At 39.5% G+C, this 124403-nt stretch overlaps 2 protein-coding genes across 7 annotated transcripts in view; both read right to left on the bottom strand.

Moving 5' to 3' along the window:
* Window positions 1–4441, bottom strand: part of Tmem171 (transmembrane protein 171) — an 11647-nt gene extending 7206 nt beyond the window's left edge. Inside the window, exons 1-2 of one of the 4 annotated variants that reach the window (XM_076927263.1) lie at window positions 2181–4441; window positions 1–302 (exon numbers count right to left, since the gene is read on the bottom strand). The exon at window positions 1–302 is cut by the window's left edge and continues 415 nt beyond it. In XM_076927263.1, the coding sequence (XP_076783378.1) occupies window positions 1–222 (222 nt within the window). In that variant the 5' untranslated portion in view covers window positions 223–302; window positions 2181–4441. Of the gene's footprint in view, window positions 303–1408; window positions 1697–1724; window positions 2137–2180 lie in introns of those variants that run through there. The other 3 variants (XM_076927260.1, XM_076927261.1, XM_076927262.1) reach the window with 3 other exon arrangements.
* Window positions 4442–15443: 11002 nt separating this feature from the next.
* Window positions 15444–105038, bottom strand: Fcho2 (FCH and mu domain containing endocytic adaptor 2). 3 transcript variants are annotated; one of them, XM_076927265.1, is made up of 26 exons: window positions 104847–105038; window positions 96642–96733; window positions 88854–88928; window positions 82737–82878; window positions 82506–82658; window positions 75681–75785; window positions 68649–68747; window positions 67205–67301; window positions 53775–53819; window positions 52861–52933; window positions 51982–52006; window positions 46549–46606; window positions 46112–46287; window positions 43045–43056; window positions 42628–42652; window positions 41092–41134; window positions 39361–39455; window positions 36902–37005; window positions 33745–33874; window positions 27225–27336; window positions 24757–24912; window positions 24307–24439; window positions 23059–23258; window positions 22463–22527; window positions 18131–18295; window positions 15444–17818 (listed from the first exon to the last, which is right to left on the bottom strand). In XM_076927265.1, the coding sequence occupies exons 1-26, from the start codon at window positions 104877–104879 to the stop codon at window positions 17796–17798; spliced, it is 2436 nt and encodes an 811-aa protein (XP_076783380.1). In that variant the 5' UTR covers window positions 104880–105038; the 3' UTR covers window positions 15444–17795. The 3 variants fall into 3 exon arrangements, with proteins under 3 accessions (XP_076783380.1, XP_076783379.1, XP_076783381.1); XM_076927264.1 differs by having other exon boundaries at window positions 46112–46284; window positions 46546–46606; window positions 104847–105004; XM_076927266.1 differs by lacking the exon at window positions 43045–43056 and having other exon boundaries at window positions 46112–46284; window positions 46546–46606; window positions 104847–105004.
* Between the last annotated feature and the right edge of the window lie 19365 nt (window positions 105039–124403).

The raw sequence follows: 124403 nt of genomic DNA on the forward strand, positions 1-124403 counted from the left end.
CACAGCCCCCAGCCCCACCACTGCACACGAAGGCCCAGCAATCTTTAGCACCATGCTGCAGTGTGAGAGAGGCTTATATTGGCATGCCTGGTACCCAAAGATGGAGAGCAGGACTCCTACACACAACAGAACTGCCCCGAAGACAAAGAGGAAGAAAATGAACTTGCTGACGTGTCTGTCCCTCTGGTCTCCATCTGGCTCAGCAGTTCCTACAGAAGACATGGCCAGAAAGGAAAAGGCCTCCTCGTTGTTCCCCAACGTGAAGGAGAAATGTGTTTCCTTCCCTCCGGCAATTGCAGACTCTGCAAGCAATAATAAATGCAAAATCACTGTGAGCACAGGTATGTCTGGCCAGCTCTGATCTCTTGCTGGCCATTGCAGAAATCACAGAAAGGTGACCTGCCAGGAGGCGGAGGATCTTTACGCCATTGGTGTACAGTAGAACAATGACTTGGCCCATGAGTCAGGTGAACCGGCATTCAAAGACTCCCAAATGTGTAATTTCATGAATATATCAAAAAAAAAGAGGAAATTCAATTGCTTCTGAGATAAGAAAATCTTTTTAAAAATAAATAAAATGACTGGCTGTGTGGGTGTGGCTTTTCCTGTCCTACAAACTCATTTGGCCTCCGGGCCAAAAAAAAAAAAAAAAAAAAATGACAGAGAAGGGAACAGCAACAGGGATAGTTTCTGGTGCACAACTGCCTGGTATGATGTCAGAACTACTCAGAGCATTTTGGTAAATTTTGGTCCAATAACTAACTTTCCACTTCCTGTTTAAGACTCCAGGAAGTTTTCATTTTCCCACTCTATTGAAAGGCTACCTTGCCACATGACCCAATGTCAGCCGTTTCGATAAAACAAAAAGGTGGTTCCAAAAGACAGTGGGTTTGTGGACTTTTATGTTAATTCTGTCAAAAATGTGATCCTTGAATTTTCAAGAAGCAAACTCTGAGGCTGCCGGGACACCCCGCCCCCACAGGCAGCTCAGTTACAGGACACTGGCATGACCTGAGAGGATCTGGCCCAACAGGTCAAGTCCAGCCCAATCGCCAAGGTAGACGGTGCCCTCAGGTAGGAGGACAGGCCACAGCAGGTGGCCATCAATCACCCTCCTCCACGGTGCCACCTGCTTCCACAGAGGCTTAGACGCAGTGAACAGCAAGTAGCTACAAAGCACAGAAGGCTGACAAAACTTGCTGGAAAACCAGAAGTGGAACCAAATGGAAAAGCACCTTCCACAAGGCCACATAAGGTCGTGGTGGCACACACCTTTAAAGGGAGACAGAGGTAGGAGGATCTCTGAGTTCGCCTGATCTACAGAGTGACTTCCAGGACAGCCAGAGCTACATAATAGAGAGACCCTGTCTCGAAATAAAACAAAAGCAAAAGGGTATTACATTCTAACCTCAGCGAGCAGTGGCTAAGGGGCGGTCTGTCGAAGGTGAGTTTGGGTGATGGAGGGAGACAGGTGATGTTGCCCCCTAGGAAGTACTTTTCCCAGGGAGAGTGTGATAGAATCAGAAGGAAGTGGAGAAAAAAAGGAAGCAGAGGGGGTGAAGGACGCGTTTCTCTCAAACTTGCAAAAACCACAGTCCATGGAGATGCTGAGATGCAAGACTTAAAGCATCCTGCTAATTTAAAACACATCTTCCCCTGAATCACATAATCCCACAGGGCTGCTTTTCCAGGTAAGGACCGCCTGAGTTCTGTTAGGAACTCACTGTTTTCTTGGTGCCTTCAGCTTTGCAGTCAGTCGCGGGGCTTCAACTCTTTTAAGGCAAATTTCCAAACACCAACAATACAAACAGAGGAAGCGCCAAACTAGATTTGTACTTTCCTTCATTCTAAGACACCTACTAGCACATATGTTAGTCCCCGATCAAAACTAAGATGAGGATCGCTCCAGCGGCCCCCTTAGGTGCCCTCAAAACACGGACACCCAGGGACAGCCAAATAGATGAAAAATTACGTAAGAAACTGAATCTTTTCAACTCTAAAACTCAGTTTCCTCACAAAGTCAAATCCGCCCTACTAAACACTCATTTGCTTATTCCAAAAGCCAGACCCAAATCAAGGGCACATCTCTGCGTCCAGGAAGGATGGCAAAGCCAGGCCGGGAGAGGAGAATGTCTTTGCGGGGACTCGGGAGCAGCTGCGGTTCCCGGGGAGCAGCTTACCTGCGTTGGTCCTGGGACTCTCCACCACACCCCTGGCTCCACGCACACCCTCTGCGCGTCCGGGCGCGGAAGGCGGGCCTCCTCCGTGTACAGAGAGCCAGGCAGTGCCCAGCTCGCGGGTGCGGCGGCCGGGCGGGGCAGGGCAGGGCTGGCCGGTGGGATCTGGCCGTCGCCGGGCGCTGCCCTCCTGGGGCACCGGCGAGCCGCTCCGGAGCGCAGAACTAGGGTCAGCTTCGCGGTCCTGGGACCGTAGGACTTGGCGGTGCAAGCGAGGGATCGACGTGGGGTGGAGGCAGACAGGCACGCTCCACCAAGTTGTGGGTACCAGCGAGTCCAGATTGTCCCCCTGGCAGTGCGGTGGCGACACGGGAGGCCGGCAGCTGAGAAAGGAGCTTTTCCTTTAGCAGCCTAGGTGCAGATCTCCGGGAGGGGAAGGGGGCCGGCTGCAGGATAGCTGAGCCCAGGGCAGAGCAACCAGGAAAGCCAAGGGCCTCTGGCCACGACTGAGCACGAGTCCCCGCCGTTCTGCCACCACTGGCAGTCCGAGGGCAGGTGGCCCTTCTACTGCTCTGAGACCTTGACGTGGGGGGGGGGGGGGTGTGAGTCGCGGGACCTAAAGCCTCGCAGTTAGCTTTCTACAATAGGATACGGGGAACCCCAGGGAATCCTGGAGAGTGAGACCGAGGACCTTGTATGCTAGCTTTCAACATGAGCTCTTAAACTGAAGTAAGTCCTTTGGTGGGTCACCCCTGTCCCTTCCTTCTCATATTTATGCGTGCAGCCCTCCTTTGCCATAAAACACCCTCCCTGGTGCTCAGGAGATTAAACTGTTAACTCTCCCTGCCCTTGACCGGTGTGTCTGATGGGTTTGTTAATCCCCATGCTATTTGTAACCTGCCCGTGACACTTGACAACTATCCAACTGTGCTACTTTCCACACCAGAGGTCAGGCTGAAGTGAGAGGTGAGTCAAATGTGCTCTGGGCCCAAATGCAGAGGCACCCACAGCTCTGGGGACTTTCCCACCCTTGCCTTTTCTCCCTAGCTTCCTGTGTCCTTGAAAGCCCATCCGTTCTTGTTAGCTTCCCGATGGATGAGTTAGGCTTGGTAAGAAGAAGCAGAGAAAGGGGTCACGGCGGGGTCAAAAAGGTTTGGGAGCTGGCAGAGTGGGAAGGGTGAGATGGGGGTTCGCCATGGGTATATGGTGGGCTTTCTCACAGTCAGGATGCTCTGAGCCCGGTAGTCTCTAACAAGGTAGACTTACATAATGGCTAATATCAGTATCCAGCACCCAGCTGGCTCTGCAGGGAATTCCTGCCTTCACCTGCAGCCCATGGTCCTCTACTATGTGTCTTTAGCTCTCTGGGAAGGTTGGGGTTATAAGTGGATGGGGACCTGGCAAACCAGTTCATTCAGTGAAAGGACTGAAAGCCCAAGGATGAAGTGACCACTGTATCTGCTTACATGTGGCCAACAGCCAGGTGTTCTGAAAGCAGTGTTCTCGGAGTTCTCCTGTCACCCAGAGAACACATGTGCTGTGGATTCGGGAAATGCTTTTATTACATGGTCTTGTGATGCCAGGGAGGGACCTGTACAGATCCATAAAGGAACTATCCCAAGAACATTGCAGTCATCCATGTCTTGGGTGGGGACATCTCGGTCAAAGTGTCAAGATATACCAGTCATGCTCTGGAAGGGTACCAAGGTATGCCCAGCTAATGGGCAGAGGATCAACCGCAGCTGTTACACAATAGTGGTGAGCCCTGGGCTTTCTAAGAAGTCAGGCCCTCACATAGGATGAGCCCCCCTCTGACCCAGGCCTGCTAACAGCTCTGCTCTGTGTGAGACAGGTCCTGTGTGAGACAGGTCCTGTATCCATCACTCTTCCTTTCCCTTTTATTTGAAAGTCGGTCTCCGGCTGAGTCCTGTGTGGGCCTGTTGATACAGCTGCCCCTCTGGTGCCACATGACTGCGGGCTTGCCACCCATGACAGACTTGAATGTCCTGGCACCAAGGACAATCAGATTAGCTTCCCTTCCCTTGGGGATAGCCACTGTTTGTGTCTTTTGGAGCTGGCTTGACTATATCAAAGCCCTGGAAACTGATCATCTGTCAAGTATGACTTCAAGGTGCTGTTTTCAGATCAGGTCTGGTCTTGGGAGACAGGCTGCAGGATCCAAGACGGGGACTCCTCCCTGGCCTTTATTTAGGTGGTGAGAAAACATACACCCAGATGGAACTCGGAAAAACAGCATCAAAATGAGATTTTAAAACTGTGCGAGTAGAGCCGGGCGGTGGTGGCGCACGCCTTTAATCCCAGCACTTGGGAGGCAGAGACAGGCGGATTTCTGAGTTCGAGGCCAGCCTGGTCTACAGAGTGAGTTCCAGGACAGACAGAGCTATAGAGAGAAACCCTGTCTCAAAAAACCAAAAAAAAAAAAAAAAAAAAAAAAAACTGTGCGAAGCCAGGCACGATAGTGGAGGCCTATAGTCCTAGCACTTGGGGAGCTGAGACTCATGAGTTCAAGGATAGCCTTGGCTATGTAACAAGTTTCAGGTTAACCTAATCTATGTAGTAAGACTCTATCTTGTAAAACAAAACAAACGATAAATAGCAAAATTCGGATACACCCCAGATCCATCTAGTTCCTGAATACAGAAGAATAAAAGAAGTGACCATTCATGTATTCACCCCACTTAGCATTTAGACTAAGTTAAGGACGCTCAGGAGAAGAGCACGTGGAGGAGGGGCTGGGGGGGGGCTCCTCTTAACAATGTGAATGCTCTACGCAGGTGGCAACATGACAACACAAACTTGATGGGAATGAGGAAGCCACCACTGTCTCTTATTGTATAACAAACAGCCCCTGAACAGAAGCTGTTGACTGACTGCCTCCCACAGTTCCTAAGGGTCACAAAGGAGGTCAGGTTCTGGGAGTGGCTGAGCTGGGTAGTTCTGGATTGGGGTCTCTCCCAAGGCTGCAGTCATACTGCGGGGGGGGGGGGGGGGGCGGCAGGTATTGGGAAGGTGTGGCTCGGGCTGAGCCAGAAGCTTCAAGGTGGCTCACACCACTGTTGCCAAGAGTCACTCATTCCAGAGAAATGAAATGAAAGAATGTCCTCACAAAGGAGCAGCTGGCTTTCCCTGCTGAGGAGCAGAAGATTCGGGGTCTTTCCCGGAGTAACCTCTGAAATTCCACCACCTTCCTCCACGTCGTTCCAGTGCTCAGGACTGAGCCACTAAACCAAGGAGAGGAGAATTAGGTCAAAGGATCTGTGGACAAGTTTTATAACAGGAGAAAAGAAAGAGAGAATACTTTAGGCAGAGGTAACACCAGCAGTGGGGTGGGGGGACGCTAAAAAACGCAAAGGAAAGGTGCGATTCCCAGCATGCAAACTGGGACTATTTGTAACTCTGATTCTAGGGCATCTGACACCCTCTTCTGGCCTCTGCAGGCACCAGACACAGGTGGTAGATACACAAGTGAACACATACACATAAATAAAGTAGAAATAAGCCTTAAAGCAACAAGGGAACAGAGAGGTGGTTCAGCCATTAACAGTGCTTGCTGCTCTAGCAGAGGTCCCAGGTTCAACCCCTAAGGGCCATGCGGCAGCTCACAACTTCCCATAACTGGTTTTAGGGGATACAATGCCTTCTTCCAGCCTCAGCCAGCACCAGACATGCAGCTGGAGCACAGTCATACAGACATACGTTAAAGCAAAATACCCACCCGTGCACATAAACATTCTTTTAACTTATCGGAAGTACTCTGGAGGCAGAGGCAGGCAGGTCTCTCTGAGTTTGAAGCCAACTTCATCTACAAAGCAAGTTCCAGGACAGCTAGAGCTCTGTTGCACGGAGAAACCCTGTCTGGGGAAAAAAAAAGCCCTGCCCCCCCCCCCAACAAAAAAAAAGGCAGAAAAAGCTCTGGGGTGGCATTTGTGTGTTTGGAGAGGAGCAAGAGGCCAGCGTGGCTGAGGTAAGTGAGCAAAGGGGCCGGGATGGCAGAAGAGAAAAGATGTGCAGGACACAAACTGAGCACTGGAAAACAAACCCTGACAAAGCAGACCCAGTAGGGGCTCAGGGACATCAGAACCTGGGAAGAGGGAAAGCCTGCCAGGTTCCATGGGGCCCTGAAGATCACTGCGAGCCGTCTCAGTAGAGGGGACTCACTGGGCTAGCTTCTGAGCCTCGTGTACAATCTGATGCTATGGATTGGTTGCTTGGTTGATTGGTTGGTTGATTTAATAGATGGGTTCCTGTGGGCAGGTCTGGAGGTTTTATGTTATAGGATTGCATGATCCTCCTTAGCCTTCTAAGAAGCTAGGTTGCTCATTCATTCATTCATTCATTTACTTAATATTTTATTTAATTTATCTTGTAAAGCTAGATGACAATCTCAGGGCCTTGCTCATACAAGGCAAGTGCTCTAACCTGAACCACATTCTCTTGTTTGTTTGTTTGTTTGTTTGTTTTTCGAGACAGGGTTTCTCTGTGTAGCCCTGGCTGTTCTGGAACTCACTCTGTAGACCAGGCTGGCCTCGAACTCAGAAATCCGCCTGCCTCTGCCTCCCAAGTGCTGGGATTAAAGGCGTGCGCCACCACCACCCGGCCTGAACCACATTCTCAACACCAGTTTGTTTAACTTTTTAGAGATTTTCAAAAATAAATTTACTTTTACTTTTTAAAGTGTGTGTGTGTGTGTGTGTGTGTATGTGTGTGTGTGTGTGTGTGTGGTGTTATGTGCACATGTGCATGCAGTGCCCACCATGGCCTAAGGTGTTAGATCCACCAGAGACACAGGTGGTTGTGAACCACCCAATACGGGCACTGGAAATCATGTTTCAACACTTCCCGGAGACTCCTGGCTACTCCTGACTTGCCCAATCCAACAGCCCAGCTCCACAGCAGATGATGCCAGTATTCCCGGGGACATTTTTTATTTCTCCTCAACCCAGGAGACATGGGTAGAGGCTAACTGACCAGGTAAGGTTGAGGCTGAGTACCTCAATTGATCCTTACACAAAGGCAACCTTGTGTAATTGTTTCACAGCCTGGGTGGTGCCACTGATCTCACATGGCTGATAACAGCTCTGCCTGAGTGCCAGGTAGCCAGGACTGTGGAATGCATGCATTTGTTTCAGGAAGAGAGAGTTTGCCTGGGGGTACTTGTGGTTTTACTGAGGACAACATTTCTGCACTTTGTCAGGGGAAAAACACCCTCAATGCACACATAGCGGCCACTGGCTTTGCTCTGAGGGTTAGAAGAAACCAATTTGTTGCAGAGCCTGAAGGTAAAACAGTGGTTTCCTGGCATCTTGTTCAATTCTCCACTGTCTACTGGACCCTGAAGAACGGATGACTTCTTCCCAGCATATAAAAAGGGGATAAAATAGGCTGAATGTTGATATAGCTTTTGCCACCTTACTAATTGCAGGTCTAGGGCAAGTAACATGTTCTCTGTGCCTCTCAGCCCTCCTCCCTTGGATGGGAATAACAAGACCTGCCAGAGAAGCTAAGTATACACCAGGTGAAGGGTGTCAACTAATGGTTTTCTTGATAACCCCCGTGGTTACTCAGGAGAAATAAGGATGCTCCCCGAGATCAAATGAGATCATGGTGATTCTAACGTCCTGGTTGCAGTGGTTTGAGCTAATTCCTACTACAGCCCTCCCTGTCCCTTCTGGGGTCGAGAGGTATGCCTCAGGTGGTTGCAGAGACTGGCGTGTCTACATAGTCGCCCTGTGCTATCTGCCCTGTTTTCACCTCTGTGGTATCTATATTTATAGCACTTGTAAAAGGTGTCCAGCTGCCACTGGTTTCCCCAGAGGATCATGTGACCTTCCAGAGGTGATTGTCCAGACAATCCATGGCCAGGGGTCAGCTTCTACCTGCTCCACCTCTCCGAGCTCCTTCCCTGTTGGTTGCAACCCAGTCTCCGGATTCTCTGTCCAGCCCCTCCACTCCTTGGTGGCCACTGTTGACTCCAAGATGGAGTCAAATCGGTTTACCATGGTCTGAAATTACAGCCCAGTAAAGTAAAACCAGTCTTCCCCTGGTTCCTGCCTCCATCAGAAAGACTGTGAGTAATGTGCTAGCAGATAGAATCCTTCTGATTTTACCCAAACAGGTAACTTGCCTCTTTTAGGATCAAAGGGAAGCTTGTGTGAGGTGCTTACACGGATAGCTCTCACCACAGCCTGACCCAGATGTCTAAGTGGGACCCCCTGCCTTCCCAAAGTGCTACACAATACAGGTCACAGGTCTGGTGGGTTTAGGGCTCTTCCCAGGTGTGGCTGGAAACCCTCAACTTCTCCGCAGTAACTACTGGCCTAAAAAAAAAAATTAATGTAATAAGAGTCTAACACCTGAAATCTGGGAGGGTTTGATAAATAAAAAGGCAGCTTGGCAGGAAGCCAGCCCCTGAGTGCCCCACATTTTAACAAAAGGCTTTTTGTGGAAGCCACAGACTTCAGGTAGAGCTGGGGCTGCAGGCTTTATCACATCAGCAAGAAGGGTTGTTTTTTGACCTCAGTCATAAGGTTGGTGAGAGAGGTAAGAGTCCACAGAGAAGGGGCAGCCATCCTGTGTGCTGGGTAAGATCTGGGAGACACAGTCACCTGAATTCTCATGATAGCTCCCTCTGCCCATGGCCAGCTGAGGCTGGTACCTTTCAGAGGTGTGAATGCCTTGGGTGTGTTCAATATCCTAGAATTGGGTACAGCTGTCCTGTCCCACAGGTACAGACAGGTGGCCACCTGTTATGTACCTCCCAGAGTCACTGCCCGGGAGCGGGCTCAGTGCTCTCTCCAGGCCCCTCTGCCTCCATCTGGAAGCAGCCTTGACTCTTAATCAGCTCTGAGTCAGACAAGGACAAACTAACAGACTCCCATTCATCCTTTAGAACTCCGGCTGGGTGCTCTTTCCCAGTGAGCCCTGGCACCTATGCCACCTGTGACTCTGGATTTACAGAACATCTGTTTTGCACTCAGGGTCTTTACCAGAGCTGTGGTTATTTATTATCTTGTTCACAGCTACACCCACACTCCTGTGAGGTCACCTCCCGCCCTTCTTGGTGTTTAGCATCTGACTGGTCCCTGTCACTCCAAATCCCACCTTCACCCTGCTCCTCTTTAGCTTCTATGTGGTGGCCCACTAGAAACCCAAGCCTTGTTATCCAAGCCCTCCGCCTGCCTCAGCTACTACCATCCGCCTGCTCAGCCAGGACCAGCAGTGCCAAAACAGCTTCTCCTGCCAAACAAAGGCTGCTGGGGCATCAGCCTCATGCCCCGCATACCCAGCTGTTCCCACTGCCCCTGCTGCCCTTCCTTCACATGCACCTCTCTGTTGCTTCACCTCAGTTGCCTCTCATCTAGTTCACAGCCTGTTCTGTGGCCCATCCGTTCAAGCTTTTTCCTCGTGAGTAGCATTGGCTCTGTGGCCTACCAGCTCAGGACACTGGGACACGCTAATGTTTGGTCTATGTCTTCGGGGTCCCATCTGGTGTAGTCATTGCCCGCTGTGGTGGTTAGCTTTCTGGTGCTACGTCAAAGTGCCCGAAACAAACGAGAAAGAGAGCAGAGATTGGTTCCGGCTCAGTGGTTCATCCCTGATCACTTGGTGCAGTATGGGCCAAAGCAGCTCACCTCATAAAGTAAGGCAAAGACAGGAAGGAGAAGGGGCCAGAGCCTCAGTATCACTTTGAAGGGCATATTTCCAGGACCTCACCTCCTTCTTCTAGGCCTCCCCTCCTAAGAGTACCACTTCCTAATAGTACCACAGGCTGGCCACCAAGCTTTAGTACATGGTCTTTGGGGAGCATTTAAGATCTGAACCTTAATCCCTGAAACCTCTGCCTCAGTAGCTGAGTTCTGCTGCCATTAAAAGGGTGCTCCAGGGGGTGGGGAGGCAACTTAAAAATCTACTGTCCCTTGTGTGAATCAGCATCTTCTCAGCTGAAGTGGGGCTTCAACAATGTCTGGTCACACAATCCCCGGCTGCTCCTGGACTCACGGAAGGTTGTGAAGCCCACCAAGCCCTTTCCTGTGCCCAGGTGACCTAGCTGGCTCAGGCAGCAAGGCTCTTCAGGCAAGACAACAAGCAGGTGAGCCTCAGCCAGGCATACCGGACCTGCCATGTCCCTGGCCTGGATCCCAGGCGGCTCGTCAATTTGCTATTACCTGCTTGGCTCCTTGAGCGCAATGGCTGCCAACCACAGCGGGTGACTTCAGGTCTTAACCACCTACTGTGGCATCGCTCCCCCACCCCTTCCCCCAGCATGGTGACTAGACCAAAGCCAGCATGTCCACAGTCTCATCTTCTATCCTGTCATGAGTTCTTTCTCAAGACCTTTCGATATTTCTTGCAAATGGCCTGAGTGGGAACTGCCTCTATCTATCCACAGGACTTATGACAGGTTAGCAAGCGTCTCGTGTAATCAGCCAATGGTAAATGCTCCAGGCTCTGTAGGCATCTGACCATTCGGCTTCTGCCACAGCTATTCTACTCCGATGCCGTAGCTGGAGAGCAGTCCTAGACATAGGCAGTATATCAACAAACAAGCAAGCCCGTGGGCCCATCCAGCTGTAGTCACGGGCGTTGAAGTTAGAGTTTCACGTAGTCTTCGCATCGCGGGACATTCTTTTGGTTGAGTGCACAACTGTCCTTAGCTCCATGATCATACCACAAAAGCAGATAGCAGCCCAGAATTGACCCTTGGACTGTGGTTTGCTCACTCCTGCGCTAATCTGTTAGACATTTTAAAAGGCTCTGGAAAGATGCCACAATCGTTAAGAACACTTGCTGTTTTTCCAGAGGACCCAAGTTCAGTTCCCAGCACCCATATCAGAAGGCTAACCACCATCTCTAAGGGACCCAGTGCCCTTTTCAGCTCCTCCAAAGGGACTTCCACATGCACGCGCACGCGCACGCACACAGGCGGGGAAGGGTTGGGTCGAGGGAGTTGGTAATATAAAAACCACCAAAAGCCTACCCTCCACTAAGATAGGAGTTACACTGGTGTCCTCTGTCTGAATTGACAGCTCAGAGCTGTGAAGACACAGCTTCTAACAAAAGAGGCTTGGACAGGGCGTCATCGCAGCTGCTCTTTGTCGATTTGGGGTTTAGCATAACAGCAGCCACTTGCTTCTCAGCCACATGCTGGGTATCTGCGCTGTTCCCGGTTGCAGGAAGTAGTCACACACAGTTTAAGGGAGCTTTGTGGACAGAGGCTGCTGGACTCCAAAAGGTGAGCATCCATGCCTCCGCTGCTTCCAATCAGGTGACCAATGCGACCTCTATTGCTTCCCCATTCCCGATTTAAAGAGACAGTGTTCTTTCTCCACTCTTCCCCTCCTCTACCTTCCCTTTAGAGAGCTATGCATTTAAGCCTGGGACATGAAAAAGGTATGTCTACACAACATGGTGGTGGTTGTACCTGTCCAGTGAAAAAACCTGAGGAGTCTAAAATCTACAGGTCCTTCAGATCCACAGCACATAGACAGCCTGTAACAATTAAGACAGTCGCTGGGAAAAAGCAGCCATACCGGCATAAGGGTGCTCTGCTCTTCTACTGCAGTAGAAGAGTGTCTGCCTAGCATGCATGAGAACTTGGGCTTGCTCCGTAGTACAGGAAAGTGAAAGAAAAGAAAAGAGAGAAACAGAAAAAAAAACAAAAAACAAAACAAAACAAACAAACAAACAAACAAACAAAAACAGTAAATCCCAGTACAGGAAAGTGAAAGAAAAGAAAAGAGAGAAACAGAAAAAAAAAAAACAAAAAACAGTAAATCCCAGGAGAGAGGAAGCTACTGCCATCCTTACCACAGGACTAGGTTCAGTGTCCAATTACCAACCACAAAAATCTCGGGCCCTACAAAGAGCAGAGCACAGACAATTCAAAGGAAAACTGAACAGATCAACAAAGGCTCCCTCTGAAAAAAGCCCAAAGTCAAATCTCCTGTATCAGCTGTTCTTAACCTGTGGGTCCTGACACAGGGGTCGGTCATGCAAGACCATTGGAAAACACAGATATTACGTTACGATTAATAACGGTAGCAAAACTACAGTTATGAAGTAACAACGAAATCATTTTATGGTTGGGGGTCACCACAGCGAGGGAACTAGATTGAAAGGTCCCAGCATCAAGAAGGTTGAGGACCACGGTGTTGGTCAGCGACCACTGTCACTGATGCACTGAGAGCATGCAGGTGCTCACAGGTCGTCATCTTCAAGAAAGATGTAGAGAGAGTCAAGACAACAATGTAGGCACAAAACAGGAAGCCAAAAAGAAAGATGGGTCCTGAAAAATGTAGTAAGGAGAATGAAATTTGAGCAGGCCAATGAAGCATGGGTAAACTAGAAAATAGGACCACGAGACAGAATCCTGGGCAACACAAAGAGGTGAGCATAGCCTATGGGACACCAGTCATCACACACATCGTAGAAGACTGGGAAACAGGAACAGAGATCGTCTATAGGAAAAAAAATGCCCAGAAAACTGTCATGGCTGATGAATAAAGACCTTCAAGTCTGGCAAACTCTAAGTCAGAGGAATCCAAACAATCCTTGGAGAGTCGTTACAAACAAACTCTTTTTTTCTTTTCTCCACACAAGACTTTTACTGATTCTCTGTGAGCTTCATATCGTATAACCTAATCACAATCCTTTCCCAGTCCTTCCATGTCTTGTCCCCCCCTGGTGACTCCCCCTCCCCAAAAAATAGAAGTTAAAAATAAAAATAATAATTAATTAAAAAAGGTCAATTTGTGTTTTCTATATACTCACTGGAATGTGGTCAGACTCTCAATGGCCTTCCCCTTAAATAGAACTGAGTCCCTCCCCTCCTCCCACACCTCCACCAGAAGGTATCGACTGGATTCAGCATCTGCTTCACACTTTTTAAGAATTCTCGGGCCAGACCGGCAGTGGTGGCGCACGCCTTTAATCCCAGGACTTGGGAGGCAGAGGCAGGCGGATTTCTGAGTTCGAGGCCAGCCTGGTCTTCAGAGTGAGTTCCAGAAAAACCAAAAAAAAATGTCCTTTGTATGCATCTATTTGCTCATCATGTTTTCCTAGGGAAAAACCCCCAGTGATTAATAAATGATGTGTATATTAGAGGAAAAAGGAAAGTACTGGATTCAAATTACTCTACAGACTGGCCTTGGGAACTTACGATGCAAAAGATAAAGCAGTAGATATTTACTTTCAAGTTGTTCTTGCTCATTTACAACTTCATATTGTTAAAAACAGATCCAAACATTGACTGAGGCCAGGCGTGGTGGCTCACACCACTAATTCCAGCATTCAGGAGGTATAGACAGGCAGATCTCTGTGAGTTTGAGGCCATCTTGGTGTATATATCAAGTTCCAGGTCAGCCAGCGATACAGTGAGGACCCGTCTCACTGGGAGGGAGATTAATTAGTGTTCGAGTCAGGGTTAGGGTTGTTACCTGTAATGCATTCCGTGCTGTCAATGAGTTCCCACCCTGCCTCCCCATCCATCTCATAGAAAGGCTTCTTGCCCTCTCTGACTCCACCCTGCCTCCCCATCCATCTCATAGAAAGGCTTCTTGCCCTCTCTGACTCATATATAACTGGGACAACTAGACATAAGCAGAGAGGTGCCAAGAGCTTCTAGAAAAGCTCTTATTCTCCCAGCCAAAAATGACAAGACATAATAGAACTTTCATTAGAAAGATTAATGGAGAAGTTGGTGAGATGACTAAGTTAGGAAAGGTATTTTGCTGTCAAGCTTACTGACCCAAGTTTAATCACTGGGACCCATATGGAGGGATAAAGAGAACTGACTTCAAGTTGTCTTCTGGCCTCTGCATACAGGATAGCACACACAAATAATGAATGTAGTTTAAAAAGAGATATAGGGGAAAAGATCAGATGCATTAAAAATAAGGATAGATTATCAATATATGTATCAAGAGTTTATGTATGTTTGGGCAAAGGTCAGGAAAATTAACAAAACAGAGAATGGACATGGTAAGTAGAGGGCTATTGTTGCTTTTATTTAAAATATTTTTTTCTCATTTTACCTTTTGCGTTTTTTTGTTTTACTGTTTTTCAGATTTGATATTCCTAACTTCTGACATGACTTTCTTTTTAATTACACTTATTTACTTGCTATCTTACTGTGTGTGAAGATCAGAGGACCACTTGAGGGAGTCAGTTCTCTCCTTCCATCGTGGGGGGACTGAACTCAAGGTCATCAGGCTTGGTGACAAGTCTTTTTCCCAGCTGAGCTACCTCTCCAGCCTCATCATGATTTTAAATTATGTACAACTGTTCCTAAGGAACTGGTTAAGAACAAAGTCTTTACTGAAATTCACAATCAACTTAAATATATTTATAAATATGTTAAAAATAATCCATTGTCAATCATTTTTGATATTTAGAGATACATACCACCAAGTTTTCTCTCTAAGCAGGAGAACTTCGGCAGTTCCATTGGTGTGCTGGCACAAATGGTGACCTAACGTTCAAAGCTTGCTGGGGCTCCAGCTCAGTGGTGGAATGTTCAAAGCTTGCTGGGGCTCCAGCTCAGTGGTGGAACGTTCAAAGCTTGCTGGGGCTCCAGCTCAGTGGTGGAACGTTCAAAGCTTGCTGGGGCTCCAGCTCAGTGGTGGAACGTTCAAAGCTTGCTGGGGCTCCAGCTCAGTGGTGGAACGTTCAAAGCTTGCTGGGGCTCCAGCTCAGTGGTGGAACGTTCAAAGCTTGCTGGGGCTCCAGCTCAGTGGTGGAACGTTCAAAGCTTGCTGGGGCTCCAGCTCAGTGGTGGAACGTTCAAAGCTTGCTGGGGCTCCAGCTCAGTGGTGGAACGTTCAAAGCTTGCTGGGGCTCCAGCTCAGTGGTGGAACGTTCAAAGCTTGCTGGGGCTCCAGCTCAGTGGTGGAACGTTCAAAGCTTGCTGGGGCTCCAGCTCAGTGGTGGAACGTTCAAAGCTTGCTGGGGCTCCAGCTCAGTGGTGGAATGTTCAAAGCTTGCTGGGGCTCTAGCTCAGTGGTGGAATGTTCAAAGCTTGCTGGGGCTCTAGCTCAGTGGTGGAATGTTCAAAGCTTGCTGGGGCTCTAGCTCAGTGGTGGAATGCTTGCTTAGCACCCACCGCACCCCGGATTCCACCCCGATTACCACAAACGGAAAAACCATTCTAAAAAAGTTCAAAGTCAATTACACATTCCTTCCTCTGCTTGACTGTCCTAACATCTATAACAAATTAACAGGAATACAAAGACACATAAAGTCAATTGCTAAATTATATATTACATGTTTATTAGGAATACAACTTTTATGTAAAATTTACATTTTATGAAAAAAAATCAAAAATATTTACAAAATTTTGGAAGATAGATGTGCTCTAATTACAACCCAAAGTAGTAAATAACGATCCTTAAAAGCTCACGTGTTAAGAGTTCTGTGTGTACAAATTCTTGGTTAAAGAAGCAGCTACAAAGTTATCACTGTACACAAGCAAGAACCAGCTTGCCAGATAAGATAGTCTCCCACTGAATCTACCCGGCCCTTTTTTTTTTTTTTTTTTTAATTAGTGAATTTTTAAATGGGAAAAAGAATCACTATAAACTCATATGGCTTTAAAACTGTAACCTGTACCCAATATAAACTTGCATGTCAACACTCAGTATGAAGGCTATGGGGATTAAGAAAGTGCACAAGGTTAACCATTCCACTCATTTCAACATTTTAAGGTAATACTTGATTAAAAACAGACATTGTAGCAGTGTCAGATTTCAACTACTAAAGCATTAACTGTTCAATGAAAGCAGATTTAGTCAATATTTTAGTAAGTGTAATTGTAACTGGCATTTTAAAGAACGTAAGAGTTAGAAATTCTAATTTTGCTAGTTAGTAAGGACTGAATTGTCTTATGTTTACCTAAGTCAAACCTAAATTTAGAATTGAAATAATACTGAATATAAAATGCTCATTTTGTATTATATACTGTGAAAATGAATAGATTTCTGCTGTATTTAATATAGCAAAATGTTATATTAATGTCTAGTAATAGGAATTTTATTTTCTGTAAAGTTTAACAAAATTAACAAAATTAGTGGTTTATATAAATTACCAGATATAACACAAGCTATCACTTCTATGAAAAATGAAAAGGACACTGGTATTTATCATAAATTCCCATTTGTAAATTATGAAACCTTGTCAAAACCTGTTTCTTTTGTTAATCAGCATTTGCTACAAAGCTGCTACTCAGAATGAGTTCATTCTAAGAAACTCTTAACCCAGACCTTCACTTCAAATACTTTACCTATTTTTACCATATGGGAATCTGACAATTTTCTAATTGTTAAAACAAATAACAGTACTTCTTTCACTGCTAAAATGAATGTTCTCAAAAAATTATTCATAAAATGCCAGAAAATTGGTTTCACAACACAATAATGTGTAAATTTTCTTTGATAAATAGGGTCAAGGGAAATGCTAAATTACAGTTAAAATACCAGTTACCAATTTATCACCATAGTTTCAGAGCTTGTCTGTTTCACACACTTATAATGAGGTCAATGTTGAATATCTGAAGGCAATTTTATTCCCAGTAAACATACTCCATTAGGCTGATTTGTTTTTCTAGTGGCTACAGTGTATCACTAATGAGACAGGATTTTTAAGTATAAATTATCTTCTAGTTATTTTGAATTTTCTTCTCAATTACAAGCCAGAAGTATTTTAAAAATTGCAAATATCTTTTCAATATGCTTGAGCATATGAATCTGTATGAATCTGAATACAGATCCAGAGCAAGGAGACAGTGAGGCACATTAATTAATTAATTAATTAATTAGCACAAACTAGAGAGGCACGTTTCTGGGTTTTGTTATTGTTTTCAAAGGCACGCATTATGTAATCCATATAAAAATAAATTAAATCTACAGGATTAATTCATCAAGACAATCACAACTTCTATAAAGTTAATTAACTGCAGAAATCAGTTTTTCTGCTGTCCTTTGCAAGCTTATTTTAAAACACATTGCACTTGAGAATTTCAAAAAAAAAATCATATAAAACACCATTTACACTTTATTAATATGCTTATGAGAATCAAATTATAGAGATGTTTTTTGTTTGCATACAACTTGGACTCTGGTCTGATTACCTTATGGCACATAACTCAATTAGATTGAGTTCCGAGTTAACATTCAAAGCCTAAAAATTCATGTTCTGTTTATATTTATTCAACATCAAACTCATGGAACTTTAGAGGTAACTCTGAGTCTAAATACTTATGGAAAGCTAAATAACTTTTGTGCTTGCTCTCCTGAAATTTTAGGCTTGTTACTACATTCTAACCTTTTTAAGAACACAGACTCTCAAGATAATAAACTTCGTTTTAGTGACAATTTGAATTCATGTGCTTCCAGAATATTGCATTGGATCATTTACTGTGTACAAGGTCATTTCAGTGCTATTTCTTTCAATGACACTTTGAAAGTGCAATTTAATGTCTGTAGTCAGCTTTCAAAGGGCAAATTTGAAAGACATCATACAAGTAAAAATAGTGTTTGGAAGGAGCAAGTGATGCAGAGTGGCACGTGCGCACTATTCCTTTGAGAAAACCGCATTCTGGGTCCATCAACAATCCGCCAAGTATCTACCTGAAAAACACCAAGCAGACCTTGATAGTTACAATTTCAAATATCCTCAAATGGCCACAATGTTCTTTGTGGTTACAGACACAGAACTCTAGCTCCAGTCTATCATTTACAAGTCATTAGAATCATATCTATGCTGATAATAGAAAACTCTCTACCAAGACTGCCTCTACCTGACAACTTGTGTCTGTGGGGGGGTGGGGGGTGTGTGTCCGGGGTGTGTGTGTGTGTGTATTCTATACTTTTAAATTATAAACTGCAGAGCACAAGTGTTTCCCATGCACACTAAAAGGAGTTCAAATCGTCCCAACTTACCAGTGGCAAAACGCTTCTTTACTAAAGAAAGTCTATATCCAGCACCGACAAGCTCGACGTCTGCTCCTGAGAGCGTGTTTCCCTCACTAAGGAACTGCACTGCGAGTGTTGTTGGTTTGCTGGGTCCTTCTGAAAGATCAAATTTTGCTCTGAGGGATCCAGAACCTGCAAAGAAAAGAATAAAGACCTCATGAAGGATAAAATACATTGCATACCAAATAAAACTAAATGAGCATCTAAGCCAGTGCTTCTCAACCTTCTCAATACTGCAACCCTTTAATACAGCTCCTCATGTTGTGGTGACCCTCATCCATAAAGTTACCTTTGTTGCTACTGTAATTTTGCTACTGTTATGAATCATAATATAAATATCTGATATACAGCCCCCAGATGGGCTGCCGCCCACAGACTGAGATCCACTGGTGTAAGCTAAACTTCCTAAGCTAATGGTAAGTTTATGAGATGCACATAGTACACAAACCATTGTCCTGTTTGGAATCCAATCTTACTGAGTGAGCCAGAATTTCTACCACATAATCTTTTTTTTCCCCTTTAAATGTAGAAGCACTCTGTCTGCATGTACACCTACATGCCAGAAGGTGGCATCAAATCCCTTTATGAGCAACCATGTGGTTGCTGGGAACTGAACTCAGTTAACTGCTGAGCCATCTCACCGGCCCCCACTAAGTAATCTTAATCTATCCTTTCACTAACGGTAATGTTCAGAGATGGCTACTACTTAGACAGATGCCTGAGATACATACATGTTAAAGTGAGTCAACAAAAATGAAGGAAGGCACGGAGAACAGCACACAGAAAATGAGATTGGGGGAGCCACAATGGGGACAGACCCAGGACAAGACAAAGTAAAGGGAAGTGAGTGCTGAGTACCAGACCATGAAGTCCAAAGGGATAAGAAGAGGAGAGATGAGAGGATGGAGATGAGAGGATGGAAATCTCACTGTTTTCTACTCCTCTTTACTTATTAACACTATGCTCTAACCAACTGAGCTCACTGGCTAAGTAATTGTATCACCATCATTTTTTAAATTTTACTCATACAACATTACCCCTTAGGTATATTTAAGTCTTTCTTTCAGATATAGTCATTCGTTCAATGTATCCTGTAGGGGGTGGTTCTAACGTTTTGATCAGGAATCTGTGTGAACACTGAAGGTCCTATTCCCCAATTGTTTTCTGATTGATCAATAAAGATGCTAGTGGCCAATGAGACGGGCAGATGTGCAGGACTTCCAGTTCTCCCACAGGCAGGCTAGCAGATGCAGGAGAGAGGAGCAGAGATTCACTATGCTTTGGAGGAGAGAGCCACCAGCCATGTGAGATCTAAGGTGGAACAGCCATTGGCTGCTTCCCTGACTGGGAGTGAGATAGCAGGCGGGAGGTTAGAAAGGCAACCAAGGGCAGATTTAGGGTGCTGAGCTGGGAGTGAAAAGAAGGGTGCAATGGCCAAGAGGCTTAGAAGAGCCCGGCCACTAAGCTAAAGCATATCAAAATAAGTAAGTGTTTGTGTGTGTGTGTGTGTGTGTGTGTGTGTGTGTGTGTGTGTTTGTCTTTCACACGTGGATCCAAGGGACAGGTAGTGCCTGGAGCTTAAGACAGGATAGTAGGAACTATGCACTACAGTGTCCCCAGTCTGACTGCAGTTCAAGTAGGCAATTAGTGACACTAATGAATCTGATAAATGGTGTCTGAAAACACATGTTTCTACTGAACGTTATAGACTGCTGGGCATGCTGATGTGCACTTTAGGCAGAACAAGGTACTGGGATGGAGAGAGACCTGTAAAAACAGACTTAAGACCACATCTATACCACAGCATCCGAAGAACGGGACGCAAGTGGAGGACACTTGCAGATGAGACTAGAATAGTAGAAAGGACGAGGCCACAATAAAAAGTTTCTGACATAACCACAAGGTAACACCTAAGAAAAGAAAGGCAAGAATATCTCAGATTAGTGTCCTAGAAGAGAGAGGAGGGGCTAGATAGATGCAAAGTAAAGAGACCAACTCCAAGACAACACAACAGCTTATCAGGGCTCTTCCTGACAGGAAAGGGAATCTGCAGTAGGGCCAAGGCAAAGAACACAATATTTAAAAGGAAAGAAAGGAGAAGACTAGAAGGATTTCTAACCTCGTTTAACCTGGGTTTCCGGTTTCTCAACCAGAGTGCTATGATCCCTCTGAGGGTCAAACAACCCTTTCACAGGATTCACCTATCAGACATCCTGTATATCAGATATTTACATTATGATTCATAACAGTAGGAAAATTAGTTATGAAGTAGCAATGAAAATAATTTTATGGTTGGGGGTCACCACAACATGAAAAAATGTATTAAAAGGCTGCAGAATTAGGAAAGTTGGAAACTACTATGTTCGGGGAAGTGGATAGACTTGCTCAGTAGCAGCAATAACACATTTTAATGCCCCTGTATAAAGTTCAACACTAAGAGAAATATGGAATCAGGTGTTGTAAGTGGTCTGTCCTACACTATCATGCCTGGTGATGCATACTGGAGTGCAGAACTCTTAACTGTGTCCACACAGTTCTGAAAGTTGCATACTCTTGTTCAACAACTCAACTCTGTCAAAGTTCCACTGCCAGCACCTGCAAGGAGCAGTTCACCCAGCAGCCCTTAAGCTTTACAACTGTTTCTCATTCCTATTCTGGGTATATTGAGATAAAAGAGAAAACAGATTACTAGTTTACAGTGTTTGAATCTGGGTTTTTCTTTGTAAAGGTTTAACTGATAACACCAAAACCACATTCACAGGATTTTCCCATTTCCTCACACAGAACACTTTCATACCTGGGTAACAGAAGGAAAAGTACTAAATATGCAGATAGAAAATAGGAATCTTATTTGAGAGAACAAATTCCTTTCCTGGTATATTTACAATTATCATATGCTTATTAAATAGAGGAATAAGATAATAAGAGGAATAAGATAACCTCTTTTCCTTGCTGGTTGGCTGTAAGCCTAATACACAGGATTTCCGATTTATTTTCAGTCTAAGTTAGAAATTTCAGTGTAGTTCACAAAAAGCTCTATGGTAGGAGGAAAGTCAGTGAAGCTACTGACTGAAAGTCAGTACTATCCCTAAGTACTAAACAACAAAAAGGAGCTTGAGGCCAGCTTGGTTCTCTCTCTAGTGCAAATCTAATCCTGCATAGCAGATATAAATAAAGAGACAATCCAGATTTGCTGATGGTCCTTTGTATAGAAATACTAAAGAAGAAAAACCACTGATACTCTCAAAATGTTCAAAATGAAGAGGCTGACCAAACAGGAAGAGCTAAAGCACCCACCCAGTAAGAAAAGAAAAGTAAGTGGAGGCTAATTAGGAAGATGAGCTCTTAACCAAGAGAGATTAGGACTATCTCATTTTAGGGAGTTGACTGTCATGGAAACTGTATGCTACTTTTAAAGACACAATCTGTGAAGAGATACTGGAGTGATAACTAGCCATATGGTGAACACAGACTGATGCAGTCAGTAGGAGACAATAAACTTGTTTCTCCTTAAAACTGCCACACAGAACTCAAGACTAATGTTAACTCCAAAAGGAATGAAGAGAAAGGTTCCTTCAGAGAGATGGAGCAGACAAGCGTTCTGTCCAAGCTGCTTTTCTATGTATTTTCAAAGCTATGTGCTATGTACCTGGAGAGGGGAGAGCAAAAGTACCACATTAACAGAGTAAGTTCAATCATTTGCAGTTATTTGAGTTATCTACCTGGGGATAGTTCTGTTTTTTTTTAACCTATTACTAGGCATTTCTCTCATGTAACACAGTTACATAAGCAGTTATAAAATTATGTTATTTTTCTTACAGAGAAAACCTATTCAAGAGAAGAATAAAAACTATTCTAAATCTCAGCTTGTACATTCTTATATAAGGTATTAACTTCCACCTAGTGGTCAGTTCTAGAATTGAAGACATGAAATTTCAAGAGGAAACATTCCGGTGAATAAGCCTTTAAAACAAAACAAAACAAAAACCCCACAAAACAAAAAACAAAAACCAAAGGCAAGGCAAGATGGCTCAGCAAGCCTCAGCAAGCCTCAAAAGCTGAGTTTCATCCTCAAGACCCATAGGGTGGAATAAAAAGAGCTGATTGCTGCAAGCTGTCCTGTGACCAATCATACCTGCGTGCACTCATACACATAATAAATAAAGGTAGTAACAGTAACAGAAAAGCAACCAAGGCCAGGAGCAGGGGCAGCAGAGTAACACATTACTTGCCTAGCATACAACCACCAGGGCCTGGATTTGATCCCCAGCAAGAAAAGAAGAGGGAGCACACCCTTACCTCCACTGTCTGATTTCTCCGAAATCCCAGATAATTTCCAAAAGGCTTTCATTTGTTCTGCATTCCTGTAATAAGAACAAGTAACTTCAAATTCAATCTTACAGTATCTAACACATGAATGGATACTCAATAAATGTACCTCAAATATTTTTATTGTAAAAACTATAGTGTCCCTTCAGAACAAGGTGTAGAACTCTCACGTCCTTCTCCAGTGCCATGCCTGCCTGGATGCTGCCATGCTTCTCACCTTGATGATAATGGACTGAACCTTTGAACCTGTAAGCCAGCCCCAATTAAATGTCCTTATAAAAGCTGCCTTGGTCATGGTGTCTGTTCACAGCAAATGGAAACCCTAACTAGGACACTGTTCCTTAAATTCTATGCATGCATAGCAACGTGCTTGCTAGGCACATGTAGGGGTCAGAGGATCTCCTTTCCACGGTTCTCAGGTTTACTAAGGTCATCAGGTTTGCACGGCAAGTGCTTAACCCACTCACCAAGCCACCTTAGAAGCCTAATCATTGTTAGTTTAAACAGTTAGAACTGTTTCAGCTGGAGACAAACAAAAATGTAACTGGAATGCAAAGATAGTTTACCATACTGCAGGAGGAAGGGACTGCATATTTGTGACTCCTCCATCCACTGGCACCACCACCTGTATGTTGGAAAGCACACTAGGTGCAACCATAGCTTCTGGGTTGTACTTGTAATCCACTCTCAGATCTGTGGTGCTGGCACTACATTTCCAGTACGTTGCAAGATTTAGAGGAGTGGACTGAATGCCATTTGATGATACCTTTAAAAAGAATCAAGCAAATAACTGTCTTTGCCTGAAGAGTAAACAAAGCATGTTCATGACATAAACACTTAAGCCAAATCACAATTAGGCAGCAAGGAGAGTGGTTATTGCTAGGTAAAGCACTCAGCTCAGAGGACCAGGAACAACCTACTAGCAAACTGCCATGATGCAGTTCCAAGATCCAACTGCAGAAAATCTGACTTTACAACCGATTCGGGACAGCACCCAGAAATCAGCATTCTAGTATATAATTTTATAAAGTCTAAAGCCTTTCAAAGGGAGAGTCTAAGATTCATCATTAATTATATATGAAATTATAAAGAACTTAGATATACATCAGTGAGAAGAAAGGTTCACCATGTGGATCCCAAAAGCCTAGAATTAATGCACTTCTAACTTCAAATATTTAGTAACTTTAAACATAGCGAATGGCATAATTCCTCCTGACTCTTCCTTGAAGCCATTCCTTTTGCCCACACCATTTATTTTCTAACTTAACAATATCATTTACTGATCATGCTTACCACGAGCCTGTCCCAGCACTTAACAAGCACTAATTACAAACATCTTTTTTAGAAACACAATTTATTTTAGTATCAATACACTATTAAAAATTCAAACATAAATAGAAAATAGAAAATTTATCTCTAGCATGTGAGTGCATGCATGCATGTGTGCTGCCAGGGATTAAACTCTTATCTAACAGTAATAACAAATCCAAAGAAACACTTATGCTGTGATACTAACAGAAACTATAAGTGTCTGCCATATTGAACTTTGACTGCTTTGGCATTTCGTTATGAAGAACAATGATACTGGAATTTTCAGGTTAAATATAAATTCATGTATAAATATTTACTCAGTAGTTTAGTCACAAACACACGATAAACACGTCATTTGGCTAAGTCATTAACTAACTAATATATTCTCAATTTCTGAAACAATCTTGCACTCTTGAAATGGACCTCCTTTGGTTCTGATATTTTATTCCTTTAGAGCTTTGCCAGATGTAAATTTAAGGTTGTCACAGCGATAGGGCACTCACCTGGTATTTTAATACATCTACATTATAATAAGAAGCAGCTGGATTTTGCTCTGACAGCTTCTTGAGGTAGATAGTAACAGCTTGCATGTTCATCCAGAAATCTTTTGTGTTGGCATCACATTGTGACGGATCACTATATATGTAAGAAACACTGTTATTACTTCACTTGACTTATCTTTTTCTTTCCTGTATTTACTCAGTTAGTGACCTGGGAAAAATTATTAGAAATGAACCAAAAGGGGGGGATGAGGGGAAAACTAAGATGAAGGACAGAGCTCAGCAGTTTCCCTGAACAACAGCTAGCAGCACTAACAGGAAACAAGAGGACAGCACAGAGCTGCTTAACTTAGCAAATAACGTTGGCATGGTCTTCAACGTCAACAGTTTCACAGAGAAAACATTTCTTAAAAAGACACTTCAGTGTTAATCTTAAGAGCAAAGCACACAAACCTGAACACAAGCTGTGAATTTGGAAGAATCTGCTCGAGTCTGCTGATGTTTTTTACCCTAAAGCACAGCACAGCTGGAGAGGGGTTGCTCGTGAAGACTTTAATAATTCCACTCGGAAATGATATTGTCACGTCTCCAGTGATCTTCACAATACACCTGACAAGGGAGGACATCGGCAAGTACTTAAATAAGATGTTCTAATCTCCTCTCAAAAAGTATGCTTGGCTTTAAAGGTATATGTATGTGTATGCATATATGTATCTATGTAAGCATATACATACAGCTGTTCATCTATCTGTTCATAAACACATGTATTTAATCCTTTTCTTTAAATCCTTATCTTAACTAAGATAAACTGGTATTAGAAAACTATAATGGCCTACTCTACTATTAAACACAAGCACACTTCTTTGTGTGTGGCAGCCACCCTTGGAAGACCTGTAGGGGGGCTTTGCTGGTAAAACCACCACTAACCCCTTGCAGTTATTTTTGCCTCTCGAGCCCTCTGAAACCCTGGGTTTGGTGATGGCCGTTGCTCCTCTTCTTCTGTTTCTTCCTTTGAAACTCATGGTTCATACTGTATTGCTCAGATGCTATCCCTCCAGCAGTCCCTCCGCATCTCCTAAAACCCCACGTCTCTGGCTCACTGCACATCTCTCTCTGCACCACTATTTCAGCCTAATTTTTTGTAAAGCTCACTATCCATCCAGATGGTCCTTTCAGTACCTGTCATCACCTAGCTCTTCTTTCTTGCAGTGGCTCTGTCCTTTAGGTCACTCAGCCAGGCCACAGTCCCTCCTCACTCACCTACTCAGATTCCTATCTGTCTAACTCGTCCCATCTAGCATCTACCTAACTCCTCACTGGCTGACCCCATTCTTATTATTCTTTCAAATGTCAGCCCGTACAGACCACCCTGAATTTCCAGGTTCCTCAGTAGACACCCTCCTTTGCATAAGCCCTCCTTACACTTTTACTAACTGCGTAGCTCAACAGTCTTGGCTAAACCTAGCTTCCTCCCCACATTCATGAAGCTGAATGTGAATGAGAAAAATCCACATGGTCACAGTTCTCTGATCTGCTCCCTTAGCATGACCTGGTAATCCACTCTTGTCTAGTCATTCACTCTTTTGCCACCTCAGGGCTTCTATTTCTCTTCAAGTCTACACTTACTCAGTGAGCTCCAGAATAGTGTATGAAGCTACCAACTTGTCCACATTAACAGCACTCAGCAAGCACTTCAAACTTGACATTCTAATCTCAACAAATCTTGATAACTGTTCTCAAACTATATTTAAAATATCATCACCACTTACACCTTTCCTGCTGACATTCAAGTCACCATCATCTCTTATCTGGGTTTCTGCAGCTAATCTTCTAACTCTTTCTTGGGTTTACTCTCGAAAGAACAGCCAGAATAGTACAAAACCACAAATAGCTTCATGACCGCTGAACTCAGAGTGTCCACTTGCCTTCTTGCCTTCCTACAAATTAATTCCTAATTCCTTACCATGGCCTACAAGAGCAATCTGACCTGGGACCTTTCTGGATGCATCCTCAACCACACTCCTACCTTTTCCTATTCAGTGACCTGTTTCCCTTCACTGTCTCCTGAATATTCCAAGCATGCATTTTCCCTAGATCCTCTCCCATGGTGTTACTCTCCCAGGTGTGGATGGTTTGCTCCACCATATTTTTCAAATATCTGCTTAAAATCTCCAAAAGGTTTTTCCCTACTCTAATTTCTCACCTTCTTACGCCCCTCCCCCCCCACACACACACTTAGTAACATGTATCACTGCACACTATCTGCTTCTCTGGTTTTCTTTACTATAATGAAAGCTCAGGAGATCTCTGTTTTCTGAAGCAGCTTTAGTACTTATCAAGAGTCTTACTGGTGTGATAGTGCACACCTGTAATCCCAAACACTTGGGAGGCAGAGACAGCTGAATCTCTGAGTTCCAGGCCAGCCAGGGGTACACACAAAGACCCTGTCTCATGAATAACTGAAAGAAAAGAAAAAAGGAAAAAAAACAGGAAAAGGGAAAAAAACAGTCTTACACATAGTGAGTGAATGTATGCTGACTACTAAACTTGAGACAAGAGAAATGGAGGCTGGAAATAGCATGACAAATAAGAGTGCTTGCTGCTCTTATAGTGGTCCCAAGTCCAGCTCCTTGCAGTTCATTCCAGTTCCAGGGGCTCTCATGTCCTCTTCTAGCCTTTGTGAGTAACAGGCATGCACACGGCATACATACATGCATGTAGGGAACATATACACACATAAAACAAAAACAAAATCTTAAAGTAGAACCCCTGGATACACACATACACACATACACACATACACACTATAAAACCAACTACATAAAAAAAAAATCAAAGTATAAATTAAATTAAAATTTACCACTAAGCCCCAATTCCTGCCCCACACCTAACACAAATGCTTATGTATATTTAAAACTAACTTGGTAGGATCTGCTCCTTTAAAGTAGGCATTGACAGACTCTGTAAGGGCGACTGCCACAGGTAAAGTGTCCTGGTTCCCAAGGCTGACTGGACTGGGACCCCGTGATACACCTGGAATAGACATAATTTATTTGTTAAATCATCTTAGAAGACACACACCAAATACTAAGATTCATACCATTAACAGGACAGATTCATCATGTTAGGTTGTCACGAAAGAACTTATTACTGGTTTCAATAATTCTGCAAGTATAAACCTAGAGGTTAAAAAAGACATCATAAAACAAATTAGAACATAATGTGAAACACATACAAAGTCTACAAGGCTATAAAACTGATTTTTAAATGGAAAGACACAGGATGGTTAAGAAGTATCAAAAGGCAAAGTCCACTGATTTGAAAAGCTAACAACTACTGCAGACCCCCAAAACCTTCAAGTATCAGTTTAAAGGTTTATCAATCAGACACTTCAGGCCATTATATTAGATTTTTGCCTGTTATGTTTCTCCAAATAATAATAGCTCATATACTAGTTGTTATTACAATTCTTTTTAAATCCCTCTTTGATGCCTATATATCCTAAGTATACTGTATTTGGACCGCTTGGTGTCAGACATCTATCAGATTTTGGAGTGTTTCATATCTTAAAGTATTTGCATGATCTCCATCAGCCTCCATTATCTCTAACCTAAAATCTTCAAATCTAAAATGTCCCCCATATCAAACTGTTTTGAGAATTGTCACCATACAAACTTTTGAATTTCAGATTTTCAATTTCTAAATTGCAGGTGCTTGGATTATTTTGGATTACAGTCCCATATTACTTTGCCTGAATAAATGTCTGACACTAAACATCATTATTTTGAAAGCCAATTTAATTTTCATACTGTCAGAATACCTTTTGAACTATATCACATAAAGATTGTGATTTTAAAAGCATAATAAAATACTGAACGAATCTGTGAACTAATTTAATGTTCAGCTATTTTTACAGTCATTGTGGCCAAATACCTGACACAACTCAAGAACAATTATTTATATTGGCTCACGGTTTCACGGGGCTTAGTCCATTGAGGTTGCCCTCATATGCTTCAATAGAATATCATGATGGCAGAAGTATATGGTGGGGGATGATAGGAAGCAAGGGGAGAGAAAGGGGCAGGACCAGGCACAGCCTTTAGAGGCTAGGACTTTCCTCTGTCTATGTGGGTCCCAGACACTTTGTACTAACATGCAAAATCTTCCAAAACAGTGTCACCAGTTTGGGAGCAAAATATTCAACACAAGAATAGCAAGGCTTGTTTCATATTGCTTTTTAATCTAAACTACCTCCCTCCCCACTGAGGCAGCACACAAATGTTGTGGTCTTAACTCCTACCTCCATTATTTCTTTGACTTTTAAGGCAGGGTCTTGCTGGTCTTACCAATTTTTAGGTGCATGGTTAAAGTACAAAGAAATAAAACAAATAATACAGTGCAACCACCACATCATGTATTTCTATAACTTCCAATCATATAAAACTGGAACTCTGCACCTATTAAACAATTACCCTCCATATCCATACCTCTATTTTACCCACATCTGGTAACCATCACTGTACTTTCTGTCCATGAGCCTGACTCTAGGAACCTCATAGAGATTAGATCAAATAATATCTGATAGCACAATGTATTGAATATTCATACTGCAGTATGTCAGATTCCCTTCCTTCCTAAGCTAAGTAATACATCCTATGGCATACACATTTTATATGTTTCTATGGTCCGTTTTCTTGCTACTGTAAATGGATGGTAAATGGCACTGCTACACATGGCTGTAGAGAAACTGCCTCTTTTGAGTTCCCGCTTCTCATTCTTTTGGATGTGTACCTAGATGTCAAACTGCTAGACAATACAACTAATTCTGTTAATTTCCTGATGAGCTGACATACTGTTCTCCACTGTAGCTATAAAATATACAGTCCTATCAACAGTGCACAGAGGTTCTCAATTTTCATCAAATCTCTGCCAGCACATGTTGTTATACTGTTTTGTGATTTGTCTGGCAGTCATAAGGATGAAACTCAGGGACCTTTACATAAGAAGCAAAGTTTGTGACCTATATCCCAGTCCCAATGATTTTCTCATTAAAAAGAATTAAACAGCTGGTTTTCTGAACCTGAAGGGTCTGCATTTGTAGATTCAGCACACAGAATATGTGAGAAAACACTATTTTTTGTTATCTTCATTCCCTAAACAATGCAGTATTAACAACTATCTGCATAACATTTATCTCATCCTACATATTCTAAGTAATGTGAAGAGGATTTAATGTAGACAGAAGAATGTGTACAGGCTACATAAAAACACAATGGCAATTTTATATAAGGGACTTCAGCATCCATGACTTTTCTTTTTATCACTGCAAGGTTGTAAAAACTAGTCTTTTATGGTTCCAAGGCCTTTCCTTAAACATGAAATTCATATTTTCCTTTGAATAGCTCACAAATAAATATCAGCACACAAAGATAAATTAGCACTTGCTATTACTTTGACTATAAAAAGCAAAAGAAACCAGGCTGAGAAGAAAGCTCGGTTGATACAAAAGCTGACTGCCAGCCCCCATACAAAGAAGTCGGGCACGGCAGTGCATGTTTATAACCCCAGTTATAAACTAGAGAGGGGTAGACAGGTGGATCCCCAGAACTTGCTGGCCAGTCAATTTAGCAAAATTGGTGAAGAGACCCTCAAAAAATTAAGGTAGATCACAATCAAGGTTCACATATGCTGTTGATCGCTGACCTCCATGTACATACTTGTAGACACTCGCACATGCGCGAGCACACACACACACACACAGAGTGCTCACTGACAGAGCAACTGACAAGCAGGTTTCACACACAACACTAAATTAAAAAAAGAAAAATATTTTACCAAGTCAGTTATTCATTTAAGTTTTCCAACATGGTCATATGATGATAATTCTTGAACTAATCTCCCCATAAACTGTGATGCTTTTTATGAAATACAGGCAAGCAAAGAGTTAGAAGGTTGGGGGGAGCTCAAAAACCACTTTACCATTTGGTATATTCACATTTCTGTTTTTGTCTTAATTACATTTTTGCTTTCAAAACCATAATCTACATGTAGACTTCAAAATAATAAGGTTGCAAAGGAAATATTTACCTGTCTAAAATAATAAGCTTATTCTGTATTTCTATTTAAGCATTTTTTTTTGGAAGTGAAAACAATCTGTACTCTTAGTACGAACACTTTCATTTCCAGTTTTGGTTTAACTACTACATATTTAGAAAGTGTTACGTTCTGAAAATACAAAGCATGTAAGCACCTAGGATAAGCAGGATACAGAGAACTTTCCTTCAACCCTGAGTATTTCTATGTACTTCCTTTCAGCACAGTATCCACGTGGCCTTTGCTCTCATAGTGCAGGTATTACGTATTTTTATTTGATGTGTAAGCCCCAGTGTTTGCCTGAACGCACTGACTGCATCAAACACCTAGAACTAGAGTTATAGACAGTTGTCAGTCAGCATGAGGATTCTAGGACCTGAAACCTGGCTCTCTGCAAGAGCAGCCAGTGCTCTTAACTGCTGAGCCAAGTCTCCAGCCCTTTTTATAACACTGTTAAGGCTGACATATGTGGTTTCTTTTCTAATCATTCTATTCTAATAGCTTGAGAGTTCCAATTTGTTGATTTTTAATGCTTAGGCAGGATGGAAGAAAATGCAAGATCAGTATGCATTTTATAACAGAGATATGGTCTCATACAGTGACTGGACATAATTAGCACAAGATTGAGATAGTTAATCTTAGGGTTATTCTTGACTGCTGACACACCATACAGTGCTGGAAGAGGAAAAACATAAGTGAAATATTTTAGAGCTTTGGGAGCATTAGTCACACATATATGGGCTTCTGATACGATACCTGGTGTGGTCTCACAGTGCTTTTCAATTTCAGAGAGTGTCCCAATCAAATTATCATCTTCTATCACATTTAAATAAAATATTGTAGGGAAAGAAAACATTTTCAAGAAACAAGAAAGTCAACAACTTCAACTCTCAACAGAGCTGATAGTCATAACAAAGAAAGAACTTTTTATACAGACTGAAGACCCTCTAATGCAAAAACATGGTATTCATCTGCCTTGCCTATCTCATTTCTTGTCACATGCTACTGGATTTCCTATTGTCAACACTAGGGACTAAAACAATAAACAAACACACACCAGTATTCAAAACCAACTTAGCATTTCCATCATAAAACTTTCTGAATCAGGTACATCTAATGCAGGGATGTCTCAGCAGAGGCCCGCAGGGGCACCTCCTTCCCCCACACCTGACTACACAACTACCAAACGTATTCCTTCTCCCTTATATTTTTATAAAACACAACATTTGATGCAGAGACTTGGATTTAGACACTTGAAGATTCACATCCATTGCCACATGGAGAGCCATCATTCACTAGACTTACCCACTCAAACTTCAGAGAACTGGTAAGCTTCCTTCCCCACTGATCAGCGTAAACACCCCCTGGTCCCAGGGAGCGTTCTTGAGTTCAGAGCCGCCCCTGTGCTGCCTTGAGGATGGAGACATTCCGACTGTCTGCATCCCAGGATAGATGTGACTGCAACCCAACATGCTTATAGCTCACAGTACCTGTCCACGTCAGAAAGCTGGACATACCCATATGCAATGAAGATGCTAAAGCTTGTCTTGGTTACTCAAGCTGCCTACTCAATTTCTAGTAGAGCCCATCTTTTCTTATGACTAAAGTATAAATTTTGTGGAAACAAAATAAAAAAAAAAAACATATGTACAAACCAAAATAATGCTGTTCATTCAAAGAACAAACTTATTAGTTATACTCAATTACATACATTTAAAATGGGAAAATGTACAAGACATGTAAAATAAAACAGTAGCATCAGGCTTGAACATTGAGAAATCAAACCACTCACATTTCCGTCAAGCCTATACTCGTGCAATCATCATACCAACAAGATGCATTCCTTATAAGTCAGCTTTGATAAGTTAAACTGGATTGATTAAATTAGCTTAATTATAGGTCATTCACAAACAGCATGTACCACAATCACCTGGAAAGCATGTAAAAGTCTGGGCCTCCAGTCCTGTGTGTCTGACTTTAAATATCTACATTTCTATTAGGGCCCAGGTGACACAGATGCTTGTAGGACCACGACAGCAAGAAAGAGCAGCTATTACTGAGACGCAAACGGCTGCACCTGAAACGCAGCTGGTGCGCTCCGGCAGCTTTGTGTTTGTTTTCACAGTGACAATGGGTTAGAAAAATAATAAGAACTTGTAAGAAGCCTGAATAAAAGAGACAATGCTAAAAAAAATCTTAAGTAAAATCTAGATGCAGTAAAACATTGGTTTTGTTTGGTACAGTTTAGATTATATAAATAATTTCAGCCTAATAACTTATTTTTGATATTCGTGATTAAATTTCTATAAAATAAATAATTCACCACAAGCACACAACATTCTTTCATTGAATAAAATGCTCCAAGAAAACGATTTTCAAACACAAACTTGGTTTTCCTTTTTTGTGTATGTATTTTTTGTGTACAACATTGTAAATTAACCCGACTATGTCAAGATCCTCCAGAAATGAAGTTACAGGTAGTTGTGAGCTGCCATGTTTGTGCTGGAAATCAAGCCTGAGTCATCTACAAGAGCAGCAGGCACTCTATTAACCATTGAACTATCTTTTCAGCTCCCCAAGCACACACTTTCTTAAGAACGCAACTGTGAGTTCACAGTAGAACTGACTGCATTGTACAGTATTCCTTTAGTAATTTATACTGACCAGCAATTTATATATTGACAAATTCTTAAGAGTTTCAGCAATAAATACCCCTAGTCTAGAAAACAATAACTAAAACAGAAAAAATGTGGTCAGTTTTACAAGTGTCAAGTATATGTCCAGAAAAACAAAATTTCTCATGTTAAATTCTTCACTGCTCACTAGAGAAAAAAAAGGTTATGTGAATGTGTCTCCTTCTCTGTTAATGAAAGTCTGAAAGTGAGCTGGCTCAGCAGCTGCTACACTGCAGTCACCCACAAGGTTGGCCAGGTTCTCACTTTCTGCATCTACTCAAACTGCTACAGTGGGAACCATAAATGCAGAGTGCTCATGTGCTGGCAGGGTTTCCATGCAAAGGACAATGGCTACATTAAGTTGGACTAAGCAATTTTTCTTAAATAGATTATTCAAGGCCAACTATGAGTGAAAGAGCTGACACTAGTCTTTGTATATAAAACTAAAAAATTTAAGACCTTCTAAACAATATTTGTGGTGGCACATGCCTTTAATCTTTCGGGGCAGGGGCAGGCAGATCTCTGTAAGTTCCAGGTCAGCCAGGGCTATGTAGAAAGACATTGCTTCCATAAAACAACAACAAAAACCTGTGTGTGTATATACATATTTTTTACCTGTGTAAATGTAAACCCAATGCTTTGTATGCTAACTTTCATAACAATAACCACTTACCTACTGTTGGTGTATTGGCAGCACTCAACGAAGCAGACGAAGAGATAGAAGAACTGCTCTCTGCGCGGGCTAAGGGAGCAGTAGGAGGTGGGCTGGTGTTGGAAGTTACAGGTGGGCTGAATGGCCTGGGCTTAAAAACAAAAAGTTATTTATCAAATGCTAAGAAAAGTCCTCCTTCCTTGTCAGAGAAAAATTTTAAGTCTTAACAAACCATTCAACTTTACCATGAGTTTCTTTTAACTACGTATTAGAAGTTATGCCAAATCACTTCTAAGAATATACTGAAACCTAGAAAGGCTATTTTAAAATAATGCTATCAAGAAGGTTTGTATACAAAATATTCTCTGTATTTTTAAAGTATACTTAATATACTACTCATAAGTGAAATAAAAGTTCTTCATATACTACCAAATTGCTTCCCAGAAGGATTATGTACACTATTTGTATAAACATGAGATTAGTTCTCTGTATCCTATCAGTAATAACAGGTAAATCACAAAATAAAAACAATTTTTAAACGTTCTAGTTCATTTTTAAAAGGTATATTTTCAATCTTTTTGTTTTACTGTTTATGTGTGTGTTTGTGTACTTGTGTTTGAATGGAAAGGATATGTGAGTGCCCATAGAGGCCAGATAAGGGCACTGGATCCCCTGGGCTGGAGTTACAGGTGGTTGTAAGTTGCCCAAAGTAGGTGCTACTACCTTTTTGGGTTTTTTTGTTTTTGTTTTTGTTTTTGTTTTTGTTTTTTTCAAGACAGGGTTTCTCTGTGTAGCCCTGGCTGTCCTGGAACTCACTCTGTAGACCAGGCTGGCCTCGAACTCAGAAATCCACCTGCCTATGCCTCCCAAGTGCTGGGATTAAAGGCGTGCGCCACCAAATGCCCAGCAATGCTACTACTTTTAAAGAAACTTGAAAACTATAAAGCAAAAATAATTCATAAAGAACATTTCTAAAATATCCAAGTAAAAATAATAGCTATGTAAAATATGAACTACGGGCGGTGGTGGCGCACGCCTTTAATCCCAGCGCTTGGGAGGCAGAGGCAGGTGGATTTCTGAGTTCCAGGACACAGGACAGCCAAGCTACACAGAGAAACCCTCTCTCGAAAAACCAAAAAAGAAAAAAAAAAGAAAAAAAAAAAAAAAAAAAAGAAAAGAGAGAGAGTATGAGACACATAATTATAAAAAAAGTAAAATATGAACTAAAATATATGCCTCATAACTTTTTAAGTCATCACCTACCCTCAACAATGTCCTTACAATTTTATACACATGAAGTCAAGTAAGTGCATGTTCCCTAGGACTCTTAATAAAACTTACCTAACAGTGAACAACTAATAAGTCTGTCCTTACAGTAAGCGATAATTCACTGTCTAGGGTCAAATATTTATGCATTAGGGAAACAATGAAAGAATATATATACTAAAATGTTAACATAGTTATCATTGATAATATATTGAGAAGATTCAATTTTTTGTGTGTTTTCTGTATTTCCCAACATGATTTAGAAGCAAGAAACAAGTTTTATAAACAGAAAAAAAGACGTGTTACAAATTTGTGATTTGAGCTGGAGAGATGGTTCAGTGGTTAAGAGCACTGGCTGCTCATCCAGGGGCCCTGAGTTCAATTCCCAGCAACCACATGGTAGTTCACAACCATCTGTAATGGGGTCTACTGCTTTCTTTTGGCATGTAGGCAGACTGAGGATTCATGCATAAAATAAATAAATAAAAATTTTAAAACTTAGTGATTTTTATATTACTTAATCATCTCCTTGGCAGCTTGCACTTAAGACTTTATCTTACTTTCAGTAAGTCAGTTCACTGGGATAAGACATTAATTAAAGAGGCTGTCACTTCCCCATGTGACCTTCCACTCAAGGTACATTTCCTATCTATCTATATACCATGTTATAGGCTTTATAAAAACTGCTGTGGACATGTAGCTAGCTAACACATCATGCAGTAAAAGGTACAGATACTAAGTCCACACAATGTGAAATATACTCTAACAAAAATACAAGTATATGCAAGTAAGCAAAGAATGATACAATTTGCTGGAGGAGTGACCAAAGACAGCTGATGGATAATAGCTGGGTCTTAAAGAAAAAGGCCATTTTTGCTTAGTAAAAACTGTCACTTCAAATGGAGGAATACAATAAGAAAATGCAGATGTGGAAAATAACAAGAACCAACTCAATGGCAGCATGAGTGTGTGCTTATCATGCACAAGGCCCAAAGTTTACTCCTATCTCCTTACAGCCCCTCCCCATCCAGAAAAGAGAACAAAAGGAAGAATAAAGAGCATATTGTGTTTGGAAACCAGCAGAAAGTTTAGAGTGGCTGGACAGCCGCTAAAGGGGCACTGGTATGGCGCCTCGGGCTGTGACACTTTAAACTTCCATTTACATTCAACTAAAGACTCAACCTCAATGATTACACTGCTGGAAATAGATAAGAAGGGAAAAAATAAGTGTGGGTTTCAGAAATGTAATTAAACAACAATTAGTGTGAAAGATGAAACAAAAGGCTGGCTTGGGAGCTCAGAGGCGTTCCTGCCATTATTGATGACTTTGGAAAACCGGCGCTCCTTATTTTGTACTTTTGTATCAGCTAAATACAGTGGGCAAGAATAGACAAATGCCCCCTGGGAACCTCCAACAGTAAGGCCTAAACATAACACATTTTTCCTTATATATTACAGTTAGGCAAGAATTACATGAACTTGCTTATTTTGAGTCAATGGACACTGGCTTGTGTAATATACCACCAACTTCTTAAAGGAAACCCCTGTCCTCATAGGCAGTTTGATGCTTTGCTAGTATGATTTTTGAGATTATATGAGAGAGAAAAGTATGACTGGAGAAAGTTTCTATTCTTTAAGGAGTTTAGAAAAAAGCTTTTAACTATGAAGGGGCATATAGAAAAATAACTGTATCTTAAGTCAAAATAATTGTATCATTTTTAGAGAACAGTTTAATCTTTTCGATCTTAGCGCTTGGAAGGTAGAGTTAAATGAATCTCTGTGAGTATGAGGCAACCTGGTCTACATGATGAGCTCCAGGACAGCCAGGGCTACACCCTGTCTCAAAAATAAAATAAAATAAAATAAAAGACTGAAAACAGTTATATAATTTTAAAAAATCTTGAGTACATACTATTTCATTAATCCCACTCAGTTTGCTTGAAGTAAGCTTTGGTCTGGAAGCAGGCCTTGGAGGCGGAACAATGGTGCCTAAAGAAAGAGGAGTCGTGGGTCTGGCTGATGGGAGAGAAAAGAGAGTTTGAAGAGAATCATCAGTATGTAGCAATCCTTAGATAAAGACAGAAGAGGATTCGAAGATCATTTTTTTTAAATATTACTCATTTATTATTATTTCTAAGAGTAAACTGTTGCTGTCTTCAGACACACAAGTAGAGGGCAGACACACCAGAAGAGGGCATCAGATCCCATTACAGATGGTTGTGAGCCACCATGTGATTGCTGGGAATTGAACTCAGGACCTCTGGAAGAGCAGTCAGTGCTCTTAACCTCTGAACCATCTCTCCAGCCCTCAAAGATCATTTTTAATAGTATTAATATAATCAAGGATATTTGTTGAAACACCTAGAATCTATCCATCAAATATTCTTTGATCAAAGCTACTGCTGATATTCAATTATTAAATCAATTATTAAATCTTCCAACAAAACTGACACACAGAAATTTTATCCCTTTCAACTTTTTTATACATATATGAAAATTAAATCTGATAAATCAGTTGATAAAAATAAACTAATTCACATTTAAATGCCTTTGGTTTACTATCAACATAACTAATTCACAGAGCCTAATGTGAGCAAGGCTTTGCAGCTGTGCCTGCAGAATAATGTGAATGCCAATTAACACAGTTAACTTTAATTAAACTTTGTGATCTAACTTTAGAATCACTGTAATATTCTTCATAATAAACCATTAAAGACTTTATTAATTTGCTAAAAATATTACCCCAAATTAGTAAACCTCATTATTTAAATTTTCATAATATCTTCATTCTTCAAAGTCCTGTATGGAATTTACTGTTGTTTGTCTATGCCATTTGTAACATTTTATAATTTTGAAAAGCAGTATTCCTAACTTAAGTACCTTTATCATAATATTAAATAAATTTCAAATATGTGTGTGTGAATAAAAATACCAAAGCAGAAAGGAAATGAATTACAGAGCCAAATATTTAAACTATCTTTATAAAATTATTAATTTAGTTTTAAAAAATTTCACATGTCTGCTCCTCCACCATGTCTGCCTGTATGCAACCATGCTTTTTGCTATGTTAATGGACTAAAACTCTGAACCTGTAGGTCAACCCCAACTAAATGCTTTTCATTGTAAGAGCTGCCTTGGTCATGGTGCCTCCTCACAACAATGAAACCCTGACTAAGACAGTCTGCATGGAAGTTAGAGGACTAGGTGTGGGAACCAGCTCTCTTCTACCATATGGGCTCCAGGATGAAACTCCAGTCATTAGGCTTGACCACAGAACCACCTGCTGAGTCATTTTACTGGGCGTTAAATATTTCCAAAAAGAATGATTTTCAAAACCTTTGATCCACTAAAAAATATGTACTATAATTCAAACATTAAAAAAATAAAGTGAGTAGAAAAAATATATTTGGCAAACTCTCTACATTTACAAATGTGCAAAATTCAAAACATGTAAGTACCAGCCTAATAAAAAGCTAAAAATCCTTGGTAATCACTGAAAGAGTATAAAGAAACTAAAAGAAAAGGCACTCACAGGATGGAAAACAAACTCACAGAAGGAATTACCATTAGAGAGCACATAACATGAAAGTATTTATTCACATTTAAGGAAGGAAGCCTAAAGCTGGTAAAATATCAAATCTGCATTCAGAGGCTGCTGCCTCCTTCCAAATGCTACCAGTCTTTCATGTTGTCCCTGTCCCTGAATTTGTAGGTATATTCTGAAGAAACGTACACCAACCTGAACTTTAACTAAACACTTTCCTGTGCTATTAAGTGGCTATTTTAAAGATATGATCATATCTGTGAAACTAGTACTGAGCTAGACTCAGTACTTCAAGCTTGTTAATGAGCTTACCATGACAGAGGCATTTCTACATGAGTTACTTATCAGCAGGCCTGTCCAAGTGGCATTTCAAATGGACTTAGCCAAGTCATGTAAAAATATAAACTTCAATTCTTTCCCATAATCAGAAGTACTTTATTAAATACTTTAATAAAAAATATCGCTACTAGTTTTTAGTATTTACTAAAAGCCAGTAACAATATTTACTAGCACTAGTGTTTATAAATGAATATTATATCTGCACTTATCTCCATCAGACAGTGCTTTTAGAAGCCACTGGAAGAAAACAGATGATTCTGATTATTTCCATTCTTAAGTGTTCTGGGGTGTTCCATTTTTTACGGTGGTAGTAGTGATGGAACTCACTATTACTGGGTGATAAACTTAATCAGGGGAAAAATGCTGCTACTATATTCCCAAAAATAAGACTTTGCATATATATATATATATATATATATATATATATATATATATATATATATATTATATATATATATATATTATCAGGGTCTTTTTTTTTTTTTAACCTGATGACGATGATGACGAAGTTAGTGGAGCTGAAGATGGCTCAAGAGATGATCCAAACAGGGGGTCCCAAGCAAGTAAATCATTGGTCCCTTTCCTAGAATAACATTTTTGAGAACAATGATTATAATGATTATTATTAGCATAAAAACATTTTTTGTTCCACAAAATTCTAACAGTTCAATAAACGTGATTAAATAGTTAGACACATTGAGAAATTTAGTCAATAGACTTTAGCAAACAGCATTAAGCATAATTTACAATATAACATCTGATTGGCAGGAAAAGTGATAAGGATTAATCTTTGATCATACTTTGCTAAACTCAAAATGAGTATGAAGAACAGTAATTTTAGATTTACAAATGAAGAAAAACAGCAATGTAAATGAGCTGTCCAATAGACACAGCTAATAGATTCTAAACAGTCTGAGTTCTAGTATACTCTAGAATATAAAATTCAAAAGAAGTGAATCTGTAAGAAATTCTGAATAGAATGTAGGTCTATTCTGTCAAAATTATTACAATGACCAAAAATCACCTATCTAGTATTTCAACATGCACCAGTGCAAATATGTCCTACCTTGTACAATAAAGCCTACTATTGTAGCTATCATAGGTGAAATCTAAAGATTAAGCTTTATATGCTTTACAAGTTATAAATACAACAAATACCTCCACTGTCCTCATTTAGTACCTCACAGGCACCAAATAATCTTAAACTACCCACTTCACTAAGCTGAATGTTCTCTCATATAAAAGCATTAACTCAAAGATAGTACTCGTGCTGGAACAGAAGTGAGAAGGAAATCACAGAACACTGGCAAACATTTTTTTTTTCTTTTTCCTGTTTTAAGAGCTAGAGAGATGGCTATCTGGCTTCTTGCCTTTTCATTTTAATTGAGATACTCCATCTTGAAGCTCATGACATATGGTCCATTTTACAAACTCACAACCAAAAGTAAAGGGGAAAATGACAAAGAGATGAGAAAATCCCCATAAAAAGCTGAAACTACAAATGCATGAACTGAAAACACCAACATGTGTTAGGAGGCAGGACAGCTACCAAGACTAACTGCAGTTTTGTTTTGTTTTTTAGAAAATGATCATAAAAAGACGTTTCACATGAAAAGAAATTAAAATATCTAAAAGCTCCAACATAAAATTTTACAGGTCAGAAAACAACATGACTAACAAATAACTGCAAAATTCTAGAAAAAAGAAGACGACAAAAGAAAATACTTAAATCTAAATGTGTATCTTAAAAAAGGTCTAACTAAGCAGGGTGTGAAATCTCTACACAGTAAACTACTAGCTGTGACATTACAATGCCAGCCCTTTAGCAGAGCGTGAGGGCTCTACACAGTAAACTACTGGCTGTGACATTACACTGCCAGTCCTTTAAGAGCTGCCCAGAGGGACTGGGTGGGGTGGCAGAGAGGAAGAAAGAGAGAGTTGCTTAAACCCACAGAATGTACAGGACTGGCTGACCCTCTGATGCTCTTTGGATGATCCAGGTCAGGATGCAAGTTCAGTAACAGTAACAAGTGTACTCATCTGGTAAGGGATTTTGAGAAGGAAGCTTGGCGCATTAAGGGTAGGGGATATTATATATATATATATATATATATATATATATTATCCAGTTTTCACCCAGTTTTGATCTTGACCTAAAATTGCTTGAAATAATACAGTCTATAGTAAAGTCTATTTAAAGAAATAAACAGCAAACTTACTCAGTGGGTAGAGAAGTCGGCTTTGATTTTGTTAACTCTTCGTCTAAGTAAAAAATTAAAGTATTATGAAAAACTAATAATCTGAGACAAAAATATTTTAATTAAAAGTTCCTCTATATACTTACATATTTCAATGCTAAAAACAACTTAGAAGTTTTGGAATAGAAAAAATAAATATAAACAATTGTGAAAAAAACAAAGCTGAATTTCCGCTGATTCTTTTTATTAGCTTTATAAAAGAAAACATAGACTGTAACTTTAAAAATTATAAGAGCTGGGCATAGTGGTTCATGCCTTTAATTCCAGCACTCCAGAGGGCAGACAGGTAAAATCTGTGTGACTTCAAGGCCAGTCTGGTCTACATAGCAAGTTCCAGGACTATACAGAGAAACCTTATCTCAAAAATAAGTAAGCAGTAAGAAAAATTAGAAGAGATGTATAAGTACTTGTGTGTATTCTATGTAAGAATGTTAACTGGTGAGTCCTACCGTCAGCTTCATGTTCTCAGAATATTACTACTGACTACTACACAATCATTGGTAGTGATGAGCTACTGAAAGAGGTCCTAATCTTTGCTGCTGCAGTTTGCATCTGTAATGAATGCATCTGACCAGTGAGACCAGCACTGCAGTGAGGTCTTATCAGTGAACATGAACTTCTGCCACACCTTAAATGTTCTATATCCCCCAAGTATCAACTGATGACAGCAGTAATTCACAATGGGCCCCGAAGCTCATGAGGAGTACCACACTGTAGGTTATACCTGCTGACACTGGTTTTCCCTTGGTTTACTCTGGATGTTTGTTCTGTCTTGAAATGCTTGCTGCACTGTCTTCCATCTTACAGCAACTCCACTTAGCCACATTTTCTCTTACAGCCTCTGCCATCAGACATTTCTTTATAATGGTAAATCCTTATTTTCATTTTGTTCTTTATTATTAATTCAATGGGGGGCTTTTCAATTGTGCTAAAATATTAATGAAGACTAATTCTTACTAAGCATTCTATTTACAAAACTACAAAAAAACTCCTATTAAATCTGATTTTTAGTATATAATTCTGCAAAAGATGTTACATCCTAAAATTTTTAGTATTATACAGTTACTATTCTGAAATTATAAAGTAGAAACTACAACTGTAAAATGACTTTAAAATAAGCAAAGCTGAAGATTATTACTATTTTATAAAACATTCTCCTACCCTCGTCCTCCCGAGTGCTGGGGTTTGACCCCATGGGGTGTGTATATGCTAGAGTCAAATCGGCAACAAGTCACAGTTCACTTTAACATCCTCAATCAGAAGGCCTTCCCTAGCTTTGCTGACGTCTGAAACCCTGTAAGCTGTATAAAGACTAAGCAATGTCTCTCAGTGTAACGAGGAACACTATGAGTTGTTTGTTTTCTGCATAAAGTATACTCTAGTCAACCAGTAAGCCTAGCAATACAAAGAGCAGTAATTCCTTAGCTACACAAGGCTGAGACTAGCAATGTGCCTGATAGTCTTACATAAAATAACCAAGTCCTATATCAAACTTACTAGATGAATTCCGATTCATCTGCACCTAAAACAGAAAATGCAAAATTTAACTATTATTAAAAAAAGTAATTTAACTTGGTAACAAACTATTTGATAAAACGTTAGTTGATAAAACTACCAACCTAGTTTATGTGGCCTTTATCATATATACTTAATTTTAAATTCCATTTACAAAAAATATGTTTAAAAAACTCAGTAATTATAAATATACCTCTACATATAAGCATAATTTCTAGTGTAGTAATTGAATTAAAAAAGTAAAATACATGTATCTAATAAAATGTTCTTAAATATTATCAATATCTAAAGCAAAATACTACAATAATAATCTAAATTTAACAAAATTTTGAAAATCAAATGTTTTATTACACTAAGTTTTTAAAAGTCAATAGGCAAAATATAAAATCTGGCACTTACTGGACTGTGTCTCTAGTAGTGCATGGAAAGAAAGAGAAAAACAATGTTCAGTATAGAATTTAATTCTCTTTTCACACTTAATTTGTCTCTTCCCTTCTAAATCCTACTTAAAACATATTTACCTTAAAACACATGGATAGGGAAGAAATTATACAAGTTAACCAAATAGGCAACAAGATGTATGCAAAGATATCTTCCTTTCAAATCCAATAGTCACTATTAAATTTTTCCTTTGACTATTTTCTGGGTGTGAAATTAATATATATTCATTTAAAAACAAACAGAAAAAAGCAGATGAGACATAAAAGCTTTAACAATACCTACGACCTCAACTGTTCGTAAAGATGTTCATAACATTTTAATGTGTGTCCATCTCTTTAAGCTTTTGCTTGTGTGTATTTTTAGTTATATGCTGTTACACAATACAAATTTTCAATGGTTCCTAATTTTCTACTTCGCATATACAAGACTGTTTATAACTACACACTCATCAATGTTAAAATAGTAATGATATAATAAATCCTCACTTCAGAAATCTTTAAGGCACGACCTTGAGAATTTATAGAATCTTTTTCCCCTCATCAAAAACTATTTACTCCTCCCTTCCCCCTTCTTTGTTACTGAGTATCAAACTAAGGGCATAATGCTTGCTTGGCAGATGTTTTACCCATGCATTGATACTCAAGAATGAATGCTAAGAAAAAACATTTCACTTCCAAAACAAATGTGTGTGTATGTATATATGCATGCATGTATGTATGCATGCACGTACACACACACACGTGCACGCACGCACGCACAATTTTGAATGTATAATTAGGGCCAGGTATGGTGGTACATGACTTTAGTCCTAGTAAGAGGCAGAGATAGGCAAATCTCTGTGACCTCAAGGCCAGCCTGTTCTATGGAGACTATATTAGTCAGCCTATCTCAAAAATAATACATTAAAATAATACATTAAAAATAAAAAAAATTAAAAAATTAAAAAAAATTAAAACCCAAATACAAACTAGGTATAAAATGGTGTTATAACAAAATTATGGAAAACAGCTTTTAAGTACAGACAATATGAATATTTCTATAGAAACTGCTCATTCTAAGACATGCCTTTCTCCTCTGTCATACTTCTGAATTCATAATAGTGCAGGCTTTATTGCTATAGTATTCTTAATTTCACCATTACTGTGTATGATATATGTGTGTATGAATGCAGGCACACATGTGGGTGGAAACCAGAAGACAACTTTTGAAAGTCAGTTTACTCCTCCAAAGTGGTATCTGAGAATAGAACTTGGCACATAGCAAGAGCTATTAATAGCTGAGATATCGCACTGGCTACATTAGTATTTTACCTCTTCCTCAAATTCAAATGTGACAGCAAAAGACAAGAATATAAAAATTCAAAAAAGAGCCAGGAATGTCACTCAGTGGTAGAGTATTTGCACAGCATAAGCAAAGCCTAGATGCAAGCTCTAGCACTTCAGGGGGAAAGAAAGAAAGGCTAAATTCAAACTTCAAATTAATTTTCATGACATCTTTCTACATCAGATTTGAAAACAGAGGAAAACCTTTAAAATTAGATGAGGAAAATATTAACTCTGTCAGTTCAAAATCTTTTGCCAGAGACACACAGCATTGTTTATACAATGTAACAAATAACAAATGTTCTACATTTTCACTTTCTTAAAAATATTTTCACCAGGTAGTAGTGGTCCACACCTTTAGTCCCAGCACTATGGAGGCAGAGGCAGGCCTGAGTTCATGGCCAACATGGTCTACAGAGTGAATTCCATGACAGCCAGGGCTACACAAGGAAACCCTATCTCAAAGAGAAGAGAGGGGAGGGGGAAGAAGGGGAAGAAGGGGAAGAAGGGAAAGAAGGGGAAGAAGGGGAAGAAAGAAGGGGAAGAAGGGGAAGAAAGAAGGGGAAGAAAGAAGGGGAAGGGGAAGAAGGGGAAGGGGAAGAAGGGGAAGGGGAAGGGGAAGGGGAAGGGGAAGGGGAAGGGGAAGGGGAAGGGAGGAGAGAAGGAAGGGGAGGGAAAAAATTGTTTTCAAGAGCCTAAGTCAAATCAATAGCCTTATTTTTCTTTTTTTTAAATTTTATTCTATTTTTTATTTATTTTTGCTTTTTAAATATTTTGTTATTCTTAACTATAAATGCCTGTGGAGGCCAGAAGAGGATATCAAATCCCATGGAACTGGAATTACAGACAGTTGTGAGCTGCCATATGGGTACTGGGAACTGAATCCAAATCCTCTGGGAGAACAGCTAGTGTTCTTAACCACTGAGCCACCTCTCCAGCTCCGCCTTATTTTTCTATATAAAAATTATAAATCAAGCTGAAGATATGGCTCAGCAGTTGTGAGCACTGGGTGTTCTTCTCAGCCCCCTCGTGGCATGACACAATTATCCGTATACTATCCATCCGTAAGTCCTGTTCCAGAATGTCTAACTCTCCTCCTGCCTTCCTTGGGCCCTTCATAGACATGATCCATAGATATACATGCAAGCAAACATTCAACACCTAACAGCTCTAGGAGGTGGCGGCGAAGACAAGACAACAAAAGGGAGAAAGATGGAGCACTGTGACTTAGCTCAAAGTCCTGAGTTTAGTCTCATTTCGTAAAAATAAATACAGTATACAAAATTCACACTAAATAAAACAAATCTTTAAGAATCACAAAATAATATTTCCCCAACCAGTGTACTTAACTATTGCTTAATGTTTTAGTTTTATTATTTATTTACTATTCTCAAAAATTAACCGTAGGTGGAATAATAGCTCAGTAGGTAAAACAAATTACCTGCCATACATACAAGCATTACAACTTTAAGTTTGATCTCCAAAACTCATGTAAAGGTAAAGTGAGAGAGCTGACTCTACAAAGTTCCCTGACCACCACACATACCCTGTGCACATGTGCACATCCCCTCTACAGACATCACACACAAGTACACATTAATAAGGTAAGTATTATTTTAAAAAAATCAACCACTTGTAGGTAAATGAGGTAAAATTAAAATATTATATATACAGTACAAATTGGCTTATGTTAAGATACTTACAGATACTGCTGGAGACAATGTTATATTCCCTATGGATACTTTTAATTCATCCAAAGAAGCCATTGTGTGATGCAAGTTATTTGGATGCACAGGCTTGATCTCTATGCGGTACCTCTTTGGTTCTTCATCTTCAGAGTCAGAATCACTGGATGAGTAGAAATGGTTTTCTTTGGTATGTGAGTATCAGTTAAAGAATTTAGTTTCTATCTTATCTTGAATAACTGACTTTCCACATAAATACAAAAATAAAGGAGCCTTATAAGTGTAATATATATGGATAGGAATAAAACTACTCACTTAAATTAACAAAGCATGTAAAATGAACAGTCATATTTTAGCTAATTAAAAACAGAAGAGGCTTTAAGTAGAACATTATTTTTATAGCTATGTATATGCCAACACAATCCACTAAGAATACCCAGATCACAAAAGGATATCATTCTGATTTGCTTCTGGTTTAATACTAAAACCTTCTTCATCTACATCAGGAATATTCTAGGAAACAATAGTAAAGAATTACTATAATGACAGCACCAATATATTTAAAGACACTAAAGATTAACAAAGTCTTATAGTCTAAAATATTACTGAGAGCCAGAGGTGGAGGTGCATACCTTTAACCCCAGCACTTGGAAAATAGAGGCAGGCAGATCTTTGTGAGTTTGAGGCCAGCCTGGTCTACATACTGAGTTGCAGGACAGCCAAAGCTGCACAGTGAAAACCTTTCTTGAAAAATACCAAAAATTTTAAAAAGATATATGACTGAGGAACTAACTAAGCTACTGTATCAAATATCAATAGATTAACAAAATTATTAGCACTAGAAAATTACATCTCTTTAGTTTATTAGTTTTAAGTCATATTCTATGCTCTCAAAACCTGAAGAAAACCCTGAGACATACAATAGGAAATTAAAACTCATAATTTCAGTGAAAGAAACTGCCTAGGTGGGGTTTGGTAGATAAGAACACATACCGTTCTGCTACAAGACCCCAATATGGCTCCTAACACCCATATCAGGCAGCTTACAACTAAAATAAAACTAGACAAAAGCTACAAAGTTGTTTTCTACGAGGCTGCTTCTGGATCTATTTGCAGATAATAACTATGAAGTGTGGCGAATATATGTGTGTGTGTGTGTGTGTGTGTGTGTGTGTGTGTGTGTGTGTGTATAAACTATCTGACACAAGGTAACCACTAAAAAGCTCTAAAAAATGATTCAACCAAAAATTATTTTTTAAAAAGTGTTTTTAAAAAGATATTCGTACACCTAAGTTTCCTACAGTACTATTTCCAGTAGCCAAGACATGGAATCAGCCACGGTGTCCATCATCAGATGGCTGAGTAAATAAAATATAATATACATTCAAAATGAATGATGTTTAGCCACAAACTCGAGCAACAAAAAATGAATCCCATCAATTACAGCTACATGGAACAAGCTTAAGGACATTATATTAGATGATATATCAGACACATACATACAAATATTCCATACTTTATGTGTAGACACTAAAAAAATAATATTTGAGGTTGATGATTACACCAATGACTCTGATCTAACCATTAGACACTGGATAGGCATATTAAAAATACCACATGATATCTTATAAGTATGCATGATTATCAACTAAAACAGTATATTTCAAACAAATTTAATAAAATATATTCTTGTTTTGAATTGATAAATGAAAAATACATTTACTACTATAACTAAGGTGATGGCAAAACAAATGAAAGATATTTGAGCCAACTATATAAATGTCTATAAAAAGATAAACTCAAATATAAATAGCTTGAAAAAAATGAATGGAAAAATAAGACAACCCAAACAAAAATAAGAAAGTCCAAAGTAGCTATTTTAAGATTAAATTTCAGAAATATAATTACAAATCATAAAGAATAATTATCTATATAAAAACATGTACTCAAGTATTCACAGAAAGTTTATTTCTAACAGCACAAAACAAGAAAACCCAAAATTACATATAAAAGTTAACATTTAAATAAACTTTGGTACTACTGAGAAACAGAAGAAAATGAATTTATCATACCTACAACTCTGATGAATCTCCTGAGAATTGTGAAAGAGTGTAACAAGCCTATCTGAAAAGATACTATGTAATCCCCTTTATATAACTATACTGCTTCGATTTGTTTGTTTGTTTGTTTTTAAGACATAGGGTTGGAAAAATGGGTGAGTGGTTAAGAGCATCCACTGCTTTTCCAAAGGACTCAAGCTTCGCTCCCAGCAGCCATGTCTAGTGGCTCCCTACCACCTGGTACTCCAGCTGGGGAGGAAGGGTGGGTAGGAGGAGAAAGGGATCAGATGTCCCCTTGTGACCTCTGCAGACATCCTCACACACAAGGCAAACACAGAGAAACACAAATTAGAAAATAAGAAGTAAAAAAAAAAACAACAAAATGAGTCAGTTACTCAAGCTTTTCCAATATTGAAGCTATCCATGAAACTCTAATATGAATAAGAACATGTGGATTATACAATATGTCTTCACTCATTCAGCCCACGTTTCTGTGTCAGGGCTCTCACTATTGTAATGAAGTATCATGCCAATGGCAGTATGAAGACAAGAAGAAATCATTTCAACATTTAAAAACAGTTGTGATAGTAGCAGTTTCTAAAAAAAAAAAAACAAAAACAAAAACAAAACAAAAAACAAAAAACAAACCATATGTGCCCAGACATGATGGTGCACACCTCTGATCCCAGCACTCGGGAGGCAGAGGCAGCTTTCAAGATCAGCCTTAGGTGATTTCCAGGACAGTCAGTTACATAGAAAATGACTGTGTCAAAAAGAAGGAAAAAAGGAAAGAAAGAAAGAGAAGGGGTGACGGGGGGGGGGGGGGGGGGAAGAAATGGGAAAAGGGAAAAGGAGAAAAAAGGGAGAAAGGGAAAAAATGGGAAAAGGGAAAGAAAAACATATTTTAAAAAAAATCACACTGTGTGCATTGTACAGACCTGTAATCCTACCACTAAGGAAACTGAGGCAGATTGTGAACTCATTCAATCAAGTCAACCAATCAAGGTGTGTATGTGTATGTATATATATGTGTGTATGTATATATGATGTGTATGTGGTGAAATATGTATTTGGTGAAAAAGTTCAAGAGTCAATGCAAAATTTTATAATCTCTGCTTGGGGACAATGCCCCCCTGCCAAAAAACCCAGTTTATTCTCACTTGAGTAGCCTTCAAAAGATGTGCATCAAATTAAGTTTTCAATCACATATGTTTTTTAAAAGACCAGGAAATGAACAATATTTTACCTACAGAACTTATTTATTTTTTGTTTTTGTTGTTACTAAATAGAAGAGCCAGACATGGTGGTATATGCCTTTAATCCCAGCACTCAGGAGGCAGAGGTTGGGAATCTCTGGGAGTTTGAGGCTAGCCTGGTCTACAAAGTGAGATTCAGAAAAGCTAGAGCTATTTACAGAGACTGTCTAAAACAAATGGACGGACAGATAGAAGGACAGGCAAGCAGGTGGGAGAACGAGAGGGGGAGGGAGATAAGAACATAAACTGGCCATAAACAAAATGAAGCAAATGAAAAATGAGCCTCCTGTCCTGCTAATAACTAATCATTCTGCCCAGAGCAGTCACAATTATTTTTAGATATGGTTTATTGTTGAAATAGCAATCAGTTAAGAGATCACACTTTTACTTAATGAATTCTTTCCATATGGACAGTTACAGATATAGATCAACCTAATTCTTTGTAAAATCTGCTTATATTAATAATAATTTAACCAGTTCTCATTTGATGAATATTTTGGCACTCCAGTATTTTGCTAATATATTTTCTTGATAGAAGGTTTGAAAAATGAAAACAAGTATCGTTCCCCTCTTTTGGTTTCTACATATGTAGGTACATCTATCAATAGAATATGTGTGTATGTTGTAGATACAGATGTTGTATGAATATAGTCATAATAATAAACACTTGAGCAGAAAGTTATTGGCTTAAAAATAATCTATACTTCTTACTTGGGGAGATATTATCAAATCATCCAGAAAAAAAGACTGCTCAATTTGTATTAATGCATACCCAATGGCACGTATATACCAACACTTCTGCCAATACTATGAGAGGCTACCATGTGTCTGTTTCATTTTGCATCATCTCTGAATAGCATTCATTATGGTTATTCACTACTTTTATTTCTTTTGAAGAAAACTGCTTGTTTCAATTTCATATCCTTTTCTTGCTAGTCAACTGCTTAACTTCTAAACTGACCTGCATTTAAAAAAAAAAAAAAATCAAAGTTCCTTTGTTGTTGATACCTTTTAATATATATTGACAATATGGTGATATAAAACCCTTTATGAGTTTTTTCCTAACTTAAGATTTTCACTTCTACAATCAAATTTACCAATCTTTTCTTCCACAGCATTAGACCATCCTGTTCTCTTTAGCCCTTTCCTAAAGTCTGATAATTATAAAGTCTAAAACTGGGTAACAGCCATTGTAGCATTTAGCTGAAAGAATAAAAAGCTAAAAGATAAAATATTTAAAAGATAAAAGATAAAATATTTAAAAGTAAAGGGTTTAATAAATTTGCAACCATCAAATTCTATAAATAATTTCAAAATACATGATGAGAGCTAGAGTAAACATCAAATACACTTGCTACCTTTGTTAATCAGTTAAGCTTTTCTGATGACTTTTCATTCTTAATTTCCACATCTATTTTGTAAAGATTTGGGTTTTGTTATTATTCGTGTGTATCTGCGTGTGCCTGCACCAGTTTCTGTGTCCCATGTGCTCACAGATGCAGGAGGAGGCCTGAGGGCATCTGAGTTAGACAGTCTTGAGTATTCTGATGTGGGGGCTGAGAACCAAACGCTGGCCTGTTACAAGAGTAGTACAGACTTTCAACCACTGAGCCATTTCTCCAACCTCAATTTTCGAATAAATTTATTAATAAACCACAACTTTCTTACTTGAAAACTGAAATAGAAAACAAAAATACTAGTTTATCTAAGTTACATAAGACAGCATTTTACAAAATACTTTCACTTACTTATTTTGTTACACTACATCATTTAAGATTAAAATGTCTCAAAACAAAAACAAAACACAAAAGCAGTTATTTAAGCTCCTACAATAATCAACACAATTAGTGTCTAATAACAATAGATCTGTTTACACATTATCTACAGCATTTGGTACATCTACTCCTGCACTATTCCCACTGTGACTGCAATTTGGTATCATCTGTAATTCTTCATAAACATATTTAAAAAAGAAACAGAATCAAACCTTAAAAGCACAGAACAGTGACCATTACTTGTTGCTATAATTTCTAAAATGTCTTAAATGAAAACCAAATACACAAACAGATAATATCTTTTAAGCCATAAGGTGGTAAGGCACGTCTTTAATCCTGGCACTCAGCAGGCAGAAGCAGGCAATCTCTGAGTTCAAGGACAGCCTGATCTACAGAGTGAGTTCCAGGACAACCAAGACTACAAAGAAAAAAACCAATCTTGAAAAATTAAAACAAAACAAAACAAACCTAAATTAACAAATGCTGGCCAATTTTAAGGGATGCAGATCTTTTTTTAAATCTCATGTCCCAAGAAAACTTTATCAACATGGTGCCACTCTAATTTTAAAAGTAAAATTATCCATTCCTCAAAGACAGTGAAAAGTATTTTCATTTAGCAGTAAAGTATAATGTAATGTAAAACTGAGATGCATCTTTAAAATTATTTTAGTACCAATTTATTACATGGTTAGTGGTTTTCTCTGAAGACTGGTTAAAATAAAATCAAATGTGTTGGGTTTTTTTTCTAATGAAAATACCTCATTTAAATTGTCTTTAATAAAATTAAAATTACTTACAAGCGAATCTGCATCAGGACATTCCCTGTTTTTAAAAACAAAACAAAACAAAACAAAAATGAAGTATTTTAAGATTCAATTATTAAAACTATCTGCTTGAGATGTGAAGTGCCAGGGTGGAGGGATACCCAGGTGGGCCTCCACCTGCTCAGGGGAGAAGGCGAAGAGGAAGGATTATAGGAGGGGGGACTGGGAGGGGGCAGTAAGCGGGATGTAAAGTGAAGAACTAAAAACTCAATTTTTTAAAAAACAATTTTAAAAACCCTATCTGCGAATTATATCATGGTTAGAGTGTCTATCTTGGAAAAATATAGCTTTTGTTTGAATGCTACAAAAAAAAATTGAGAAATCATGCCATAAAGATTAAAATAGTTTCAAATTTAAAATTCAAAAGTGGGCCATCTCCTGTCACTAGTAACTGTGAAACATGAAAAGCTCATGCATACTCCACAGAACTTCCTTAGGATTGGACTCCTTTTGTAGGAGTGCACTCATCAGGGAGTCCACAAAGCTGTCCGCTTACAGGGAGTTCTGGCAGTATTTACAATTTTAAAACTTTATGGGGGTGGGAGGTGTCCATGAACAACCTACAGGACTTGCTTCTGTTTTTCTACATTCGGGTCCTGGGCATGTCAGTTTTTGTCTATAATGTTTTCATATTATAAGTAATAAATGAGAAAAGTTAATGCTATGAACTAAAAACAAAAAACAAAAAAAAAAAAACTAATAAATCTAGGTGTTCAGAAAGGATTTTTTTTCTTCCAGTTTAGACATATACATTGAATACTTTCAAAAAGACTTTTTCCTTTCAAAAATCAAAACAATTCTTAATCACTTATAAACAATAAAAAGGATTTGGGAAATGTTTAAAATACTTACACAGATTCTGCATCCTTTTCCTTTTTAATTATTCCAGGCAAAGCAAAAGTCTTTCTTTTCCTTGGTTTTATGCCTTTAACAAAAATGCACATTGTAATAGAAATGTAACTGCTCTTGATAAGTATATAAAACACAAAAACTCAGACAAATCTTTTCTTAAGTGTCAAGCAAACTTTGGATGAAAGAAATAAAGCATCCCCAAGAGTGGCAGTGCACACTATAATCCTAGCACTTTAGAAGCTGGGATAGAAGAGAATTTTAAGTTTCTTACCAGCCTAGGCTATATGGCAAAACCTTTCCTCCCCAAAAATTCTAATAAATTAACAACTGAGCAAATGATCAAACAATAAAAAGTGTTAATTAGTAAAGCCTACAGCTAGCTGGAGAGATGGCTCAGAGGTTAAGAGCTGCTCTTCCAAAGATCCTGAGTTCAAATCCCAGCAACCACATGGTGGCTGATTAACCATCTACAATGAGATCTGATGCCCTTTTCTGGCCTGTGGGCACACATCCAGACAGAACACTGTATACATAATAGTAAAGCCTACAACTTAAATCAGTCTATTTCAACTCTTACATTAATACAATATGGTTCATTAAAAACATACAGGATATTCACTTAATGAAATTTTCCTGGTAAAATTTGTAACTCTTTGTAACTTCAGATAAAATAAGCATATAAAGCATATGTACATATAAAAAGGTACAGAATTCATTATATATATATTTAAAGTATTACCTTAGAATATGGGTGTGGCTCAGTAGTAGAGTAAATGTTAGTTAGGCCATAGGTTCAGTATCAAGAACACTAAATATATGTATTTTAACAATGACAGCATCAATGGATAGCAGTCACTTTTTATTTGCTCAACAAGTAGTTCTCACATGTGTCAGTATATTACAAGCAAACTTACCTTCAACTGCACTAGCAGGGTCACACTCTTCAAATTCAATAAGGCCTAGTTTAGAGAAGAAAAACTTGTTTTGTTTTGTTTTGTTTTTTTTAATTACCAGATAAACTGTCTTAACCTGTTAAATTTAACTGGAAATATTTCTTTTTTTATTTATGAATAGCATGTTTATCTGATGTACGAGTAAAGGCATATATATGCTATAACACACATGTGTAACTCAGGAGTTCATTCTATTTCGTGGAGAAAGTGTCTTCATATATCTGCTGTATTCCATACTTTGAACTCCAGGCTGGTGGGCTTGAGAGCATACTGATGAACACCACTGCATAAGCTTTCTTACATGGATTCCAGGGATAGAATTCGGTTGTCAGGCTTGAGCTGCAAGCACTTCTAGCTGCTGAGCCATCTCACCAGCCTGACAAGACACCCTTTAAAACCATGCTATACGGTGTTACAATGCTTATAATAACAAAGTACTGTAATGTTCTTGTACAGGCATGTGTGAAGAGCAGGAGAGCTGGTGGGCACATGCATTGGAATTCATGCAGAGGTCAGAGCACAACCTTCAGGAATCGGCTCTTCCACCCTGGTTCCAAGGATCAAACTCAAGTTGCCAGGCTTGTATATCAATGTTTCTACCTGCTGAACTATCTCACTGGCTCTAGCAAATTTTTTTAAATGTTTATTTTTATTTTGTGTGAGTACCTTGCATGTATGAACATGAACCATATACATGTCTGGTGCCTGAGAGAGACAAGAGAGTATCAGATTCCCCTGGAATTAAAGTTACAGACAGTTGTGAGCTGCCATCTGAGTGCTGGAAAGCAAATACATAGGTCATCTGAAAGAACAACAAGTTCTCTTAACTGTTGAGCCTTCTGCCCCAGTCCCTTGGTAGTATTTTTTAATTAAATAACTCTAACTGAAAAGACAAAACTAGGGGCTGGAAAGATGGTTCATCAGGTAGAGATGCTGGCCACCAAGCCTGACCACCTGAGTTTGATCCTGGAGCCCACCCACATGGGAGAATGGTAGAGGGTGTCACTGATTTCCCTCAACTCACTTCTAAGTTTTTCTCTGACTTCCACAAGTACACTACGAGATGAATACCACCCCACACATAAATGTAAATTAAATATTAAAAACTGAGATTACTCGATGAGTACCTCACTAATTTGCTAAAAACTCATCTTATGTTATAGCACAGAGCTCATGAAGTTTCTGCTTCAAGGACCTTGCAGCACACACAGTTAATGGAGAAAATGAGCAGTAAGAGGCGGGGGCTGAATCCTTGAAGTGTGCAGCCTGAGAAAGGAAAGAGCGGTAGACAGGACTAGAGTACAAGCTTGGCACTTCATCTGTCCCATTCTTGATTCTACCTCAATTCTTAGACTCATGCTCAGCAAACAATAAATCTCCAATAAATGGCCACTGAATAAATAATTACATCCTCATTATGTAGTCAAACTAGAATTAAAATTCAGATGTCTAATAGTGTTAGAAGGTCAAATAAATGTAAGTGCAGTGTGTGGGCAATATAAAAATTTTTGTTTGTTTGAGACAGGGTCTCACTGGGTAGCTCTGGCTGAGCTGAAACTCACTATGAAGACCAGGCTGGCCTTGAATTCAAGAGATTGACTGCTTTTGTCTCCCAAAAAAATGAGATCAAAGGTGTGCACTATCACACCCCACCTTATGGAAATACTTTTAATGTGAAAAGAATATGCATATACACGACAACCTAGCATGTAACAGAAAAATTAATTTGCTGCTACTAAGAGGGATGGACATACTGCAAAACAAGAAATGATAAAGCAGAACTTGGACAGAAAGTAATTAAAATAGCCCCAAAATGACAGAGCTGCAAACCAGCTCTACATTTCATGGAATAAGGAATGTTTCATACATGAGAAGTAACAAACTTATTTAGGTGACAGTGAAAACAACAAAAGGCCTGAATTATTCTCCTTCTAAAATACTCCACAGTTAAACATCACAGTAAAATAAAAATAATCTCTCTCCTTTAAATGTTGTGTTAGCTGACATTTTTAATACTTAAGTTTATAAAAGTCCAGCATACTTTATGAAATATTTATGAATGGTAACCTACTTCATTATTAAGAAATTTATAAATAGAAACTGACTTAAAGAGAGAATGATAGGTTTCCTTACTTCTTCTAAGATGCTACACTTTACTATAACTATGTGCTAATTGATGACCAGAGTTCTTGTTGAAGACTTGATTATAATACAAGACACTTCTCTGTAAGAGGCTTTAAAAACATAGACAAAATGTTCCCTCTCTCTTATCACAAATCTAAAGCTTATTTTTCTTTGGTTCTTGTTTCTGTTCAAATCAGAGTACCACTGTTTATTCCCAGAATAACTGAAATAGTCCACAAAAGGAGCTGATTAAGTCCTAACCACTTAATTACCAATACCTTCATTTCTTCATCATTATTCTATGTCATGTAACCTAGCAAACATTTATCACTTATATACTTGAATTCAAATAGCCTTAAAAAGAAAAAAAAAGTAAGAAGATTATGTAAACTCCTACTTTCAATCTGTACACTGAGAAATCACTTTTAATAAAAAGGCTTGGAGCATGTCCTTAGGATTTTTAAGCGACCTGATAACATTACAATGAGATGAAGACAGGCAGTAAAGGTAAAGAGTAAGTGTGCACATCACATAATTAGCAACTGTTGGCCTATAAGTTGCAAAGAATGTAGTTCAGTGTCACCAGCCCACGTCACAGGCTTTCCTAAGTACTAGTGAAGCTTGAGAAAATACGGTAGTATGTCCAACACCTGAGAAAAGGTTTACTCAAACAAGGTAACCAGAAATGTGATTCCTCACAATCTCCCAGAGCTAGCCAGCACCTCATTTTACTCAGTGACTAGGTAAGAATCTCTGAGAGACCAGCTTATTCTAGACCAGGAGAAGAAAGACAAAGACAAAACAGCAACACCAAATAAAACAAGACATTATGCATAAATGCAATGAATAAAGAACAGATATTTTAAGACCTCTGGATTTCATATACAAAAACAATAAAAGCATCCTTTAAAACTAAAATCAATTATTTTAAACAAACTCGCACTTTCCTCACAAACTTTTACTAGACATACTATAGACATATCTTGATCAACTCTCTTCTTTATCTTTTTTTATATACACATACCAAAATCAATTCAAAATAAGATAGTTTCCAATGAAATTATTCAAACTGCCATTTTTGCAATACAAAATATTAAACCACAAAATATATACAAGCGTTTATAATGAGTGCCACCCACTCATACTATTCAAAAGAGAAATGTCAACAGTTCCTAGCACAATCCAACTAATAGACGCCTCACAAAAAAATAAATCATGCACAGATTTTCCTGTTTCAAATGGCACATGCTCCTTCACATGACTGGCTCTGCATGCTTGGCTCAGTGCCAGCTGCTAGCTCAGCTGGATAATATCACACAGTCTGACCTCATGGTAGCATGTCACTTCTGAACTGTTTCATTAGAGGAGAGTTTATTCAGCATTTCCCTCAAATGCAATTTACCGCCTGTCATTTTGCTATTTAATCATAAAACCAGGTTTTTTTTTTTTTTAAATAGTACTACAGCCAGAGTAAGAGTCAATTACTAGTTTGATACAAATGGAATTTCAACTGCTTTAGACTTCATTAATCCTGTTGTGAAGATAAATAACTGCTCTTAGCACTTGCTTGGTCACAGAGCAGTTTAGTTTGCATAAAAGTAAGTAAAACCATTTGCTTCTGTCTCTTGATGTTTTCCATCACACGTTTTCTAAAAATACCACTGTATAGTCTACTCATAAGAGAACAATCCCAAAAGGAGAACAATTCAAAGCAAAATATCTTCAATATGATGTTTTAGTAGAAAGTAGAAACTGTTTGTACAAAAAGCCATCAACCTAATAAATACACCCAAACTAATTTGAATCAGAACTTTTAAGAAGTATTACAAAAGGAAAAACAAGCTTTTTAATCATAAACCACCAAAAATATTTTGTTGAATGAGGTTGAATATAAATGTGACATATTTAGACATATGAAACAGTTCACATTACCTTGGAATTAATCCTAAATCTCAGACAAGCAACAGAGCAAATTTACAACTTTCACATAAAAAAATGCCTTAAGGGGCTGGAGAGACAGCTCAGTGGTTAGGAGCACTGAATGTTCTTGCAGACAACTAGGGTTCAGTTCCTAGCACCCTCATAGTGGCTTACAACCACCTATAATTCAAATTCCAATAAATCTGATGGCATATAAAATAAAGTATTATGGTTCTTCTATGAAAAGATACAATTTGAAAGAAAAACTGACTCAAAACTCAGTATGTCATGACTATCCAAATTCAAGTAAGACTCTATAAATTCCCACCTAAAGAGTAGTTGCTTTAAATAGAGCCAAGGCAAGACACACAGTACACACAACCACACACTCCCAGTCTAATAAAGGAGTGTGTGTGTGCATGTGCGTGTCTACACTGGGGAGGGAGAGTAACAGAGAGGTGTCTAATACTCATTTTCAAGCTTGCTCCTGGGCTTGGCAGAGTCAGGCAAGTTTGACTCCAGTCTGTGTGTTCACAGCTCTACCACTTGGTTCCCAGCTAGTTAGTGACTTATTTTGAATGCAGACTCACTCATTCGTATCGCATATGAATGGGGAGCGCTTACATGATCTTTTGTCATGTATGCTTTCCTCTCTACATACATCTATATACATTTTTCTCTTCCTCTTTTGTTAAACCATTGGAAATTACAGATATCAAGGATACCTATTTTAGAAAAAAACCTGTGGAAACAATCTCTTTAATTTAATTTAAAACCCCATCTGAGCATCAGAAATAGCCCTATTCCAACATTATTCAACCAGTGATCCCAAGGTTATCACCATCCAGAAGGTATGTCAAGCCACAGAGCTCTAAACTCCAAGTCTGGGATGGCATTCAGGACTCAGCATTTGATGGTTCGAGAAGCACATGAGAGAAGTGTAGTTCTAAAGGACACTGAGGTTGTTACTCCATAAGCCTAGACAAGGCTTCTCCAACTATCCTGTATGCAAACCAACCAGAGATCATATTAAATATTCTCATTTGGTATGGATAGGGTTTGTGATCCAGGTTTGTTTGTTTTTCAAGACAGGATTTCTCCATGTTTCCTTGGCTGTCCTGAAACTCTGTGTAGACCAGACTGGCCTGAAACTCAGAGATTCACCTGCCTCTGCCTCCCAAGATGTGATTAAAGGCTGCCAGGTTAATGATTCTGTATTCTTAACAAGTATCCACCTGACTTAATGCTACAGTTTCTCAATAATTAATAAAAGCTAACTGAGCTGAGGAACATTAACTAAAATTTAGTGGTTAAAAATAGTCCTCAAGCCAGGCAGTGGTGGCGCACACCTTTGATCCCAGCACTTGGGAGGTAGAGGCAGGTGGATTTCTGAGTTCCAGGCAAGATGTTTAAATTAAGATTATAATAACTTTTTAAATTACAAATGTGTCACCTTAGAAATTTCTCCTTTTTTTTGTTTTTTTGTTTTTTGTTTGTTTGTTTGTTTTTTGTTTTTTGTTTTTCGAGACAGGGTTTCTCTGTGTAGCCCTGGCTGTCCTGGAACTCACTCTGTAGACCAGGCTGGCCTCGAACTCAGAAATCCGCCTGCCACTGCCTTCCAAGTGCTTGGATTAATGGTGTGCGCCACCACCACCTGGCTCTGTGTCTTTTCATGAGATTTTTTTTCTTTCTTTTTATTCTACTTACGTATTTTTGTTTAAGTATTTAAAAGTGAAAAATTTTTGTCGTCATTGTTGCTGTTATTTTGGCTGTTAAAATTATGTATTTTGGAGCAGGTAATGGTGGTGGCACATGCTTTTAATCCCAGAATTTAGGAGATAGAGACAGAGACAGACAGATCTCTGAGGCCAGCCTGTTCTACATAGGGCGTTCCAACAGAACAAAACATAATACCATTATTTTTACATATAGGGGCACATACTCATAATCCTACTACTTAAGAAAGCTGAGGCAAGAGTTACCTGCAAGAGTTACCTGCAATTTGAGGCCAGTCTGGGCTACATACAGTAAAAGCCTATCTCAGAATTTCAGTAACTAATTAAAATAAAAATAAAAATAATAGGTTGGTAGTACAGGCTTTTACTGTCAATAATCTAGACTAGGAGACGGGCATATATCTGAGTGTGAGACCAGCCTGGGCAGAAAGGCAAATCCCAGGACAGCCAGGGCTCTACAATGTGGCTTTGTCTCAAAAAAAAATAATAATAATATCAAAATTAGAAATAATAATAGCTGGAAAGATGGTTCAGCAGGTAAAGGTGCTTAATGCCAAGCCTGAGTTAGATCCCTAGGACCCTCATGAAAGAAGCAGAGAATCTCCTTAAGCTGTATACACACAAACACACACTGTGAATAAATGTAATTTTTAAAAAAGATCATAATATTTATTTTGAAAAAGGCTTTTAATTATTTATCTAAAAATTTTGAATACCTGTACAAAATTGCAGCAAGTGATATTCTTTTTTGGGTTACAATGTAATCTATTCATTACTTAATACTTGCTCCAGTCATTCTAGCTATGACCAATGGGAGCTTTGCTGCCTGTCCTTTGTCCTTCTACAATAAAACTAGAAAATTAGAAAAAGATCTTTGTGATACTCAATTAGACAAACACTAACGCCCCCACCCTCATTTTTTAGTTTTTTTAGGACAGGCTTTCTCTATGTAGCCTGGTTGTCCTTCTTGAGTGCTGGGATTAACGGTGTACGCCACCACCTTATGGGCAGAAAGAAAAAATATTTCTTAACTATGACACCAAGCTTCACGGGCAAAGCAGGCCTCAAATTCCAGCTAGTTGGGAAGCTGGGGCAAGAGGATCTAATTCAATGCCTATCTGGGCCAGAGAGTGAATTCTAGTTTAAAAAAAAAAAAAACAAAAAACACCCAAGCTGGGAAATACAGCTCAGTAGTAGGGCAGCTTGCCTAGTATGTGACAGGCCCTGGATACCATCCCTAGTATCACAAAAAAATATTTTTAAAAATACTATCAAAAAGCATAAAACAGTCGGGCAGTGGTGGCGCACGCCTTTAATCCTAGCACTTAGGAGGCAGAGGCAGGCGGATTTCTGAGTTCGAGGCCAGCCAGGTCTACAGAGTGAGTTTCAGGACAGCCCGGGCTATACAGAGAAACCCTGTCTCGAAAAAAAAAAAAAAAAAAAGCATAAAACATAAATCTGGTAAACTGAACTTGATCAAAATTAACCTCTGATTTTCAAAACAACAACACAGGGGCTAAGAGAGATGGTTCAGTGGTTCGGAGCACTGGCTGCTCTTCCAGAACACCTGAGTTCAATTCTCAGTAACCACATGGCAGCTCACAATTGTCTGTAACTCTATTCCCAAGAGATGCAATACAGAGAGCACTAGGCAAATAGATTTAAAAAAAAAAAAATCCAAACTAAGAAAAAATACTTCACAAAACATGAATCTGACATACAGCTTACATAATCAGTATTAATAAGACACTCACTCCAATTTTTAGAATGGCCAAAGGGTCTGAAATTCTTTGACAAGAAAAATTATAAATCGTCAAAACATAAAAAGATGTGTCGTGTTAGTTCCTTGGAAATGCAGATCAAAAATCCTGCTAGAATGCCTTTTCAAATCCAGCACACAGCTAAGCCCTGGCAAATATCAACAAAGCAGAACCTAAGTGCCTTACTGCTGAGACTGTAAAATGCTGTAGGCACAAAGTCTGATGAAATGGAATGCATGTTCCTTACTTTAAAATACTTCCCATTATTCAACATGTATCAAGTTTATAAACAAAACTTTAGAAAGAAAACTTATATTCAATACACATTTTCAAGCATCTTTTCTCTCTTGCCTCAAGTCCCATCTCCAGCTATCTTAATGGGTCTCTGAGGTGAAGGTGATGTGATGAGGTGAAGGTGATGGGGGAGCTTATGCTGAGCTCAGCAAAATCCCCTCCTCTGCTTCCCCTTCTCCCTCCCTCTCCCCTCCCCCCTCTCTATTTCTCTCTCTGATAAATGCACCTGGTCTACAGAACGAATTCAAAGACAGCCAGGGCTACACATAGACACTAACTCAAAAAATTTTTTTTCTTTTATTTTTTCTTATTTTAAAAGAAATTTTTAAAAATCTGGATTATAAAAGATACAAAGCTAATTGCTTTTCTAGTTTTCTAGTTCTAATTCTGTCATGGGTCTTTTGGTTTTGGCGTTGGCTAAGTGCAAAAAATATATTCACTGCTAAAAGGATAAAATTTAAGCTCCACGGGTTCTATTTCAAATACCTATTCCAACTAGATAGAAGTTCAGAACTGTACAAACTTAGGATCTGGTTAATTCTGCTGTAGGAAATTTAATTTGCAAGATTTAAAAACATAACTTTATGAAATGTAAAAGAAGTCTAGGTAGCATCGTGGGATAGTGAGTTCTCTAGGTCTGGCATTTTACCAAGTCTTCAAGGGGCCTAAAAGGACAACTAACAGGTTGTCATCTGGCTTTCAAAAAGTGTTTGTTTTATCTTTTAATTTGTAGTAATATACCTAGTATAAAAGCTGAAATATTACAGAATCTAAACATATTAACCTCATTTAGGAACTCTGATCACAAGAATTTTATTTTTCCCTTTATCTTTATGGCTTTTTAAAAAAAAAATCTACCCTTTCTCAGGCTATTTTTATCTTTATTTTTAAGGATCTATAGCTGTGACTTTAAGAACTTTCAACTAGTAGCTACGAACCTACTTTGTCATGTACTGAAAACGAAGCTTTTATGTTCAAACATTATATAGTTTGAAGATATTGACAAAGCCTATTACCTCCTCATTTTTAAGTTATCCTATTGCTTCTTATAACTGGTAGTTACTAAGTTTTTATGAATAGCAGAAAATCAGACAATAAAACTAGCAGGATGACTATAAAACAGAAAACAACAAAAGCATGACTCTTAACTTGGTATAGTGGTGTGCCTATAATCCAAAACTATGGGAGGTGATGCAGGAGGACGGATTTTGAAAACCTAGGCCACACAGCATGTTCTAGACCACCAGCGGCCACATGCATATCCTATTAGCAAATGAAATATATGACTGATTAGTGCTACTAGGATAAACAAAGAATATAAATAGAGATCTAAATTAGAAAACACCTGTTTCTTTCTGACTCTTTCAGACCACAGGGTGCTGTGGTATTCAAAGCATCCAGTCATTATAAATCAAATTCAGGAGAAACCATAGGCTCTGCTTCAGTTCCTATGTCCAGGCCTCTGTCTTGAGTTCCCTATATGATGAACTATAAATTGTAATCTAAAATAAACTCTTTCCTCAAGTTTTTTTGTCAAGTGTTTTATCACTGCAAGAGAAAGCAAACTAGGATAACTGTATGAGAGGCATGTTTTCATAAGTTCCAACATGTTTATGTTAAATAAATGTCTTTAGACTAGATTATTTTAAAGTTTTCATTAAGTAGTAAAATTCTATGAGTGCAAAACAAGCCAGATTATATAACATTTTCCTTCTAGTTTACCTAATTACAAACTAAATACTTCTGAATTGATGTTTCAAATTATTATTTAAATATTAATAACATGATTACATCCTATAATTGAAATATATACAATCGATTCTAGTTGTAAAAGGTTTATTTGATAATGTGATGTGCTTTGAACAGATACCACAATGTAGAGCTAAAACAGATATGCCATCAAAACCCCTTCCCTAAAATTACTGTACTAAACTAGGCAAAGTTTGATTTTTTTTTTCCTACTTGGACTCTCAACTGACATAGCCACTGACCTAGGGAGGCAAAGGCAGGCATATCTCTATGAGATCTCTATGAGTCTGAGGCCATCCAGGACTACAGCAAGACTCTGCATCAAGAAAAAAAAAAAAAAAAAAAAAACAATTACATCAAAAGAAAAAACATAAAATGCTATTAAAAGTGGAGCTGGACATGGTGGCCACACCTTTAATCCCAATGTTTGCGAGGCAGAGGCAGGAGGATCTCTCTTGAGTTGGAGGCCAGCCTGGTCTACAGGATAAGTTCTAGGAAATTAAGAAATACCCAGTAAAACCATGCCTCAACCCCCTACCCACAAAAAACTACCAAAAATGCCAATCAAGGGGAGAGAAATGGGGTAAGGGGATAACATCTGAAATGTAAATAAAATATCCAATTAAAAAAATTCCAATTAAAGCCAAGAATGGTAAAGCACGGCAATATTCCTAGAGGCTGCACTCCAGAGACTGAGAAAAAAAAGAACTGATAGCATAACATTCTAAAATTCCAATTATTCTCTGATTTATATTTAAAGACAAGCCACTTCAAGATGACTATTTTTTTTTTAATCATAGTATTCTGGATTATCTGTGACTTAAGGGATAAACTATTGCTTGTAAATTTAGGTTCAGGTTTCAATTCAAGTATCCTGGCTTCGACTAAATTTTTAGAAAACTTTTAGATGATTGTACATATACAATATAATTATAAATCATATTTATAAATATGTTGTATATTTATATATTATGTATATTATATATTATGTATAAATAATAAATCCATATTATTTTATATAGTTATAAAAAACAATATAGGAAGACCTCTGGAACACCTTGCCCAATTTCTAACAATGATAACACTTGGGAAATGACAGTTTGACATCATACAAAAATATAAAGATAAAAATCTCTACTTGGATATCTCTCCATCTTTACTTATAACTAGGTCTGCTCCAAATTTCTCCTAATTGGCCTTGGGATCAAAAATCCTGGAACTGGAACCCAGTTTTGTCATATATTCACACAGACATATCTTTAACTTCTCAACCCAGCTGTAAAACTAAAATACCAGTACCCACTTCAAAGGGTCACACTTAATACTTAGTACACGCCTGACTCTGTACCCTGTGTACTACAGTCACTTTGTAGACGCACACTGGTCTTTAGCAACTTTCTGAAGATTATGAACACATAATGAAGATTTTTCAGGAAGTAAAGTCATCCACGTCAGTCTAACCTTATCATTCAAAGATTTATGTGTCGCATAATTCTAAGGGTTGTTTTGTTTTGTTGAGACAAGTTCTCTGTGTAGCCTTGGCTATCCTGGAGCTTGCTCTGTAGAGAAGACTGCCTCCCAAGTGCTGGGATTTAAGGCATGCACCACCACTGCTCAGTTAATTGTTAATTGCATGGCCAAACATTCATATGTTCACCACTGTCCAGTTAACTGTTAATTGTATAGTCAAACATTCACATTATAATGTTTTAAAGGGACCTGGTAAGGAATGTCTCCTTAGCCAGTGTAAGAAAACTACAAATCAATCAGGTAGGTTAAAAAAAAAAAAATAGAAAGATCTAAAAAAAAAAAATACCATATAATTCAATTAGTAACATTTAAAAATTAATGAGATTTGGGGGGAAAAGAAAATTTAGATGACTCGGGCTTCAAGTCTTGCTTTTGTGATACAATGAAGAAAATTGATTCCCAAACTTTTCTTCTATCATTTACCTATTTTTCTGAGTTCCATATTATAGTTTCATTTGACTGAATTATTTTTAACTGTGAAATAAAATATAGTTCTAACATACTATAATACATAATAAACAAAGTCAAGAAGTCTGGAAGACTGTAAATATATTAAATAATAAGAGATCATGGGTACTTACTTACTACATCCAATGCTCAATAAAAGTAAGATATGGGACCAGGCACAGAGATCCTTACCTTTAATCCCAGCACTTGGGAAGCAGGGGCAGAGTTTAAGGCCAACCTGGACAAAACAGAGTTCCAGGACAGCTAGAGCTACATAAGAGAGAGCCCCTGTCTCAAAAATTAAAACATACACTATACCTTTTTTTAAAAGTAGAATGTAGAAGTCAGGCATGGTAGCACATGCCTTTTATTGCAGTACTCAGAAGGCAGAAGCAGAAAAAACTCTGTGAGCATGAGCTACATACTGAGTACCAGGCAACCAGGGTCACATAAGACCCTATCTTTGAAAGAAGGAAGGACGGAAGGAAGGAAGAAATGGAGGGAGAGAGAGGGAGAGGAGAAAGGAAAAGGAAAAAAGAGAGAGAAAAAGAAAGAGAGAGAAAGAGAAAGAGAAGGTGGAATTTATAATCTGGGGTCATGTAGCCACGAAACCTGCAAGCAGGCCTCCTATACTCATTTATTGGTGCATTCCTTGTGCTTAGCAGTTATCATTCAAGAAAAACAGTCCCTAGAAATGTATATGAATGAGAAAAGGCATTAAATATTAAGAAAAATTCTATATTCGTCTTTGTGTTAAAGGACCAGTATTTTATCCCAATCTTTCTTTACTAAACAGGCCTTCTGTTGGGGCTGGAGAGATGGCTCAGTGGTTAAGAGCACTGACTTCTCTTCCTAGAGGTCATGAGTTCAATTCCCAGCAACTACAACCATCTGTAATGGGATCTGACATCCTCTTCTGGTGTGTCTGAAGAGAGCTGCAGTGTACTCACAGACATTAAATAAATAAATAAATCTTAAAAAACAACAACAACAACAACAGGCCTTCTGCATCTGTAGTTAACTCTCTTTTCAGAAATCTAAACAAGCCAAAGATAGATTCATTCAGTAAAGATTATATAACCATTTTAAGTAACTAAATTACTAACTAAAAGGCTGTGACAAATGCCTTAAATTAGAGGCTGGAGAGATGGCTCAATGGTTTAGAATACTTGTTCTTGCAGAAGACTCATCTTGAATTCCCAGTACCCATATAGTAGCTTACAACCATCCATAACTCCAATTTCAGGAGATTTAATATCCTCTTTGGTCTCCTCAAGTACCAGGCATGCACATGATATACATATAGACATGTATGCAAAACACTCATAAATATAAAGTAAATCTAAAACAAACAAACCAAACTAACATGACTCATTTTCAAGCTTGACTCCATTTTACAATTTAAAACTGTTATTCAGGGCAACATATGATGTAAAGTTAAAGTTACTCATCATGTACATACATTCAAATACAAACCTTTAAAGAATGCAGGACACTAAGGAAGGAGACCATGCGCCAGTCTATGGATGCTACACAGTAAGATTCTGTCTTAAAAATAGTAATGAGGATTAGCCTAATCTGGCATCAATAGGAGGGGAGGTGCTTGGTCCTATAGAGGCTTGTTGCCCCAGAGAAGGGGGACAATATGAGGGGTGGGCAGGAGTGGGTGGGGGGGGTAAGTGAGTACCCTCTTAGAGGCAAAGGGGGGGGGGGAGGAGGGCTTGGGAAGGGGAGACCAGGAAGGGGGACAACATTTGAAATACAAAAAAGTAAAATAGTTAATAAAAAATATTAATAAGGCAAATATTTGATTCCTTGCAGTTTATCTTACCAGGTCTTTCTTTCCCTGTGCCTTTTGACTCAGCAAATTTTTGTATCAAACTTTCAATTGTAGTATTAGCCATATTATTTATAAATTCTTCATGAACCTATTAAAAAATAAGAATTTTTTCTTTTTTTAAAAAGCATTCTTACTTTAATTCAGAAACCTACTACAAAGCAATTTAAAAAGTTACAGATTTCTTTTTAACCTTCTATGTTGTTTCCTAACTTATGTGACAGGTTTCTGGAGACCAGCTTCTGCTTCCTTCTCCCCAAGACACTGCCTATAGGCAGTTGATTACTGCCACTTTTGATTTTTCTAGAGACAGAATTCTTATGATAAATATAACTTTTGAAGACAATTATTTTCATTTTCATAACAAAGAAAAAGACATTTTCTACTTCTCCTTACTGCAATACACCCCAGATTATCATTAAACACTCTCAACACTTCCACATTTAAATTTTCTAATTACTAAAGTTTCTACTCTGACCTTTTAAAGTATTAAAACTTGAAAAGAGAAGTATTTAGAAGTTAGTAATGCTCAACTAATGAAGACTATATAGTTAATACTTAGACGTATATAACTTTAAGAAACAGATGTTTAATATATACTAACTATATGGTTAGCTATCTAGTAATACTGGTAAGTATAGTTATATAGTAACTACAGAATCATATAGTACTTAGTTACTTTAAAACAATTTAAATTGGGGCTGGAAGATGGTTTGGTGGTTTTTCTTCCAAAAGACCCAAGTTTAATCCCCATCATCCACTGAAGACGCTCACAGACACCAGTAGCTCCAACTCCAGGGGAATCTGATACCTCTGACTTCAGAGCACCTTGAGTCATGTGTACATATCCACACACAATTTTTTTTTAAAAAATTCAATAAAAATCTATCTTAAAAAATAATAAATGGTCACCGCATACCTTTAATCCCTGCACCTGGAAGGCAGAGTGCAAGAGGATCTTTGAGTTTGAGGCTGGCCTGGTCTACAGAGTGAGTTCTAAGACAGTCAGAGCTACACAGAGAAACCCTGTCTCAAAAAAACAAATAATGGGGACTGGCGAGATGGTTCAGAGGTTAAGAGCACTGGCTACTCTTCCAGAGGTCCCGAGTTCAATTCCCAGCAACTACATGGTGGCTCACAACCATCTGTAATGAGATCTGGTGCCCTCTTCTGGCCTGCAGGCATACATGCAAGCAGAATGCTGAATACATATTAAATACATTTTTTTAAAAAAGATGGAAAGCAATCACACACAAAAATAGTAATGATAATTAAAAAATTATCATGTTTGGCAATCAATAAAAAATATAAATATGTATTCTTCATCTGAAATGATTATATGTAAGATTTCCAAACAAAGTGATAAAAGACTTAATAAAGAACTGTAAGTAAACATGAAAATTTCATAAACCACATCAACATAAAGCAAAAAATTTACCTGGCCTATCTGTAAATGAATTTCCTTTATAGCATTTGACAAGGATCCTATAATTTCCTTTATATGAATGAGATGAGTTTCTTCAATATCTTGAAATTTCTGGGTTTGAAATATAAAAGTTTTGATTATAAAATATGTATAAACATATACAAATACATACTCTGGAATCAAGAGAAGTTTTAGAAACCATTTCAGTATAGATAACTAAATTAAACTAATGACCACTATGTTTGAAACACTTCTAAACAAATGAATCAAATAACTTTGTTATCCAATTTTCTTAGGCAAATATAAACTTTTCCAGAGTCTAAAGATAGTACAAGTTAAATTCTACCATCAGGATTTTTAAAAATTAAGGAGATCCATAGCGGTGTTTTAAAAAACCAGAGAAAAGTTTCCAAAACTAAAAACTGATGCTTGCAGAGCAAAGCCTAACCATTTAATTTTGAAGTCTACAATCTGGCCCAAGATTCTCAACATGCATATCTAACTTTTGAAAAGTTCCGGGAGTCTGTATCTCAGCGTTCTCAATGGAAGGTAGGAATGCACCAGGTTGGGGAGGGAGGGGATGCACCCCAGGGCACTGGTCTCCAGGATGCCTGGGGAGCAGGACAGGCAGGAATGTGGTTGGGAAGGAACCTTTCCCAGTTGTGATAGCATTTTCCAGAGAATACCACTGCTAGTTCTTGCTTTCCAAAACTCATGATGAAAACCCCTGAGAAATACTGAAATAATGCAATCTGTTTGACTTTGCTTACCCCAGTATTTTCTAAGTTTCAACCTCACAACCTTTGAGTGTTTTCTCCTTCCTTAAAACACAACTTTGAGTTCTACTGAACAGATCATCTTTTTTTTTTTAATCAAATTAAATCAGTTCTAAAGAATGGGCCTAAACTTCCAATTTTTTTGATTAATTATCAAATTAAATTATCTCTCCTCACATTAGTGCCCAAATTTATCTAGCATCGAGTTACTTGATCAGAAATCATTAATACAGATTGTCTAGTTTGTGTGAATCAATAAAAAATATATCAATAAAGGCAAACTTTGCTAGAATAATTGTACTAACAATTCCCAAACTTCAATCAATCTTCTTGATGTGGATTACAGATAATAAAGTGATTCATGGTGATCAAGCTGATAACATATCTATGTCAAGGTCCTGAACTATCTTTAAGAACTGAAGACCACCCAGGCTAGAGATGATCCAGTGCTCAGGAGTAAACAAGGCTTTTGCAGAAGGCCCAAGTTCAGTTCCCAGCACCCAAATCAGGTGACTTGTAACAGCTTCTAACTCTAGTTCCAGAGGATCTGAGATTCGTATCTTGGCAGACACCAATGTACACACAGAACACATAGAAATAAAAATAAACCTTTAAAGAAGGAGAGAGACTTGAGGAACATCCAACAGGAGGATGATTCTTCTAAGTTCAAAATAGAAGAAATGGCCCAGGGGCTGGAGAGATGGCTCAGCACTGGTTGAGAGAGTGCTCTACAAGAACACTGGATCATCTTGCAGTAGATTAGGGTTCAGTTCCCAGAACACAAATGATGGTTCACAATCATCCCTAACTCCAGATCTGTTCCTCCTCCTGATCTCTGCAGGCACCATGCACATGGTACAAAAAACATACATGCAGGAAAAATACTCAAATAAAATAAATATATCTAATAAAAAATATTTTTAAAAAAAATAGGCCTTAGCTTAAATGTCAAAAATTAACAACATAATATTTTATCATAAATAAATACAACCAAATATAGTAAAGCTGACTCATACAATTAATTTCATATGGATGACTGCCTACTTCCAAGTTAAGTGATTTCATTCCTTTTTAGAACAACTTTACCAAATAAGGTATGTTTTGAACTACTCAGAAGTATCTTTTTATTTTTTGTGTATGAGTGTTTTGCTTGCTTGTGTATCTGTGCACCAGGTGCCTGCTGTGCTTGAAGAGGCCAGAAGAGGTGTCGGATCCCCTGGAACAAGTGTTGTACGTACTTGTGAGCTGACATGTTGGTGGGTACTAAAACTTAAACCCAGGTCCTGTGAAAAGCAGCCAGTGCTTTTAACGACTAAGCCATCTCTCCTGGCCCCTAATCAGAAGTATCGTGAAGCATGAATCCACATTTAACTCAACCTGTAATTCAGATACAATTTCTTTTTTTTTTAACCTTTTAATCATAAGTTTATTTATTCAATTTACATCCCAATCATAGTCCCTCCTCTCTTCATAGTCCACTCCTCACACGACCCCTGCCCTTCACCTCTTAGAAGGGGGAGGAACCCCCTGGGTATCAACCCACCCTGGCACCTCAATTCACTACAAGACTAGGCACATCCTCTCCCACTGTGACCAGACAAGGCAGTCTAGTTAAGGAACAGGACCCACAGGCAGGCAACAGTCTGAATAAGGCCCCGCTCCAACTGTTGGGGAACATGCATGAAGATCAAGCTGAACATGAAATACAATTCTGAGATTGTGAGGTTTTCTTTAGGATAGAAAAAGTACATTGCTAACTAATGTTAGTACTCAAAATTAGTGACTTCTACTTCAGAGGACCTAAAGCCCTCTTCTGGCCTGAGACAAACCACACACATGGCACGCACTCACCAAACATACATTCATAAACACATATAAATAGAGATTTCTTTAAAAATGAAAAAAGGAAAGAATAATGGGAATCCGTTTTACAGTATGTAACAGCTGGAAGGCTAAAGAAAGTCATGAGTTCGAGGCCAGCTTGGGACACACAGGGATTGAACAGGTGGTTCAGTAGTTAAAACTGCCTGTAACTCTGGCTCCAGGGGGATCCAATGTCCTCTTCTGGCCTCTATGGGCATGTATTACATAATTTAAAAAAAAAATCTTAAGAAAAAGTAAGAACAATACTAGGCAGTGTGTTTGCATGTGTGTACGTACACACCACATGAGCTATCAAAAAGAGAAAGACACAGAAAAATGTAAGAGGAAATATACACACTAGCAAGAATTATTAAACATATCTGTCTCTTCACAAGTAGTGTTGTCTCACATCTGTCCAAGCAAATTAATGTTCATTTGCAAATGCCAGAGTAAATAATTAAGATGCTATTTTGAAAAAATAACCATGAGAAAGCAGAAAAAAGAAATGGAAGGTTGAATGCTGAAAAATGATTTTAAAATATTCAAATTTTTAAAACTACATATGGTATTCCACAGATGGTATATGATGTGTTGGCATTTACCATTAACCCTAGTACTAGGATGGCAAAGGCGGATAGCTTTCTATGAGTTCAATAGCAGCCTGGTCTATAGAGTGAGTTCCTAGTGAGCTAGGGCTACATAATGAAACCCAGATTTTCAGGGAAGGAAGAAACGTAACATCAAAATGAGGCATGGTGATACCAGCCTGTAATTCTAGCACTAAGAGATTGAGGAGGTCAGCTTGGCCTAAACAGAATCTAAAAAACACAAAATAACGTGTGTGTGTGTGTGTGTGTGTGTGTACCCTGAATCCCACAAAGAGGCAGGAAACATCCCACTCCATCGAGCTCTTCTGTGCCCTACACACATACACAAATTTTAAAAAGTTAGGGGGTAGAGACATGGCTCAGTGGATAAGAGCGCTGACTGCTATTCCAGAAGACCCACATTCAATTCCCAACACCTACATGGTGGCTCACAACAGTCTGTAACTCCAGTTCCACAGGGTCTTGATACCCTCTTCTGGACTATGTGGTAAAACTCTCATAAAATATTTAATTTAAAAAATATTAAGTAACATCAATACAATAAAAAAATACTGAACAGCAGATTTTAATTCCTATGCTGATTTAAATAATAAAGTGAAAGTACTTTAATTAGTAGAAATGAAAATTTAACAAGTCAATAGTATCTGCTTTATAATAAATACATGTTCCTTAATGATTTAGAAGACATAACAGCATTTGCTCTAGTTTGTAACAGCCGTTTTTACAACAGAAATTTCACTATTTTAGAAATCTCATTTAAAAGAAGTAAAGCCTTCTGTGGAAGCATCCTTTTTCCCATGTAACACAACTGATAGAACCCTTCTGCAATCATTATCGGTGGCTATGCTGACATAACACATCCTAGTTTTCTTTTTCTCTGCCTTTTACTTGGGTTTCAGCTTCTCTTCCTCTATCAAGTTCTCAATAACCCCATACAAAACAAGCATGAAGTCATCGTGGCTTCCTAAACTCAAACTATAAAGGCTCAAATTATAATTTCTTACCCAAAATCTTTGGGGCTAGGTACATTTTAGAATTCACATTTTTTCTTTTTAAAATAAATACTCATGGTACTAAAAGAATATAGCACCTTTTATACTATTGCCAGTATAATCTTGTGCTTAACAATAACGTTGTAGCAAAAGCATGTATATTCAGTGTAAGCTAAAATTATAAACAACTTCATATGCAGATTCAGATTAAGTTTTGCTGTAGAAAGACTTATGATAAAAACAAATTTGGACTTACAAAACTGTGAGGATCCAAAACTCTGGCTCTAAGACTGGAACTCTGCATCCAGTGCTACAACTGCACCTGCTACCTCAGAGTCAACATGTTGTCTATCTCAGCACGACCCGCTCGCCACACGCCAACTAAGTGCTTCATGAAGCTTCTACCATTTCTCTTTATCCACAGATTTGACGACAAGTCAAAATCTGAAAGTAATCTAGCTCCTTGAGAATCTCTCCCTCCCTCCCTAATCCCTTAGACATCCACAGCATTTTCAGCTCACCACAAGACCCTCATCACCCTCATCACCTGACTAGTACGCTGACTTCCAAACTAGACTACTCATCTCTTCTGGGGCTACAATAATACATTCTTCACATAACTGCCAAAGCTAACTTTTAAAACACAAATCCAATCATGTTACAACACAATTCAGGTGGGTACCAGGCTGCCAGCTGCTCTTAGAGAACAGCTAATCCTTTGCATATCCTAGTTTTCATCCAATTTCTTAACCTCATTTCTTTAACTACTTCCTTTTTATTCTTCTCAGTTTTTAGAATATAGCATCCATCTATTTCATATTTATACTTCTAGACTTCATGTTCATCACCCCAAAGCCTAGGCTTTTTCTGCCCTACATTCTACTCATGTTTCAAGTCTCCGCTTTATTTCATTATTTTTATGTTTTACATTTAATTGTTGTATTGGGGAGAGGGGTATGCCATGGCTCATGTAGAGGTCAGATGATAACTTGTAGGAACAGATTCCCTTGTTTTACCAAATGGGCTCTGGGGATTGAACTCTGAATGTTGGACAGCAAATGCCTTTACTTGCCTGCCCCAAGTCTCAGTTCTAATTATCATGTCTCTGAAACAAGTCTCCCAAACTCCTGGTTTAAATTCTAGGTTACTCCTACTATTCTATCTCCTAGAAGCTTAGTCTTCCCTTTATAACACTTATAAAAACATGTTATTTTAGGCATGTATTTCATGTCTACCCCCCATCCTCTGTACTGTCAACTGAATATGCCTGCATCTAGCACAGTGCCTTTGACATAATAGGTAAACATGGATGCACGTGCCTGCGAGCATGCGAACACGCACGCATGCGTACAAACACACACACCTTTTGGATTATGAGATGGAAGTCTTCCATTTCCTCAAGTGAGACAGAAAAAGTAACTAGCAAAGTTTCACAATTATCAAGACTTCTTTCACATCTAACGTATGCCCACCAAAAAAGAGAAACTATTTTAACACTTGAGAAAATAAGAATAAACAAAGAATCTGACCCTTGTCCTTATATAATTTACACATGGAAAAGACACAAAACAGAACAGGAATGAAGCAGTGTATGACTAAAATGTTCTAAAAAATCCCATCATTAGCCTCAGGCCCAGAGCTGCATCATGAAAAACATGCAGCATTATATGGTAAGTCACTGTAATCTGCAGGGTCCTCTGCTATCTGCTAAATGAGATGAAATTCCTGATGCCTTACGTGGTGCTAGGTGCTAAGAACATAAGAAGACAAGAGTGAGAGTACAAGTGTTACAAGGTAGGGCTCATCAAGGGCACTCGCGTTAAAACAGGTCTCCAACTAGGAGTGAAAGAACACCAAGTTACTTATCATTTATCCCAAGTTAAAAGAGCAGTTTCATTGTGTACCTTCAAGAGAATCTGAGAACAGGGCTTTGTTTACTATTATAGCTTCAGTACTATCCTCCAGTCTTCTCCTTACACAGAAATCATAAAATCAAGACTCAAGCCTGACAACCAGCACTGTCATCATCTACCAAAGCCTTCATTTCCCTCAAATATATTTAAACAGCTTTTATTTATTTGAGTGAACTCTTATGACACTGTTATGGTCAGAATGTGAAATGCCTGTCACAGGCTCCTGTGTTTGAACACTTGGTCCCCAGCTGGTTAACTGGGGGTTTGGGATATCATGGAATCGTTTGGACAAATGTGCCTAGCTGGTAGATGTAGAGGACAGGGCCAGGGCTTGGGGAGTCTAGACTAGCTGCTCTACTTCCAGACTGAACTTCTGCTTCCCAATCCACTAAGATGGAAGAAAGTACTTCATCTTCTCTGTCTTCTCTACTGTGACCGACTAAACCATGAGCCAGGGTAAATGTAGCCCTCTCTCAGCTGTTTGGTCACAGTGACATGAAACGTAACTGGTTTAAGAAGCACTAGCCATGCTGGCCTCAATCTCTCCAAACAAGAGTACAAATTACTACGGTACTCAAACAGTTCATTTAAAATTTTCTGATACTGGGCTGGAGAGATGGCTCAGCAGTTAAGGGCACTGACTGCTCTTTAGAGGTCCTGAGTTCAATTCCCAGGAACCACATGGTGGCTCACAACCATCTGTAATGAGATCTGATGCCCTCTTCTGGTGTGTCTGAAGACAACTACAGTGTACTCATATAAAATAAATAAATCTTTAAAAAGAAAAAAAAATTCTAATACTATGAAAATTAAACAAAATTCTATTATTTAACCAATGTCCACAAATAATATAAGCATCCTGTCTTCAATTTAAAACCTTAAAAATACCAACCTGGGCTGTTTCTGTCATCTTCTGCTCAAAATCAGCTTTTGTTAATGCATATTTTTCCACATAAAGTTTGTAAGTATCTGTAGCTTTCTTAGACTTAACAGCTGCCTGTAACAAAACAAAAGCATTTTTAAAAGATGTATTTATTGTATGTTTATTAGTGTTTGCCTCGATATACGTCTGTCTGTGAACAACATGCATACCTAGTGCTCTCGGAGAGCAGAAGCCGGCATCAGCTCTGCTGACGCCACAGCTACAGATGGCTGTGGCCCGCAATATGAGTGCTGGCAATCAGACCTGGGTCCTTGCAAGACCACCTGGTGCTTTCTAGCCCACCCCCCCCCAAAGCATATAAAACTGAGGTTAACCATTTATCTTTCTTAATATAAGGTAATATGAAGTAACAAATTAAAAATACATTTAAAAGTTCTTTTGATACACAAACTTTAATCCCTTAATGACTATCTTGATCACTTCTGATTTTTTTTTTTAAATGGGCACACAATAACTCAGGAATCAAACATGAACTCTTTTTTTCTACTGGAATGTTCAAAATATTCAAACATAACCACTTTATAGTCCAGAGCAAGATTCTATAACCATAAGTAGCATCTGTGAGAAACTAGTAAAGAAGCAATGTAAAAAAGTGCACCAATCAGGCACCTGATTTTTCTACTTTTCTACAATAGTAAGTCTTCCTCCTCTCCCATTAATGCACAAACATTGTATTTAATGTCTAAAGTTTATAAACTAGCCAGGTGATGGCAGCATATGCCTTTAATCCCAGCACTATGGAGGCTAAGGCAGGATTTCTGAGTTAGAGGCCAATCTTGTCTAAATACAGATTTAGTTCCAGGACAACCAAAGCTATACAGAAAAACCCTGTCTTAAAAAAAAAAAAAAAAAAAAAAAACCAACGACGACAAAAATCTATAAATCAAATTCAAAATTTAAAAAATTGGTTTTTCCATGATAGTTCTCAGTTTCTTGGATGGTCCAATAAACCATTACATTTGTTTTTAATTTTTATCTATTTCTCTCAGAAAGTCTTTTACAAAAATACACTATGGTATTAATATACATTTAATTTTATCAGTTACTTAATGAAAACTGGAAATATAATGAGAGTAACATGAAATTACATAAGATATCTTTTCTTCAAGGACTTTTCAGAAAGTAACAAAACCACAGAAATCAATATAAACCTTGGGTGAGACAGCCAGGAGAAAAGATCCTGCGCAGCTCTGTACTGGACACAAAGCTACAGAGTCCTCGGTGCTGAGACAGTGATATGTGGGCAACAGGAGCACCAAGCCACGGCTGGGGGTCTGGGAGCAGCAGGCCAGCCTTGGGGGTGGCAGAGAAAAAAAAGGAAATACCTACTCTCTAAAGGTTGATCAATTTGGACATGAGATGGGTCTGTATAGTAAGAGATCAAAGGTAAAGAGCAGGCTGTAGGGTGTCGATATAGACGTATCTCCATATTCTTGATGACAGTCTGAAGGCAACAAACAGCAGGATGTGCTAGGTAAACCTATCCTTGGTAAGAACAAAGTAGGTTTCATCACACTATGGTGTGAGGAGCACATCAAGTAATTAGTCTAGATGACTAAAAATACTTTCTTTTTTGTTTTGTTTTGTTTTTTTGGTTTTTCGAGACAGGGTTTCTCTGTGTAACCCTGGCTGTCCTGCAACTCACTCTGTAGACCAGGCTGGCCTCGAACTCAGAAATCCGCCTGCCTCTGTCTCCCAAGTGCTGGGATTAAAGGCGTGCGCCACCACTGCCCGGCCTAAAAATACTTTCAAGGGGTCTAAGGTAATGCTAAGAGCCAAGTAAAAGCCTGATAACAGGACATTTGTGTAGGGCCAATCAGTGCCAATATATACCTTAGCTGTATTTCCAGAACAAGAAGCAGAACTGGAAACAGAAAAACTAGCTTTGCTGTGGATTAAGATTGGCAACAGACACACATGGTCTTCTCTAAACAATCTTGTGTTCTCTAAAATTCAATAAAAATTATACTAAACACACATTGTATGCTTTTCTACCTTTTAAAAAAGTTTTCTTTTTATTTATGGTATGTGTGTGTCTATCACATGTGTGTGAATACCCAGGGATGCCAGAAGAAGGTATCAGATCCCCTGAAACTGGAGTTAAAATCATTCTAAACTTCTTGACATGGGTTCTGAGGCTCTAATTCACAGCCATCTCTCCAGCTCTTTTCCCACCTTCTTAAATAAAGTACATGCAGGATGCCATTTCACCATATACTGTAGGTAAAACTGGCCTGGAGCCAGAAGAAAATTAATTAAAATTCTGGTTCTACCATTTATTTCTCCCTAATATGTTATCTTTGAGTTTTACATTGCTCTCTTACTCCTAAAACAGAAATAATACAAGATATTTTTTAAGGCTACAATAGTTAACCAAATATCATTAGATAAAGTGCTTGGGAGCTAGTGAGATAGTCATGGTTCAGCAAGTAAAGATGCTTGCTGCCACACCTCATAACTCTGAAACTCACAGAAAGGAGAGGACTAGTCTATCATATTATCTTCTGACTGAAAAAAATATAATGCTTATGATAGGATCTGGCATATAGACAAATTTATAAATAACTTAATATATATTTATTTACTACTCAATGCAAATTATTATACCATAATCCAATAGTCACTCACAAAATATACTTAAGCAAATCACATTAAGGTAATAATCTATTCTTTTTTTTTTTTTTATATGTATGTTGAGTGTACTGTCGCTGTATTCAGACACACCAGAAGAGGGCACTGGATCCCATTACAGATAACCATGAGCCACCATGTGGTTGCTGGGAATTGAACTCAGGACCTCTAGAAGAGCAGCCAGTGCTCTTAACCACTGAGCCATTTCTCCAGGCCTCAATAATCTATTCTAAAGCATGATGCTAAAACAAACTTGTAAATTTGTTTTTATTATATTAAGAAACTAGAAATTCAGTAATTTTTCAAGTAACATATATGCTGTTATAATACACAACTTGTAATATAATTAATATAAACAATGTAGTAATAACTTCTCACAATAGAAATATTGATATCACTATTACAAGTCAATAGTAATAAAGTCAACTGTTTTGGAGGAACATTACTTCACATAGAAGATCTGTACTAGGTAACTGTCTTAGTTATAATTTTACGGACGTGAACAGACACCATGACCAAGGCAACTCTTATAAGAAGAACATTTCATTGGGGCTAGCTTACAGATCCAGAGATTTAGTCCATTATCATCAAGGCATGGCAGCATCCAGCATGCATGGTACAGGAGGAGCTGAGAGTTCTACATGTTTTATATCTATATTAAGAACTACATCTTTTATACACACTCACTGTCACTATCTTCAGACACACCCAGAAGTGGGTATCAGGTCCCATTTTACAGATGGTTATGAGCCACCATGTAGTTGCTGGGAATTGAACTCAGGACCTCTGGAAGAGCAGTCAGTGCTCTTAACCACTGAGCCATCTCTCCAGCCCCTAAGAGTTCTACATCTTGTTCCAAAGGCTAAAAGGAGAAGAGTGGATCCCAAATGGCTAGGAGGAGGGTCTCAAAGCCCACCCCCACAGTGACACACTTCCTCCAACAAGGCCACACATCCTAACAGTGCCACTCCCTGAGCCAAACATATTCAAACCACCACAGTAATTACATCCTTACATCAGATGGGTATTTAAGAGCTGGGACGTGTGCTCCTGGAGCATCATTTCACTTTCTTCACATAACCTTCAGAGTTCTAAATAGCTCTGCTTCTGAAGTCTTTACGTAGAAGGGTAATATTAATTTGGTGAGGGTTGGCTCAGGTAGTAGAGTTCTTATCTAGCCCATGTGAGCCCTGGATTCAATCCCTAACACTGCAGGAACTGGTGTGGTAGAACAGAACTCCAAGTCCCAGTACTCAGGAAGAAGAGGCAGGAAGGCAGGAGGATCAAAAGTTCAACATCACCTGGACTACACAGTCAGTTTGAAGCTGGCTTGGGCTACCATGCAGCTATCCAATCATATACGCAAGTTTACACAAGCAATGAAATGTCATCATAAATGTCATGTTACCAACAGCAATTAGACAAAAATCATTAACAGAATATGCATTCTGATTTGAAAGATGTGAGGGATGCCTCCTAGCCGTTCACATTTTCTTTCTCTCTGGCACTTAAGTCTACATTTATTTAGTTTGCTTAACTTCAAACTGAAGACTCCTGAGTTTCCTCAATTGTGACTTTAGTGTGAACTACTGATTCTCTAAGCAGTAGTCGTATACCATTAGCTGGATTTTTTTTTTTATTCCCTCAGAAATTTACATTAAATGAATGAGGATGAGTTTATTTCTCTGTAATATGTTCTGAGTAAGGTCTTTTAATACAGGCTAAGCACCTCTGACCTAAGAAGAAAAATCCAGTGGGACTAGAGATGCAAAAAAATTAATTAAAATATTTTGGGAAATTATCTTTAATACATATGCATAAGGTATATGCATTTAAAATAATTTAATGTTCATAAATACCTGGGTCCTACTACTCCCTATTCTACATATTCAAATACTCCAAATCCAGTCAAGGATACTGGCATAGCATTAATACCAGCCTTGGGAGGCACAGGCAAGTGAATCTCCTAAGTTCAAAGCCAGACTGGTCTATACAGTAAGTTCTAGGCTAGTCAGGGTTACACAATGAAACTGTCTCAAAATAGTATTATTATTTATATTATTATTAATAATAAATATCCCTAATCTGAAAAGATCCAATAATCTGAAAAGGCTCTGGGGTCCAGGAGCTTTAGACAAAAAGTACTAGTGTTCAAAGCAGGCTCAGAGTGTTCAAAGCAGGCTCAGAGTGTTCAAAGCAGGCTCAGTTCCAAATTTCTTCTTTAACTATAACTTCTTTAACTCCTATTGCTTTTAAAAAAAATTGTAATTTTTTTTATTTCCATGTTTTCAAATTAGCTGGGTTTTATCCAGTAAATCTTGTTTCATCATGTCTCCATTAATTTCTTAATCCTCTCTAGTATTTTATATTCACTTATTTCTTTGCACAACCTAACACAAACTTTTTTTTTCTGGTTGATGGTTTCTAAATTTAAATTTCATCCAAGAATTCTTACTCCAATTACTAAGAGCATTAATGACCTGTTTCATCATCATGTCTTTTAAATGTGTTCTAGAATTGTAGTTGTTTGCACATTCCAAATAGGTTTTTGGGTTTTCCCTCTCTTTCTTCCCCTAGCGGTGAGAAGTGAAGACCAGTCACAAGATACAAGTAAGTAGTGCCCACTCCACATGTGCTGTGCTTTCTCATTCACACTCAACCATCTGGTTTCCAGGTTATCTACTGCTGGCTCTCCAAGATCGAATTTAATGTATGTCTTTAAAAGACAGTTTTAAGTTACGTTCCTTTTAGAATATTAGAGATATGTATGGTCAAAAGAATCATGAACTGGTTCCACAGACTGACTGTGGGGCAGGATTATGCATCTATAAATTATGTCTCTAAGATCCCACTCTTCCCTGACCAAAGTCCTAGGACCTTTGTTTCACTTACACAGCTTTCAGTAGTGATCCAAACTCTCCCCCCCCCCAACCTTTTATTTATTATCTTCCTCTTCTACTTAGTCACTTCAGGGCACCCCCTGGAAATCCCCCCACCTTGGCAAATCAAGTCTCTGTGAGGCAAAGCACATCCTCTCCCATGAGGCTAGAGAAGTCAGCCCAGCTAGTAGAACATATCCCACGTACAGGCAATAACTCCTAAGACAGCTCACAATCCAGCTGTTTGGGACCCACATGAAGACCAAGCTACACATCTGCTACATATGTCCAGCCTGGGCATGTTCCTCAGTTGGTGGTTCAGGCTTCATCATAGGGTGGGAATTTCTGTTAAGAGATTGTCTTTTAAGAGTCAAATTCCATTCCTACCTTAGGAATTTGAGCCCAACAACTTTTGATTGCCATCTTCTCATATCATTTTGTGCTTCTGACCCCAAAGACAATACTCTTCCTTGCTATTCTGTTAATTTGGCTTTTCTTCTTATATTTTATTTATAATTGCTGTGTCTAGAACAGAAGGCTTTGAAACTACAAATTTAAAGATGTGCCTCATCTTTTCTTACATCCCAGTTTGTATTTATTATATAAACTATAAAGGAATTTATCACTCCAAATCCGACCAATTTTTTATTTTTTCTCATTTAACTTTTACCCAAAGGTATGTATTTGTTTTTCCAATTAGGTACGTTAAATATTTTACAAAGACTTCAAAACTGTTTCTAAATGAAATATGAATCAAGTAAGTGAAAGGGTAAACTGCCTTAAGAGGAAGGGTCAAAGCTGTGGTGCACACCCCTTTAATTCTAGCCATCAGAAGGCAGAGGCAGGTGGAGCTCTAAGTTTGAAGCCATAGTGAGTTACAACCAGCCAGGGATACACAAAGAGATTTTATCTCATCGACTGTCTTACTGTATAAGTAACCAGGGGTGGGGAGATAGCCCAGTAAAGTTCATCCTATGGAAGCTCAGGCCCCCAGTATCTATATAAAACGCCAGGCATGGTGGTGTACTTCTGCAATCCTGGTACTGAAGTAAGTAGAGATTCAGACTGCAGGGACTCAATGGCCTGCTAGTCAACCTAGCTCAATTAGTTCCAGGTTCAGTAACAAGCTGTACCTCAAAAGATAAGGGAGAGTAACAGAGAACAGAATGACCTTTGGCCCCCATATGTGCACGCATGTGCTCTACATATACACATACAAAAAAAGGTGTTCTGGAAGTTTTAGAGATATTTTTATTATAGTTACCTTTTCTATTTCTCTTTGTGTAGCTCCTTCCTTTTTCAGACGTTCCTGTTCTACGCACTTGGCATTGTAATTTTCCTTAGACTTCTGGAGGGCCTGTGTTATATTCTGAATGGCTTGAACTGCTTCCAGAGTCCCCGCAACTTCCTCTTTAGTCTGTTTGATAAGAAATGGTTCAATAAAATGGACTATGAACCACTTACCATGTAACCACTCAAACAAAAAGACAGTTACCTTTTTATGAGATTTTACTTGCTCCTCTCCATACTTCTGAACTTCCTTTATTAATTCCTGTAATTTTCTAACAAGATCCAGATGACAATTTGCTAATTTCTCTGTAGATGTTTTGAACACATCCCACACTGGTGCAAATGTTCTGAGGGAAAAGCACAATATGGGAGTAATTTATTAAAAGAAAAAGGAGCCAGTAAAAAAGAAAGAAAAAGCAAAGTTTAAGGTTCTAAGTTGAATTTGATTCAGCAATTTTCTTTAGGAAAAAGATGAAATTAAATAATGACCTATAGTTTCGTATTTGTCCTTGCTTAATTATTTCTATCTCTGAACTATAAAAACATAAAACTTAGTTAATTTTATGTCACTGATCTTTATGCCATTTAAGTGTATTCAGACACATCACAAGCCTTTGTATGATGAACTAGTATTAAAAGTTAACATTCAAACTACTAGTTTCCCAGTAAAAAAGCTCCATCAAAACTAAAGTTTCTCCGGGGTTGGAGACATAGCTCAATGACTGAGGGGGTTCTCACATGTAAGAGATGCTGGGTTTGATTCCCAACACCACAATAATCAGGTAACAAAAATAAAACCTTCTCTTCTGAATTTAAATAAGCAAAAATCAATTTTTACATGTGATTGCTTTGTGCCTTCAACAATTATACACAAATTCTTTAACAGCAGCAATCTGGCATCTTTACCTGAGCTCTGTAACTGTACCTATGTGCTTAAACAATATTGTGAGTTCAAGGTCAGCCTGACAGACAAAGCAAGTGCCAAGACAGCCAGGTCTGTTACACAGAAAAACCCTGTCTCAGAAAGCCATTAAAAAAAGAGGAAAAAGGAAAAAACAAATGGCGCCAACAGCCACTAAGACACAATGGTAAAGAATACAGTCACAGCCGGACATGGGAGCAAAAGCCTTTAAGCACTCAGAAGGCAGAGGCAGGAGGATCTTTGTAAGTACGAGGCCAGCCTGATCTACAAAGCAAATCCATGATAGCCAGGGCTATTACACAGAGAAACTATGTCTTGAAAAACAAAAAACAAAACCCCACAGTCACTTAGTCTAGCATGTACTCTTTGCCAATTATTATTACTCCTAACCAGTAGAAAAATTAGCCGGGAACAATCATGACATGTATTTTAAAAGAAGCTTGATGAGGTTAATTAAACTCCTTAGAATAGGATTGTTTTGATTAGATTTTATCTTATTTGAAATTTAATCAACACTAAGTCTGACAGTGGTTGGAAATTTTCAAGAGAAAAAAATACCCCAAAACACATGAACTTCACTTCCTTTAAGCCTGATAGACGCTAGTCAAGAAAATCACAAGGCAGATAAGAAAGTGTGCCATTACCAACAGATTCTTTACACTGAAAAGGGTATTTTCAATACAAGATTTCTCTAAAAGGTTTCCTGACGCAACTGATGGCTTAACAAGTAAAGGGGTTTGGTATGAAAATCCAACAGCCTGAGTTCAGTCCCTGGTAAAGTCCCATGTAAAGGTAGAAAGAAGAGAACTGAGTCCACAAAGGTGCCCTCTGCCCTACCGTCCTACATACCTACATAAAAGAATTTTTAAATTTTTATTTTATGTATTATGGGTGCTTTGCCTACACGTATGCCTGCATACCATGTGTGAGTGTCTGGTGCCCAAGGAGGCCAGAAAGCACTGAATCTCCTGGAACTGGAGTTACAGATGGCTGTGAGCCACGAGGTGAGTGCTAAGAATTGAACCTGGGTCCTCTGGAAGTGCAGCAAATGCTCTAACTCACTTGATCTATCTTTCCAGTTCCACAAATTAAAATACATATACATATACTAATCTTTTTAAGAATTAATTTATTTTATGTATATGAGTACACTGTAGCTGTCTCTAGACACACTGGATCCCATTACAGATGGTTGTGAGCCACCCACCATGAGGTTGCTGGGAACTGAACTCAAGACTTCTAGAAGAGCAGTCAGTGCTCTTAACCGCTGAGCCATCTCTCCAGCCCTAAAATACATTATTTTTTTTTATTTCAAACTTAATTATAAGAAAGTTTCAAATTAAGGAAAAATAGATCACACACAAACCCAGACCCAAAGACACAACTCAGTGAAGTGTACAGTCAGAGTAGCCAATTGGAATGGAAGCTGTCCAGCTTCGTATTGGATTTTATACCTTCACTACTGAATGTTTTTATCTACACTAAGCCTAAAAAATTCATGACAATTAAACTAGAAAAACTATGAACTTTATATCTTCTTTATAATTCATGTTCAGTATTTGCAGCTGGTACTTCAATCATCCCTACTACTTAGCCTTTCCTGTCTTCTTTTCTACGTGTTACAGTGCAGACACGGGTACACGTGTTTATACTTATTTACACTTACACATACACGTGCATGCTGGAGCACACTTTTAACCCTGTACTCACTATTAAATTCTTAATTGTGATATGCACAACTTTTTTTTCTGAGCAAGTAATATACATTATATTAATAGGCAAACAGAAATTCAAAATACACCTAACTATAAATATAAAAATGCAAGGGAACACAAAATTAAACTTCTTGACAAAATAAACAATAAACAAACACAATACTTAAAATCTCTATGCTCTTAAGAGATGAACAAAAACATAACTATGGGAGGCTGGAAAGATGGCTCAGTGGTTTAGAGCACTTGCTGCTCTTACAGAGAACCTGGGTTCCGCCACCCAGCACCCACATGGTGGCTCACAACAGTCCTAACTGTAGCTCCAGGAGATCCAATGCTCTCTTCTGACCTCCATGGACACCAAGCACACACATGATACACATAAAGGCATGCAAGAAAATGCATGCATATAAAATGCATACAAAATTAAATAAACTTACAAAAAATTAAAGTAATATACAACTTATATATAAGAAACACACATTCCAAACACAAAAATGTTGTCAAAAGTCATGGGTCAAGTCAACCAGATTTCTTTCTTTATCCATCAAGAAACTAAAAATTACAGTAGATTTTTCTAAATAAAATCAAAGTCAAGTAGTTAAATCAGCTTTCATTATTATTTTCTGACTCTCCTACTGTAGTTGGAAAAAAAGAAACCATGTTTAGAAGACATTAACATGAAGGGTGTCAAAAATCTGAGAAGAGACATAACAAAATAAGAATGAACCTGTAACAAAAAGGGAAGGGGAAAGAAAAGAACTGGAGAATCAATGGAGGTAAAAATAAAAACAGCTATCAACCACCAGTCTCAACAATCCTAGGTGCAAGGGGTAGGGCAGCCTGAAGCCTTGTTAGCCACTGCCCATGCCTGCAGGTCCTTACTGTGTGGCAGAGAGCACACAGCACATGGCCAAACAGTGCCACTGAATGAAGATAACTGGGATTTCTCCTACAGAGCCCGTGCTACAAAACAGAAAGTCTTTGAACTCACTCAACCACACTATACAACACTTACATAAATAGCTTTTCTTAACATTTTTAAAACACAGACTCACGTGTAAACTAGATTATTTATATAGGCCCTTCTAATTAGGAATAAGTGATATATATTCACAGAACTTTGAATTAAATTTCAAGAGATTCAGACTTATCAGAATCCCAGATATAGATGAACCTTTTACTACAACCCACCACAAAAATCTTTTTACACTAATATACATACAACCAGCCTTTCCTCAACTTTAAGATAATAAAATGAACCCCTTGTTCTGGAGTTGTTACAGTTATAGAATAATTATATAATTATTTCTTTCCACAGGTGTTACACTATGTTTTCTACAACAAATGAAGTCTTATTAATTTTTATTTCATAAGGAATATAAGTTCTTCAAAGGAAAATTTAATGTCTATTCAACAATAGAAGAGATTTTTAAATATTTTAATCATTTGAATGAAATTTATCTTCCAGGTGATTGGCTGTTGCTGTTGCTGCATTTGAATCTTAAGATAGGGTCTCACTATGTAGCCTATGGAGGCTGGCCTCACACTTGACCTCCTCCCATCGCAGTCTCCTTATGCTGGGATTACAGATCATCTATTACCACTCTACATCATTTACATAAATTTTTAAATATCACTGCTAAAGTACAACAAAATTTAAATAAACTTTCAAAAAACTAGAATAGTACTTTATACATATTTAATTGCAATCTCAAAACATAACAATACTAAATTATTACATTGAAAAACTAAGTTTCCTGAAGCCTTAATCCTAGACAAAGAATGACAGGCAACTTAAGAGTAGAAGAAAGAGTCTCCCCCATGTTAGAGCTCACGTGGTTATCCACTTCCACATGGCCAGTCCTGAAATCACATACAATACTGTGAGTACTGAGGAGGTTGTATTTATGTTTATACATACATAAGCATATGAACCTATGTAATGACATTTAAGGAAGCAGAGGCTAGGAATCTGAGAGAAAACAAGAAAGGGTATAGGTAGGAAGGGTTGGATAGAGGAAACAGAAGGGAGAAAATGTGATTATATTTTAACTTCAAAATTTTTTAAGGAAAGGAAAACTTTCATTATCTTCGTACTGACTGATTCAGTAACTACAATGACATTTTCTACCAAGAATATATTTATACGAAACAAACATTTTAAAAAGTACACAATACAGTCAGTCATGTGCTCAGAGTGACACTTTGTTCATTAGTCATATATGAAACATCAGACATCAGTGGCACCATAACCTTATCACTGAGTGTTCTCACAGCCACTTTAGTTTTTGTAAACATACTCCATGCTATTTACAAGTGACAAAATTGCCTAACAACACACTGTAGCTTTAGATTTTTTCCCCTTCCCTTTTCCATCTCAAAACCAGGCCTGCTCAGTCCAGCCCAAAGGTTTTTATTTATTTATTATATGTAAGTACACTGTAGCTATCTTCAGACACCCCAGAAGAGGGCATTAGACCCCATTATAGATGGTTGTGAGTCACCATGTGGTTGCTGGGATTTGAACTCTTGACCTCTGGAAGAGCATCAGCCATCTCACCAGCCCTAGATTTTTCCTCAACCTACTTTTTATATAGTTCTTAAATGTTTTAAACTCCCTTCTAGCCCACCACCCACCAGATGTAGTGAGAGAAAAAAAAAAAAGTAAGGTTATTGAGATATGGGGAAAGTGGACCTGTTTAGAAACTGTTCTTTGGAGCAAATCCCATTTGCATTGTCAGAAAATCAACAGTTCTGTTCACAGGATTCAGCAGTGGCAGCTCGATCCACTCACAAATACTTCAGGAATATACCAGCAGTCCAGTTCAGTAGAGTCGGGATAGCAAACAGGAATCAGCAGTGGTGGCATGACCCAGCAGAGACAGCCAGGCCTCCGCTGAATCATCACAAGTCAGTAGGAGGTACCAGGACCATCGGGGACACCAGGAGAAGTTCTCAGTTGAGCCTCTCTCAACTAAGCAAAGCTCAGCTAAGTCTAAAGACTAAGAAGAGGTGCAAAGCTACCTCTACGAGCAAGACCCTCTCACAGTCCACTGAGTCCTACTTACACTCCCTCCAAACATCAGCTGTCTTCCATGGTCTTGCCTCAGAACATGAGTCTGTCTTAGGAAAACTGCATGTGGGTCTGTATCAGCTGACATCACTCTGCCAGTCGGCCCGAGTCCTCCCTCGGAAGTGGCAAGAGGCTGTCAGAACTCCATCAGAGTTTTTTGGTGCATTTTTCCTCTATGAAGTCCCAACAAATGGAGCCCCACTACGAAATGCAAGGTAGACCAATCCTTGTGAGTCCTCAGCAAGAATCCTTCATCATTCGTCCTTTCACACGTTTGCTTTATCACAACATCTTTTTACCTGAGTCTGCTTCAGTGAAACATTCCTTGAGGAGTCTGCCTTAGTAAAACTTCCTTTCACCTGTGTCAGCTTCAGCTAAATGTTCCTTCAATTCTGTCTGCTTCAGGAAAACACTCCTTCATGTGTTTGCCCCAGCAAAACACCATCAGACACAACTGACTTTCCAAAGATCCCTTAAGTTTCCACTTTAACACAACTTTGAAAATGTATTAGCACTGAATATCATATTTACAAACTTTCAAATTCTTAGCAAAAACCTAATAGTCTCAAGAACTTTGTCTTAATAAATTTTGAAAAACAGAAATTAACTCACCCAAGTTGTGAATAATTGCTTGCAGATTTTGCTAGTTTTGTCATTGATCTGGAGTATGCCTCTTCTATTGTAGCTCTGTTAAATTAAATTGCTATATTATAATATCTATTGTTTAGTGATCCAAACATAACAACATTACAAAACTTTAATTAAAAATGCAAAAATGAGAGCATGCCTCATGTTTAAAAAAAACAGCAAGGGGCCCCAGTAGATATCTAAAAGGTTTGGAACCCAGTTGGTTAACCCAATCACTGAGAATCCATGAAGTCAGGAGGCCTCTGCCCTAAATAATGGATTAATCCTTTGGTGAACTCATACTCTGGTGACATTATTGGAAAGTGGTGAAAATAATGACTGGACCTACTTGGGGGAATTATGTATGCTGGGAAGATAAACCTCAATCCCATCCCCATGTTTATCTTGCTCTGTGCTTCCTGACAATCATAAGGTAACAGCCCCTACTAGATTCTCTCACTGCTGTGACAGTTGCCCTCCCTAAGGGTCAATGTAACGTAAATGAATGATCATGGGCTAACACCTTTGAAACTGCGAGCCAAATCCTTTCCTATATTGTTTTCTCATAGCAATGGCAAGTGTGAGTAATAAATCCACATACACATCATCCAACTCAGAAATCCACCTGCCTCTGCGCCTCTGCGCCTCTGCGCCTCTGCGCCTCTGCGCCTCTGCCTCCCAAGTGCTGGGATTAAAGGCGTGCGCCACCACCGCCTGGCGTGTTTTTGTTTTTCAACACAGGATTTCTTACATGTAGGCTTGACTGTTCTGGAACTTGATCTGTAGACCAGGCTGTCCTCAAACTCACAGGGATCTGCCTGCCTCCGTGGGCTGAGTTCTGGGATTCAAGGCGTGAGCCACCATTGCCCAGCTGGCACACACCTTTAATCCCAGCACTGGAGAGGCAGAGGCAGGGGTATCTGTGAATTCAAGGCTACCCTGGTTTATAGAGTTGAATCCTAGAAAGAACATCCAGGGCTACAAGAAAAACCCTATCTCAAAAACCAAAAGAAAAAGAAAAGATGTTAATATTTCTGTATTTACTTTTTAATGATGATCAAAGTACTACTCATAGCATTATTTAAAAATATAGACAAAAATAAAAAAAATTTGTTGTTATTGTCTGTCTGTCTGAGGTATTCTCTTGCTGTTTCCCAAGCTGCCTTTAATTTATGATCTGGCTTGGCCTACTGAATAGATAAGATTATAGGTATTTGCTCTCACCTGTGGCATATCAATGAATAAAAGAGCAGAAGGAAATGACAGGGCTACCAGTGAGGGCTTGTTTCTGTCAGTACGTTCTGGGTAATTGGGTTTTGTTTGGTTGGTTTTTTGGGGGGTGGGGGGACTAGGAAGTATTTGAAAATAAGTATGGAAGCTTGGAGTTGAGGTGACATAGATGCTTAAGTATAGTTAGGCTGGGAGAGTTGGACATTAGTGCAAGAGCATGGAACCCATCAAAATAAATGGATGGGATGGTTGTAGACTATTTCACTATTAAAGTTAGTGCACAGTTAAGAAGGGCTAGAGAAATGATGGAAGAGGTAAAGTTGTAGCATTTAGAGGATACACGGACACACACACACACACACACACACACACACACACACACACACACACCTATGAGAGTTTGTGTTCCCCTACACCAATATTTATTTTAAATGTGACACTACTAATTGTGCTTTTTTTTAAATTTTGAATTTATTTTTTTTTTGTAGCCTAAAATCTTCATGTTGTTAATGTTTTCTAGTGTAGTTTTTTTAGATCTATTTGCAAAATAAATTAAACTCTGAAGTTCAGGACCTCACAACTGCTGGTGACTCATATTTAGTTTTGTGCAAATGGTTGTCATAAGGCTCATTATTTCAGAATTGTTTTAACTACATCTTTATTTAATTTGTGCATGGGAGTGCACATGGATCAGGTTGGAGGTTAGAGGATATCTTGTGGGATTTAATTTTCTTCTACCATGTGAGTTCCAGGGATTGAATTCAACTTGTGAGGCTTGGTGGCAGATATATTAACCCACTGAGACATCTGACTAGTCTAGGCAGCGTTGAACAACAGTAAAACTGTTGAGTGCACTAAGTACTCATCCTGTAGCTCAGGCTGCGATTATTAAACTTAACTGTATACTGGCCTTACATTTGTAGTTTTCCTGCCTCAGCTTCCCCAGTGCAGGGATTATAGATGTGTCAGCATGCTTCTTAGCCTTACTGGTTTTGTTGTTGTTACAGTAATTATTTCATTAGTTATTATCGCTAATTTCTTGGTATGCCTAACTTAAAAATTAAAAATTTATCATAGATATATGTACAAACTGGTCTACAGAGTGAGTTCCAGGACAGCCAGGGCTACACAGAGAAACCCTGTCTCAAAAAAAAACAAAACAAAACAAAAAAAAACAAAACAAAAAACAAAAACACGAGCGCATGCACGCACACGCAGGCACACGCACACACACACACAGGTGTGTGTCACCACCACCCAGCTAGCTTTTTGGGGGGGGGGGGGTTGGTGAAATAGTAGTATCTTAATGGTGAAGTTTAATTAGACAAACACAGGGCTGGAGAATGCCAAGGCAGGGAAGCAGGAATGGGTGGGTGAGTGGGTGAGCACCCTCATAGAAGCAGAGGGAGAGAGGGAGAGAGGATGGGATGGGGGTTTCCAGTAATGGGGATAACATTTGAAATGTAAATAAATAAAATATCCAATAAAAAATTAAAGAGAGAGAGAGAAAAAGGGGGGGGGCACAGAGCTGAAGAGATAGCTGCTGCAGTGGTAAAGAGCACTGGCTACTCTACCAGAGGATCTCGGTATAATTTCTAGCACCCACACAATGGCTCAAAACCAGTTCTGGGGATCTGCTACCCACTATTGGCCTCAATGACCACTGTACATGCACAGTATACACACATGCAGGCAAAACACCCATACACATAAAAATAATAATTATAAAAAAAAGGAAAGACACTGAAATACATATGAACTAGGAATAGGTCATTTGACAGTTTAACAATCAGTAAGGGTGTCCTAAGAAACCATCAGATTATGTCGGGCAGCTTTTTCCTTCAGAACATCTAGAAAAGGCAGCTAAAAAACTGAAGTAAAATAGGGTTTGTCATAAACAAAACTTAGAAAGAGTTAAGGAATGCACAGGTGACCTCACTGTTAAAGGAGGAAATGTAACACCCGCTAATCTAATGTTGGCTTTTTAAGAAGTTAAAGCTGGCTGTGGCAGCACAAGCCTTTAATCCTGGCACTCAGGAGGAAGAGGCAGGAGGATCTCTGTTTAGAAGCCATGTAGTCAGAGCAAGTTCAAGGACAGCCAAGGCTGTTATTCAGAGAAACCCTGTCTTAAAAACCCATTTAAGGGCTGGAGAGATGGCTCAGAAGTTAAAAGCACTGGCTGCTCTTCCAGAGGTCCTGAGTTCAATTCCCAGCAACCACATGGTGGCTCACAACCATCTGTAATGAGTTCTGATGCTCTTTTCTGGGATGCAGGTGTACATGCAGATAGAGCACTCATAGACATAAAATAAATAAATCTTTAAAAAAAAAATCCATTAAAAAAAAAGTTAAATGAAAGAGCCAGGCATTGAGGCAAACCACCTTTAATTCCAGCCTGGGAATGCAGGGGCAGGCAGATATTTGTGGCAGAGGCCAACCTGGTCTATATACTGAGTTCTAGAACAGCCAGAGCCACATAGTGAGACCATGTCTGAAAAACATTCAAAAACCAACCAGAAAAGGTAAAGGAAGCAGAGAGGCACCTCCCTGGTTAAGAGCACTGGCTGCAGATATTAAGCAGAACTTGGGGAACCTCGTGGAAGAGGGGAGAAAGGACTGTAGGAGCCAGAGCAGAGGGGTTGAGGACCCTGCAAGCTGTGTGAAGCCCACAGAATCAACTAATCAGGGCTCACAGAGCCAGTGTGGTTCTAAGCTAGGCCCTCTGCATGTACTGTGTGGCTGTATAGCTTAGTGTTCTTGTGCGACTCCTAACGGTGGGAGTGGGGGACTGCCTCTGACTCTTTTGGCTACTCTTGGGATCCTTTTCCTCCTACCGGGTTGTCTCATCCAGCCTTGATGAGGGTTTGTGTCTAGTCTTTTTGTAACTTATTCTGCCTTTTTTAGTTGATATCCTAGGAGGATTGCTCTTTTCTGAAGGGAAACTGAGAAGGAATGGATCTGGGGAAGAGAGGGGTTTGGGGGGAAGGACTGGGAGGTGTAAAGGGAGAGGAAACTGAGGTTCAGATATAATATATGAGAAATAAATAAATAAATAAATAACTGGCTGCCCTTCTAGGGCCCAGGTTTGATCCCCAACACCCAGATAGCTTACAGCCAGCTATCTGTAATTACAATACCAGGAGATGCAATGCCCTCTTCTAGAGCCTTCTTGGGTAGTAGTATGCATGTGATGCAGATGTACACACAGACAAAACACCCATAAACATTAAATAATTTTTAAAATAGTAAGAAAAAGACACAACAAAAATGATAATTGTATACTTCCATAGTGAAGTTTTTGCAAAGTGAAAATTTGGGCAGGTGTGGTAGTAACTGTCTGCAATCCTAATGCCTGGGAAGGAGAAGAACATGAGCTCAGAGCCAGCCTCGTCACATAGTGAGACCCGGACAGAGTTTACCTGGACTCAAGAAAAAAAAGGTTTTTCAAAAAAAGGGGCTGATAAGATGGCTTACTGAGTAATGGCCTTGCCAACAAGGCTAATAACTAGAGTGTAATCTCTCAGACCCACAGGATGTAGGACAGCCAGTCCAGCCAGTTGTCCTCTGACTTCCAAACAAGCCAGGGGGAAGTGATGTTCCGAGGTCTGCACATCTTCAGGAAACAGTAAAAGTAACAAGCGATAGTCAATATTAATAGGACAAGGAACTTGTAAGACCTAGGATAATCACAAACTGAAGTATAGTACAGGCATTACTTCTAAACCAACAGAAGAAAACAGACTTTCCAAACGGCCCAAAAGCAGACAACAAAGAAGAAAAAAACCAGGAAAACAAACTAAAATGATACTAAGGTTGACAAATTATAGCTCTACTGGAGAATAGGTACAGAAGGTAGACCAGAAAAAAAAAAAAACAAAGATGATGACACAACAAACAAACCGACCGTGCCACTGTGAGCTTTACTCAGTGAAGAAAGACAATAAAATAGCACTGATATCAGACAATAACACACTGTTAAGTACTGAGTACAACAGGACACTGTCTCATAAGTACAACAAAACCACAGAAACAAACACAAATAAGGAATTAAAAGATGTTACAACACTACAACATGTTTTAACCCTAGTCAGAGGGATGAGGAAGGGCAGGGTAAGTAAGTACACTGAAAAATTCTGAAAAACAAAGAAGAATTAACTAGTGTGGAAAGAACCAGCAAATACAATACCTACAGTGGAGGAAGCCTGGTATCTCAGGATGAAATTAAGAAGGAACCGGGTGGGAGCTAAGACAATGCAAGTTTATCTTAACAGAAACAGAAAACCTCTGAAATAATTTAAACAAGAAACCAACAGCCTGTTCTGTATCTCAAATATAAAAATAAAAACAAAAACAAAAAAACCCCTCTAACTGTAACACAAAGAATGAGTTCTAGAACAAGAATCAACAAAGAAGAGGCAGAGGCAGGCGGATTTCTGAGTTCGAGGCCAGCCTGGTCTACAGAGTGAGATCCAGGACAGCCAGGGCTACACAGAGAAACCCTGTCTCAAAAAAAAAAAAAAAAAAAAAAAAAAAAAAAAAAAAAATCAACGAAGAAAAGCCAGTTAAGAGCAAATGCTGACATTCAGGCAAAAAATACAAACAGAATCAAGATGATTAAATTGAAGATTCATCCTTTACTGAGGGCTTATTCAATGCCAAATGATCTAATAAACATGAGAACCAGAGGACACTAAATAGAATAAATAAATAAATAAAATACCCATCACTGAGCACTTCCAGTCTAGTAAGAACAGTGGCATGCACCTTTAATCCCAGCATGTGGAAGGCAGAGGCAGGTGGATTTCTGTGATTTTGAATCCAGCCTGGTCTACAAAGCAAATTCCAGGCCTACACAGAGAAACTCTGTCTCAAAAACAACAAAACAAAAACAAAGAAGAAATCACCTCACAATTACTAGACTCCCTGTGACTGACATAAATAGAGACCTCAAGGCAGAGAATGACAGCAGTGAAGAATGTGTCGGGTAAGAGGAAATTCAGGAGATGTCAGAGATGTTGTGCCTGCCTGCCTGCCTGCCTGCCTGCCTGCCTGCCTGCCTGCCTGCCTGCCTGCCTGCCTTCCTTCCTTCCTTCCTTCCTTCCTTCCTTCCTTCCTTCCTTCCTTTATTCCTGCTGATGCTGATGCTGATACAGAAGCCAGGAAGCCTTTACCCAGGGCTCCAAGTATCTGAGACTCCCTCTCCAGGTAAAAGGTGGAAGCCAGAAGAACCAGTCCCATGTAAAATCATTTATATCCCAATTCCTGTATATCATGTATATCATCTCCCTTCCTATAAGATCCATGAAAGAAGATATGTATTTGCAACTATATCTTCAGAATGCAAGCAACTACTTGGTACTAAGCAATCATGAGACAGCTATGTTATTCAAAGAAAATATGAACAAATGGGACATACGTAAAGGTCTACAGTTCCTATAATAAAGATTTTTTAATGTGTTCATACAACAAAACAACCACCACCACACAATGAAGCAGAGCTAGTCACAAACAGCTCTAAGAAGTAGCATCAATGAGCAGATGTGGCAAAGGCCTATGGTCCCAGCACTGAGATGGCTCAAACAGAAAGATCAAGAGCATCTCTAGCTGTATAGAGAACTCAAGGCCAGCCTGAGTTAAATCAGACTTTGGTATTGGGGTGGGGGTGGGGGTCCACAGTGGCCCAGGCCTTAAATTCCAGCACTGAGGAGGCTGAGAAGGCAGAACTGAATTCCAGGCCAGCCTGGTCTGCATAGTGAGCTCTGGACTAGCCAGAGCTACACAGTGAGACCTTGTCACAAAAAAAAAAAAAAAAAAGAAAGAAAGAAAGAAAGAAAGAAAAAGGGGGTGGGGTGGGTTAGAGAATCCAAGTACAAAAGCAGCTTTGTCACTGTCAAATTATATTGACTCCTAGTAATTTCTAAATTGACTATTATATTCTAAAAGTTTAAAGAAAATCATATTTTATAACATTTATAGCATTCAAAACTGTAAGACTTTTGCAATAAAAATTATAATGCACAACTAAACTGAGTCTGGGAGAGTCTTTTCGAATTATTTTAGCATATTTGATTTAAAAAAATAGCAGCTGGGCAGTGGTGGCACACACCTTTAATCCCAGCACTTGGGAGGCAGAGGCAGGCGGATTTCTGAGTTCCAGGCCAGCCTGGTCTACAGAGTGAGTTCCAGGACAGCCAGGACTACACAGAGAAACCCAGTCTGAGGAAAACAAACAAACAACAACAGAAATGGCAAATGTTTCATCTTCTCAAATTCTTGTTTCATTACATTATTTTGCTAATACATTCAATTCAAAATGTATACATATTATAAAGCAGTAATTTGCAAACCAGGGCTTCAACACAGCCACTGTGAACCATTTTATAAGTGCTCACTGTAGAGATAATAAAAGTCTGTAAAATGCTGCTTTAAAATATATTACGTTTTTAAAAAGTGTACCTTGATTATTTAAATCTAACTAAAATTTTTGCAATATTTATATTCTTAAATTTAAATTGTTAAGTTCCTAAACCACAAAACACATACCTTTCTCTTACAAAATCTGCTAGTTCTTTAGTTGATATCTGTCCATGTTTCATATTATGGTACAGAACATCAAAGCCATTATTTTTTTCCCCCTGAAATTCAAAAGATAAACAAAAACAGACATTAAAATTGTGAAAATACAATAATCCTTTATTAATTATTATATAATTCTTATGTTCTGGTAAGCTATTTTCTTTAAGCTAAAACTGTTAAATGATTACATACTTTCAAAGCAATTTCATACCTTTAATAACATTTTTAGTTTTTTATACATGCTCATTCTATAAACATGCCAAAGTGTATAATCAATGAGATTAATCTGAAACTTTAAGAAACATACACTATAATTTAGGAAATACAACATGGACCTTTTAAAATACATCACAGCCCGGCAGTGATGGCGCACGCCTTTAATCCCAGCACTTGGGAGGCAGAGGCAGGCGGGATTTCTGAGTTCGAGGCCAGCCTGGTCTACCAAGTGAGTTCCAGGACAGCCAAGGCTACACAGAAAAACCCTGTCTCGAAAAAACCAAAAATAAAATAAAATACATCATAAAACCCCATTATACTTATCAAGAGATTCTGGATTATTTAATTATGTTTTTGCTTTAAAATAACTACATCCTAGCTCCACATGATGATGTCCACCTTTAATCCCAGTGCTGGAAGGTAAAGGAAGATGGACTCTGTGAACTCTGTGAGTTCAAGGACAGCCTAGTCTACATACTAGAATAGCCAGGACTACAATGAGACCTTGTCATGGACGGATGGACGGACGGTTAGAAACAAAGAATAACTAAATCCTGACTTCTGAGTCAAAACAGCATATTATTAACATGAATTTTGAACATCATAAAATGTTTTGTAATTCCTATTCAAATTTTCAATAAACTTGAAAAAATGCTTTATTTTTATTTTATGTCCATGGGTGTTTTATCTACATGTATGTCTGTGTGAGGATGTCAAATCCCCTGGAACTGGAGTTACAGAGTTAAGAGCTGCCATGTAGGTGCTAAGAATTAAATCTCAGTCCTCAAAAAGAACAGGCAATGCTCTTAACTGCTGAGCCATCTCTCCAACTCCAAAATTTTTATTTCCTTAAATAAAAATTTTTTTAAATAAAAATTTAAGTTTTATCTCAAACTGATGGGATTAAAAGAATCATACAAATACAGAATTCTTTAAAGTCTTTGTACTATTTAACTCTATAAGTTTTATATTGTCAAATCATCACAAAGGAAATACCAAAAATGTCCATTTAATCTTTAAAATCAAGACCAGTAAACTAAGTTTAACAACTCCCATATTTATGACTTAAGTTTTTAATTTTCTTGAATGAAAATAAAATGAGGAATGAAATATATGTACTGGATATAAAAGCAATAGCATGAGCAAGCACCACAGGATCGGAAATCTAAGTTTTCAACAGCTCACCAAAAAACAGGAAACAGGAACTTCAAATCAAGTTGAAGTAATTTCTAATAAACTCTTAGCTTGCAAACATCAAGTACTTCATCACACATACAACAAATAAAAATGTTATACTTGTAGTAATATAAACATTATCTTTTATATTTTGAACACCCATTTTTATCTATGAAGAAAAATATAAAATTATTTTGAGTCCAATATTTCACTGGGCTTCACCAGGTTTTCATACTCAAGAATGTATTATTTAACTTTAAATTCTTGTAGGATTTTTTTTTTTAACTTACACTGCTTTTCAAGCCATTTTTCCAGTCAAAATAAGAGTTACTTTAGTCTCGAAAAACCAAAAAAAAAAAAAAAAAAAAAAAAAGAATATTATTTTAGCTAACCATTATCAAACAAAATAATATCATCATGTAGATTTAAAATCAAAAAACAAGCTAGGCAGTGCTGGCACACAACTTTAATGCCAGTACTGGGGAAGCAGAGGCAGGTGGATCTCTGTGTTCAAGGCCAGCCTGGTCTACAAAGCAAGTTCCTGGAGAGCCAGGGCTACACAGAGAAACTGCCTCAAAAATAAAAAATAAATAAATATAAATAAAAATAGAAGCAATAAACAAAAAGCAAAGAGTCTAAGTCTTGCAAGAGATGTCATCACTGAACTGTGATATAGAAACTACACCTGTTTGATAAAACTAACCACCAGTTTATAACTCAGTTGTAAAGCTTTAAATAGACAACAATACTGAAATACAAAACCTCAACAACCCAAGTCTGAGGATCTCATGCCTTTACTCCTAGCCCTTGGGAGGCAAAGGCAGGTGGATCTCTGAGTTCAGAGTCAACATGGTCTACAGAGCAAGTTCCAGGTCAGCCAGGCCTACACAAAGAAATACTGTTTCAAAACAACAAAAACCAAAAATGTTAAAAAACAAAAAAACAAACAAACAAACAAAAAAAAAACCTATACTTTTAGAATGTCTACTAATCAAGTGACTTAAAAGAATCAGAAGCTGACTAAATTGAACTAACTAACTTAATTGAATCTCTAGCTGGATATTCTGTTTGTTGCGACTTGGGTATGGCTAACTACCTTTACAGTTATACCCTGATACATTTCACTTTGTGAATGCTTATGCTTGGATATACACAAGTTCTTTCAGATGCTAAAAAGAAATAAGTAACTGCCTTTAGGGAGATCTAGACAGCCAAAGAAAAAGGGAGATTTTATATTTCAGTCTACAAAAACATATTTTTTGTACCCTTGGAGTATCAACAGATATAAAACAATTTGCAAGTCTGTTAACATATAATATATATTTCCACATATATTTCTACATATGTATACACATATTTAAATTTAGTACACCATCTGAAGGGATCATATTCTAAGCAAGAATACCAAATTACAATATTTATAACTTTTTTATTATTATTTATTTAATGTACATGAGTACGCCATACCTGTCTTCAGACTCATCAAAAGAGGGCATCAGATCCTATTACAGATGGTTGTGAGCCAACATGTGGCTGCTGGGAACTGAACTCAGGACATCTGGAAGAGCAGATCTCTGAGCCATCTCTCCAGCCCTATTTAGAACTTTAAACTAATAAAAGATAAGCTTCTATTTTGTTTTCCTGGTCATACCAAATACTTTTCTAAAGATACAGTTTTAAAATTTTTCACCTGAATTTAAAAAAAAAAGTATTATTAATCTCTCATCTAAAATACCAGACTTAAAATTGACAAACAAAAAATGTTTTACACTCCAAAGTCCTACTGACAGAATAAAAGTTTCTAAAAGCATTTTAATCCTCCCAGATTTACCCATATTAACTACAGATCGAACTGGATAACCAAGGGCTTCAACTTAATTTAAGACTAAATGATGAGCCGGGCGGTGGTGGCGCACGCCTTTAGTCCCAGCACTTGGGAGGCAGAGGCAGGCTAATTTCTGAGTTCGAGGCCAGCCTGGCCTACCGAGTGAGTTCCAGGACAGCCAAGGCTATACAGAGAAACCCTGTCTTGAAAAAACCAAAAAAAAAAAAAAAAAAAAAAGACAAATCGATGATATCAATGAAACAGAAATGAAATGAGGCTATTTGCAGCCTAACTGGTAAGATTAAAAAAAGGAAAGGCATCAGGATCACAATACCTAGCCATATGTTTGTTAATTTTTGATGTGTTGACACCTGACTCAAAACTTCAGTTTCTCATGATGTGACAGACACTACGGAATACATGGTATTTTCTATGGGTTAGGTTTACCATGTAAAATAATATTAGTAAAGTATTAAACACAAGTCTGTCATGCTTATTTTCCTTTTAATTATTATCTATGAAATTAATTCTTTGTATGTTTTTACTGATGAACAATCTAGGAGTGTATATAAAAAGTCATTTTAATTATTACAGTGCAGTGTTCTTACAGATAATCTCAGCATTATAAACTAGTACTCAGCTCTCTAAGCAAGATTCCACATAAGAGACAATAAAATCCTGGACAATACTCTTTTAAAGTTATGTAATCTGTTAAAGAGCTAACATTTGTTTTTACATATTAAGAGTAATGGTGTGGATTAACAAGAAAAAATATTTCAGCTTGATTATCAATAGCACTAAGCTTTAGGGCAACAGACTTATCAGCAACAAAACATCTGCTACATAGGAAGTGTTGAACATGTTTTTTTCTTTAAAGTACAGTATTAAGAAAATTTTAATTTAGTAGTTTCACTTAGGAAAAACTATAAAGAAAAAGGGAGGATGTGCTGCTTTCAAAAGAGCTTCAAATGTGTTTCAATGATTCAAGCTTTCCTCTATCAAAATGCCACAATTAAAAAGTCTGTCTTTATAAACATTAAGGAGAACACCACTCACAGGTTGTTTGGTTAGAGGCTTCAGCGTTTTCCATTACCTCACCTTGACCAGTTTTTTTTTTTTTTTTTGAACTAACAAAATGTGTGTATGTACATGTGTATCTATTTACCACATACAATGTTCTGAACTTTGACACGTTTTATTTTCTTAGCACTGTAAATACTGGAGGGAATAAATATTCCATTCTCTACTCTACACATAGGTCATATGAGACCCTGACCTGTGTAAAAGTGTGAGATGTTTAAGTCAGAAACCACCAGAACCCTGTAAGCTGCCTGCTTAGTTACAGCTCCCAGGCTCTCCTCTCCTTTCTGCCTCCTCTGAGAGAGAGCCTTTCATGCTCTAATTTAGAGCCCCACTCCAGACTGGGAAATAAAATTCAACTTATTTTTAATCTATTTTCCTATGTGTTCCTAGTAGTAGAAATGAAGGCAAAGACTGAAACATAAATTGGATTTCAGATACTCAGATTATTCTTGTTCCTCTATTAATCTGGTCAAACAAGAGGCATGAAAAATATGTACAAAAATATCCAGAAACGCATATTCTGAAATAGGCAGAAGCAAGGCTACACTTAATATTCAATTGACAGAACAACTCTGAGACAGGAAAACAAACAATTTAAATATGTTAATAAACTTAAAAATATTAGCATGTCCAAAATATAAAAAAAAAAAAAAAAAAAAAAAAAAGAAAACCTTTTCTTTTGTAATGTGTTTGTTTATGAGATATGTGGGGATGTCTATCAGCCAGGTTAATAGGGCAACTGCAGGAGTCTTTCTCCTACTACACAAGTCCTGGGGATCCGGCTTCCATACAGAATAGCTGAGCTATTTGCACCTGGCCTAAGAACATCAATCCCTAGGCAATCTTTATACCAGTGTCCTAAGTTTCTACTTAAGTCTAAAGTGTATGCAAATAAAAGGGACCCCAGAATAAACAAAAATCTCTTTAAAAAAAAAGTGTAGGACTTATATATTTCCTGCTTCCTGACTCATACAAACCTGTATTAAATAGTAAGTAGCTGCTGACATAAAAGAAGACAATGATTTAAAAACTGAAAATCCAAAAAATAAACTCATTCATTCATGGTCAAGTGATATTTGAAAAAAGTGACACCAAAACCCAATGAGGAAAGAAGACCCTTTAAAAGAGAGAGAGAGAGAGAGAGAGAGAGAGAGAGAGAGAGAGACTGAGACTGATACAAAGACATGCACTTGCAAAGAAGGAACTGGTACCTTTTCTTTGACACACAGGATTATGTTCAAATAGATCACAGAAGAAAGTAGATGAACTAAAACTATGAAGTCTTCTAAGGAAACGGAAGGACATTAGGTTAGTACAAGCCTCTTAGGATAACAAAAGCACAGGTGACAGAAGAGTGGGAAGCTGGACTTCAAAAGATGTTGTCAATAAGATAAACAGGCAGTCTTCAGGATGGAGACCTAACCCCCACACCATGTATTCGGGCGTGCCCATCGGGTGGTCATGGAGCTCCTTCCTGGTTTCCTGCCCCTGTCTTCTCCTCCATTCCCGATCTACTGCTCAGGCAAGTACTACAGTTCTGGCAGTCATGTTACACAGAGAATTCTCTAAACAAGTACCAAAACCTCGTCTGACGTCTGAGCAGGAGTGGAGGAGCCTTAGTGTCCAACATAGTCTAGGATGGGTTCAACACACAACTCAAGGGCCAAAACCACTGTATGTTCGCTTTAGACACCTTTTCCAAAACACACACACACACACACACACACACACACACACACACGATCTTTCAAATTCAATGCGTATGTGTATATCAGGTAGTATTCACTGAATACTTGAAAATGTACAAATCTTTCATTCATACCTGTGCATAAACTGCATTCTTATCTGCAAGTGTTCAGTTAAATACAATTGCAAGGAGTTTTTTTTTTAATTGTTGAAAATAAATTTCCTTGTAGTTTTTTTGTTTTTTTGTTTTATTTTTTCACTTTACCTGTCACTTTTATTAAATAAAGTTTGTGTGTTGCATGAAGAAAGGAAGGAAGGGAGGGAGGAAGGAAGAGAGGAAGGAAGGGTGGGCATGTAGGTGGGTTTATCTAAAGGTCTGGGGCATGGTATTCCTGGGGGGCAGAAGCAGGCAATCTGAGTTCAAAACCAACCTGGTCTACACAGTGAGTTCCAGGACAGCCAGGACTATGTAAATAGACCGTATGTCCCAAAAAAAAAAGAAAGAAAGAAAGAAAGAAAGAAAGAAAGAAAGAAAGAAAAGAAAAGCAATAGAAATACTCAAGTTTTAAAACTGACAAGTCCACACAGTTTTCCAAAGAAAAATACTTAAAATGGGCAAAAAAAAAAAAAAAAGGTTCAACACTATAAGCCACAAAAAAATGCAAATCAAAAGCCCAAGACGCTTCATGTCCACCTTCATAATAACAAAAGACAGCAAACGTTAGTGAGCATACACTGAGACGCTACAGAGCATGTTGCAACGCTGTGACCACTTTGAGGAACAGTCTAGCACTTACTGAACTACTAATACATCTGCTTCTTGGCCCTTTGGCTAACCATGTGCAAATATAGAGTTAACCACATGATCCAGTAAATTCCATTCCCCAAAGAAATAAAAACACATGCTCTGACAAACATGTATAAAGCGTTCACTGCAGTATTACTCATAATAGGAGTAGTTACGATGGATACAAATATCCATCACCAATGAAGAGGTAAGCAAAAAATGGAATGGAATATTGTTTGATCATAAAAAGGAATAAAATACTAATATATATTATCTCGTGGATTACCTTTGGAATATTATGGTAAGTGAAATAGGCCAGCCATCAGGGTCCCGTTTAAATGCTAGGTCCAGAAAAGACAGAACTGTACAAGCAGAGAGATCAGTTGCCTAGGGGCTGAGGCAAGGGGCAAACTGGGAATGACTGCTCACCGGTAAGTGACTCTTTCTGAGGTTATGAAATTGTTCTAAAATTGACTGTGGTGATATTTGCACAAAACAATGAGAAACCCTTTACAATATGCACGTTAAATGCATGCACTATATACTTGGAAAGAGAACCTCAATAAAACCGCTCTTTAAAAACACCACGGCGTACAGAGGTTTGTGGGAAACGAGTTAACATTCAAAACAAATAACCATGAACTGATCGTATTATGAGCAAGCCCGTGCTTGAGACCGAATTAAGAATCTCAGATAGCAGTGGCTGGCGTGACTGAAAGCTGACTCCTTTCAACACTTCTACACCTTACCCAAATGAGAGTTCAGTGCTTCCAACTGTCGGGCTATAAAAACCCAAGTTCGGCCAAGATACCTGAGCAAACCCGTAACTTTCCTGTTCGTGGTTTGAAACGTACTTGCCATTATCGGCTAACAGTAACTGCACGAAAGCACTCGGCGAGCAGACCAGAGGGGTGCAGGGAGAACGAGGAAGGTCCACGAAATCCAACTTCCACGGGCTTTGTGAGCAGGCCTGGAGGCAAAGTCCTGGGCGCAGCCCCACTAGCCCAGCCGCGCGGCCGAGAGGAAGTGCGGAGCCCGGCCGGCCGTGCACGGACTCTGCGCGGGGCCCCGGGCCTGCGCCGCGGGAAGCAGACCGGCCCGGTGCCCGGTTCCCCGCGCCGGACGCCGCGCACGCCCCGTCGGCGCTTTGTCCCCGCCCGGCGCCGCTGGCCCTCGGAATCCCCGCCGCGGCTCTCGGGCCGCGCTGCCAGCTCGGGCGCCCCGCGCACTTGCCGGCCCGGAGGACGCGGTGGCCGGAGAGCCGTGGCCCGCGGAAGTTCGGCCGAGTAACCCCGGGCCGTGGACTCTCGCCGGGCCGCCGGAGGAGCCGCCGCCCGCCGCGCACGCAGGCCGCGGGGAGAAGCCGAAGCCCGCGGCGTCCCCGACACCCTCCGCTCACCCAGAAATTCTCCACGAAATGCGCCATGACCATCGTGCCGCCGCCGCGTTCCGCCGGGTTCCGCGTCCGCACCCGCCCGCCGCTGTGTAAACACGGACCGGCCCCCACGGCGCCCCCGCCTCTCGCCGCCGCCGCCTTCTTCCCAGAGACCGCCCGCGCCCTCCAGGGCGCATGCGCCACCTAGCGGCCGCCGCGGGACGAACGCCTTGAACGTCGCGCCCCGAATGCGCGTGCGCGCAGCCTGTCCGGGTCCGAGCGTTCGCTGGGAATGGTACAGAGCTCGGGTCTCCGGGAGCCTCGGGACTGGCGGGAGTCGAGCGACCGGCAGGCCCGGGGGCGGAGCTAACAGGGCTCCGCCCAGCTAGCAGGGCTCCGCCCATTCGCGTCCAGCGTCCGGGCCTTCGAGGATCTCCAGCAGACCCAGGTCCTGGCAGGCTGGGACTAAGGAAACTTGGCCGCTGGCCACCCCAGGGCGACTGGGAAACCTTTGGTCAACAGGGAGCCTTTCCTTGACTGGGAAGTAACATCCAAAACAAAACTGTCCAAGGCCGGAAAGGAAGGGAACGCCCAGTGTCGCCTGCAAGACTCAGACACCGCAGTCGCTCACAAGGGAGCCAGCCGGCCTGGACCCCTGGACCGCCCGCCGAGAGCAGGCGTGACCCGAAACGCGACCCTTCCAGGCCTGTTCACAAAGCCCATGGTGGTGATCTTACCAATTTGTACACTCAGGAAGAAAAGACACAAGTTTCAACATGCCTCGGCCTGGTGGAGAAAGTAAATCCCTCTCCACGCCTTTCTTTCCAAAAGTTTAAAACAAAAGCTTTAGAGGTCCCCAGTTCATTCAGCTAAGTCGGAATCTGCACGTTTGAAGTCAAGCTCCACAAATGATTTAGTGTAGTTTTAACTATGATATGTGCACCTCACTTCCTAAGATCTTGTTTTCAAACATGGACAATATTAACACTTTCTTCAAGGGAAATTATTTGCCTCCCCAAAAGCAAAAACTTTCACAGAGACGTATGTAAAATCTTTCATATATTTTTATATAGTTGAAATGCAAAAGATAACCAAGTAACGGTTGTACCTTTATAAGAACATCTTTCACAATATTTACGTAAAAGCTAAGCCATCCAGGGTCTGCTCAAGAGTATTTCATGGGAGCAGGGCAGAAGACTAGGGTACAGTGGAACAAAATTGGCCACATGAATTAATTTTGGGGGTTGAGTGATGAAAAATGCTTATTTGATATACTAGTTTAAAAGATTTATGTGTATGAGTGGTTTGCCTGCATGTTAGGTATGAATTCCATGTGTGTGCCTGTTGCCCAATAAGACCAGAAGAGGGTGTGGGATCCCCTGGGACTGAAGATACAGAAAGTTGTGACTCACCATGTGGACAGTGGACTTGAATCAGGGTCTTCTGCAAGAGCAGTGATGCTCCTAACCACTGAGCAATCTCTCCTTTTGTTTGTTGTTTGTTTTTGTTTTTTTCTTGTATATGTTAACTCATCTGTTTAAAATAAATATTTGAGCCGGGCGGTGGTGGCGCATGCCTTTAATCCCAGCACTTGGGAGGCAGAGGCAGGCGAGGCCAGCCTGGGCTACAGAGTGAGTTCCAGGACAGCCAGGGCTACACAGAGAAACCTTGTCTCGAAAAAACCACATATATATATATATATATATATATATATATATATATATTTGAAAATTCTAACAAAAGGAGTAAGAAAATTCACCACTGAAAAAGTGGCTGACATTGGATTCCTAATATCACCAGGGACTACCGGCTCAATGCAAGAAAGGATCCCGAAATTGTAGGCATTAAATGACCATATCTCTCTGTGCGGTCTGGGTCTGTCTGTCTCTCTCTTACACACACACACACACACACACACACACACACACACACACACACACACTTCCTCTAAAAAAGAAAAGATGTGGGCTGGAGAGATGGCTCAGTGGTTAAGAGCACTGACTGTTCTTCCAGAGGTCATGAGTTCATATTCCCAGCAACTACATGGTAGCTCACAACCATGTGTAATGGGATCTGATGCCCTCTTCTGGTGTGACTGAAGACAGCTATAGTATAGCCATATACATGGTAAAATAAATAAAAAATATGTATATTTTTTAAAAGCTACACCGGTGACTCTGTTAATCATGATCTAATATTAAGCAGTGACTCCTAACCATAAATCTCTTCTTTCATGACCAATGCCGTTCAGGTCCCAATAAAACATCTGTTAATATCTTTTCCTCTATATCCTCATATTAAAAAGTAAACTGTGGATGGCAGTGAAAATCCGTGAGAGGTGTGGAATGGCTACTCATATCAGAAGCAGGCAGCTTTAGAGTTCAGGAAAATTTGAGACACTGAAGTGCTTACAGAAGGGAGTTTAACTTGTCAAATCCTCCCTCTCAGTTTGAGTGCAATTGGTTCTTGCATAACAAAACATGTTTTTTTCCAGTAGTGTCAAACCCAGATTTGCCTTCTCTTAAGGTTCTAATTTGTGGTTACAACCCAGACTGTTTAGCAGAGTGTTCACAATAGCTGTAGCAGCTACACTGGCCACCATTTCGTGGCTGATCTCATAGATGTCAAGGCTGTCTGCTACGAAGATAAATACTCCTCGTGTGTTTCAGGCGCTCATAAGGTTCATTGTTTTATAATCACCTGGTCTTTAAGTTGCAGAGCTTTCTAAGCAGTGATTAAGGTGTCGGGATTTCAGACAAGATGGTATAATGTAAGAAGAATGTGGGTGGCATCAGCCACCTTCTGTCCTTATGAGAGATGTTTCCGGGGATGCAGATATTCTAGAAGAGGAAAGGCCTTGAGTGGGGAGCCACTCGAATGCCTCAGAGTATGATCGCTCCACACATTTAACCTGACCATGTCTATCAACAAAATACAACCTCCTGTCACTGAATGCCGGTCACCTGACAGTTACTCAGTTAATGTTTGGCGACTGAATGGATCATTAAGCCTGTCATAAACATGTCAAGGTGGCTGAGCCCTTGGAGACCTAGTCACTCCATTCTTTTACACATGTTCTTCGATCGATGCTAATCCCATAGCTTATAAAAATATGAAGTTCTGCTTGGTTGAACTTTTCACCTTGGTTTAAATAGTTTCAAACAAATTCTTATGGGCTTGAGTACCCTTGTTTCGGAGTAGCAGTTTTAGTAAAAACGAAGATGAAATTGAACGAGATGGACTTTATCAGGAGGTCTCCTTTGGAAATAGGGCTCTATGCTTGATCCTCCCATTTTGAGATTTCCTCATCAGATTTACCTCCCACTTAAGATTTTTTTTCATTATACCTGCCATAAACATGCTGATTTCTGGGGAGAGGCTGCTGTTCCCCATTAAATTCTTACCCAAGCATAGACATTACAGCCCAAAGCATTCCTGGGCTGTTAAATCATAACTTAATGAATGGCGGCAAATAATACAAGGGAATTTTACATAAAATAAGCTTACTTGGGCTTATAAAGTATGGCTTACATCCAAGTTCAAAGGCCTGATGCATTAGGCGATGGAACGTGTCCACTTATGCATTCCTCAGTGTGAATATGGCCTTCTGACCCGGCTTTACAGCGCAAAGCACATTAGTCAACATTTAGTTGCAAGGCCTATTTCCTCATAACTGCTAGTTTCATTTCAGAGGAGTGGCTCTGAAGGAAAGCACATTTTCCCATTTGCTCTAGATGTAATTTTGTAAATGTATTTCTCTAAGTCCTCTGATCAGAGCAGCTCAGGAAAAGCGGGAGTAGACCTGTTCTCTGCTATTTCCCTCAGGAGGCAACATCTGTGGCAGGTACCTACTCCTGCTCAAAAATAGCGAGTGGGAAAAGAGCTAAGCCCCCAGGAGGCAAGAAACAAGCAGATCTCAGAAATCTGCAATTCTCTCGTTTTTTTTTTTTCCCTACTCAAGAACAAGCAGTTTGAAAGCTAACACTTTATGCAAAACAAAGAAAAGCAACAGTTTAGCAGAAGGTAGCCAGGCAGGCTGCACTGAGAGGGCTGAGGGGTGGAAACAAGCTGATCAAAACGCAGAAGAGAACTAAATGTAACCTCTGCACTGACTGCGCAGCCAGGCACACTTCTCTCTTGGGTGCACTTGGGACCGGCAGCCATTAGATGTGGCATCATCCCTCCCTCTGGAATGAGATGTATTTTTCCCCAGGGCTCTCTTCCCTTGCTATCTTCGGAAGACGCATAAACACCTGACAGGCAGGCTTTACACTGCTGATGGCCACACAGGGAACGAAACAGAGCTCTCAAAACTAAGAGAAACTAGAGAGTCACAAAGGCACTGACAGCCTAAAGACATTAATGTTAAGTGGAAAGGCAGAAGGTAGTACGGTAAGTAAGCTAAAATTACAGATACACAAAAACTATTCACAAAAAGACTTTGTATAGAGGTTAGAATGAGAAAAATGGGAAAGTGTTTAGACTAATAATTATTAAATACTTAATTTTAGTTCAAGATGACAATATCCAAAGTAAAGACCAATTCCTGTTCTTTTTATTTAAATGTAAGTGGGCTAATCTTTAATATCCTTCACTGGTTCTCTCTTTTCCCTCATTTATATAGGTAGTAGCCACCTAATTAAGCATCTGTGCGGGAGTAGAGATGAGGGAAGGGTCTCTCTAAGGTTTGTGGAACAGTACCTGGTGCACAGGTGCTGACAGTGCATACGTGTTACATAATAATGCAGCATTGTTTCAAAAGGGTACGCTCACAGAAATTGGCCTTTCCTCCTCCGTTTTTTCTTTCATGAAGGGACTGACAAGACACTGTCTGGGTTCACTTGGGCTATCCTCCCAAGTGCACAGTCAGCTGGGGGAACCCATGAACAGTGGACACCAGAATGACTCCCAAGGCTGGCTACCTCCCTAACTGGATGAACAGCACAAGGAATTAAGCTAGAGCAGCCAAGCAAGAGGCACCATTGGCTGAGCTATGCATAGAAGAAGTAGACTTGGTCTTCCTTAAAGATCCTCTGGAGCCTGGGCAGGGATCTGAGTCTGGTTGGTATGGTTTGCATCCGGCTCCTTTCCTATGAGACCGTGTCTGAAGACTTGGCCTCCAGTGGTGATGTTAAAGATGCTTGAACCTTTAAGAGGTGGGCTTAGTGGAAATAATTAGGCTACCTGGGCACTGCTCTTGGACGGGATTAATGCAGGTCTCATGGGACTGGATTAGTTCACGAAAAAATGGAATGTTATAAAGTTAGAAAGTAGCCAAGCATCTGTGAATTCTTCCTCAAATTCTACTTACTGTGCGGCTGTCTACCAAGAGGCCTGCACTACAGCTGAGCAGCTGCCTGTGCTGTGTTCTCCAAGTTTTAAAACTCTGGGCTTGATAGGGTATGAGAACTACCTGCTCTGCAAAAAAAAAAAAAAAAAAAAAAAAAAAAAAAGGAATTCATGCCTGATACTGTAAATCTGGTCAAAAGCCCATGGCTAGGAAGATCATAGCTCTAAGGGAACCTACCATTGTTGTTTGGCTAAACAAACAAGGCGTCAACTGTCTTCTTTTATACTTGTGGATTAGAGCTGCTCTCAGCTTTAATCAGCCTTGTATCGAGCAGTGGGTAGTGAAAGACTCACAGCTGGCCAAAGTGCTGAGGATAAATGACTGTTCAGTGCTCAGTCCTAAAGAAGACAAGAAGATGTCACTCCCTGCAAGGCTCGGGAAGCATCAAAGGAGCATGAAAAGAATGTAAGAGTCAAGAGGATGGGGAGAGGTGCCATAGAATCACTGGACTTTGTAATCCACTGTCTTAGTCAGAGTTTCTATTGCTGCAACAAGAGACACCAGGACCAAAAAGCAAGTTGGGGAGGAAAGGGTTTATTTGCCTTACACTTCCACATTGCTGTTTGGTATTCAGGAAGTCAAGAAGGAAGGAAGTTAGGACAGGAGCCCAAACAGCAGGAACCTGGAGGCAGAAACTGATGATGCAGAGGCCATGGTGGGGTGTTGCTTACCGGGTTGCTCTTCCTGGCTTGCCCAGCCTGCTTTCTTATAGAACCCAGGACTACCAGCCCAGGGATGGCACCACCCACAATGGGCTGGGCCCTCCCCATTGATCACTAATTGAGAAAATGCCTTACAGCTGGATCTCATGGAGACATAGCTTCAACTGACACTCCTTCCTCTCTGATGACTCTAGCTTGTGTCAAGTTGTTAGAAAACCAGCCAGCACAACCACTGAGATTAACCAGGATCATACGGTCATGAACTCAACAGCCATGGTTACCTACGGGAGACAGGGCCTGGCAATGGTCCATAATAGACAGGAGGTGGGCTCATGAGTCTCCATCTGTTCCTGAGGAACTGTTGGCAGTTAGTGGTTGCTAAGGGAAGGAGATTTATTTTCCTCAGTGGTATAACCATTCGGAGGTTGTCTTTGCTCCAAAATAGCCCCTAACTCATGTTCATGCAAGCAACTCTAATTAAACAGTGGGACAGACATACATGGGGACACACAACACACACACTACTCTTGGCTGCCAGCTTCTGGGGGCCATTTTAGCTGTATTCCTTTTTCTCTCCTCCCCTAGATTTTCTGTATACCCTTTTCCCTCAGCTTGGTGTTGCAAAGGCCTGCCCTTCCTGTCCTTTCTCCTTTCCTTTTTCCCTTCCTCTTCCTTTTCTCCCCCCCCCCCCCGCCCCCTTCTGTTTTTCAAGTTATCAGTGTATCCTTGGCTGTCCTGGAATTTGTTTTGTAGACCAGGCTGGTCTCAAACTCAGCGATTTGCTTGCCTCTTCCTCCAGAGAACAGAGATTAAAGTCAGGTGCTGCCACCACCATCCAGCCTTTTTTTTTTTTTTTTGCCTAACCTGGAGCATCTGCATGACGATAGGTTTGGAACTACCCAATGGAGCCTAAGGTTCTTGACAATTAGTCAGAGAAACAACAGCTTTATGTGTTGTTTCAGTCCTGTATATTAAAGGACTCTTCCACTACATCCATGTGAATTCTGTGGATCCTTAGAGTCCTCAGGATACACAACTGAACACAGTTGACCGGTCCTCCCCTAAAACCTATCAGTAGCCAGTAGTTCAGTGGGAAGGGGAGAACCTCTGAGCCCCTCCCTGATCCATGGTTGACTAGACTTGATCTTGTGCAGGCTCATTGTTGATAACCACAGCTACGGTGGTTTTGATTGAATTGCTGTCCCTAGAAGACAGCATCTCAGGACCCTTCTTTCCTCCAGGCCCCTACACTATTTCTAGCCTACTTCCTTAATAGCCCCTAATCCTTAAAAGTGGTGGTACAGATGCTGTGCTCTCCTTCAGTTAGTTCTAGGTGGCCTTCTGAGTCAGAAGGCAAACGATTTAGGAAGGAACAAGAGTGTTCTTCTCCCCTCCCTCCTTCCCTCTCTCCTTCCCTCCTTCCCTCCTTCCCTCCTCCCCCTCTCCTTCCTTCCTTCCCTCCTTCCCTCCTCCCCTCTCTCCTTCCCTCCTCCCCTCCCTCCCTCCGTCCTTCCCTCCTCCCCTCCCTCCCTCCTTCCTTCCCTCCTCCCCTCTCCTTCCCTCCTTCCCTCCTCCCCTCTCTCCTTCCCTCCTTCCCTCCTCCCCTCTCTCCTTCCCTCCCCCTTCCTCTCCCAAAGTTTCTTTTTTTTGGTTTTTCGAGACAGGGTTTCTCTGTATAGTCCTGGCTGTCCTGGAACTCACCCTGTAGACCAGGCTGGCCTCGAACTCAGAAATCCGCCTGCCTCTGCCTCCCAAGTGCTGGGATTAAAGGCGTGCGCCACCACCGCCCGGCTCTCCCAAAGTTTCTTATCTCCGTAGACCCATTTTCCTCAATATTATAATCCACATTTCTACCACAATCCTTACATTGTGAGTCACAAAAGAAAGCGATCCTCGGCACACAACTTTAGCTTCAGTATGAAAATTAAGTCTTTGGATGACTTGTTTGAAGTGAACACCTCTAGAATCCAACCTATAAATATGTGCTCCTTTCTGGAGTTATCTCTAAGTGTTTGTCCTTCCTCGAGAGAGGCAAGACTTCACATATCGGTGTGTCACTTCTATGCTCCTGTACTGAGAGAATATGCTCCAGGAAATTAAATGAATAGCCTAAGGTCTCATAACAAGTAAATGGCGGGGGTGGGGGTGGGGGTGACTGTAGCCATGTGAAGAAGGAATGGAGAAGGGTCTGGGAAGGAGGCTCAGTCTGTGAATACTTGCGCCCAAACATAGGACCAGAGCTTGATGCCCAGAACCAACATAGAAAGAGCCAAGTGCAATGCTATGAATGTATAATCCCTGCAGTGGAGCAGGGCCAAGGAAGGACCCCTGGGGTTGACCACTGCCCCACCTCCCACTTTCTCCACACAAACACACCAAGAGATGTAGACAGCGTGTTACTGAGGGGAAATGCAACCCTGAGCACCAAGATGGAAAGAGAAAGCATTAAGATGAAAGTTAAACTTGTACCTGGGACTTTAATTTCCAGATTTTATCTCGTGTGTGTGTGTGTGTGTGTGTGTGTGTGTGTGTGTGTGTAGGGATAGGGATAGGGATGAGATAGAGTGTGTTTGTGGTGTTGTTGTTGTTCAGCAGTCTTCACATTCTCTCCATAGCTTGATCTTTTCCTTGGCTTCCTTCCCCCTAAACCTAGGTATGATATGGTTTGATATGATGTGGCTACGGATGCTAATAAGGATCCCATAAAAATTTAAAGACGTTTACTTACAACATCCTGTCTAAAACCTCTTTTGTCTCCTTACTGTCAGCTCTAAAATGTAATTGTTCAAAAACTCAAAGTCTAATAAAAATACAGGGTGACCCACCCTAAACAGGACATCTGGTTATTGTATTAAAAAGTGGTCCCTGTGGGTTGAGGGTGCAGCTCCATTGTAAAGCACATGCTTAGCACATGTAAAGCTGGGAAGCCGGGGTGAGGGATTCAATCCAAAGTAGTGAAAAAGGGAGAAGAAAAAGAGCCCTTTATATATATATATATATATATATATATATATATATATATATATATATATAGAAAAAGCCAGAAATTCTTTCAGCCTACCGATGTTCCAACTGCCCTCCCTCAAACCCTTAAGAACAACCACCACGCTCTCTATGTAACCCTCTGTAGGGAGGGCCACTCAAAGTCAACCAGAGAGTCAAATGAAGGGAGGTAAGGCCGGGGTACAGCTTAGTGTCAAACGCACCTATCCAGTTCACATGCGGCACACATGCGCCTGTGCACACACAGAAAAGACATTTGGTCCTACCTTTAAAATCCTATTGGACAGCATCCACCTTTCCTTAGTGTGTTTCAAGAACATAAAGTGTTACCAACTGTTTTTTTTTTTTTTTTTTTTGGGGGGGGGTGGTTTCCCATTTAGGCACATAAAATATAGGTTGTTGTTTTTTTTTTTTTCTTCTACTTCCCACATACAGCTAAAACCAGTTCTTTCCTTTATTCAAAATTGTCTTCAACTATATTTTCTGAGAAAAGAATGTCACTCACACATATTCTTGCTATAATGTCCCTCACATCTCTCTTCTCTGAATATTCACTGAAGGATGCAGCCCTTCGGTGAGGTTAGTCTAGAGCTGGGACAAAAGCCATAGCCTCTGTTTATAATATCTTTTTTGCTCTCTAGTTGCAGGTATATACCTTTGACCTGGTATTATTGTGTCTATGTTGGGAGTGGGTGTTCTGTTTCTTTGCTCCTGAAAAATGTACCATCTCATCAGGCAATAGTGGTGTAAGCTTTTAACCTCAGCACTCCAGAAGCAGAGGCAGACAGATCTCTGTGAGTTCAAGGCCAGTCTGGTTTATAAAGCAAGTTCCAGGACAGCCATGGCTACAAGGAGACACCGTCTTGAAAACCAAACCCACAGACAAAAAGGCACACCTCCTGCTTTCCACTTTGTGCGTGGGTTTCTATATTTGGGATAGGCTATATATAACTTATAGATCTGGCTGTGCATTCATTCCACAGATATTTCTTACATCACTGCTGTGTTTTGACCTTTTCTACATGTGTGAAAAGAACAGGTGAATCTTGTTCTCAGAGTTGTTATAGCCAGAAGGGATAGACAAGAGAATGCATAATATAATTTATGTGAGTAGATACTTAGCTGATAAATAAACACAACATTAAAATATAAGCCAGGGCCTGGAGAGATGGCTCAATGGTTAAGAGCATTGACTGTTCTTCCAGAAATTCTGAGTTCAATTCCTAGCAACCACATGGTGGCTCACAACCATCTGTAATGGGCTCGGATGCCCTCTTCTGGTGTGTCTAAAGTCAGCCACAGTGTGCTCATATAACTAATACATAAACAAAGCTTTAAAAACAAATAAATCTTAAAAAAACAAAACCGTAAGCCAGGACAACATCAGTCTAGTGTCGTATTGAAGTACGGTACGCAAGAGCCAGTGCTTCATCCAGGGTGGACAGAGTTGATAGCAGCAATTCAATGCACTTTTCAAAATCCCTGAACACCTTATGTTTTCAGTGCTGTGGATCTAACTCAGAGCCTAGCTCACGTTTCCAAAGTGTGTTACAGCCACCAGGCCCAGGAAGAGATTTTAATTGTTCTCACTACACATGTGAAAATCCGTGTGAGGGAATGCATGGTGGCCTTTGTGTGATGCACACACATGGTAAGTGTGTATTCTTCAAATAAATAGCAATGTATGTCAGAAATGCTATACACACTTTTCTTCTTTTTCTATTTTATTTATTTATTTATTTATTTATTTAATCATTTATTTATTTTCCAAGACAGGGGTTCTCTCTGTGTATTCCCAGGGATTAAAGCCAAGCACCCACCCCCACATACCCCACTCCCCAACCCCCAACCCCGCTATGCACTCTTCTAATCCCAGTACTGAAGAGGCGGTGGTAAAGAAGGATCACAAATTTGAGATTAGCCTGAGCTCCCTAGAAAGACTTGTCTCCAAAAGGGTGTTGGGGGTGGCTGGGGAGGGGCTCTGTAATGGGGCCACTGGTAAGCACAGGCCTAGGATATGTGAGACCCTGAGTTTAGTCCCCACTACTGAAATAAGTTTTTGTTTGTTTGTTTTTAAATAAGAAATGAGGGACCATGTAGACAACACTTCTAAACTCTTTGGAGTTTGCCTGTGGCTTACGAGCTCTCTGTCCTTAAGGATATTGCCTTAAGCACGTGTATGACTCAAGCTGCACAGCTGTAAAGTAGGGATAATAGTACCTACTTCAAAGAGGTACTATTATGAATCAAAGCACGTAAAACTCTGAGAATAGTACCTGCACTGTAATAAACACACCAGCCGAAAGCAGTTAAGACGGTTAAGAACAGGGGACAAGGGAGCTATTTGGGACAGCATATTCAGTGTAGACCTAGAGGCTGAGGTGGAAGGAAAAAAATCTTGTGTCTGCAGAAGAACTTGCCAGGCAGAAAAGTGTAAATTGGAGAAAATGAGGCAAAGAATAAAGCCAGGGCCAGGCGACCTCGGGCCTGGAAGGACCCTTTGGATAGGGGACTGAGAGCCTTGGGAGGTTGTCAGAGGATTTTCAGGAAAGGAATGTCATGAACAAATGCTTACAAGGTCCATTCTTGCTGTGACGTGAAAGATGGGTTACAGAAGTGCCAGATGACAGGCTGGAGAGATGGCTCAGTGGTTAAGAGCACTGACTGCTCTTCCAGAGGTCCTGAGTTCAATTCCCAGCAACCACATGGTGGCTCACAACCATCTGTAATGAGATCTGATGCCTTCTTCTGGTGCAACAATGTACTCACATACATAAAATAAATAATTCTTTAAGTGCAAGATGGCAAGGTGTTAACCATCTCCAGCATACCACCAGATCCAAGATGCATCACTTCTTTTTTTTTTTTTTTTTTTTTTTTTTTTTTTTCTTTTTTTTTGGTTTTTCGAGACAGGGTTTCTCTGTGTAGCCCTGGCTGTCCTGGAACTCACTCTGTAGACCAGGCTGGCCTCGAACTCAGAAATCCACCTGCCTCTGCCTCCCAAGTGCTGGGATTAAAGGCGTGCGCCACCACTGCCCGGCGATGCATCACTTCTTAAGTAGAAAAACACAGCAAAGAAAAAATTTCACCAGGTTGGAGAGATGGCTCAGTGGTTAAGAGCACTGACTGCTCTTCCAGAGGTCCTGAGTTCAATTCCCAGCAACCACATAGTGGCTCACAGCCATCTGTAACGGGATCTGATGTCCTCTTCTGGTGTGTCTGAATAAAGCAACCATGTACTCACATCTATAAAATAAAGTTAATCTTAAAAGACAAGATCATAACATACTACCACCTGCCTTAAGAAGTCTGTGTGAATACAAATGTTTTATATATATATGCAGATATGTACACTCACAGTATGTGTACAATTTATTACTTATTTTCTTGAATGGAAATATACTACCTCTGGAAGATATGACAGAATATATAAGCAAGTGGTGGCAATGACCCTCTGAAGAGGAGGACTAAGGTGACATGATTGAAAAGGAGAGTGAGGGGCTGGAGAGATGGCTCAGTGGTTGAGAGTAGGTTCTGCTCTTCCAGAGGACTGGAGTGTGGCTCCCAGCACATCTGGCAGGTGGTTCACAGCAACATGTAACTCCAGCTCCAGGGGATCTAACTCATTCTTCTGGACTCCACATAGATACATAATTTTAACAAAATTTAAAGTCTTTCTCAGGTGTGGTGTGACAGGCTTTTAATCGCTGTCAGTACCCAGGAGCTACTGTGAATTCAAAACCAGCTTGGCCTACGTAGTGAGTTACATAATAGCCACAGCCACACAGTGAGATCCTGTCTTTAAAAAAGAAAAAGGAAAAAGCTAGGTAATGGTGGTGCATGCCTTTAGTTGCAGCACTCTGTGGGCAGGGTCAGGGTCAGGGTCAGGGTCAGGGTCAGGGTCAGGGGCAGGGGCAGGGGCAGGGGCAGGGGCAGGGGCAGGGGCAGGGGCAGGTGGATTTCTGAGTTCAAGGTCAGCCTGATCTACAGAGTGAGTTCCAGTACAACCAGCGTTATACAGAGAACCCCTGTCTCAAAAAAAAAAGAAAAAAAAAAGTCAAAATCAAAAAACCAAAAAGCAAACAAAGAAACAACAACGACAAACAGAGAGCAGGGAGGAGGGAAGGAAAGAGGGAAAGAAGGGAGAAAGAGAAACAAGAGATTGACTCTTGTACCTTCTAATTTTTGCTTTGTGTTAATCTTCTATATATTTAGAAACATAAACTTTAACATTAAAAGAAAAATTTTACCCAGATGTTAAAATAATGGTGGTAGCCCAGAGGGTAAAGGATAGTGTAACCAGATATTCCACTATGGTTTGGATGCTTAACATGAAAACATAAATATCACTAGAGAGATGAAGAATGTATATATTAAAAATGACAGTGTTTTCCTGGGCTGCAGACAGAGCGCAGTGGTCGAGCTTGACAAGTGTGCATGAGACCCTGGGTTCAGTTCTGAGCACGGAAAAAAGGTTTCAGTTTTTGTTTTTTTGTTTTTTACTTTAATACAATTTGGTTGTTGTCAGTTGTGTAAAATATAAAATATAAAAATTTATAAAATATAAAAATTTTCTTGATTTTTATGATTATTCTACTACTCTAAGCAGTAAGTATATGGTGATATCTAAACACTCCAGCCTAGGACAATGACTCAGTGGTTAAGGACACACATACTGCTCTTCAGAAGACCCAAGTTGGGGTCCCAGTATCGCAGTCTGGCAGCTCACACCATCTGTAACTCTGGATCAAAGGGATGCTGGACTCTGCAGGATCTCTCTCATGTGCACGTTTCCACAGGAGACTTGGAAACATAACTAAGAAAAAACAAATCCTTAAATTTCAACCTGAATTGTTTTTACTTATCTTTTAAACCGTCCCTAAAAGATTATCTATTTTTAAAAGAAATTTTGAAAAATGTATGTGGTTTGCCTACATGCATGTAGGTAGGTAGGTAGGTAGGTAGGTAGGTATACATGTGTGTCCCATATGTGCCCAGCTCCATTGGGACTAGAGGAGGGCATCCGATCCCCTGGTACTGGAGTTACAAATATTTATGAGTCACCATGTGGTTGTCAGGAACCAAACAAGGTTCTTTTGCAAGAATAAGCGCCCTTAACCACCTCTTCTGGTGCCCTGAGCCACCTCTTCAGTCTCTGATCTCTTTTCATCAGAGTCAAACATATTTATTAAAACCTATGTTGCTAACAATGTTCTGCATACATTCTATTCAATGACCCTATATAAGCTAAGGTAGACTAAAGTATGCCCCCAAACACGGTACTAAGATGGCAGACGTCTATGTCTTTCCAAGGTAAAGGGCTATGGCAGATATTCTGAGAAAGACGTCTCCTCTCTACATAGAGGTGTTCAAGGACTCCAGCGACTTCCTCTGCTCTTAGAAGAGCAGAAGCATGGATTTTTGTTTCTGGTAAGGACATCTTTGTCAATGATGAGTTGGGCCTCTTTGATCAGCTGATGTCTTTATTTCTGGAATGTTCTTCTGAACTCTGCATTAAATATTATTTTAAATTAACAAGAGAACATGTTAAGTATACTGCCTATGTTGAAAGATACCATTCACAAACTTATCTACATGATTGTTCTTTCCAAACTTTTAAAATTTGTACAAACAAAATGAAAAGTTAATTCACAAAAATAATTCATGGTAATTTGTCTGGCTCCCGTTTTTTACCCGCTACAGAGAGAAACTGTCTAGTCTGACATTTACTTGGTCAGAACTAGTATTTTCACTCCTCAAAACATGTGTAAAATACTGTTTCATAGTTCCTGTGATTTTGAAAAAAATTTTTTAAAATAAAGGTGAATTCTTATTTGTTTTCTGGAGTTCTGTGAGAGACAAGGGTTGGATTCCATTCAGCAGAAATTCTCCTTCTAAAAGCATTTCTACATGCCAGTCATCTCCGCTGGATTGACATCTCTGCAACTATCTGAGGTTAACACCAAAGGGGTGTCACAGGACAGACTTCCTCTTCTCTTTAACAGCATGCTGCTTCCTGGAAAAATCAATCTGCATCACTTCTTACTCAAATCCACTCCCTCAGCTTTTTGGTCAGTTCCCACTAACACCTCAGACCACTAGTCCAAGAATGGGACTTATTTCCTGTTTGACACAGGGCCTTACTATGTTGTCCTGGTTGTTCTAAAACTCACTATGTAGACCAGGCTGGCCTTGAATTTAGAGATCTGCCTGCTTCTGTTTCCAGAGGGTTGGGATTAAAGGCATGTGCCACCATGCTGGGCTGGGACTGTTAATTTTTCATCTCTGGCTCTGCTCTGCTGGTTTCTCAGTCCCCCAGTTGAGCGAGCTCTTCCAATGGCTGGGACCTTCGCTCAGTTGGCAGGCCTCCTTCTCCTTAGGTCTTTAAGTTTGAGAGGTGTGGAACTGGCAGTGCGGTTTCTCATTGTTGTTACTTTTAGTTTCTAAAAGGAGAGGCAGGAGACCTCTAGCCTTTTCTTATCATGTTAGTAATACTTGGATAGCTTTGATTTCATTTGTTCCATTTATATCCATTTTGCTTTTTAAAAATTACTTTTAGTTAAGGTGCAAATTAAGAGGTTATATTACATTTTCATTATAACCTCAGTGTATGTTGCTTACATTTGTCCTTCCCCACGGTCCCCTGGATCCCTGCCACTCCTGCTGGGGCCCTTCCTCCCTGCCAAATGTTCCCCTTCTGCTTTCTTGTCATTTGCATATATTTGTATAACTTCTGCACATAAGAAAACATGCAAGGTTTGTCTCTCTCTCTCCCTTCTCCTTTCTTCCTCCCAATAAACCCTCAGATACTTTCATGTCATATACACGTGCATACATATAGATGCTGGTATTTAAGTGGGGATTTAAATAGATTCCTCATAAGAAAGCATGTTTATCTGAGTTGCTTAACTTCATGCTCTCCATTTCCCTCTGGATTACATAATTTTAACTTTTCTTTATGGCTAAATAAAACTCCACGGACATTTTCTTCATCCATCCATGATGGATGATGGGCATCAGCCCAATCCCATACTTTGCCTGTTGTGAACAGTACTGCAGTAACATGGATGTGCGAGTGTCTCTCTGGTCCTGAGGATATTAGCTATACTTAAAGTTCGCATCTGTACCCATTAATGTTTGTTATGTTAGGGTAGCCCTGCTCTGCTCCTAAATTTGGTGTTTTCAACCTCATTTTCCCCCAGATTGGTGATTCCTTACTTCCTGTCCCTATCTGTAGTTACAGAAAATCCTCACTTCAAAGACTTTAAAAAAATTTTTTTTTATTGGGGCTGGAGAGATGGCTCAGCGGTTAAGAGCACTGACTGCTCTGCCAGAGGTCCTGAGTTCAATTCCCAGCAACCACATGGTGGCTCACAACCATCTGTAATGGGATCCCATGCACTCTTCTAGTGTGTCTGAAGACAGCTGCAGTTACATATAAATAAAAATAAGTAAATCTTTAAAAAAAAATTTATTTACTTTATGTATATGAGTACACTGTAGCTGTCTTCAGACCCCTGAAGAGGGCATCAGATCGCATTACAGATGGTTCTGAGCCACCATGTGGTTGCTGGGAATTGAACTTCAGTCCTCTTAACCACTGAGCCATCTCTCCAGCCCAACAATCCTTACTTCAAAAGGAAACTGGTAGTGAATACAGGTTTTGGTTGGGGTAGGAACAGGCGGTAGGTGACCTTGAGTCTGGTCTCCTTGACTCTCCAGGGCATTGTCCCTGTTCTCCGATCTTACTTGCTCTGAAGCTCTGGTATTGGGTGAATGTTTTACAGCCAGCGTGGAGGTTAGAGTTCATGCTGATTTGCAGCATTTCCTAGTTTTCTTTCCAAGGAAACGCTCCCCCATGAGCCATACTGAAATGATATGGATGGGGAGGGGCCTGCCTCACCTCCTCTCCTGGTCAGATCTGCACTTTTCTGTCTGACAGGGGAGCTCATCTCTGCAGCCCAGGAGCTGGGGGCTCCTGCAGGACTGACCCAGCACTTTAGTGCTTCAGCTAGTTCCGAGAATATCCTCCTTTATTTCCTGGCTTAAGTTGCACTCTGTGAGCATTTTCGACCAATTCTCACGACTGTACTTTCCCGAATCGGTCTTACGCTCGTTCCCTGCAAGTGCCCTTTCTGGGTTTTCTGTGTTATTGATACGTATCTTTGTGGGTCCAATGAAACTCAGAGAAGGAAAGGCAAAAGGGAGCCCTTCTAGCTCATGCCTTGTTTTCTTCAGAAGCCACTTCCTCTTCGGTCTCGGAGGGTCACTCCTCTCCCATGACCAGTGGCTTTCCTGTGAGCTCATTATCTTGAAAGATGGTTTAACTGGGAAGGGCCATTGAAGGGTTGCTGGGAGATTCCTGAGGAAATTCTGATAGCTTAACTGAGGTTATTGAATGCTATACCTGAGCTTCAGCTGAACCCTGTTTGGTTTAGGGTGGCCATGCACACTGGCATGGCAAGAGCACAACAGCCCACAGGTGCGTGGGCTAGGGAACAGGCAGGGTTCTAGGGAACAAGTGTCTGTTTAAGGATCTAAATGGACATGATCTCACAGGTCAGATGAGGAGACTCCTAGGCTCATTTAGAAGACGCTTGGAGGTGGCCAGCTCCAGATCTCCATATGATCTCTTGATGTTACTTGAATCTAACATTTGGGAATCCCTCCCTTGCCAGAGCAAATTAGGCAAGGGATGGTGGCACATACTAATCACAGAACGTGTGAAGCAGAAGCAGAAGCAGGCAGATCACGTTGAATGTTGGAGTCTGAGGCCAGTGAGACAAGGCTAGGACTATACAGATCCTGTTTTTTTTTTTTTTTAAAAAAAAAAAAAAAAAAAAAAAAAGACTTCCCCCTAGACTATAGCAACCCCTTGTGACTTGCCTTATTAAGAGTTTTCTTTTCTTTTTATGCTGATTTATACAAAATAAATTAGTAGGATTTTTCTAATCTTGAGGATACAAAATATAAAGTGTGGTTGATACCATTTTTATTTTTTTCAGTACAAGGTTTCTCTGTGTCCTGGCACTCACTACTTAGACCAGGCTAGCCTTGAGGTCAGAGCTCCTCTAGCCTCTGCCTCCCAAGTGCTGGATTAACAGCTTGTGGGATGCCAAGAAAAAAAAAAAAAAAAAAAAAAAAAAAAAAAAAGTTTGGAATTCCATTGGATGGTTTAGTCCTTGGCACTTGCCCTGCTTGTCTGGAGCTGTTCTCCCATCTTCTCAGTACTGGAGTGCCAGGATTACAGGTATGAGGCACCACACTCTTCTGAACTCCAAATACCACCCCTAAAACAAGTTAGAACCATTTGTATTTATCTATGATGTGATTAAATAGGATGGTACAGATCCAGCTAAAAAATATGTAGAAAAGCATGCTTTGGTATAATCACTCCCAGACAATGAGAAGTAAAAAAATGCTGAAAACTTCAGAAAATGTGACAAGTGGGGCATCTTTAAAATCCAAAAGTGCTGCTCCCAAGATACTTGCTTATTCCAATCTGAGCAGTCAGCAGCACAAAGCCGGCTCTGACAGGCTCACTGGCAGGGTTCTCTTTATAGAAGGCCATTGCTACTCCAAATGTCCATTTCTGGACCCGTAAGGAAAAGAATGAACTGAACTGGCAATGCCCGATATACAGTAATGAGTTTATTCCTTTAACATGCCAAAGCCTTCAGTGGCTGAGGAACCTCAGGTGAAAGCAAATAGAACTATCCACCCATGGGGGGGGGGCTTTTTTGGAAATGTAAATTAGACCTTTTTTTTTTTAATTTTTGAGATTACTTATTGTATACCTTTGATGGCTTAGAACCTGGGATCTTCCTGCCTCAAACTTCTGAGTGACATGTCAAATCAGACCATTGCCCCCCACCCCCACCCCCGAAGTTTATAAAAGAGTCCATTTCTGGACAAACACGTTGAGGTACTTACTGATAAAAAGGCACTTCCAACTTACTTGCAGATGGCTCAGGAAGCTTCGTCTATTTGTCCATAAAAAAGGTTTAAAAGACAATACATACACACTAGTATTAAAATGAACCTCAGAACTATACAAAAAACCCACCAAGGTATCTTTATCATGAAAAAGTATATTCATACAATGGAATACTACATAACAGTAAAGAAACTGATGCCACTAGAGTTCTTAAATGCTTTTTTTTTTTTTTTTGTTAATGGAAAGCTAAGCCATTATGATTCTGGTTATACTGGGCAAATCTGTAGGGATGAAAAACAGTCCATGGTTATCAGTGGTTGAGGGACGACTGCTTCTATGGGGGAAATATTTTGAGTAACATAACTCTTTTGGAAGGTCCTGGTACAGTTAAGATTAGCTAGTCTGATAAATCAGAACTTTTACTGAGTATGTTTTTATAGGAAGAAAGCCAAGGAAGGCAGGACACTCATATGAAATGCAGACTTGCATTTAAGTGGATTTGTAGATTTCAAGGATACATCATAAGCTACAATGTTGAGAAAAGCAGCTGAGCAGACTAAGGCCCCTTGGGGAATGGTGCTCTAACAGGATACCAGGAGGCGAAACCCAGAAGGTAAGAAAGTCCAAAA

The sequence above is a fragment of the Arvicanthis niloticus genome, chromosome 29, assembly GCF_011762505.2.
Source record: "Arvicanthis niloticus isolate mArvNil1 chromosome 29, mArvNil1.pat.X, whole genome shotgun sequence".
NCBI lineage: Eukaryota > Metazoa > Chordata > Mammalia > Rodentia > Muridae > Arvicanthis > Arvicanthis niloticus.

Coding starts and splice junctions, on each gene's coding strand:
- Fcho2 (XM_076927265.1), bottom strand. CDS start 104,879: ATGGTCATGGCGCATTTCGTGGAGAATTTCTGG. Junction 37,006..39,360: donor TTCGTCATCATCGTCATCAG/GTTAAAAAAAAA, acceptor CTCTCCCATCAG/CCAGACCCACGACTCCTCTT. Junction 24,440..24,756: donor AATTCACAGCTTGTGTTCAG/GTTTGTGTGCTT, acceptor TTACATATATAG/TGATCCGTCACAATGTGATG.